Source organism: Sturnira hondurensis, unplaced genomic scaffold (assembly GCF_014824575.4).
Source record: "Sturnira hondurensis isolate 20B ecotype Veracruz unplaced genomic scaffold, ASM1482457v3 Scaffold0001344, whole genome shotgun sequence".
NCBI lineage: Eukaryota > Metazoa > Chordata > Mammalia > Chiroptera > Phyllostomidae > Sturnira > Sturnira hondurensis.
In genome coordinates, this window is record NW_028073975.1 from 11,735 (window position 1) to 142,125 (window position 130,391).

The 130,391-nt window shown below is 52.3% G+C and overlaps 4 protein-coding genes across 5 annotated transcripts; 3 read left to right on the forward strand and 1 right to left on the reverse strand.

The window, feature by feature from the left end:
* Window positions 1–2,195: 2,195 nt before the first annotated feature.
* Window positions 2,196–28,167, reverse strand: P2RX3 (purinergic receptor P2X 3). Its single transcript, XM_037027751.1, has 12 exons — window positions 27,521–28,167; window positions 20,589–20,724; window positions 20,104–20,175; window positions 19,808–19,871; window positions 19,140–19,233; window positions 18,743–18,820; window positions 18,103–18,244; window positions 17,442–17,578; window positions 4,070–4,163; window positions 3,747–3,812; window positions 3,091–3,168; window positions 2,196–2,678 (listed from the first exon to the last, which is right to left on the reverse strand). The coding sequence occupies exons 1-12, from the start codon at window positions 27,637–27,639 to the stop codon at window positions 2,565–2,567; spliced, it is 1,194 nt and encodes a 397-aa protein (XP_036883646.1). The 5' UTR covers window positions 27,640–28,167; the 3' UTR covers window positions 2,196–2,564.
* A 1,346-nt stretch (window positions 28,168–29,513) lies between these two features.
* SSRP1 (structure specific recognition protein 1) lies at window positions 29,514–38,429 on the forward strand. The gene is made up of 17 exons (XM_037027761.1): window positions 29,514–29,671; window positions 30,128–30,264; window positions 30,685–30,870; window positions 31,501–31,606; window positions 31,893–32,083; window positions 32,189–32,419; window positions 32,545–32,648; window positions 32,742–32,870; window positions 33,077–33,298; window positions 34,031–34,103; window positions 34,525–34,663; window positions 34,779–34,824; window positions 36,019–36,148; window positions 36,548–36,718; window positions 36,879–36,967; window positions 37,488–37,674; window positions 37,935–38,429. Exons 2-17 carry the CDS (start codon window positions 30,211–30,213, stop codon window positions 38,004–38,006), a joined length of 2,130 nt encoding a protein of 709 aa, XP_036883656.1. The 5' UTR covers window positions 29,514–29,671; window positions 30,128–30,210; the 3' UTR covers window positions 38,007–38,429.
* Window positions 38,430–39,431: 1,002 nt separating this feature from the next.
* CNOT12 (CCR4-NOT transcription complex subunit 12) lies at window positions 39,432–60,867 on the forward strand. 2 transcript variants are annotated; one of them, XM_037027772.1, is made up of 12 exons: window positions 39,432–39,536; window positions 42,573–42,681; window positions 43,754–44,387; window positions 45,924–45,993; window positions 49,706–51,046; window positions 52,984–55,133; window positions 57,744–58,125; window positions 58,401–58,551; window positions 58,659–58,795; window positions 59,445–59,602; window positions 59,888–59,960; window positions 60,420–60,867. In XM_037027772.1, exons 2-11 carry the CDS (start codon window positions 42,588–42,590, stop codon window positions 59,946–59,948), a joined length of 5,178 nt encoding a protein of 1,725 aa, XP_036883667.1. In that variant the 5' UTR covers window positions 39,432–39,536; window positions 42,573–42,587; the 3' UTR covers window positions 59,949–59,960; window positions 60,420–60,867. The 2 variants fall into 2 exon arrangements, with proteins under 2 accessions (XP_036883667.1, XP_036883674.1); XM_037027779.1 differs by having other exon boundaries at window positions 57,759–58,125.
* A 40,700-nt stretch (window positions 60,868–101,567) lies between these two features.
* On the forward strand, window positions 101,568–105,518 carry APLNR (apelin receptor). The gene has a single exon (XM_037027791.1). The coding sequence runs from the start codon at window positions 102,043–102,045 to the stop codon at window positions 103,195–103,197; it is 1,155 nt and encodes a 384-aa protein (XP_036883686.1). The 5' UTR covers window positions 101,568–102,042; the 3' UTR covers window positions 103,198–105,518.
* Window positions 105,519–130,391: the final 24,873 nt, after the last annotated feature.

The window sequence follows — 130,391 nt, forward strand, 5'->3', positions numbered from 1 at the left end:
CCTTGCAGTGAAGCTGGGCTCTGCACTGTGCTACTGGGTGTGGCCAGTGACATTTGGTTGGACGTGGTGCAGTCCCTCCAGGCCTGGCCTTTGAATGCTCCCCTACAACCCAGCTCTCTCACTGTCCTCGCCACAGTGACCTGGGAGTCACATGGCTTGGTGGCACAGCTACCAGATGGAAGGGTGGCCTGACCTACTTTATCATATTAAACCTTGAGATTTTGCAGTTTACTTGTCACTGCAGGGAAACCTGGTTTAGCCTAACTTAGGGGGAAAAAGCTGCCAACAAATTTCTTAGTTTTTCCCAGGCAGACGGAGCACAGAGGTCCAGATCCCAGACAGGGAGTCATAAAGCCCTGGGATGGAGTCCCAGTTCCAGTTCGTCACCTTACGAAGTGTCTCTTCTGTAACACGAGGGTGGGGTTAGACAAACCCTGTAACGTGTCCAGCCCATGGCTTGGCCATGGCAAGTTCTCACTAAATGTTAGTTTTCTATGCTGGATATTTATGGAAGCCTCACAGTGTTAGGAACGAGCATGGGTTCCTTGTGTTGTAAGTTTCTTTTTTCTACTAAATAGCATTAGTAGCAGGCCACAGCAGCCTCACCAGGGCCGGGGTGTGACCTCGTTGGTGATCGGGCTGCGGACGCCTTGAGGCGGCAGAGTGGAGTTGTTCCTGCACATATGGCCCTCGCAACCCCCCCCCCCCCCCCCGCAGAAGCAGTAACTTGGTTCAGCTGTGGGAAGGACAGCACCAGGCTCGCGCTCATGGGCTCACACACCTGCTGGCCGCTCACCAGCCACTGATGTGCCTGCAGGTGGACCGGGCTGGCCTGGAGGAAAGGGAGAGGCTCGGGGAGAGGGTTCCTCCAGGACACTGCTGCCTGGCCTCCCCCTCCGAGCACATCCCTGTGTCCCCAGCCTCAGCCCAGCCTCCAGAGAGCTGGGCGCACTGGGGATGCCTGTGGGTCTGGGGTGGGGAACACGAGACCGCCTTTACTGATGTCTCTGCTGACCACATCTCCAGACGTGGCTGCCCCTGGGGAGGTGTTACCCTGCCATCCTGAGGCTGGGGCTGGGGATGAGGAGGGTGGGGGCAGGGGAAATGGGCCTCGTGTGGTGGAATCTTACCCCTTTTCCCCCTGAGGTGGGGTGGGGCCTTTGTAAGTGCCCACAGCTTGGTCCTCCTAAACCACTCCCAGAACAGCCCCCCACCCACTGTTCCGAGTGTTTCTGCTGAGACCTCGTGATCGTGCCCGCCCTCCAGCCTGTCCAGAGGCAGAGTCCCCAGGACACTAGTTGGACATATCCAGGGCTCCTCACCTGCACCAGCCCCTCCTAACACCTAATTTACGTGAAAAGATGCCCCGAGTTTTCTATGCTTCAGGCTTCAGGAAAAGGGACATGGGGGCAGGGGAGGACATGATGTGTCCTCACAGCCCTTCCAGCCTCCTGTCCTGCCCCCTCCCCTGAGCACCAGGACACTAACCGTGAGATGGTCATAGTCCCTCTCCGGCCGTGGTTCACTCATCTATAAACAGGACGGCCAGACAAGGTGGTTCCTGATACTCTTTAGTTTCTGGTGTTAGAAGACTGACTGCCTTGGTAGGACCCCCATGGGGACAGCCTGGCTGGCCAGCTGCCCAGCTCATGGGCACTGGGGCTCACTGGGGCCTTGTCAACAGTATTGCAAGGAGGACAACTGGCCTCCAAGCCCAGGGCCTCTGGCCCGGGAATCACATCCCACCCTGGATGGCTGAGGCTGCCTCCTGTGAGGACGGGCCCAGCTGTGTCGGGGGGTGTGTGGGCCCCAGAGAGAGGGCAAGAATGCCCAGCCCTGCTCTGGGGAGGCAGCTGTGGGGGGAGGTTAGGGACGTCCACTGGCAGTCTTGCCTCCCGCTTCCTTCCGGTGTGGGGACCCCCCTGCTGAGTCAGAGAAAGAGATCCCACCCTACTGTCTCACTGGTTTCCCCTAAAAGAGGGCCTGAGTTCCTGGGGCCAGCACGGGGCTTACTCTTTATTACACTGAACCTAATCACGGTCAGGGTGGAGGAGGCTGAGGCAGCAGGGTGGACACCCCTGGGAGTTCACCCTTCTCTTGTAGGGTGTGAGCAATGGAGTTAGACAGACCTGGGTTCAAATCCCAGCTCTCTTGCAGCCTGGCTGTGTGGTTTTGGGCAACTGACTCAGTCTCTCTGAGTTTCAGTTTATGTTCAAAACAGGGAGCCTAATATCTACCTCATAGGAGTATTCTAAGGATTAAATGAGATAATGTGTGTGAAGTGCCTGGCACTTCGTAGGCCCTTGTGGCCACTTGGTATTACTATTATTATGTCTACTCTTCAGAAGGGGGAAGACTCAGGTGCTGCTGCCCAGGGGGGTCCTGGGAAGCAGGGAGGGGTGAGGCAAGGGGTGAACGTGAGATTGAGGTCTCAGCAGGGCCACTGGGAGGTCCAGATACCATCTGGGATGTGGCCTCCTGAGGTGAGCTGTAGAAATGAGACCCCTCTCTCCCATCCCCCCTTGCCTGGGGGGTCTCCTGTTGGGGGGGTCTGGGCTGAGGCCCTAGTGGCCGATGGAGTAGGCCCCCGAGTCTGTGGACTGCTTCTCCTCCGTGGCCTGATCACTGGGGTACACTGGGTTGGCCGAGGCAGTGACCTTCAGCGTTGTCTCGTTCACCTGCAGAGGGAAGGCTGGCATGGTTCTGCTCTGACTATGGGCGGGGACTCCCCTGGGCAGACTCAGCATAGGGCTCGAAGCCTGCCCTTTAGGAGAGCGACACAAATCTGTGTGACCCCAAGACGCCATCCCTACACCTCAAGGGCAAACAGAAACCAGAGCCACGCCATAGCAGGATTTGTCCTGCCCAGAAAAGGAGTGAGGATGCATGGATGGGGACGGTGACAGCAATGACCCACAGACCCCCACGGTCCTTACAGAGCCCACTCTGGGCCAAACTCCCTCTTGTCTGGACCCCAGTGGGCACTGAGACCCAATGATTCAGAAGCCCCTGCAAGGTGAGCCACTGACCGCCCTGGGGTCCAGCGCCCGTCCTGCCTTGTCCCACTGCCTCTTGTGGGCCCCCACTCACCTCCTCAAACTTCTTGGCTTTGTACTGGTCCGCCCCCTTGAGGAAGTTGAGCAAGATGATGTCACAGAGGACAGTCCCCTGGAGAAGGAGGAGAGGCAGGGCAGGCCCTGAGCTGCCCTGACAGCTGCAGGACTGGCCTGGGGCCCACAGCAGGTTGGGGGTGGGGACAGTCCTCCAGAGACTGAGGTTTCCTCTTAGAAAAATGTCCAGGGGCTTTGTGGAATGTCTTCGTGACCTACCTCCTTGGTGCCTGGGGTGGCCCCAGAGGGAAATGCAGGGAGGGTACTTGGGGGAAGAAGCCGAGTGCCTGAGGGGGTAGAAATCCCCGGGAGCTCCTCACATCCCCCCCCCACCATGGGGAGGATCAGGAACCTTGTAGCAGGTGAAGCCTCCTGCAGAGGGAAGGCTGCTGCGAAGGCAGTGAGCTCTCCGTGACCGTGACCAGAGAGCTCATGTTCTCGCAAGGGCTGACCTGGCAGTGAGGTGGCGGAGGGGACTGAGGACCTGGCAAGAGGCTAGGCTTTTCATTCTAGGCTGAAGCAGTGCTTATCTGGGTCACCACCCTGGCTTACCTGGGCCCCTTCCCCACCCATTCCTGCCAGCTGGGGCCCCACCCTGACTGGCTGCCTGGCACAGTCTGGAGGGGCTGAACTCACCACTCCCACAGAAGTGAAGGCTGCCACGGAGCTGATGATGGTGGGGATGATGTTGAACTTGCCAGCCTGTATGTACAAAGACCAAGGTGAGAGTCCAGCAGCAGGGCAGGGGTGAGGCCAGAGGCTGAGCTTGGACTCCCAGCCAGAGAGAACGGGGAGCAGCAAGCCCCACCCCCTCATGGTGCGGAGACTAGAGCTGTGACCAGCTGATGGTCTCAGATCCAGTGGGTGGCTGGACCCTGTCCCCCGGAGGAGCCTCCTGTGGGCCCAAAGTTGGGTTTGGGTTTCCTCCCTTCCACCCCCTGCCTGGCGCAAGGACTCACGTTCCCGTATACCAGCACGTCGAAGCGGATGCCAAAAGCCTTCAGGAGAGTGCGGTACTCGCTGCCGTTCTCCAGCTTGTAGTACTTGGCAAACCTGGAGGTCAGAGGCAAAGCTGGGTCCCACGGTGCGCTCCTGCCTGCACCGTGGGAGCTAGGAGGTCCCACACAGGGTCCTCTGCATCGCAGGGTCTTCTGGAGCCTGCAACCATCACGTACCCCACAACCTCCACAGATGGCTTGGTGGGACACCTGCCATGGTCCTCCCTGTGTGGTCAGCTGGCCCCCCGCACAGGCATCATCTTGGGGGCTTGTTAAAAGGCAGATTCCTGGGCCCCACCTTGATCCCATGGAACAGCATCCCTTTGAGTGGGGCCCAGGACTCAGCCTTTGAAACCATTTCCTTTAGGACTTCTGCCAAGATGGAGGCGTAGGTGGAAATACTGTGCCTTCTCCCACAACCAAGTTTGACTACAACAAGGTTTGGAGAACAAAGACGCAGCCAAAGAACAGAAAATTGAACTATACGGAAGTCTGACAACAATGAACCATTCAATGGACCAGTAAGAGGGGCGGAGCCAGCAGCAGAGCGGGGATGGGCAAGAAAGATCCCCCAACCCAGGCACCCAGGCAGCTCTGCGTCAGCCTGACCCAGTGAGGGCTCTGGGCGGCGGGCTGGCTGCGGTCACACATTAGTGGGCAAATAAACCAGCAAAGGAGTGAGCAGTGAGACGGACCGTGCAGGCCCCAGCACCGCGCAGGCCCCAGTGGGCGAACCCAGCGGTGGGCTGACCGAGGTCACATATTCGAGGGCAGTGGGACAAACCACATGGTCCGCGGAGCCGGTGGGAGGAAGCAGAGGGGGCCTGTCCCCACATACAGCATCACAACCCAGCGACTGAGTGCCCCGGTCCTGGTGAACACCTAGGGCTCTGCTCCTCATACGTAACAGGCATGAACAGTCCAAAATATGACTCAAGAAGAACTCAAAGCCCCAGAGCTGATAACTCTAAGTGACCAGGAAATAGTGAACCTCTCAGATGCACAATTCAAGACACTGGTGATCAGAATGCTCACAGAACTGGTCGATTTTAGTCACAAATTAGAGCAACATATGATGGCTAAACTATTGAAATGAAGAGAAATGCCCAGGATACCAATAGTGATGGAAAGGAAACTGGGACTCAAATCAAGGGAGTGGACCAGAAGGAAGAAAGAAACAACCAAACAGAAAAGAAGGAAGAAACAAAAATTGAAAAAAATGAAGAGAGGCTTAGGAACCTTCAGGACATCTTTAAACGTTCCAACATCCGAATTATAGGGGTACCAGAAAGAGAAGAGGAACAGCCACGAGTGGAAAACTTATTTAAACAAATAATAAAGGAGAACTTCCCCAGTCTGGCAAAGGAAATAGATTTCCAGGAAATCCAGGAAGCTCAGAGAGTCCCAAAGAAGTTGGACCCAGGAAGGAACACACCAAGGCACATCATAATTACATTAGCCAAGATGAAAATGAAGGAGAGAATCCTAAAAGCAGTAAGAGTTAAGGAGGCAGTTAGCTACAAAGGATTTTCCATCGGACTGTCAGCGGATTTCTCAAAAGAGACCTTCCAGGCAAGAAGGGGCTGGAAAGAAGTATTCCAAGTCATGAAATCCAAAGACCTACATCCAAGACTGCTCTATCCAGCAAAGCTTTCATTTAGAATGGAAGGGCAGATAAAGTGCTTCTCAGATAAGATCAAGTTCAAAGAGTTCATCATCACCAAGCCCTTATTATATGAAATGTTAAAGGGACTTATATAAGAAAAAGAAGATAAAATATGAACATTGAAAGGACAGCAAACTCACAGTTACTAACAACCACACCTAAAACAAAAGCAAACCAAGAGGACAGTTGGATCAGGAGTGGAACCATAGAAATGAAGAACACATGGAGGGTTAGCAACAGGGGGGTGGGAGGAGGAGAAGGGGGGAGAAGGTACAGAAAATAGCATAACCAGTAGGTAGAAAATAGATAGGGGGGAGGTCGAGAATAGTGGGGGAAATATAGAATCCAAAGAACTTGAGACACGTGGTTATAAACTAAGGGAGGGAGAATGGTGGGGGAGGGAGTGTGCGGGTGGAGGGGAATGAAGGGGGGAATAGAACAACTGTAATGGTATAATCAATAAAATATATTTTAAAAATAAAATAAAATAAAATAAAATAAAGAAAGCATCCCCTTCAATAATTCTGATGTGCGTGGAAGCCTGGGCCAGTTCACGCTTCCTCAGCTCTACTTGTCTGGGGATCCCAGGGCTGGGCTCCACGCAGGCGCTCCCCTCTCCACAGGCTTTTCAGCATGCTTGGGTGCAAAGCCCGGCTCTTCGACTTAGCAGCTACCTAATGCTAAGAAGCAAAGGCTTGGAGGAGAGGGGCTGAAAACTGTCTTCCTGAATGTGATCAGTTATGGCCCGGGCACAGCAGCCAAGAGCGTCAGGGGCCAAGGCAAAATGGCCTAAATTTAAGTTGCACCAGCAGGAGAGGAGGTTGGACCCCAGAAAGGAAGGCATTTCTAGAAAGACAAGAAGGTCCAAGAACATGATTCTCCACGGAAGTTTTAAAGGAATTTGCAAAAGCAGAATCTGGAACGGGCAGAGGCTCCAGGAAACCCTCACTGGGGCTTTAGGGTTCGCCTGAGGCTAAGTGTGAATGACCTCGGTCTCCACGCCACCTTGGACAGAGCACCAAAAATATGCAAATCTCTTATTGTGTTTGCATAAGCAGCTCCGTGAGCCCCAGGGAGCAGACACTGGTGACCTGGGGAGGTTTCATTGGTGAGGAGACAGGTGGGAAGTAACTGGCCCGAGCTGGGATTCTGATCCACACCGATGGCTCCCAAGTCCCTGCTCTTAACCCTGAACCATCCTGGCTCTGAGTGCTCGGTGGCCACTGAGGACACAGGAAGCCTGGTGCCAGACTTCAAAGTCCTTTGCATTCTGTGCTCTGCCTCCCACCACTGCAGAATCCAGGCCTGGAGGGAAGAGTCTCTCTGGTCTAGATGTGGCAGCGGCTGCCCACGGGCACTGGGCAGGGTGGGAGGGCGAGTGTCGGGGCAGAGGCTGGACTGTACTCCCGAGGCCTGCATGCCTGGCCATGGGCTGCAGCTGTGAGAAATGCCCTGACGTTGACCAGGAGGACAGAAAGGCGGCATCCTGGGCGCTGCCTTTCAGAGTGAGGGTTGGCTAAATTTATCTCGAGAAGGAATGTGAAGGGAACAGGGAGAAAAACCAGAGCAGACTTGGTTGTTCTCCAGTACCTGCCTTCCAAGAGGCAATAAGCATGATAAGATCATTATCTCACCCACCACCCACCCTTGGAGGAGGCTTGGCAGGGCCTGGCTCTCAGTCTGATGGGAGGGAGAAGGAACCCTGAGCAGTGGGGGTGGGCAGGGGGAGGGAGGGGACCCAGAAGTCCTGACTTCGGCATTACAGGGTGGTCGGAGGGGGTCACAGAATGTGACCATCAGGTCTGGGTTATCTTCCCTCTGGGAACTCAGCTGGACCGTGTTTCCCAGACCCTTTGGGCTGAGGGGTGTCAGAGCAGTGAACCTTCCTCATCCTCCCTTGTGGCCAGCTGCTCGAGAGCCAGGGGAGAGCTCGGGGCCAAAGGGGCGACCAAGTCAACAGGCGGCAGGAGCCTAGACCCCCGAAGGCTGCGTGCAGCGCCCCCCCCACCCCCCTGACCTCGCTGTGCCAGGAACAAGGAACCAACCTTTGTGTCAGCCACTGAGATGGGGGTTGTTTGTTACAGCAGTTAGCAGTATTGGCTGTTACAAGCTCCTATAATTTTATAGCCAGGAAGCCTGAGCGAAAGAATGAATTAAAATTGGAGAGGCATTCAAGATGAGAGACAGAGAGAGAGAGAGAGACTTCCAGTTCCAGTGATGCTACACTCCTAGGAATAAACTCTCTGAGAAAGTTCTAGAAGATCTAAGTGTGGTCCTGATCTGTCTTTAACTAGCTTCTGACCCCATGCAAGTCACTCAACCTCTCTGAGCTTTTCACCTCAACTGAGAGGTGAGCATGAGGAGGACCGGATGAGAGAATGTCCAGACATAGTCACTGGAGCAAGATATAGTAAGTGCTTAAAGCATGTCTCCTCTCTTTCTTGTCGTAAGATCAGGATAAAGTGAGCTAAGGATGCCTACATTTTCCTTGCCCGTCACACCCGCTGCCCCCCTGAACGGGGGAGTATTAGCAGTGACAACAGACAACTTATGCTGAGTGCTTCTCATGTGCCCAGCGCTGTGCTGAGTGCTTCCTGCGTGGAGACTCACTCAACACTCACAGCCGCCTCAGGGGGCTCAGTTCCCCTATTTGCAGACGAGTCATGGGCATCAGGGAGGTTAAGTGACGTGTCTAAGGTCACAAAACCAGCAGGCGAGTGAGCAAAGCTGGGAGTTGACCTCAGGCAGTGCCGTGCCACAGCCCAGACTCTTAGCCAGACGGTTCTTTCTGTTGCCTGATTTCTGTGGGTCTCCGTTCACTTCTTCCTGGTCTCTAGCACTTGCAGGGTGGGTCTTGCCAGCTGCAGTCATTACCCGGGAGAAGACCAGGAGGAGTGGGAGAGCCACCACGTGTCAGGAGAAAACCCCCCAACCTCCTCATCGAAGAGGGGAAAGGCTGAGCTACACCTGCCTGGCTGGATTGCTCCCAAATGCTCCGGTTACAACCTCTCCAGCTTTGGTTTTCTCAGTTGGGAAATGGGGCTGATAACAATGGCATTGGCCTTCCACACCCTGCCTTGCACTATGAGGCCCCTCTCACTCTGGCCCGACCCCTCTCCTGGCCTGGTTTGCAGAATGCCCTCACTGCCCTGCCCCCCTCACGCTCCAGCCACGCAGGCTGCTTTCCTGTAACTGCACACACTTCCCAGACCTAGACTCCGGGTGGCCTTTGCCCAGGCTGTTCCCCTCTCCCACCTTCCACCTTGCAAACTCCTGTTCATCCGTCTGGGCCCTGCTCAGGGACTTCTCGTTCTTGCAAGATTTAGCAAATATTTAGAGCGCAGCTACTGTCAGCCAGGCACTGGGCTAGGCACCCGCTCATACTCCAGCAAGCTCTGCTTTCACGGGAGGGAGAGAAATGTTAATCACGCCATTCCATAAGTAGCTACACTTGGACTTCAGGGCTGGGAGGGAGAGGCACACTATTCTAAGAGCACAGCCAAGGAAGACATTTGGCCTGGGCTGGTGGGCCAAGGAAACCTTCCTCTGAAGTAACGCTGAAGCCGCAGCTTGGAGGGTGGAGAGTTGAAAGGAAGGAAGCCAGCAGCGGGGGCGGCTTTCCTGGCTGAGGGGGCCCAAGCCGTCAGGGAAGGGTCGGCATTTCTGAGGAAGGAGAGGGAGCGCCCTGGTCCTGGGAGGACAGACAGGTACCAAAGTGGCAGCGTCCGCTCGGCCCTGGCCCGACAGGCAGAGCCTGCTCCCCTGCGTCTCCCCGCAGTCCCACATGCACTGATTTCCCGCCTGCGACGGTCCACGCTGGAGCATTTACACCACAGGAATCGGCGAACACTACAAACCCAGATTTGGTCTTCTTTTTCTCCAGGGCACCCATTTCCTAGTGCTGGGGCTGTGGAGTCCCTCTGTACTACGGTTTCTGTCGCTGCTAGGGCCCGAGTGACCCCTAAAGTCCCCTGCCACAGCAGACCACTGTTGGTAATCTGGGCTTCTGACTGCAAGCCAGCTTCCCCTGTCTCTTTTTGCTCGAGGGCCCTGCACAGTGACTGCTTGACGGAGGAATACCTGAGTTTTCAGAGACCCCTGACTCTCCCAGATTGAGTTTAGCAGTGTTGGCCTCCAGGTTTCCTCCCCCTGACTCTGGCTTCTCCAAATGCACCCTGTTCTTCAGGTGGAGCTAGCCTACAGGGGTAACAACAGCTGTGTCTCTCCCAAACAGAAAACATCTGGATCTGGCAGCTGGCCGCGTGGGAAAGTGGGTGCTATTGGTTCCCACATGGGGACCCAGCTTCCGGGAGGCGAAGGCGGGAAGAGCAGGGACAGTGGTACGTGGAGCCCTTACTCCTGCTGAGCACCACAGTGGAAGGTGGAAGGTGGGAGAGGCTTCCACACCCGCTGTTTCACTTGGGCCCCCAGCAACTCCGTGGGGGAGCTGGTGGCTTAGGACTTTGAAATGAGCCAGTTCTGGGCTTCAGTCCTGGTTCTGCCCCTCAACTTCCTTTATATCACCTGGGGCAAATTACTCCACCTCTCTGCCTCTCGGTTTCCCCAGACTCGAAGGGAGGCGATGGCCGTAACCGCTGAGTGGACTCGGCAGGCGGCTGGCTGAGCAGGCTGAGCACGGGCCGGGCACAGCGCATCGGGTCTATTGTCCAGCAGTCCTCAGGCAGCACCGCCAGACTCGACAGGCTGGAGGAACAGCCGGGATCTGAATTGTGTCCCCTGAATCCCCAGCCTCTACCTCCCCCCTGCTGCTCCCCAGCAGAGGAGCCAAAAAGGAGCGTCCTCGTGGCCTCAGGGGGCAGGGAACTTGTGAAGCAGGTGCGACTGCAATCATGCCAGAACCACCAGAGAGGACAGCAGACCCCTGCAGGCCCACTCCCTCCCCACCACCCCCGCCCTGGCAGGGGAAGGGTGGGAGAGGGAGGACCCTGGGGGTGATGGGGCTACCAGGGTTGGAAGGGCCACCTGAGCCCAGACATTTGAAGGAGGGGGTGATTCCCATATGCTGGCTACTCTCCACTGTGCTGCAGGCTGGGCGCCCCCCGCCCCCGTCTCTGGGGGGCTGGTCAACGGGAGGAACAGGTTGGGGAGCAGAGCAGCACAGGCGTGGCCGGGTGTTCCTTCTGCCCACTGCCCCCTGCCTCCCCGTGGTGCCTGTGGCTGTGGGGCGAGGGGTGGTGAGAGTGTCCCACGTGGTTAGGCCCTGGTGACTCAGCTTCCCAGCCTGCGCCTTTCTTCACTCCCTCCAGCTGGGAGTGCTTCCCACCAGGCCCCTCACTGGGACGCCTGTCCGTCACCCGACAACCCCGCCCCCCAACACAGGACCTAATAGAACGAATCTCAGGCCTGACGTGCAGAGACACGTTCGAGTGTGGGTGAGTGAGGGGGTGGGGGTGCGTGCGTGCTGCCAGGGCAGCGATAGATAAAGCGTGAGTAAGTGCAAGCGTCAATTAGCACAATAAATCATTCGTCAGAGGCGCCTCCACAGGGCAGCGTGGAAGCCGCTCCCAGTGTGGTGGTCTTGTCTGTAAATGCCAGTTCCCGCCTAGCAGCCTGCCTTTCCGGAGCCCTTCCCTAGGAAACTTCTTGCATTGAGTCAGACTTTTAGAGTCTGCAGAGGTCTCGGAGATTATCACCCTGAAGCAGCCCGTTTTACCGAGGAGGAAAGTGAGGCCCGTGGGAGGGGTGGGACCTGCTCAAAATCCCACTGAGCACTTGTGTCAAGGCCTGAACCGCAGCGCAGCCCACGGGGCCCCTGACCCACAGGCCCGGCCCTCTCTGCTTTATGTCTGCGTCACCTGAGTTACTCCTGGTTTGCCCCAGCACAAAGTATATATTTTTTGGTATACACATGTTATTTGGGCTTAGGTTTATCATTTGCAGTAGTTTAAAACATCTTGGGTCACAGGAACTGGTCTTGTTCACCTCTGTACTGGAAGAGATCCTGACAGCCCTCCTCACGTTAGCCACAAGAGGTTTCCCACCACTGCCTGATTTCCTCCAGTGACAGGGGACTCACTACCTCTAGGAGTGGCCCAATTTCAGCTTTGGGTAGCTCCCACCATTGCAAACGCTTCCCTACGCGGAGCTGACATTTGCAGCAGGTGGCAGCCCTAAATGTTTGCTGAATGGAGAAGGGTTTTTATCACGATCCGCAAATCCCTTGGAAGCGCTCAGACATCTGTTGAGAAGCGATCCCATAGAGCGGTGGAAATCCTTTCCTAAAGCAGAGACTCGCAACTGTTACAGCAGCAGGGAAAACAGCAACGCGCGCGAGGGCCTCAGGTTGGACTCGCCAGGGAAAACTTGTGCCTGGAATCTGGGCTTCCAAGGGAAGGAGGTGGCGTTCTCAGCAAGGCTTTCCGCCTGGTGGGAAAGCGTCCTGCCGGCCGAAATACACTTCTGCCGTTGCTTTTGTACTGATAGGAAAATATCGTCTGGCAGTCTCACTGCATGGGGCGCGGGCAGCATCCCTGAACAGGCTGGGACTCCTCCTGTCAGAGAAGGGCCCCAAGCCGTATTTATTAGTGATATTCTAGGAACCTAGTCACCCTCAAAGACAGACATTTCAGAAATGGTTTGCTCCCAAGCTTTTAAAAAAAAAAAAGTATTATGACTAATGTACCTTTGATGAGGCAGAGAAAGACAGGTGGAAGCAGAGTTAGAAGCTGTGCCTGAAAGCCAGGTTACTAGGTGTCCGCTCCCGGAGGTCAGCTTTTTGGCCTCAGCCTTCTCATCTGTACGATGGGGGGAACACACTGTCCTGTCAGGACACTGTGGTTGTGAGCAGCGGCCGGGGTGTGGGTGGCAGCTCCGGCGCATTTGCTGCGTGGCCGTGGGCACAAACAGGAAGCCTCTGAGCTTCCACTTTCAGCCGTAACATCACTGGACGAGACAGGTAGCCCACAAAGAGCACTTGCTGAGTCCCTGGCTTGCTGGTAAGTGCTCAGGGAGCGTTGGTTGATATTTCCCACCCGGCACATGGTGGTTGGGAGGATGCAGTGGCCACGCAAATGATAAGGGGGCTGTATAAATAAATCCAGGGTCCTCTCATCGCCTCTCCCACCATGCAGAATTCAAGCAAACGGGCCCCATGAAAGCGGGCCTGTGAGTGCCTCTGCGGTGAGGATGGAGACGGCTGCTTCTCGCACTATCCTATGGCTCCTGGATGGAGAGAAACCCAGGTTGCGGAAGGGGTGATTGAAGTCAAAGGCGCACTTTGAATCCTTCTCTGTCAATTGGCCTGAGATCTCGCTGATCTGCATGTTTCCGCGTGGAAGCGGCTGGCTCGGCTGCCAAGTCTCAGAGCTCTGGGAAAGCTGCTGCGGGTGCATGTGCAGCGCAGAGCGCTCACCACAAACACCTACAGCACGAGGAACATTTAGCAGCTGAACAGTGTTTTCTGTCCCAGACACCGAGGGAGGAAATCCAAAACCGCATTGCCTTTTAGGAGCAGAGCTGTCTTGGGCGCTCTCAGGAGTAACAGGAATCAGACATTGCTAAGCACACCATTTTGCTTCTCTCTCCATCATTCCAGTAGTTACTACTGGGTTTCTCTCCTAGAGCTGCATATATATATATATGTTCCTCTCAATCAGGCTGTGCAGTTTTGGGCAAGTCTCAGAATCTTTCTCTGTCTACTGGGGGCTGAGGGCGGGCTCAGCAGTGAGCTGTCAATCTTACCAAAATAGGTGTGAAAGGGCTCTAGGGGCTCTTAATCTGAGATCCAGGGCTAGGCTTTAAAAGGTCTTCAAAGTCTGGAAATTTTATGACACATGAATATAAATGCAGAGAAGGAAACTGACCACACTGTCCGGGATGTTAATTTCCTGCAAGGGAGCAGACAGGAATGAAGGGAGTGTCCATTTTTCTTGGAGTTATTACTCTGAGGAGGTATTTATATCTTGTTTGTAGAAATAAAGTTTCCTTTTAAAAAGAAATTGCCTGCAGCATTGCTCCTGGCTATGAATACATGCATTTTTCTTGGGCAATCAGTGGTGCATGCTTTCGTCGGGGGTGGGGGGTTGTTGCAGGAGTGGGTAGCAGAGTTAGAGACTTCCAGAAGTTAATGGGAGTCTGTGATTTCACGGATGAAAGTTGTTAGGGCTGTTCCTGGACACCAGTGCTCCCCACTTCCTTCCTCACCCTGCCCTGGGTGGTCACGGCTGGAGCCTGGCTTCTGGCTGCTGATGGGGCCCACCTGTCCTATCCCTGCCTCTGGGTTCCAGTAACTGCCACCTGCCCTCCGGCTCCCACAGTGGACATTCACAGTCTCTCACAGACATACACCCTCACTCACAAACTCACACTCCACACTCACAACAGGGTCTGCTCCCGGCAGGGGGGAACGCAGTGCTCTGGTTAAAAGCCTGCTCTGGCGAACTGAGGGTCCCCCGAGAGGCAGGAACCCTGTCTGCCTTCACCTGTGCACCACTGGCCTGGCGACTCGTGCCAGTTCTTATTTTTAGGAAGGCTGCACTGTGTCCATTATTACTCATGCAGACAAATGCAGCAACTGCATGCTCTCAAGGTACTTGGAATAAAAATGTGGAATAAAAATACCACATTTGAAGAAGAAAAAAATGAGTCAAAGCGGCCCCTGGAGTCTTTAACCATGCAGCATGGACTTGGAGGTCAAATAAGATCATTCCACCAAATTTTAGGTAGGTGGGGACAGATGGAAACCTCTGGGTCACACAAAGACTAGTTCAGATGGACAGCGCCAGGTACTGTGGGTGGGTGTTGAAGGGAGACACATTTGGACTCCGTACAAGGTCATCTTTATAATCATTGGAGGCCACCAGGTGACAGGCCACCCTAGGGAGGGGCCCCGTGTCCAGCGCTGCGTTGCAGGGAGATGGATGTGGGGGTTGGGAGCAAATGACCTCTACGGCTGCTCTGGGATGCCCGCCGCTGCCCCTTTGAAGTTTCTACGTCCTCATTTGTGGAATAATGACCACCCCCGCCTGGGTGTCTCCAAGGGATTTCCAACAACTATAGATTCTCTAAATCTCTGATTCTGCAGGCAAAGAGCCTGGAAAAATGGTGTGGGGGGTGCGGTGGAAAGGGGCTGCAGAAGTAATTAGTGATGGAAACGCAAATCTCCAGCTGCCTCTGGATGTCTGAGTTTGCATATTAAAGCAGGGCTGGATCTGGGCTGAATGATTCCACTCCCTCTAGAGCAAGAGGCAGCCAACAGCGGGACCCTGGGAAATCCTGGCCTGTGATGGAGAGGCCAGCAGGTTTTTTGGGGAGATGAAGGTTCTGTACCAGGCCCCCAACAGCTGCTAGCTGGTTAGCCTCCCTGGACCTCAGGTTCTCTGTTGGAGACCAAAGTCTCAAGCGCACAGACAGACACGTTTGCCTGAGGATGAACAAGTGCCATGTCCCCAGCCTTCCTGGTTGGGGTAGAGACCAGCCAAGAAAACATGTCTGCATCCTGTCCATTTTCCTTGGAGTGTCCATCCTCCCATGCTCACTGGCTCTGTGACCTTGCAAAACTTATTTCAGTCTGCGAGCCTCAGTTTTCTCCCGGGTGAAGTGGGGGGTTGGTAGCACCTCCCTCACAGGGTGGGGGGCTGCGTGTGGAGAACAACGACCCCAAGCACTGAAGACACCTGCACATGGGGTGCCCAGGGTTGTGCCTTCTAACAGGGAGCGAGTGCGACACTCAGGAGCAGCGTGCGTTGCAGCCATCGCCAGCTCTGCCCTGCGGTCCACGCTGACCTTGGCCGTGGCCCTTTTCCTCTCACCCCAGGATTCAGAAAGGTGGCTCACACAGGCCCTTAGCTTAACCCTGAGTGCCTGTGTGCTGTTGCTTGAAGGCAGCATGCAGGTGGGAGGCCAGGCATCCAGGGAGGGAGTGCAGGGAGCCAGCCCTCTGCTTTCCGAAGTCTTCGAAACCACAAGGATCAAATGGGGCAGCTTTTCCCCCTCCTGTTTCTGCCTGGAGGTCTTTGGTGAGGGGTCAGTTAGGTGGGGCCCACCACTCTCAGATGGTTTCCCTAAGGCCCCCCGGGGAAGTGTGCTCACAGGACCCTCAGAACCCCTCGGATCTGTCTCCCTGAACACAAGCATACCCAGGATCAGGTACGCCTCGCGTGCGGCGGCGCGCAGGCCAGGTGCGCATGCGTGCTCCGCAGCACTCTGAATTGGAGATGAAGAACTCCAAACCAATTCTTTAAATGAAAGGCATTATTCTGAAGCTGCATGACACCGCTAGTCGGGGTCTTCCTAATAGTTACAGTTTCATAAGCTTTCCTGCCAAGTAAGTGATTTGGAGGGTTGAAGAATTCCCAATGGCCAGAGAGAAGTTATGAAGATGAAAACTTGCCTTTTAGATCCTGAGAATTTTATTAATATGTTACTATTTTAAGCCACCCTACAAAATCCTTTGTATTGATTTCAGTGTGATGTACCCAACTGAATAAATATACCAATTTCTGCCAGGGAGCCAAACAGTATTTTTAAACTACTTTAAAATATGTGTTGTTTCCTATGATTTTTTAAAGTTTGGAGTTGATTATGAGAACACTTTCAATTTTTTAAAGAAATCTTTTTTCCAGAGATTATACATGCATATTTTAAACTATTAAACATAAAGCTTAATGGGGTGGATAATTACTTTTTCAAGTTGCAAAGAAAGTTTAAAAGAAAGGCAAAATAATTTTTTTGCTTATGTATGTTGTTTTGTTGGACAATACCACTACAACAAAGCAAGTTTAACGAACAATTCTTTAAACATATAACTGAAATACATTCTTATATGAGTTTTTTTTCTGATCACTGTCTATTTAGCCAATTAGCCTATTTAGTACATAACATGGTGTCCTCAGGGTTCTGCCAGAAACATCAGGATCTTCCAAAATTAGGGGAAAAACAGAACAGAGAGCTAAAGCTTTTCAGACGTCGGCTGATAGAACCCTCAAGATAATGACACCACCGCCCTTCCATGGATGGGGAAGTTAGGAGGCGAGAAGGTCAAGGATTTGCTCAGGGGCTTTCAGGTGGCTCCCAATAGCTCCACCCGTGTTCTTCTCTCTCCTTTTCTTCAAAGGGGGAGGGGGAGGGGGAGGGGGGCTCCCTTGTGTCTCAAGGCCATTGGGAATATCAACTAGACGCTATTAAAGACCGGTGTGAGTTCCACAACAGTTTGGAAAGGCACCGAAGAACTGGTGACCACTGTAATTGTGACTCCAGTGAAATGTCCCAGCTCTGCCCAGAAATGTGTTTCCACCTTGCAAAATGATACCGGCCATGGCCCTTGCTTTTTGGCATGAGAACCCTTAGGAGCTGCAGGCACAGGAGGAGGAATGGGGCTGCCCGGGAGGGACTTGGGCACAGCACAGCCTTAGAGACAGAGCGAACAAGGGGCCCGGAGTCCCAGGGCCCAGCATCTCAGGCCAGCGTGGCCGTCTGGCCCCACTGCCTTGGGGAGCGTGAATCCTTGGCAGAGTCCCTCCCTGCGGCGGAGCCCTCCTCTCACGGGACGGCCAATCCTCCCAGAGGCTGTCCTTGGAAAGTCCTTCCTAATTTTGAGCAGAAACCTGATGGGGGAGTGTGGGACCTTTTCTGCCCAGTTCACACCGTTGCTTCAGGAGCAGTTCTTTAGAACGGCCCTTGCCTCCCTCCCCCATGCCCCAGGATTACCTGAAGTTGTAGCCTGGGGAGACGCTGCTCTTCTGGGAGACGCTGTCCAGTCGGGTGAAGGAGTATCTGGGGATGCACTGGTCCCAGGCCTTGTCCAAGTCGCACTCCCAGCCGATCTTAATGCCCAGAACTCCGCCCTGGAGAAAGGGGCCAGGTTTGAGTGTGCCCTCAGCCCTCCACATCCCTGTCCTTGTCCGGGGGTGGGATGCCGGGGGCGGGGGTGTGACAAGGAGACGCGTGATTTCCTTACATCTTCTTGGTAGAGGACGCAGGGAGGGAGAGAGAAAAGTGACTTGTCTCAGATGTTGCTTAGTACAGAAGTACTGCAGCTCAGGGCGAGAGCCCTTTAGTCTCTGAGCCCCCTTACGGTATCTTCAGTCCCCTCCCTGCCACACGGGAGAAAGTGGCCACAGATCCACAGCGCCAAGGCCTCTCTATCTGCCGGTGAAGTGTGAAGACGGGAACGGGGATGGGGCTTGGGGAAAGGGCGAGGAAAGAGAGACCACTCAGGACCAGCGCGCTGGAGGGAAGGGTTCAGGAGCCAAGCCAGTGGCCGGCCTGGGCTGCCCCCACCAGGTGAGCTGTCTCCGGGCGCTGGTTCCCCACGGCCCCCTAAAGGGTCCCTGCCCGCAAGCTCCTGGAAGAGTGTCTAGGTCCTCACCGTTCTGGCCAGTTGGGCAAAATCCTGCCCCGCAAACTTGACCACATCCCCCACACGCAAGATGGGGCAGTAGGGGGCTTTGTCAGGGTGGAAGTGGCAGGTCTTCATGTCGGCCGCAGTCAAATTGGGAAGCAGGTTTCCCCTGGGGGGCAGGGGGCAGAGGGAGGAAGAAAGGAGAGAGGCGGGGCCGGAGGTTAAGGTGGAGGTAGACCCCCACAAGGTTTTCTCTAGCTTTCCTGAGTCGAGGGCCCCCACATTTGGGGTGGGGGCAGGGAGTCTGAGACCGGAGCTCTTGGACGCCCACCATGGCCCTCACCTCTGTCCCTGCATCATTCTTGTAACTCCTGCCACCCTCCCGCCCATCTCTGCGGCATGAGTGTTCGTTCATGTTGAATGTCCCCCAGCCCTCAGGCTGGGGCTCTTGGGGGTGGGGCCTGGTGGAGAAACTGGCCCCGGGGTCCACCTAACACTTGGTGGTCAGGGCTGGCTGGGAGATTGGGAACAGGAGCCCTGGGGAGACGCAGCGAAGGTGGGGAGGAGGTGGGGAGACCGCTGTGAATGGGCATCTCCTGTCCCCTGAACACGAGTGGGCAGCACCGGTGGGGTGCACGGCCTCTTGGCTTTGGGGAGGAGAACTCACTTCTCAAAGTTGAACAAGGGGAACCGGATGCTGTTCTTGATGAAAATAGTGAAATTCTCGGCTTCCATCATGACAGGCCTGTGGGTAAGAACAGAAGGGAGAGGAAAAGGGACAAAGGAGCTTTCACCTCGGGGGCCCACCCTTCCTGGTGGTCCCAATGAGCATAGGCATGTGGCCATGGCCTCTCAGGGTCTGAGGGTCAGAGGGACAGGAGGGTGGCGGTGAGATGAGCTGGGGAAGGTGCTCTCCTGAGGGCACTCCTGCCCCAGGTGGACACTGTGGGGTGGGGAGGGTGCCCACCAACCCCCCACAGCTCAGAGATGTGGAGCCCCACACAGTGGTGAGGGAGAACGGGGTCGGGGTCGGGGTCTCTATTCCCGGCTGGTCAGGCCCTCACATTTCCACCGTGTCCACCTCGGTGGGGCACCAGCCTTGGATCTCACAGGTCCGGACCTCAGAGCTGTAATTCACGCAGCGGCCAGTGAGGATCCCTGGGGGAGGGGGAGTGTGGACACAGTGCTGTGTGCCTGTCTGGCCCTTTGCTGAGTCCTCCCCCCATCCCACCCCACCCCTCCTCATAAGACATGCCCCAAACACACACACACACACACACACACACACACACACACACACAGAGGGATCTTGCAAGTAGAGGACAGGCCAGGCGAGGGAGGCCCGCTGTCACCACACGATCCCTGCAGCTCTCTCCGCCCCCACCCCCCCAGTCCCAGGCCAAGCCAAACGAGGTGACAGTCTTCCTCTCCCTGGGTACCCGCGTCCCCCAGGCACAGCATGCTCTTTCTAGACGCTGCTCCCCTTCTGTAGAATGTCCCCTTTAAAGCCCCCCTGTCCTGCCAAATCCTACCCACCTTTCAGGGCCCATCTCAACCGTCACTGCCTCCAGGAAACCGTTTGGAACCAAGCTCTCTCCCACAATACTTCTTGGACGTCACTTGACACCAAAAAGCACGTCTGTCTGTCACCCCACCCCTGCACTGGGAACTCCTATGGGGGTCTCAATCCCACTTTGGGGTCGTAAGAGGGTGGGGAAGGGGCTCCACTCACCCCCACCCGGGAAGTGCTCAGGCCCGCACTGGCTGTCTGACTCACAGCGGTACTTGTCCTCGCTCTGCGGGGAGACAGGTCCACAGGTGGGCGAAGGGTCCTGGGTGAACCCTTGGCACCCACTGCCTCCCCACAGCCGGTGGACTCTGGACGGTGGAGGTCGGTCCCAGGGCACGGCTCCAGGGTGGCACCTTGAACCTCTGCTCACACCCATGCCCTCCCTGCCACCACGTTTTCCTCCACGTTGACCTGCTTCATCCAGCCTCCCTCCCCCCCTCCCTCCCCCCTCCCCTCACCTCTGGGCAGAATCCTTGCATCTGGTTTTCAGTAACAATCATCTTGGTGATGATGACAAAGACAGAGGTGCCCTTGAGAGATGAATGGAGAGAAAAAAGTGACAGTGCCCGTTTGTGGGGGGAGGACTGCTCTACCCCCACTCTACAAATGAGGAGACTGAGGCTGTGGTTGAGAGATTTAGCCAAGGTCACAGGCCAATCAAGGGCAGACGGAGGGCCAAACCAGGCCCTTCCAACTACCCCCCCTGGCCCATCCCGCTCCCTCCAAGTCCTTGATCACAGGACAAGTTGTGGCAGAAGGAGAAAGGATGCCTCCTGCAGCACTCGGAGGGTGGGCCACCCCCCTACCCGCCAGCGACCAGGGACGGGGAGCTCTGGATCACTGAGGCCACAGAATTTGGTGTGGGAATCCCATTGGCACCCACTCCCCCAACCTGCCCAGGGTCTGGGCATCTGCACAGCGACTTGGCGTAGGGGGGCCGTACCTGGGGTGGGGTCACATAATCAGGCACATCCATGACTCTGTTGGCGTAGCGTCCAAAGCCCTTCACCTTGGTTACCACGGAGGACTCAATGGCTGTGTCCCGCACCTGGTACGCCTTCTCGTGCAAGAAAACCCACCTGGGCAGGGGAGCACGAGAGAGAAGGGTGTAGGCCCCTCAGACAGAGGCTGGGAGGGGTCGCGTTCCTGTGGGGAGGACCGTGCAGTGCGTGTGGGACTTCACAGAGAGTCCCGATTTGGCTGGGACTTTTGTCTCCATCTCCCCCCCCCCGCCCCCGCCATTTCTTGCTTAAGAAACATTTTTAGGCCTTCCCCGCCTATTTGTCTCCCCTCATGACATTTTAATACTATTCACACCAGTTTATGCATTGTATGAGTATTTGTGCTTGACACAACAAAGTGAGATATTTTGATTCTTCAGGAGCCAGTGTTAGCCCTTTGAGGGTGCTGACCGCTGCTGCTGAGGCCACCTCCCGGGCGGGAATCCAGAGAAAGAAGGGGCAGAGGACCCGAAGCCTGACTCTGCACCCCAGACCTTGCTCACGGCGGTATATAGTTGATGTTCACTAAACAAGTCAGTGACGATGCTTGGCAATTGGGCACCTGGCAGAGTCTCCGTCTGAGCAAGCACTGGGTGAAAAGGTTGGAGGAGGAAGGGAGGGGCGCAGCTGAGACTTTACCTGGCAGGTACATGGAGTTGGGTTGGGAGGGAGGAGCCGCTAAGCTTATTTCTTGGATTGTGCTGCCACCTGGTGGACATTTACCTGTACTAGTTTCTTCCTGCTGCTCCCCGCCCCGAGGAAACCTTCCCTTTCCAACCCCACCTGCCTTCCCAGACACTTGCAGCCTTCCCCAGCAGCAAGAAGGGACTGCAGGCACCTCTTCCCTCTGCATTTCTGTGAGGTGCCCACCTGTCCGTGAGCAGTTGCCCATCACAGCCCTCCAGGCTCCAGCCACGTGGCCTCACCACCATGCTTCCAGCAGGCAATGCAGTCTCGTTTTCCCAGACAGCACACCTGGAGGCGGATGCTGACGCTGTGCCCATTGTGCAGATGAGAAAACTGCATGAAATATACTTGGAAAATGCTGCACACTCTTAGCTTTGTAGAGACACCGGTGATGTCTCATGGAATCCGGGAGCATGCACTTTTGGGAACTCTGGGTTGGGGCCATTTTCTGCATGCTGACCAGGGTGGTATGAGGTAGGAGAACCCCACCAGATGAAGACAGGTGGAAGGCACTGGAGACGGTGTAGGGCAAAGAAGACAAAGCTGGAGGCTGGGGCGCCGCGGAGGGCAACACATGGGCTGGCGGGCAGACTTTACGAGGAGTGGGTAGGGACTTCCAGCTCTGGGGCTTTTGTGGGCTGTGGGCGGCAGCGAGTGCCACGGGCCTGGGAGGTCTCAAGACGCCTGATGCCTGCCTTCCAGGGGCAGGTGGGATGGGATGACCTTGTGGGGTCCCCAGATGTTGCAAGGTGCTGCGGGGAGCAGCTCCTGGACTACACTGGGGGTCAGACATTGGGGTGCTGTGCACCTGCCCATCATGTGCATTTGAATGCAGGCTGACATTTGCCAGTGGCTACTTGTTCAGTCTTTGGTGAGAGGGTTCAGTCACCCCATACCGGGGCCTCCCTTGTGCCTGACTCCTGCATGCTGTCCTGTGAGAGAGGACCGGTGGAGTCCCAGCCCGTGCAGGCAGATGGCCCCAACCTGTCACCTGTTCTATTGTTTCAGAATTACAGTAGGCCACCCCCTGATTTATGCCCTATTAAGAGTGATTCACAGGCTTGTAAAATGCTCTTACAGACACCAGGCCTCTGTGGAAGTCCAAGGAGCCAAGAGCTGTAGGTCCTTAGCACTTTTCTTCCCTTCTCCTTTTTCCCTTTTGATGGGGAAGAGGGGGGTCTTGTAAGAAGCCTGGCTCACGTAGAAATCTCATCCACTGTCTTATGTCCCAGCAGAAGAGAAGGGAGCACCTCTGGTGCAGAAAGCTACCCAAGTGAGCACTCTTTGCTCATGGCCTGGGGCCCTGTGGAGGGAGGGAGGTCTCCAGCGGGCTCTGCTCCCAGCTGAGAGGGGTGTTGTCACCACTCCACACTCACCTGAGTGGATGTCACAGCCACAGCCCACCCTCCAGAGCCGCAGTGTGCCTGGCCACAGGATGGACACAGCTCTGAGCACTGACCTGACGGCGTGGTTTCCTGAGGCACCCCCCCCCCATCTTTAAAGTTCAGGAGCATTTGCTGGTGAGAAGCATTTGCTCAGATTAGTGTTATCATCCAATCAACACAGCACGCCGAGAGCTGTTGGTGTGAAGGAAATCACTGAACCTTCACCACAGCCCAGTGACACAGCTTTGTTATTATCATTGCGCTGCAAATAAAGAAACCGAGGCGCAGGGCGGTGTGCCAACCTGGCGAGCTGGGACCACGGTTCCAGCCCAGGCAGGTTGCTCACAGCTTCCCCACTGCAGGGTCTCCACCTGTGTCCCAGGTCAGGGCCTGGCCCCTGCACTGGATCTGTGGCTAGCTGGTCCCTGCCTGTCACCAGGAGAAGCACCTCCTAGCTTAGGAGCATCTCAGAAGGAAGGCCGGAGGGCTTGGAGGAGCAATGACCCAACCTCTCCCCTCCCCCCCTTTCCCCAGTTCTTCAGGGCTCCCTCTGTGCCTGGTGGTGAGGAGAGGCCACACCAGAATCCTCTCTCTGAGTTAAGTAACAGTTGGAAGAATCTAGTAGCCCTGTGGGGCTTGAGGACGTCATCGGGGCAGCTCGGTGTGAGGGAATGCTTCATGTCCAGAACAGAGGGGCCGAGTCTGTCTCCAGAGGCCACAGCTGAGGCGAAGGGGCAGGACTGCGCCTCCGGTTCTTGGCATTGACTCCGCCGTTCTGACTTATTTTTTCTCCTGTTCCTGGTCTATTATTTATAGAGCGGAAGGCGATGGCAGCTCCTTGGCAGGTGGGGTGTGCAGGAGGGAGGCCAGGGCAGCGCCCGCCCTCCCCTCCCAGGGAGTCAGGGAGGGGGCCAGGGCGTGGGCGTGGGGCGGTGCGTTGTGAGTGCCGGGAGGATAGGGGATTCTCAGGAAGGCGCGAGCTGGGCAGGGGTCTGAGGGGGAACGGATGCAGCGATGGTAGTTACCATCTATGACTGAGTCACCTGACTCAGGAAAGGCACCGGCATGAGACTCCACCTCACCACAGCCCCCTGGGAGAGGTGTCCCTAAACCCATTTTCTAGATACAGCGACTGAGACTTAGAGACGTCCAGGCGCTGCTACGAGCTGGTTGGTATCACAGTGAGGCTTGCAGCCAGGTGCTCCAGGACCCACAGTCTCCCCCGTCATGGGGCTGCGGTGCGGGGAGAGGGGAGACAAGAACAAAAGCCACCCCTCTTTGTAAACCTGTAAGATGGGGGTCCGACAGGTCTTCCCACCACACTGCCACCTGCTGTGCCGACAAGGTGCCTCGGTGCTACTTTGGGCTGAGAGGGGGGGAAGAGGTGCCAGCAAGTTTGAATTCCAGATTTTTTCTTTAAACCGGAGCAGCTCTGGTTCTAACAGTTTGTGCTCACAGTGAATGTGTGGATTGGACCTTGCGGGGGGTGGGGTGGGGTGGGGGCAGGACAGGGAGAGCGGGGCTGTGATGGGGTCAGAGGCACTACCCACCACCACGGGTCGTTCCAGTGGAAATAGCATCAAAGGGCCAAGATCACCCTCCCCACTAGTTTGAAGAAAGCAACCCAAGGCCATGCACCCGCCAGCGTCCCGGGGACTCAGGCCCCAGGGATCTCCTGTCTCCTCCTCGGGTCCTCACAAGATCCAGAGAGGAGGCTGGCTCTTAGGAAGCCCCACCCCACAGAGGAGACTGTGTTACCACCTGGGCTCAGGAAAGACAATGGGAGAAACACCAGGTAAGTCCTGGTCTCTGTGCACCTGGGAAGGCAGGACAGAACCTGTGTTTCTTCCCGAGTCTGCCCAGGTGCACAGAGAGGCCAGTGAGGGAGTGGCGTCCACCACAGACGGGCAGATGAGGTGGGTGGGTGGGGGGTGCTGTACCGCCGTGAGGGTGTGAGAGAAATGTATGGCTCCTATAACGCACGTCCTAGGTAAGGCTGTGCATCTGGTCTACCCGAGAGGCATACTGTGGAAGAGACTCAAGTACTAGTTAAGTGTTAACATCACAGCATTAAAAGTCCTCCCAAATTCTATTGAGCACAACGTGCTCTCTCTGCATAGGACTGCCCACCTGCTAACATGCTTTCCCGAATGCATCCCTACCTGTTCCAGTCTCCTGGCATGTCAGCCAAAGCGGATTTCCCAACTCAGGTCTTATCACGCCTCCCTGTCTCTCTCAATCGATCTCTCTTGATCAGGCATGCGCACCCACACGCATGCACACACACACACACACACGTATGGGTGGCTTCCCGTCCACTCCTCTTCCCTGGTGTGGTGTCCAGCTGGGGTCCTGCCCCTGTCTTACATCACCTCCCCTTCCCCCTCTTCTCCAGCCATAGACACCTTCTTTTCTTGTCCCCACTGGCCTGGCCCTTTTCCTTTGCAGAGCTGGGTTTCTCTGCCTTGAACTCTCTCCCTTCCCTGGGTGGCTCCTACTCATCCTTTAGACCTCATCCGAAAGGCCCGATCTGCAGAAACCCTCCCTCCTTCCTGACCAGGCCAGACGCCTGCCTCCACGCTCACCCCACAGCACGGTGGGCCCCGAGCCCCAGGAGAGATCTTACATCTGTTTGCAGGGATGGTTTGACGGGTGTCCTTCTAGCACTACCTGCTCCGCGAAGGGGCGGCCCTGTCTGCTCTTGCTCACCGGTCTGCCCCCGGGGCACAGTGCCCGGTGTGAAGAGCCGCTCCCTCACTTTTTGCTAAATTAAGAACAATGGATTCAGGAAGCCCTAACGGTGCATGGGCCTATGCGCACAGAGACGGGGATGGGGGGGGGGGTTGCGCTGCGGAGTGCACCAATGCAGATGGAAAGAGCTGCTCCAGGGGGAGCTGTCAGGCTGGAAGATGGATGGCGCTGGATACTGAGACGCCATCTCGTGTGGCTCCCACGGGCCAGGCCCCAGCACCGAGGGTCCGGGCATCAGACGGGACCGTGATGAGGGACAGACAAGGGGAGTGTGGTGCTGAGCAGGTTGGTCCAGGAGCCAGCCGTCTCTGCCCACCCTCCATCCATCTCCTGCCTGGAGCCAGCAGAGCTGGGCCAGGCCGCCGCCGATGTGCTGAGGCAGCTTTTGGCACTCACCTGGACCAACATACCATCTTGGGGCTATGTGGAAACAAGCAGCATCACGTGTGCACGTGAACGGGAACTTTTAGAGACCAACTTGGAGCCAGGCTCCGGAGATGCAGACAGGAGGCATTTGCAAACATCTCACAAAACCTCAAACTTGGAAGGGAACGTCAAGGCCATTCAATCCTACCCCAAAGCCTGAGGCCCTCCTGTAATATCCCCACAAGCAGCCCTGGATGTACAGCGTGTCTGCAACATCCACACGACCAAAGTTTGCTGGCCCTTCCCAAGCATGCCGAGCCCCAGTCCCATCGTCCATGTCAGCCCACCTTTCCACGCCCACCTTCTTGCCCTGCTGCGACCTTCAGGCAAGCAGTTGCCCCCCTTCCCAGCTCCAGCCCGCACACACACAGGATGCCTCCTGTGACTTGCTTGAATTAACTCATGACGGCTGCCGTGACGTGCAGTCAGTGGCCCATAACTCACGGGCACACACAGACCCATTGTCTCAGAGAACAGCACGAACGAGAGACCTGCACACCAGGAAAGAAAATCCTGCTCGGTCCGTGTTTCCTGGTGCCCACCAGTGTGTGAGAGGAACCATGAGAAGGACAGAACCTGTGTTTCTTCCCCAGCCTGTCGCATATTCGGTGGCCCTTTGTGCATGTGTGTGTCCCTGTGTGCGAATATGCAGGTCTCTGTGTGTGTGTGCATATGTATGTGGGTGTGTCTGTGTGAGTATATGTCCGTGTGCATGAGTATGCATGTCTGTGTATGCCTGTGTGTGCATCTGTGCATGTGAGCCGGGGGAGCCTTAAAGAGCTGGGGGCCAAGAGGGGAGTTTGGACCTCGCTGGCTCTTACACGTCCCCCAGGATGGGCTGTGAGGTGCAAAGTCAGGTAGAAGTAGGGAGTTTAGGCTTTCTGACAACAGGGAGTGTTTCTGGCTTTGTGAGGTGGGATCCTACCCTATGTTCAAAGAAGCCACTTTTCTCCTCAACAGCCCTTCCCTTGAATGTTTCTGGTACCTGTGTTGCTCCCTCCCTCCCAAGGAAAACATCCCCTTGTTTTGTCAACCCTCCCAGAGCAAGGGCTTCCCCCCTCTCCCCATTCTCTCCCACCCCCCAATGCAGGAGGGGATCCCCTGTTCTAAACCAGTTCTGGTTCTCTCCCTCCCTTCCCCAGATGCTCCCCTTCCCACTCTATAATCAACCTGCCACCCTCTCTGTTGTTTCAGTGCCTTCTGTCCCCATCTGTCCCCCTTGTCTTTTTGAGACCCTGAAGAGTTGACTGAGGTCAATGGAAAGATGCGTGTTTGGGGATCTGTCTACTGTCTGGTTGGGGTGGGAATGAGAGAAGGGAGAGGGGAGATGCTCGCCTGGGACCTGTCCTGGTGGGGGGTACTGCAGGGGCAAGGACTGCCCTCAGGGTGTGTGCCTAGAGACCACTCTCTAACTATGGAGGATTCCCTGGGCAAAAGAACTCCTCTTGGGGCCAGATTGCTCATGGGAGTGGCGCAGGCTGGTCCTTGGGACATGATTCCGCCAAAGAGACTGTTTCCCCCAAAGAGGAGAAGCCTAGGAAGCTGGGCAGCAATACAGAGGGGAGAAGGGAGTCAGGATGCGGGGCAGCCCTCCCCTCCTGAGACCTGAAGGGCCACAGACTCACCCCACAAAGTAGGAGATGATCAGAAGCTGGACTGCCCGGTTGATGATCCCAATGGTCCAGCTCTTCACAACCACGGACTTGGTGGTCTCATAGGTGAAGAAATCCGACACGCAGTTCATGCCGAGAGAGTGCTCAGGGGCTGCTCAGAGGGGCCCAAGGGTGGCCTCAGGAGGGAAGGGGCCCTCAGGGAGGGAGGCGGGGATCAAGGAGTCCCAGAGGGGGCAGCTTGGAGGGGCTGATGGAATGGGGAGCCTGCTTCTTTAAGTCAGGCAACCCTCGCCCAGTGCCCAGGCTCTCCCTGCTCTTGACACTCTGGGCTGCCAAGAGTCCAGGGCCAGGGCGGGGGGACCCCTTTTTGTTCGTCTCCACCCCACTCCCCTGTGATGTCACGGCAGGGGTGGGGTCTCCAATCCCAGGCTCCTGATTGCTTGGGATCCAGCTGGCGAGGGCCCTCTGGGACTCATGTTTTATCTGCACTCCGTCTATCATTTCTGTTCTCTTAGGCTGCATCTTCACCCAGCTCACCAGCTGCTTTATGCACTCCTAAAAGCCCCTCGCAATGCCCCACCCCCCAGCCACCTAATAGCCCGTCAGCTCTGAGTACCACCTTCACTTTTGTCTCTCTAAAGCAACTCAGTTCTGCAGCCACCCCCGCCCTTCCCAAGTTGCCTCCAACAGAATGGGAGAGGGGAGGAACCTCAGACCGCCCTCTTGGTCTCCTGGGAGCGGGTGAAGAGTCACAGTTCGTATTTCTAACTCAACTTGGCAGAGCTTCCAACCGAAGCTCTACCTGCAGCATAGCATTATTACATTGTTTTGTGTTGTTGGTGTTTTGGTTGCATTTTTGTCTTAACGTCAGTCTACTTATCCGAATCGTTTGTAAGACTGCTCCTGAAAGGCTGGTGTTATTTCTATCTTGTTCACTACTTTCCGCAAATCCCAGAACTCTGTTGGAGCTCCCCACGTGTTTACTGAATCCAGCGGAACAGATCCTGCGGGTGCTGCCAAGGCCACCACCAGGAGGTCAAAGCCAGTGGCCTCTCATCCCATGGGCGGGTCCGCAAGCTGGTGTAAGTCAGATTGTCAGAGAAATCTGGAGTATAAATACTCTGTCCCCAGGTCGTCACACGGACACACTGTCAAACATTCCGGATGTGGAGTCACTGTGCTTCAGGCAAAAGAGAACTGGACTTGGGTGAGGAGGTTTGGGGTCTAGCTTCTAGCTTTACTGCCACCTCATTGAGACCCTGGGCAGCTCCTCTTGGGGTCTCAGTTTTCCCACCTGCAAAATCAGGTTGGAGGAGACAAACTCCAACGTGTCTTCCAGGTCTGGCCTCCTTTGATTCTGCAAGATGCATTCTGGGATTAGACGGGGGGTGGGGCATGGGTTTGCCAATGCCATGCTGACTGTGGTTTCAAATCAGTTCTGGCTCCAAGGTGAATCTGACACCGGCACTTGAACTTGACACCACCATTCGCCAGCCTCTTCCAGGCGATCCATACATTGTGGTTAGAGATGTGAGGTTGTTGGGTGCAGACAGTGAACTCGTTTCCAAAAGGATCCAATCCCATGTGACAGGGTAGAGCAGGGCAGTCACGGAGACACCAACACCCGCATTCTCTTGTCAACCAGTGGGAAGGGTCGTTTCTCTTCACAGCTCTTTTATTTTTCTTCTTGTCCCACAGTCTACTTTCCATGGAAACCAATGTTGCAGAACGACCCACATCAATCCAACACACACAACTGTGAAAAGTTCGTTACAATAAAACCACAGTTTCTCTTAGAACCTAGCCCTCCACTGAAGTGTCTGTACTTTTCTTTTTTTTTTAAGAGCCCTGCATTCCCATTTTCTGGTTGGACGCAACCCGGGTGGGACTTCCTGGACGCCTGCTGCTCCCAGGTCCTCCGGAGCCGCCGACGCTCTAGCAGACCGCCTAGTAGGCGGGCCGAGCTCGCGTCTCTCTAGCCAGCTCGTCTGCTCTATGATCCAGGTACAGCTTCCGGTGGCGGGACGCTGGGCCGCGCACGCGGGAAAAGCTTCCCCGGTGTCCCCCCAACCCCCATCCCCTGTGTCCCCGCCCCCTCCCCCGCGTCCCTCAGCGCGCCCACCACCCGCACCCGGGCCGTCGCGAGGCTGCTTGCTTAAGGAGGTGGGTGGTCGCCGTCCCCGTGCCCCAGGAGGGTGCGAGTCCCGCTCCCCCGCGGGCCGCTCGAAATGGACTGTTCCGTGTTCGAATCCGCGGGCAGCGGGCGAATCCATTTTAGGGGGCGGGGAGAACCCGAGTCTGGGGCCGCAACGCGGTGGGAGCGTTGGGAGGGGGACCCTGCCCTCTGAGCTGGGTTGGGGCGCAGGCGAAGTGCGGGCTTCGGCAGGCCCTAGGGTACCACTGCTCGTTGCCATGGCGCCCGGAGAAGCGCCCAGAGCCTGTATATGGTTGGGGTGTAAGCGCTACTTCAGGCCCGGTTCTCTAACCGGGGTCTGGCCCCACGAGTCCTGCGGAGCCCGCTTGTAGCCTCCGAGGCAGAGCCACGAGACCACCTGGCCCCATCGGTGGGCAGAGTGAGGTGTTGTTTTTCATGCTCCCGTGCCTCACTTTTGAATTCAGGTTCTCAACCTGCTGAGTATTTGCACAGCCATCCAGGAATTGGGGCCCAGCTCCCCAGTTGAGGCCAAAAGGGGCAGGTCATCATGGCAGAAACACTGGAGTTCAACGACATCTATCAGGAGGTGAAAGGCTCCATGGTAAGGAGGTCTCAGGCTTTTGATACAGGTGGGGAGCTGGGAGGGGAATAGACTTTTAGTCTATTAACAAGAGCTTGCCTCCAGGATGTTGATACTTTGGAAAATGAGTCAGAGTGTCACATGTGTCTGGTGTTTCCCCCACAAAAGGCAACTGTGGCAGAGTACAAAAGTTACAGGGTCTCGGAGTTTGAAGAGACCATTCCTGCTGCTTAGTCCGGAATCCCGAAACTGAGGACCTGTAAGCGTTCTGGGTGCCAGAGCCCAGATTAGAATCTGGACTTGCTGGCTCCTTGTCCCTTTTTACTGGCCCCCGCCACTTCAGCTGTGGGTTCTGGATTGATATCTGGCCTGCCAAGAATGGGTGGGTATTGGTTGGGACTCTACCCATCCCCCATGCATTTGGGCCTATTTTTCCAACAGAACGATGGCCGTCTGAGGTTGAGCCGCCAAGGCATCATCTTCAAGAACAGTAAGACAGGCAAAGTGGACAACATCCAGGCTGGGGAGTTGACGGAAGGCATCTGGCGCCGCGTGGCTCTGGGCCATGGACTTAAATTACTCACGAAGAATGGCCACGTCTACAAGTATGACGGCTTCCGAGAATCGGTAAGGTGTCTTGTTGCCGTAAACCCGCTCCCATGTTACCATCTTATTTAATTTTAATTGTCTGGGGAGCTGGGGCTCTCTCTTTTGATAACTGACCATTCAACGTCTAGTTTGGGCCCCACAGAGCAGGGCCAGCCCAGCCACAAGGCTGTTGGCATTCCACTTTGGGTGTCAGAGTCTCGGGTGTCTTCGTGTCTTGACTCCAGTGGGTTTCCTGCCATTGTGATTTTTTTGTGGTTTCTGCTTGTTGCCTTTATCCGGGTTTGGAGTCTTAGCTTGATGCTTTAGTTTGGGTTTTGTTTTTCCATTTCGAACTGCTGGAGTTAAAGACTTCATTTTGATGTTCACTTTCATTAACGCAGTACCCACACAAAGATTGCAGTGAGAGGCCCGTAACCACGAATTGTCCGTTTCTTATTCTACTCTTTTCCCCCAGAGATTCAGTCCCCAGAAGCAGTCTCTTTCGTCACCCCTTTAAACAATGTTATAGCTGAGATTCTTAAGTCAGTATGGATTTCTGATAAAAGGTATATTGAGGCAGTTTCTCAGAAATAGATAATCCCGGAATGTTTAAGTTTGTGTTAAAAACATCAGGGTTTACTGGGATCACTCTCTCCACTGCACCTGCAGGAGTTTGAGAAACTCGCTGATTTCTTCAAAACTCACTATCGCCTTGAGCTGATGGAGAAGGACCTGTGTGTGAAGGGCTGGAACTGGGGAACGGTGAAGTTTGGTGGTGAGTCCTGGGCCAGGCTGAGGTCTGGGGAGAAGGTAGGATGAAGGTTGTCAGCCTTGAACTTGTTTTGCTCTCTTTCTGTCACCGTCTCTGATTTCTTCTCAGTTTGTAAGTTGTCTCATATTCATTGAGAACCAAGAGTGTTGTAGGCACTGTGTCTGGTCTTGGGGGTGCAGTGTAAACGCAGCAGCCACAGTGCCCTGACCTCAGGGGACCTGTCTCTGGCAGAACGGCGTTGAGGCACACTCAAGGGAAAAGCTGTGGCTTGACAGCCCTTTCCCCACAGGGCAGCTGCTTTCCTTTGACATTGGCGACCAGCCAGTCTTTGAGATACCCCTCAGCAACGTGTCCCAGTGCACCACAGGCAAGAATGAGGTGACACTGGAGTTCCACCAGAATGATGATGCAGAGGTCTCTCTCATGGAGGTGCGCTTCTACGTGCCTCCCACCCAGGAGGATGGCGTGGACCCGGTTGAGGTGAGGCTGGCCCTGGTCACCTTGGGGGCAGGTGGTGCTGAACAGGCGCTGGCTGGCCTGGAAGTGGGATCCCTGCTGCCGCCTGACCGGTGTGTGCTCTTGCAGGCCTTTGCTCAGAACGTGCTGTCTAAGGCAGATGTGATCCAGGCCACGGGAGACGCCATCTGTATCTTCCGGGAGCTGCAGTGTCTGACACCCCGAGGTCGGTACGACATTCGGATCTACCCTACCTTTCTGCACCTGCACGGCAAGACCTTCGACTACAAGATTCCCTACACCACAGTGCTGCGCCTCTTTCTGCTGCCCCACAAGGACCAGCGCCAGATGTTCTTCGTGGTGAGCAAAAATTACTGAGGGTCTGCTCAAGTCTTCAGTCGATCGATTTTCCTGGGGTTTAGTTAATCAGCAAAGTCTCATGAGGCATCACCTGGTGCTAAGTCTTATTGGCTCTTCCTTGTCAGATCAGCCTCGATCCCCCCATCAAGCAGGGCCAGACCCGTTACCACTTCCTGATTCTCCTCTTCTCCAAGGATGAGGACATCTCCTTGACGCTTAACATGAATGAGTGAGTGTCCCCTGGACTTAGGCCCTGCCATGGCCCTGCAGGTGTGCCCTAGAAGCCAGCCGTGCTCGTGATCTCATCTCCCTCTGTCTGCAGGGAAGAGGTGGAGAAGCGCTTTGAGGGGCGGCTCACCAAGAACATGTCGGGATCCCTCTATGAGATGGTTAGCCGGGTCATGAAGGCGCTGGTGAACCGCAAGATCACAGTGCCGGGCAACTTCCAAGGGTGAGCATGCAGGCCCAGGCTCCTGGGCTGCAGGGACAGGTCGTGCCACCTCTAGGGGCCTGATTGGGTGGTAGCTCAATGGTGTCAGTCACCTCCATCAGAGCCGCTCAGTGAGGCTCACTCGGCCCTGCACACGCGTGTTGCTCTCGAGAGGTGGACCCTGCTGCTGCAGTAGGCGCTGACTGGGCTCCTGCGCCCTCCGCCAGGCACTCCGGGGCCCAGTGCATCACCTGTTCCTATAAGGCGAGCTCAGGACTGCTGTACCCGCTGGAGCGGGGGTTCATCTACGTCCACAAGCCACCCGTGCACATCCGCTTCGATGAGATCTCCTTCGTCAACTTTGCCCGAGGCACCACCACCACTCGTTCCTTTGACTTCGAAATTGAGACCAAGCAGGGCACTCAGTACACCTTCAGTAGCATCGAGAGGTGAGAGCCTTTGCCAGTCACTTCTCGGGCATCCTGGTTGTGACCCAGCCTGGACCTGGAGGTTGGGCCCCCCTAGGCCTGTGACTCGTTGCCAGCCTCAAGCCGCGAGCAGAATTTTTCTTTTGCTTCCCTGGGTTTTGGTTCTTTAACTTGGAGTGCTCAGCCTTTGGAAGTCTTTGTATTGCTTCCTTTCTGTACATAAAAAAATACCGGTTTTCCATATTACGAAAGCTCTGCGCTCAGTACCAGCCCTTCTCCTCCTCCACTCTCCCTGTGGTGGAAATGCTATCTCTCTCTTTCCTGGAATGAGCTTGGTGCCCGACAACACAGCAGCTAATGTATATTGAGTGCCCACTGCGGGCAAAGCATATTAGAAACCTCTTCGTGCTTACTCCTGGTAACAGCTGTGAAGTGTGAAGTGCAGGCCAGTAAAAAGGTGAAAAATCCCCTCCCTGACATCTTCCCCGTTTGGTGCCTATTTGGTAACGAGGTACACAGCCCTCCCCACCTTTTCTTTCTCCGAACTCGGAGAGCCGCACAGGTTCCTCTTTCAGGACTAGTGTCGGACCCTTCACTGCTGCCCTCCGAGGGGCCCTGAGCTGTTGGGTTGGATAATATGGTCAAGGGCTCTGGGCCCCAGTGTCTGTCCTGGCCCATGGGTGTCTGAACAGTGTGCTGTCCTCTCCTCGGTGTTCTTGCCCATGTGGTAACTCGGCGCATCTACCCTCACAGGGAGGAGTACGGGAAGCTGTTTGATTTCGTCAACGCGAAAAAGCTCAACATCAAAAACCGAGGACTGAAAGAGGTATCTCTGTGTGTGGGAAGCATGAGCCTCTCCCCTTCCTTCTGTGGTGGGGAAAGGGGCAGGGATTCTTCCGGCTTCTTTTTCACTCTCTCTTCTTTTCTTACCCTTATAGAAAAAAGAGGTGCGTGTGACCCTTCCCCCCCTCCTGGTGCAGGTTTTTTCAGCATGACCTTAGCTCAGTCTCTGCAGCCCCTCAGGACCCCTCAGTGGGACTGGGAGAGGGAGGGGCTTGGACTAACCTTGCTGCCAGGAAGTCTTCAGGGCGTGAGCCCTGCACGCTGGCTGTGTGTGGACAATTCAGCCCCAGGGTCTTCTGGGGGCTGCTGCTCTGATCTTACAGGCATGGGGGAGTGCTTTTGAGTGTGCAGGGGTTCTGGCACCAGGGCGAGTTGGCCCTTACTCCCAGCTTATCCCTGTCTAGGGCATGAACCCAAGTTACGACGACTATGCTGACTCCGATGAAGATCAACATGATGCCTACTTGGAGCGCATGAAGGAGGAGGGCAAGATCCGCGAAGAGAATGCCAACGACAGCAGCGATGACTCAGGAGAAGAAACCGGTGGGCTAGCCTTGGCAGTGTGGGGGCAGACTTCCTGGTGGCCAGAGCCTGGTGTCTGGATAAGGGGGTGGGATTTCCATGGGATGAAGCTGATGCATCCTGTGTTCTTTTTCAGATGAGTCATTCAACCCAGGTGAAGAGGAGGAAGATGTGGCAGAGGAGTGAGTTTTGGTTCCATCTCACGGGGGTGAGGGTGGTGGCCTGTGAGCTGAAGGGGACCAGAGATTTCTGGATGTTTATTGTTTCCCAGCATAAGCTACTGACCCAGAGAGGAAACATGACCTTCAGTGCGGTGTTAGAGGGAAATGCTTTGAAAATGGTCAAGGGCTTTGCAAGTGCAAGTCACTTTGTGAAGCCAGAAAAGTGTGGTCTGGAAAGGCCGGAACTTTGTGTGTTGGTGTGAGTGGAGAGTCCAGGGATGAGATTGGCTCTAGGCCCCTGGATCAGGGTACTCAGGAGCTGTGGGGAATCTGTTTCTGTTGGTTCTGATTTCCTTCTTTTGGGGTCGGTTTGCCCCATGTGGTGCCAAATGACCTTTAGAAGCTCTGGGCAGGCTTAATCCAACTAGTTTATCACCCAGGGCGCCTCCTCTCAGCGCAGCAGTAAGCCGTGTGGGTACGTGGCCCTTCCGAGGCTGAGTTCCGAGTGCGTGTGAAGAACCAGGCCACGTGTCCACCCTCAGTGCCTGTGGTTGGGTGAGCCCGTTCTGAATGGCGGCACGGTGGTTCCCAAAAGAGAGTTGGGAGTCTCTTGATCCCAAGGTATTTGGAATAAATGTTGGACAGGAATGAAAAAATCGATAGCAGTCCACTCTCTGTGCTTGCCCCATGCTTATTCGTAGTGAGTCAGTGAGTAAAGACTAGGAAGTGTCTGGAAAACGGTTTAGCACCGTGCAAGTATAGGCAGTTCTGCCTTCTGTGAGATTTCTCTGTGTTTCAAATAGGCCTTTAATTACATGCGTGTGTACTGGGTTAGACTAGAGCTGCTTTCCCCCACCTTTTTTTAGTAACTGTCTCTTTACCAGAAAGCCTACAGGGTAGAGTAAGATGATTAATTCAGAGGAAGTGGTGAAATGGACTTAGGCATACTGATGAGACAGAATTTGTGTCCTCAGGAGCTTGGGGATGCAGTAGGACCTGTGTGAGGCTGGGACCAAGGAGAGCAGCTGAAGCCCATTTGCTTTTCTTTGATTGATTCACTCAATAGCCCATTGCTATGGCTGGGTGGTGGAGGCTGTGTGGTCCTCCTCCCACTCTCTTTTTTCAGATGATTTCTCTGGACTTATTTTCTTCCTGTTCTGAGGCCGTGGGGTGCCGGCCTCCCTTCCGGAGTCTAAGCCCCGCTCTCCTTGGCAGGTTTGACAGCAACGCCTCTGCCAGCTCCTCCAGTAACGAGGGTGATAGTGACCGGGATGAGAAGAAACGGAAACAGCTTAAAAAGGCCAAGATGGCCAAGGAGCGCAAGAGCCGCAAGAAGCCTATGGAGGTACGGCCTCTCCTCTGAATGGGAGGGTGCTGGGTGGCCATTCTCTGCCTCCTGTCCACCGCCAGCGGGGCCTGTTGATCGGTCCTCCTGGGGCTGATTTCTGTAGCCAGTGAGTACAGCTTTGACAAGTTATCTTCTTGGAAATGTTTCTTTCTGGTCCTTTATATAATCACCTTCTGGGAGATCGGAATCAGGAGACCAAAGACGGGGGTCCCTAATGAGCTGGGCACGGGGGTGCAGATGGGAGGAAGGGCTGCCCTCAGGGAGCTCTCAGTCCAGCTTGATGCTGTTGAGTCCTTTCTCTACTTTGTGCCCAGGTAGGTGAGCCAGTAATTTTGTGGGGAGGATGTAGGGATCTGTGGGATGGAGGCCGCTGAAGGCATGTGGGTTGTCGTGTAGGTGAAGAAGGGCAAAGACCCCAATGCCCCGAAGAGGCCCATGTCTGCCTACATGCTGTGGCTCAATGCCAGCCGAGAGAAGATCAAGTCAGACCATCCCGGCATCAGTATCACGGATCTTTCCAAGAAGGCAGGCGAGATCTGGAAGGGAATGTCCAAAGAGAAGAAAGAGGTGAGCAGCAGCAGAGCTGTGGGTGGCGAAGCTTGTAACCAGTAGAGGGGCAGGGGCCCCTTGTGCACCTTTTCTGTGTAGGTTTGGCCTGCCCCAGGGAGGAGTCCTCATTCTCTGTTCTGTGTGTGCGTGTGTGTGTGTGTGTGTGTGTGTGTGGCAGGAGTGGGACCGCAAGGCCGAGGACGCCCGGCGGGAATACGAAAAAGCAATGAAAGAATATGAAGGGGGCAGGGGTGAGTCTTCTAAGAGGTGAGTGTTGGGAACACAATGGCCCAAACTGACCGTCTGGCAGACAGTTTTGCAGGTCCAAGTTGAGAATTGGGGCGTTGAAGATAAAAAGGAGGCCTCTGACTGCAGCAGGGCAGTGCTTCTCAAGTCGGGGCAGGCAGTTGCCTGCCTATGGGGAGTGTGCTAGGCGATTTCTGGTCATTGAATAAATATGGCTCCTTTTCCTAGAGGGTCAGTTTTATTTGAAGGGATAGGATAATTAAAAATACATATTATTACAGATCATAATTCCTATGAGTTTTTAAAGAAAAAGCAAGAGATGTCAAGTAAGTTTTGCATATGACCAGAACATGACCCCTCAGTCCTCTGGTTACTCACAGTGCTTTTCCTTGGGGCACTTGGGGCTGACACGGCAGGCTGTGGACTGTAATGTGAGGGGCACTGTGGTGGGGACCTAGAGAGGCATTGTGAAAGCTGGGGAGGTTTTGCCTTGGTGATGGGGTAACCTGAAGGCCTAGCCCTTTGCCTTCTTGCTATGTAGGGACAAGTCAAAGAAGAAGAAGAAAGTAAAGGTGAAGATGGAAAAGAAGTCAACGCCCTCTAGGGGCTCGTCATCCAAGTCATCATCAAGGCAGCTGAGCGAGAGCTTCAAGAGCAAAGAGTTTGTGTCCAGTGATGAGAGCTCTTCGGGAGAGAACAAGAGCAAAAAGAAGAGAAGGCGGAGTGAGGTGCGGCAGGAGTTTGGGGGCTGTGGGGCCTGGACGGGTGAGGGGCATCAGAGTTGGGAGACGACATGTTTCTGCACCGGGGTTTGTGGTTGGTGCCTAAGAGTGGTGGGATGGAGTGGATTGGCGGAGTTCTGGGGCTCTGGAGGCTAGTGCTGGAATGCAGGGACTGAGGTGGGGAACTCGGGGCCCTCACCACTGAACAGTGGCTTCGAGGGCAACCAGGAATCTCCCGTTTCCCTCAAGAGACATTTGGTTTTCAGGACTCTGAAGAAGAGGAACTGGCCAGTACTCCCCCGAGCTCAGAAGACTCAGCATCGGGGTCTGATGAGTAGACAGGAGGAAAATTCTCCTGGGCTTCTCTGGTCACACCCCCAGTCTCCCCCCCCACTCATGTTTTTGTACCACTTTCTCACACAAAATGTAGCATTTGGATTCTGTGCCATCTGAACAAGCCGTACTGGGGCGTGCACTTCGCCGGGACAGCAGGGGAGGCGTCTTCTTGACTGCTGCTTCGCAGGGATGATGGCTCTCTATAGTTTGGGGAGAGATCGGGTGGGAAGCAGGGCAGTGCAAGGATTCAGATCCTCATCCTCCTTTCCTGACCTTCGGGATAGAGCTGCTTCTCGTCCTGTTCAGGTTGCAGGGCTTGTGTGAGGTCAGGCCTGTAGCTCCTAACTGGGGCATATTTCTACTTTTATTTTGTATTTCTGGTCTGTGAAAAATAAACATTTAATAAAGGGAACTGACTTTGGAAACCATGTCCATGTGCCTTCTCTCTATCCCTGTTGTGTGGTTCTCACTGTTCTTGGTGGTGTTTACTGCACCGTGGACTGGGCAGGGCCCTGCTGGGCAGCCGGGAAGCCAGTCTTCAGGTACATCCTGTTCTGTTCCCGGCTGGACAAGCATTGGTTTTCACCCTCTTCTGCCGGTATGGGCCACCTGAGAGTCTAGAAATGAGAGCTGATCTGATTAGGCAGTCTCTCTCACACTTCACTCCATTAGCCAAGCTAAGGGGAGGCTGCTGCTGGCTCCATCTGCAAATCACCTGCGAATCAAGGGGCTTCCAAGGCTGTAGATAATGGAATCAGGACTGGCCTCTGCAACCAGAGTGGAAACCTGAGCCCCGAGAGTTGGGAGGACGAACGGGGTGGGGGCACAGTCTGATGGGGGTGCAGGAAAGACGTGGAGTATGCTGAGGCTTTTGTTCTGGGAGCAAAGGGGTGCACCAAGTTAGAAGAATTTGTATCTGGGAAGTGGGCATAACAGAAGATAGGTGAGGAGGATGACTAAAATAGAGCCTCCAGTCTTCCTCCTAGTGGCTGTAAATCTGAATTTATACACGTGTGGTGGCCACGTTGCATAGGCTCTCAGGTGTTTGCCCCAGGAAGTCTTTCCAGGCGGCCGGTGGTTACCTTCTTTCTCGCCTTGACTCTATGATGCTTCAATCAGTTCGGGCCGCTAGGCCTGAGGGTTGGGCCGTGCGCCTTAAGTCTCCTCTCTAGCCGGTCGTCTCGGTGGCCATTTTGCCGGGTCGCTATTAACGGCTGAATTGCGTCAGTTTCACTCCCGTCTGATCTTGGGGCGGGCCCCTTATTTGCGAGATTCATGAATAATTGAGTACCTGGGTTGAGGTTATTTGCATACAGCCCTGTGAGTTAAGCACGGGCTTCCCGCCCCGGGTTTTCACTGACTCATGGATATTCATGAGGCGCTCTGGGGGTGTGGGCCTGGGCGGGGCTGGGGGCGGGGCCCCGCCGGGGCTCGCAGTGGCTAGGTCCCCGGTGACGGCGGCTGCAGCGGCGGCGGTGGCGGTGGCGACTGCCCGAGCCCGAGCTTAGCGAAGCCAGATCCCGGGAGAGCGTGTGAGTGCGCGGGGTGGGGTGGGGAACAGGAGGGCGAAGGAAGGGGCGGGGTCCAGCATTGGGGGCGGGGGAGAGGCATGGAAGGAGTGGGCGCTTCCCTGCCCGGACCTTGGCTTGGGGAGGGGGCGAGATGGAGGGGACCGGGAAAGTTTGCAGGGGCCGGGGGTGCTGAGGGAGCAGGGAGCACGCAGGCAGCGAGGGGCACGCTAGAGCTGGCGCGTGTGCGCGGGGGCGGAGGGTGCACGGCCTTGGAGCTCGTGCTGGCTAAACCAGAAGAAAGGGGGGAAGAGGCGCGGACTTGGGGCGGGGCCGGGGGCGGGCGGAGCTGCTAGAGGGACCCCTGCCATCCCCTTCTCCTGGGTCCATGCTAGCCCCCTCCCCCGGATCTCTCGGCACGCCCCCAACCATCCCAGTCCGCCTCCACTCCGTCTGCGTCCCCAGTCCCTCGTCTTTTCCCCCGGCTGCTTCACATCCCGCTCACGAGTCTTGCGCTTCTGCTGCCCCCTCTTCTTCCTCATCCTCCTCTTTCCCGTCCTCCTCTTCCACCCCCACCCCGTAACCCCACCAACATCTCCACCTCCACCCTTTTCTCCTCCTCCTTCTCCTCTTCCTCTTCTTTGGCTAATGCGTTCCCCTGTGTCCAGAGCTTCCCACTGGGCCCCTCCAGACGGCCCCTTGTCCCAGGCTGTTCTGTCCTCCCGTTGGCCCTCCCTCCTCCAGCAGTTTCTGAGCTCTCCCTGCCGACCTCTCTGGATCCGGATCTGACCGGAGATCCTAAGATCCATAGAGACAACCCCTTCGGCCCCGATGTCTCTCTCTAGGCCCCTTGCCCCGGACTGGAGCTGCCCACCTCTCCCCAGCCCTTGTGGCAGCCTTTGCTCCGGGGTCTCAGCTAGTCTACTCTGGCTCCTGAGATGGGGAGCGCTCAGAGCCGTTGTGATTCTGCAGCTTTTGGCTACGGACTCGGGCACCTGGATTTCCTGGCACGGGCTTTGAGCTGCTGTGGCACCTCTTCATTTGGGGAAGTGGAGCCCCTGCCTCATGGCTTAGCCCCGCATACTGCAGAGGTGTCCATCAGACCCCCAGATGGAAGACTGTTTAGATTCGGGGGCCAGTTCATCCCGGTTTCTAACCACCGACACCATGCTCCTTGTAATAATGTTCAAGGACAAGGAAACAATCTTGTGTTTTAATTTTATATTTTCTATCACGCACCCCTCCCCCACACACACTTGGACTGGCTCTGCACAATTACTCACCCACCCACAGTGAGCAGTGCTCCGTGGAAGCTGGCTGACCAGGGGAACTAACTGATGGTCTTGGGTTTCTCTTTACTCCCATCTTTGAAAGAAGCTGGCGCAAGGTCAAAGGTGAGGGGTGGGTGGGCTTTGCAAAGGTTGAGCATCAGAGGGCCCTTTTTGGATTTGGTGTTGCCTTCTCAGACCTGCTGGAGTGGGTGCTCTGAGGATGGGAGCACCCATTGTGGGTTGGAGGGGGTTAGATCATTCTCGGAGACTCTGCTTACCAGGTGATAGGAAAATCCCTCTTCCTCTGGAACAAGAGGGGCCAGGACTCTGTCCTGGAGGTTGGAGAGTCTGGGCTAGCGGTGTTGTGGGTGGGGTGGTGCTTCAGGGGTTGGGATGAGAACTGAGGAGGTGGTGGAGTGTCTGAAGAGCAGGTGACAGGACTGGGCCCCGTGGGAGTGAAAGAATGGTCTGGGGAGAGGAGGAGGTGGTTACCAAGGATGGTGGCTCATTGGTGACACTGAATGGAATTGTACTAATAATGGCCAGTATTTGTTGGGCATTTCTGCAGTAGGTATTATGCTGAGTGGTTTACTTGCATTTTCTGCTATAAACCTCCCAACAGCCTTGGTAACTCCACTTTTCACACAGAGCAACTGAAGCTTAGAGAAGTAAGCACTGTGCCTAAGGGCACACAGTAGAAAGTGATAGACCTACCTAGCCTTGAATCAGACCCCAAGCCTGCTCCGGGTCCAGGCTTCGAGGAGGGACACCCTTTGGCTTCTACCACAGGGCCCTGACACTTGGTTTAAAATTTCTTCTGCCACTCAAAACCCCTGAAGCCAACCCTAGGGTGCTGAGGGCTGCCCACAGACCCCAGTTCCTAGGCTGTGGCTGTCCTACCCTGACTGTCCTAGGAGAGGGAACCCCAGGGAGTTTTCCCCTCCAGGCCACCCCACCCCCCGGATGTTCTCAAGCCCTGTCCCATTCTCCCAGCCCAGGCCTGGGGCTCCTCCTTCCTCTTGGCGCAGCTCTGGAAATCCAGTGGGAGGCCATTGCTATGGCAACAGGACTAGGCCCTGGCTTTACCTCATCAAATTCCGAGCTGAAGCCAAAGCAATTGAGAAATTAAAGAAAAAAAAATGTATTCCAGATGTTTACTTCTTATTCCTTATTTTTCCGTGTTTGGATGAGACAGCTCTGAGGGAGGTGGGAGGGGGGCAGGGATGTGGAAGGAGGAGGGGGAAAGTGGGGAGAGGGAACCACTCCCAGCTGCAGGAGGGAGGGAGAGAAGGAGGGTGAGCAGGAAAGGGGAGGCAAGCAGTGAGGCGGAGCCCCAGGTTGGGGAGGAGCGGGTTTTTCCCGTCTCCCATGAGGTGATTCATGAAGAGGCAAGACTTTGGGGCCCTCTTGCTCTGCCCCTGAGTAGATACCTCTAGTGGGGCTGCTGCACCCAGGGGATGCCCTGGGAAGGGTAACTAGGGTGTCTTGGAGAGCTCACCACGGGAGGAAGGAGTGGCCAGCTTCCTGCAGCTCCAGGACTTTGGGGTTAGGAGACAAGAGCTGGAGAGTGATCTGGGAAAAGTCGAGGATCGGCTTTGGGGGACCTCCCTTGACCTCCCCACCCCTTCCGAAGTTCCCTCTTCCTGTCCCACACTGTGCCTCTGCTAGAAGTAGCAGACTTCCCCTGGCCAAGCCGGCTGCCAACGCCCAACGCTTTTGCCTTCTCTCTCTTTTCCTGGGACTTTGGCCACCCCAGCTCACACCCCTCTGTTTCCCAATTCTCACGCAGGTCCCGCCGCATGTGATGAAAGTGTCTGCTCTCAGGGAAGGCACAGCCATGACTTCCCCACCACCCCGGGAGATGGAGGAGGAGCTGGCATCTGCTGGCTCTGAGCCAGGTAGGTGCCTTTGGGTGCAGGGTGGAGTGGGGTGGCTGAGGGGATGGTGGAAGGGGCTGAACCCCCATGCTGTCCTGGAGAGGGCTGGTGAATGATGGTTCTGTTGAGGTGGGAGTGAGGAGGAGTGCAGAGGATGTGCAGGGTGAGTTTGAAAGTTTGAAAGTTTCTCAGTTCCTGGTGGGACCCTTTAGAACTGTTCCAGGTCATAAACCTCCCACAGATAAGAACAGGCTAAGCTTCAAAATGATGTGGGGAAAGCCGAGTGTTTTGAGAGGAGGAGAGTGGGGCCTACACGAGAACTGAGGTGTACCTATGGGGGTTTGAATCCAGGCTTCCTGGCTGCTGTCGAGACTCCTTGCTTGCTTAGGCTGAGCCAAATGAGTGGGTGAGGGAGGTTTCTATGAGAAGGGCCGAGTCCGTGAGTAATTCCAAGGTCTTTTATTTGGCTTTGGAATGCAGTATATAGAAGGTAGGTTCCTGGTCTTGTTTTCTTCCCCTGTAGCAGATTTATATACTTTTGTGTGGGTTAGGTCAATAGTGAGTTTGCATTCCTCATCACACACCGGATGGCAGTGTGCAGGTGGCCTGGGTGTGTAAGTGAGGGTGGGGCAGCCAGGAGGCAGAGTGGGGAGGCTAAACTGGGATAAAAGGGTTACTGTGGGTGGTTGGATGGAAGAGTGTTCTCCAAGAGGACAGGACTGGACTGGGGACATGTTGGGCTGAGTGCTTGAAATGGGCAGGTAGGCATTTATTTACTGGCTTATTTGCTCATTCATTCATTTGCTTGACAAGAACATGTGTTAGATGCAAAGTAGGGTACAAGGAAAAACAAGGTGCCAGCTGGGCCCTTAAATAGCTTTAGCTTATGAGAGGAATTGACTGAACATTTGGGGAATTTGGAGACAGGAGAAGATGCTTCTGGGCTGTGTATGGAAAATTAAGGAAAGCTTCATGGAAGAAGTGACATTTGGCTTGTGCCTAGAAGGTTGTCAACAGTTTGAGTTAATAGGGTGGTAAATAAAGTTCTGCTTCCTGGTTCTTGTCTCCCCAACCAACTTTTTTCTTCTGGTAGGTGACCCTCGGGCCAAGCCCCCTGTCAAGCCCAAACCTCGGTCCCTGCCTGCCAAGCCAGCCCTGCCTGCCAAGCCTGGCCTGCTGGTGTCTGTTGGGCCTCGGCCGCCCCGGGGCCCCCTGGCGGAGCTGCCTTCTGCCCGGAAGATGAACATGCTGGCGGGACCCCAGCCCTATGGTGGCAGCAAGCGTCCTCTTCCCTTTGCTCCAAGACCAGTGGCCGAGACCTCTACTGGAGGAGAAGCCACCCGAGAGACTGGGAAAGAGGAGGCTGGGAAAGAAGAGGTGCCCCCCTTGACACCCCCAGCTCGATGCGCTGCCCCGGGGGGTGTGCGGAAGGCCCCTGCCCCCTTCCGTCCAGCCTCAGAGCGCTTTGCAGCCACCACGGTGGAAGAGATCCTAGCCAAGATGGAGCAGCCGCGGAAGGAGGTCCCTGCCAGCCCTGACCGCCTCTGGGGCTCCCGCCTCACCTTTAACCATGATGGCAGCTCAAGATACGGTCCCAGGACCTATGGCATGGCTGCTGGTCCCGTGGATGAGGATGGTGGGGCCCTCTCCAGGGGGTGGTCCCAGGAGGGGCCTTCAAAGTCTCCCACAGAGTGTCCAGAAAAGCACGGCCGGACCCCCGAGAAGAGGTGAGGGGTGGGAGGCTGTATGTTTTGCATTCTGGAGGACGAACTGGGTGGCCCCATCTGGGAGAGTTCAAATGCACAGTATGGATGTTTATTTTTTTTTCATATGAAGAGATAGATGAATTTTGCCTCTTTTAACCCACAGCCATTCCTGTTTAGTGAAGAGAATTTTAGATTTATTTTAGAGATGAGGAAAGCCTGGCTGGCGTGGCTCAGTAGGTTGAGCATCAGCCTGCGAACCAAAAGGTCACTGGTTTCATTCCTGGTCAGAGCACATGCCTGGGTTGCACCCCTGGTGGGCAGCACACACGAGAGCAACTGACTGATGTTTCTCTCCCTCTTGTTCTCCCTCCCTCTCCTCTCTCTCTAAAAAAAAAAAAAGAAATATATTAATTATAAAAAAAGGGGTGAGGGAACATTCAGAAGTGACTTCCCATGGGTCCTTAGCAACAAGGACAGGGGTTTGATTTCAGGTCTATTCGATTCCAAAGCATATGCTCTTAACTGCAAGCTCCTTCTGTGCGTGGAGCGTGTGCCAGGTGCAGGTGTGTGTGTCAGGATGAGAAGGGCACAGTCTGCCCGGTAGGAGTCCGATGGGAGCGATAAGATGTGAACACACCTGGATGCCAGGCCAGCTTGTGTCAGAGCAGAGATTACGGCCAGGTTGGAGACTGTTGCATGTAAATCCTTCTCCAGAGCTGGTGCCAGTGTGAAGGGAGGCTGGCCTGGACCTCTTGGGGTGGTGGGCACAGGGCCTTGGAGGAAGAGGCTGAGGGGTGTCAGTTCCGTCAGCTGCACAGAGGCCATCCCAGGGCAGGAAGAGCCTGCTTGAGGCACTTTGGCCCCCTGAGCCCTTGGTGGCTGTGCTGGGCCAAGAGGCTCCCCTCCCTCTCCTGCTGCTGGGAAGGGCAGGGCTGCCATGGAGTGAGCCTAACCTAAGGCCTCTGCCCTACCCTGCCCGCCAGCCTTGTCGCTTTCTCACCTGAACGAACCTGGAGGGCAGGGCTCCCAGTTAACCCTTCTTTGTCCCAGGGCTCCAAGCAGAGTCCAGCCCTCTAGCCTCCCCTCTCTGGCTCCAAGCAGAGAGTGAAAGAGGAACAACTTCAGCCTTGGAAAATCACTCTTCCCCCTTTCCCTCCCCCTGCGATCCTTCTTCTCGAAGTATTGGCAGGGCAGCCAGACCAGCTGTGCTCTCCCTGGCTGGTTAACCCCTGAGGGGCTAGGGGAAGGAGGGGTTATCTTTTAGGGGTGGGGCTTTCAGGAGGCTTGTTCCAAAGGGACTAGGGGAGTTTAACCCTTGGTGTGCAGGCAGGGAATGGGCACTCTGTCCTGGTACATTTTTTCTGTGGAAACCATACAGCTTCCGTGTTCCAGTGGTTCTTGGCAGGGCTCAGTAGAAAATGCCTTGGAAGGGGGGCGGTTAACTTTGGGTGCTGTTAAGTCAGTTGGGCAGACTCTTATCAAACAGCTCTGTCCCTTATTCATCCATTACTGGCTTCTTAATTCTGTGCCTCGATTTCCTGTCTTTCTCCCTCCCAGGAGCCCTGCTTTGGACCGGGCCTTCAACGGAGACCTCGCTGAGCCTGCCAGCTCTGAGCTACTTACTGATGTGAGTTGTCCCCCTGTTATACATCGAATCATGGTATTGTAGAGCTGGAAGGGTCATCTGAGGCTGCCTGTTCTATCTCTTTGTAGTGGGGGCGCCGAGGGTCCTAGAGGAGGTGACTTGCCCAAGGGACTCCGAGGCCAGCGCTCTTGATCAAGTGTGGTTCAGGCCATGAGGCTGCTCGCTCTCAAGAGTAATTACCCATCACAATTGCCATTGATCAAGTGCCTACTGTGTGCGGGACGGGTTCCTGGAACAGTGACTAACTTAATCCTGGTGATCACTGAAGCCTAGTAGAGCCTGTTGGTCCCACAGGAGAGGTGCAGATGCCAGGACTCGCAGGGATTACGTAATTTACCCAGGGGCCGAGGCAGGATCCGAACTGTCTGCTTCTGTGCTCTCCTGCCTGAGCTGCCTTCTCAGGGTGCTGAGGAAAAGTCCCTCTTTGGGGGTTTCTTGGTACATCCCCACCACAGGGTGCTGGGGGGATAGCCAGCCTGCTTTCCGGAGTCATTGAGCCCTTGTTCATAGAGGCTGCCCCATCTGCCCAGTGGTGGAGACCTGACTCTGTTTGTCCACCCAGCAAATATTTACTGAGCGCCTACTCTGAGCCGACGCTGGGGAAACACCAGAGAGCAGACCACACGCCATCCCTGTTCTCTGGGAGCTCCTCTTCCAGGGCGAGAGGCCAGCATGAACCAAGTCATCCCTGTGAACCAGCAGATGTGTAGTCAGACAAGTGCTGGGAGACCCAAGAAGGGCGCGAGGTCTGGGGTGAGGGTCAGTGGGGAAGGTCTCTCTGCGAACAAGGTGAGGGAGGGAGCTGTGTGGGTGTTTGGAAGAGAGCGTTCTTGGCAGAGGCAGCTACAGGGACAAAGGACTTGGTGCCTCCCTGGCAAGGAAGCCATGCTGTCTGAGTCAAAGTGACTAGAGAAGAGCTGGGTGGTCGATAGTGTTGAGAAGTGACGAGTGAGGAACGGAGCCTCGCTGGCCAGTGGGAGGTCCTTGGCTTGCGAGAGGGGCAGGAGCTGTTGAGCGGTTTGAGGGAGAGATGTAAAGAGTCCCCTTGCCCTTTTGGTTGCAGGGAGCTAAGAGCAGCAGCGGGGGCCAGCTGGGGGGCTGATGGAATAATCCAAGGGCGAGGTGATGGGCCCTGGAGGTAGTCTGTGCTGAGATGGTGAGAAATGGCCGCTCTGGGTAGAAATTGAAGGTGAAGTTGAGGACAGGATTTGCAGACAGATTGATAGCAGAGAGAGAGAGTGCGAGCAAGTGCGCGTGCAGGCAGAATCAAGGATGCTGCCAGGGCTTTTGGCCTGAGCAACCGGAAGGATGAGGTTACCGTTTAGTGAGATGGGGACTTCTAAGGGTGAAGCAGGGTGGAGGGAGACGTGAGGAGTTTGCTTCGGGAGCCACTGAGTTCGAGGTGGCCTTTTAGACGGCCTCATGGAAATGTCGAGTGGGCAGTTGACTATTTCGGTCTGGAGTTCCAGGGACTCGTCTGCATACAGATGGTAGCGAAGACTGGCTGAGATCACCAGGGGAGTGAGTGGGTGAGGGACTGGAGGAAAGAGGACCCAGGCACAGCCCAGGAGCCAGGACTGAGCAGCAGCCAGGTGGGAGGGAAGCTGGCGAGGGTGGAGTCCTGGAGGCCAGAAGAAGCCAGCTTCCAGGCCTGGAGGAGGGCAGATCAGCTGTCAGGTGCTGCTCACAGGTCAAGGAAGGTAAGCGCTGAAAAAGGTACTTGGCTATAGGGGAACATTGTAACTTCGCAGTTAGGTGGCGAGGTGAAGAAAGCAGCCTGTGTGGGGTGGGTTCACGAGAGAATGGGACAAAGTGCAGGGACAGATAGTGAATGTAGGACAGTGTGTCCAGGAAAATGAGCGGTAGGTAGAGAGAGAGGTAAGGGCAAAGGTGTTCTTCTTTTTTTAAGGAGGAAGAAATGAAAGCAGTTGGTGTACTGATGGAAATGATCCAGGAGAGGAGGGAAAAAATCAATGGTGCAGGAGAGAGAGGAGGGGTTGGCCTTAGTCCTGGGCAAGGGCAGTTCACGATCTGGTCTCACATCAGGCGGTGGGCTGTTTCCTCCCCTGGCCTCTGTTCCCAGGGAAGCTAGGTCGGCAGCTGAGACAGGGTGGTTGGTGGTATCTGGGGTTTGAGGAGACAAGTGTTGTCTGGGAACGTTGGGGAGCAGTGTATCAACAGGTTGGATAGACAGGGGGGATTTGAGGGTTGGGAAAGAGACTTTAATGGTGGTAAAGAGAGACATGAGGATAGGAGGCGACTGGGAGACGGTGAGAAGGAGGGAGGGTTAGTGGCCGTGCTTCCCAGAGGGGTTGAAGGATTGAGGGAGGTCAGAGGGGGCGTGGAAAGATGGACCTGGAGAGTTAGGAGGTGGGAGTGGGTGAGGGGAACTTGAAGCTGAGATTGTAGAGGGCAGCAGTTGTGAGTAAGGACGGAGTCACGGGAGAGGCGGGTCACTGAGTCCTCAGAGAAGGAAAGGTCAAGGAATCGCGCCAGGATGCTGGGAGGCTTGACTGAAATCGCTGCAGACTGTGGCAGAGGTGGTCCTGGGGGCATGCAGTGGTCTGGGGCCTACACTTGTCAGGGCTCCAGGGGTCTGCAGGGGCCCCAACAGGAGGGCGGGAGCTGTAAGGCTAGAGCTTTGTAGATAGGAGGGAACACGGAGGGAGTGGGAGGGGCCTTGAGAAGCGAGCAGGACATGCCTTCCTCTGTCCAGGCCTACAGTCCCATAGAGGGGACAGCAAGGGACGTGTAACCTCTGGAGAGGGCAAAGGTCAGGCAGAACAAGACCTACTTCTTGTCCGGGGCTAGGCTGAGTGGAGCAGTGAAGGAGTGCCAGCTGCCTGGTGCCCCTCGGCCCGTTCCTCCCCCACCCCCCATCATTCGCCTGCACCTCAGTCCTCCCATATCATCCTAGAGCATCCATGCTTTGCAAGTCCCATCCTGAGAGGGGCTGTGTGTGCAAACCGTACTTTCCCCTCACCTAACTCTGTGAGAGGGACGTTGTTGCCACCAGCCCCAAAGGACCAAATAGTAGAGAGGCTGAGGCTCAGAGAAGCCGAGTGGCCACCATCTGGGAGAGCTTACAGCCTACGAGAGGCAGTGCTGGGTGACTCCAGGCCAGGGAACTTCACTCCGTCCAGTGCCTTTGCCTGAAGCTCGAGGTCTGCTTGCTTCCTTGGACAGCAGCGTGACCTGCGGGTGCACAGAGCAGGGTGGGCAGATCCACCGCCCCACCCGCTGCGACCTCTGCTGTGCGGGTTTGGAGTCCTGCTCTGAGGTGGAGCCCCTGCCTGCCCGGATGGTCAGATTCCCAGATTTCCTTTTCTCTTCGTAAAGCTAGTATTCTTGACCATGAACCATGGACTTGGGAGATCCTTTGACGGGCTTTGGGTTGGGTGGATGGGAGGGTTTGGGCCACATGAAGTGGTGTGGGTCGTGTGTGAATAGGTCTACTTGTGTTTTTCTGGGGAGAGGGTCTGAAGGAGGGGTCTGAGAACTCTGAGAAGCTTAAGAAGCCCTAGACGCCCTAACTAATCTTTTGCAGCTGTCCTGAGAGACACCCCAATTTTCTCCTCCTGTCTGTGGAGGGCGAATGTGAAGAAGCAGCTGACCTGTGGTCTGTATCAGGTTGCCAGGGGCCTTCCCCCGCCCACCTGAAGGTGAATGATGGCTCTCGACCTTTCTCTCGCAGGTTTCCAAGCCCCAGGTCTCCTCAAGTCCAGGCCCCACTTTGGAGAATGGAGGGTCCCCCAGCCCAGGCCTTCCTGCTGAAGTCTCCAGCCCAGCCCCTGGCTCTCCCAGACTTCACTCACCCGACGGGAGCTCTCCTCGCCACGATCATCTTCCAGAAGCCCAGGGTCCTTTAGCCTCTGGGCCTTCTCCCTGCCTCCCTGTGACTTCATCAGCCCCGGCTGTAGCCCTGTCTGACGGGGGCTCCTGCCGTGCCCCTAGCCCAGGGCTCCCTGCTTGGGGAGCTCCAGAGGCCCCCAGACCTGGCAGCCCTCCTGTGGAGAAGGTCTTGGGGTGCCACAGCCCAGAGCAGCCCCAGCCCCTGAAGGAAAGGGGTGAGCTGCTTGATCCCGATCGGACGTTTCCGTCTGGCGAGGAGGCGGCTAGGGCTGACGCGGTCCTCCGCCCCACCGGCCTGGCTCAGCGCCGGTTTTCTGAAGGTGTGCTCCAGCCGCCCAGCCAAGACCAGGAGAAGCTGGGGGGCTCACTCGCTCACCTGCCCCAAACCCAAGGGAGCCAGTCAGCCCTGGGTCATCCCTTTGAAAGTGGGACAGAGTCCAACTGGAGCTTGTCACAGTCTTTTGAATGGACCTTCCCCACTCGGCCTTCGGGTCTAGGGGTGTGGCGGCTGGACTCCCCACCCCCCTCCCCCATCACCGAAGCCACTGAGGCGGCCGAGGCCGAGGCTGCCGAAACTGGGGCCACTGAAGCACCTGACTGGGCTGCATCCAGTAGAGAGGGAGCGTCCCAGCAGGGGCGGGAGGCCCGGTCCACTCCAGAGGGACCAGAAAGACCTGGTTCTGGGGTGCAGGCAGAGGATTCAGGCATCTCCCCAACCCAAAAAGGTGATGGGGAGAGTCAGTCTCCATTCCCAGCTGTTCCCCTCAAGCCTCTGCCAACAACAGGGGGCACACCTGAACTGGCCTTGCTGCAGGCAGAGGAGAGGAATGAGGAGCAGGAGCCCACGGACGGACAGGAGTCCCTGCTCCCTCTGGCCACGGAGGAGGCTGCCCTGCCCCTCCTGGAGCCAGTCCTGGGGCGGCAGCAGCCAGCACCCCCTGATCAGCCTTGTGTCCTCTTTGCTGACACCGCTGAGCCTGGGCAGGCATTACCTGCTGAGGAGGAGACTCTGACCCTGGCCCGGGCTGAGACTACCCAACCCAGGACGGAGGCTCAAGACCCCTGTAGCAGCTCCCGCTGGCTGGATGACCTCCTGGCTTCGCCACCACCCAATGCTGGCGGTGCACGGCGGGGAGCTGGATCTGAGCTGAAGGATGCACAGACCCCAAGTGCCTGCTCTGAGGTGAGGACGGGAGCACAGGGGGTTGGGGGCCTCAGGGGATGGGAGCCAGGACTTCAGTAGTCTTCGTTCTCTCAGTGCGGACTTTGTGACCAGAACTTGGGGTACAACTGTGAGCAAGGCACCTGTGGACACGCTCCTCACAGCTGTGCGGTCTAGCAGTGCTGCGGGCAGGGACTACTGGGTGGTGCTTAGGGTTTGGCCAGAGCTTCTGTCTGATTCCAGCATCTACTCGTTGAGTGGTTTTGGGAATGTGCTCTAACCTCTATCCTTTCATAATAACATTCTCCTCTTAGGGGTTGTACTGCAGGTAAAGTGAGATGTGGAATGTGCTTAGTGTTTGGCATCCACTGAGTGTTCAGCCATAATTAGGACGAGCTCTGTGAAGGGCAACAGAGCGTAGCCACTTATTGGTGGGTGCTGGAAGCAGATGGCCTGGGTTTGTCTTGGCTCTGCTACTTGCCCAGGTATGCCTTGGAGCAAGTTACTTTTCTACCCGTGCCTCAGTTTCTGCACCTGTAAAATGGGAATAACTGTACCCCATAGGGTGATTGCGAAGACTGAAGGAGCTGTGGTACCTGTAAAGTAGTGACAGTAGCACCTGGCTCGTTGTGAGCACTTGTGCAGTGTTGGCTTTTATGAGTGTTAGTGCCGTTGAGCTCCAGACCTGCCTTGTGGACGGGCAGCTGAGGCCCAGGGCTGGCAGAACCTGTGCAAGGTTACCCAGCAAGTTGGCAGCTGGGCTTGGGCCCAGTGCCCTTTCTCCTACCACAATGACTCTGATGTTAAGGGCTGGGGTCCAGGTGCCTTTTGAAATGTGTTTTTCTAGCCCAGCCTAGGCTAGTAGGGGTGGAGCTGGAAGGTAGGAGGAGCCGGGAGCTTCTGAGGGGAGGGAGTGTACGGGGAGGAGCAGGAAGGAGTTGAGAACGGCTGGCTCCTGCAGTAGGTGTGTCTGTCCCGGGATGTGGGTGACTCAACTGGCTTCTGGGCGGGGCCACCGGAGCTGCAGCTGCTCTTGAGCCAGCGGGGCCAGGGTGAGCCCTGAGCCAGAGCGGTCAGACAGGTCCCAGCGAGGGAAGCGGCCCAGCCCTGTTCGGTGCCTGCCATACCCAGCTGCCTGAGGCGGGTGTGGGGGGCAGGAACCATGGCCGGGCCTGGGGATGGGGAGCACAGCATGTCTATTTTGAAGAGGCTGCTGGCCAACGCGGAGCTTCGGGATGAGGCTGGCCGCCTTCGCAGCCCTGCGGCCAGGGCTCGCCTGCCCTCAGCAGTGAGTCAGGGAGTATGGGGTGTGGGTTGCAGGGAGTCCTGGCAGGGTCTCTCCCCTGCGCCAGAGCTGGCTGTCCCGTTTCAGCACTGCGCCCTGCCCCCCTCGTTCCCTAGGGCTGAGGGATGGCTGCACTGTCTTCCTGGGAAGGGCTGGGCAGAGGGTGCTTTCCTTAGGGAGGGAGGGGCTGGGAGCTCACGGGGACGGGACTGGTGAGGGTGGTGCTGGGATCTCACTGTGGGAAGGAGGTTGTGGAGGGGCTTGGAGTCTTGCCCTCTCCTAAGGAAAGTGCCCCACACCCCTGTGAAGACCACTCAGCCTGGGCAGGTAGCCAAGTGTTGCCCAAGGGCTGTAAACATGACCTCAGGGTCATCGATTGAGTACTGGTTGCTGTTGCTGGGTGCTCCTTCTGTGCCTGGCACTATGCTGAGAACTTGGCGCCAGTGATCTTGTTTAATCCTCCCTAACTGCCCATGCAGTAGGAATCACCCCTGTCTAAGGATGAGGACCCCGAGGCCAAGAGTGGTTAAGTGATTTGCTGAAGGTCACACAGCTGGGATATAGCCCCGGGCTTTCTGTTGCCAAAGTTCGACTCTCAGGCAACGGACAGTGCTAACTCTCATTCTAGATTGACTCTAAGCATTGTTTCTCTCTCTCTCTTTCTTATTCTCAGGGACTCCTTGGCTGGGCCCACAGAGATCTGCAGAGTGAATTTGGGATTGCAGCGGATCCACAGCCCAGCAGTTTTAGCCCTTCCAGCTGGTGCCAAGACACTTCTCAGGACTATGGCCTCGGGGGTGCGAGCCCTAGAGGGGACCCAGGCCTTGGAGAGAGGGACTGGTCCAGCAAGTGTGGGCAAGGAGTGGGAGAAGGGAGCACCAGAGACTGGGCCAGCAGCTGTGGCATCAGCCATGAGGAGCTGGAGGTCAGCAGCCCGGATGGGAGTGCAGTGTCCGCCCCAGGGGGACTTGCAGCCCAGGACCGGGTGATTGGAAAGCCAGCCCCCCTTGGCACTCTGCAGAGCCAGGAGGCGGATGTTCAGGACTGGGAGTTCAGAAAGAGGGATTCCCAGGCCGCTTTCTCCAGCCGCGACGCGGAACTCCAGGACCAGGAATTTGGGAAAAGAGATTCGCTGGGTTCTTACAGCAGTCGGGATGCGAGCCTTCAGGACTGGGAGTTTAGGAAGAGAGATTCTTTGGGGGCTTATGCCAGACAGGAGGCAGATGAACAGAGCCAGGAAGTGGCGAAGAAGGACCACCTTGGCAGGTTCAGCAGCCAGGATGCTGATGGGCCGGACCAGGAGTTTGGGAAGAGAGATTCGTCACTTGGCACCTATGGCAGTGGGGGTTCTGAGCAGCCAGACCAAGATTTCGGAAAGAGTGCCTGGATGAGGGACTATAGCAGCTGTGGCAGCTCCGTGGCCCTCGGCCCCCAGGACAGAGGCTTCGGGACCAGAGTTCTGAGCACTGGGTTCAGCCCTGAGGAAGCCCAACAGCAGGATGAAGAGTTTGGGAAGATTTCGAGTGGAGGAGATAGCCTGGGTGAGGCCAGCAGGGATGATGCAGGCCATCCAGAGGAGATCGAGTCGAGGGGCTTGTTCAGCCCCAGCACCCCCCAGTTGCAGGATGGGGCACTGGGCCAGAGGGGCCAGAGCAGCTGGCAGGACAGTGGTGCCAGCCAGGAAGTTGGAGGGCTGCAGGAGAGACAGCAGGCCGGGGGCCAGAGCCCAGGCGATGCTGACCTGGAAGACAGGGAAGTGGGGCAGCAAGGCTGGCCTGGCGACATCAGCCTCGGTGTTGTGCCCCAGCCAGCCGTGGCCTTCAGCCCAGGGCAGCGAGACTGGAGCGGCGACTTTTGCACGGAGGCTACCGAGAGGAGCTATCAGTTTGGCATCATTGGCAATGACCGAGTGAGTGGTGCCGGCCTGAGCCCTTCCAGCAAGATGGAAGGTGGCCACTTTGTGTCTCCTGAGAAGACCTCAGCTACGCCTGTAGACTGGACTGACCAGCTAGGCCTCAGGAACTTGGAAGTGTCCAGCTGTGTGGGTTCCGTGGGCTCAAGAGAGGCCAGGGAGGATGCCATGGGACAGATGGGCTGGTCGGACAATCTGGGCTTGAGAGACGTGGACCTGGCCAGCCGTGTGAAGACTGGGGGGCCTGAGGAGCCCAGGGGGATGGGAGTTGGGGAGAAAGACTGGACTTCTGATATTGGGGTGAGGGGCAGGGATTTGGCTGGGGCTGGGGAGGCAGGAGGCCACAGCCAGTCCAGAGAGAGTGGTGTGGGGCAGACCGGCTGGTCAGGTGTGGAGGCTGGAGAGTTCCTTAAATCAAGGGAGCATGGAGTGGGCCAGGCACACTGGACACCAGACCTGGGTCTGAGGAACATGGCCATGGAAGCAGGTAGCAGCTCCAGGGAACTCGGGGTGGGCCAGGTGGACTGGGACAACAATCTGGGCCTGAGGAATCTGGAGGTGGCCTGTGACCTAGAGGCCGGAGCTTCTCAGGAGCCACGGGGATGTGGAGTGGGGCAGACGGACTGGAGCCAGGACTTGGGGCTCCGGAGTGTGGAGCTCTCTGGGGCCCCGAGTGAGTCCAGGGAGCACGGGGTGGGAGAAGTCAGCCAGTGCCCAGAGCTAGGTCTCCGGGACACTGGCATGTTGAGCCCTGGCCTGGGGGCCAGAGACCCCATGGAGGCCAGGGAGCTGGGGGTCGGTGAGACGAGTGGGCCAGAGACCCCGGGTGAAGATGACGCCTCACCTTCCTTGGAGACCTGCCCTGAAGGCCCCGGAGTGGAGACAGGAGAAGCTCCAGGCTTTGGAGCCAGGTAAGGGGAACGCCACCCCGTGTGGGAGGGAAGGGGGTGCTGGTGGTCTGAAGATTTAGACCATTCCGGGGAGAGAAGAACCAGCTCTCCCCACGGAGTTTTACTCTTTGAGAAATTATGACAGTTTGGGTTGTGAATTTTTATTTTTACTTTTTTAGAAACTGAGCTCTGACATGCACCCAGGTTGAGTTGCTGCTTTGAATGAGTGTGGGGTGTGACTCTGTAGCCCACGCTTTAGGCTTCCTTGGTGACGTCGTACTGCAATGGGGCTGGAGGAACTGGGATGGCACATGTCACATCTTTGGGTGGTTTCTGGTGGGTCCCACTGGAGCACAGTGGCTGTTCCACAGGCCTCTCAGCTCAGAAGCCACAGGTGCTCCTGGGCCAGGGACCACGGAGGCTTTCCTGGTCCTGCCTGGACGCAGGAAGGAGCACTCTTTGTTCTTGGCCTTGGCCCCTCCAGGTCCAGAGTGGCGTGCATAGCGGCACTCACTGTCCCTCAGGGGGTTATGAACGTGGTGCTTCTTGCCTGCCCTGTATTAATGGCTAGAAGAAGCAACAGTTTAAGAACCTGAAGGACATGGGACCTGGCCCCTGGCCCCATGACCCTGGCCCCCACACACAGTTGCTGAAAAATAACTTTCCAGAGGAACACACTGGTAATTTTGCCAGCCATCCACAGTCTGCCTCAGGGATTTTTGTGTTCTAAAACCGATCCAGCTGGTTTCTTTCCTGGAAAGGGTGCGAAAAGGCGTTGTATGTCTTCCGTTAACATTTCCATCCACTGAGATTTGGGTTCATTGTCTTGACTGAGTAGAAAGTTTGCCCTTTCCCAACCCTGGAGCTTCTCACCTGCCAAGGAGGAAGGAAAGGGGAGGGAGGTGTGGGGCAGGCTGTGTTATAAGTGCAGGGGCTGCAGGTGGTGGGAGGGGGCAGGAGGGACCAGGAAGGGTCTAGAGCAGGGGTGTCCAACGTTTTGGCGTCGCTGGGCCACGCTGGAAGAGGAAGAGTTGTCTTGGGCCACACACGAAACACACTGTGACACATAATTACAAAAAAAAAAACCCTCTAATGTTTGAAGTAAATTTACGATTTTGTGCTGGGCTGCATTCACAGCCAACCTGGACTGCATGTGGCCCATGGGCTGTGGGTTGGACACCCTTGGTCTAGAGGGAGTTGGGGTGGTGATGGAGGGCTTGGAAAGGCATTGGGTTGAGGAGAAGGAGAAGGAAGGGTGATGGGGCCCTGATGTTGCCCAGGGGAGCTGAGGAGGGAGTGTTCTGGGGAGCCCTGGCTGTGGAGTGGGAGATGGGGGAGCCTGGGTCGGAAGTGAAGACGGCAGGGACAGAGCTGAGTTCACAGGCCTGGGAGTCCAGAGGCTCCTGGGTCCCTGGGCCTCTCTGAGCCTAACGCTGTAATGACAGACACAGGAAGCATGAGCATTCCTGGTGGCAGAAGGCCGGTGCCCAGTGGTCGCCCTGGTTTCTCTTCCCAGGACTCAGAGAAGTCTGCGGTCCCCAATGCTTGGCCGCACATCTGACCTCATTGGTCTTCACAGCTGCAGGTGAACACAGAGGGATGATTAGCATCTCCAGTTTGCAGGAGACAGGGTGTGGCCTGCCTGAGGTCACAGAGTCAGTGGTGCGTCTGTCCTGCTTTATCCTAAATGCTGTCAGGTGTGGCCATGGCTTTCAGGACTGAGGTGTAAGTTTAGCGAGAGTGTCTGTGTGCCCTGCATGTGTGTTGGTGCTGTGTTTTGAGGGAACAGCAGGCAGAGATGCATAAACTGCACCGAGATGCAAGGTGACCCAGCTTCTCACTCACTGGGCAAATGTTTGCTTAGTCCCGTCCCTGGCCAGGCCCTGGGCCAGGTGCTGGGGCCACAAAGGCAAAAGTGCTGTGTCCTTGCCCTTGAGTTGCTCACAGACTGGCAGTGGGGACAGAGAACCTCTGGGGGCAGGGGCCCTGGCACAGGCGGAGCCCTGGGCTAGCAGGGCGGAGGGGTGGTGGCTGAGGAAGGGAAGCAGGCCAGCCCCACAGAGGAATTAAGCTGCGGAGAGTGAGAGTGAGTGGAGGGACAAGGAACAAGTGTGCCCAAGTAGACAGCCGTCTGCACGGCCCGGCATGTTCTGTGAGACTGGGACCCAGGGAGGGACAGCATGGGTAGATGGCCAGTGTCTGGCTCATCCCCAGGTGAGTGTGCCCCCAAGCAGGTGCTCCTGGGAGGGATGCACGGACCGCGTCCATGATGTTGACGGCAGTAGTAACCGTAGCTGTTTCTCATAAGGCATGCTCTGAATGCCAGGCACTGTGACTTGAGGTTCACATTCTCATTTCATACCCCTGACAATCTTATGAAGTTAGGAGCTTTTGTAGGTGTAGGAACTCGCCCAAAGTCTCAGTAAGTAGAAGACCGAGGATTTGAACCTGACAGGCTGGCCCAGCTCATCCCCTGTGTGCTGTGTTGTGTGAGGCCTTGACCGTGTCCTTCCTGAAGGGGCCTGGGAAAAGCATGGAAAGAAGGGATAAGTTGAGGGGAGGGAGAGACAGATCTCATGAAAGGGGCTTCAGGAGAGGGAGATGTGACCATATGGTGACCTTGTCTGCCGGTCTGTCTCCTTGCAGCCCCAGTGGGTGCCCGGCCCGCTCGCCACCCTCTGGCTCCCAGGGCCTGCTGGAGGAGATGCTGGCCATCAGTAGCTCCAAGGCAGTGGCCCGGAGGGAGTCTGCAGCTTCGGGCCTGAGGAGCCTGTTGGAAGAGGAAGGAACCCTGGCAGGGGTTGACCAAGGAGAGCCCCCAGAGCCCGGCAGGGACCTCGTGTCCTCCTGGAGGCCCCAGCCTGATGGTGAAGCCAGCCGGACAGAAGAGGTGGACGGCACCTGGGACCCTGCGGGGGCCGGGCAGGGCGACCAGGGCCCAACACGCCCTCCTAGGCGGCCCCCCCAAGGCCCTCCCCCCAGCTCCCCCAGCCAAGACTTCTCCTTCATCGAGGTCAGTGGAGGGTGAGCCCAGGGCAGCGAGTGGACTGTTGTGGGGGACGAGGGGGGTGGAGCCAGAGCCTGGTCCCTGGGGCTCCCCAGCTGCTTCGAGCTCTGAGTGGTCTCAATCCAGGAGGCAGAAAGTGGGTGAGGGGCGAGATGGATGAACAGGGGGCTCCTGGCTGCAGGAGGGATCCACTCACAGCCAGCTGCTTTTGAGAGGTTCCTGTGCGATGGGGCAGCACCATGGGATGGTGATGGCAGTGGTGTTGCCGTTGTCTTGAGCAGGACACCGAGGTCCTGGACAGTGCCATGTATCGGAGCCGTGCCAACCTGGGGCGCAAGCGTGGACACCGGGCCCCGGCCATCCGGCCAGGCGGTACCCTGGGCCTGTCAGAGGCGGCAGACTCAGATGCACGCCTATTCCAGGACTCCACAGGTAGGGCCAATGTGGTGTCCACTGTCTGTGTGGGTGTCTGGGGCTGTGCTGGGAGGTGGGGGTGTGGGGCGGGCTGCCTGTGCTGATCCCTCTCTGGGCCCTTGCAGAGCCACGAGCTTCTCGGGTGCCGTCTTCCGATGAGGAGGTGGTGGAGGAGCCTCAGAACCGCCGGACACGGATGTCCTTAGGCACCAAGGGGCTGAAAGTCAACCTCTTTCCTGGCCTGAGCCCATCAGCTCTGAAGGTACCATCTGATTAGTCAGCAAACACATCCAACCACCCGGCCAGCTGGACACCTTGCATCCAGCCTTCTCCCCATCATTATTCATTTCCCCACCGTCTCCTTCCCATTTTTCTTCTCATTCTGCTCTCCAGTGAGGGCCTGCTGCACCCCATGCTGTGTGCTAATTGTGATGGAAGGAGGGTCCAGGCTGTTCTGCATCCCAGAACCTCATGGGGTGGGGGTGGGCAAAGCCTTGTCTGTGGTTAGATGTGGTGAAGGGACAAGTTTAGGGGTCATGGGAAGGGCTGGGCCTGTTTGGAGAGAGAGAAGTTATGATCCTGGGAAGCCTCATGCAGTGTGTGCCCATGCTTTGAGGCATGCATAGGAGTTGGCTACAGAAGGTGAGGTGGTGGGAGGCCTTTCAGGCAGAGGAAGAAGAATAATAAAGGCTCAGGCCTGAATTCAGTTCAACAGTGTAGCACCTCTTCGAGGGGCTGCTGTGTGTAAGGCAGCGCTCAGCTCTCAGGACCTTTGTCGTCAAGTGCCTTCCCGTCCATCTGGGTGAAAGGACTGCAGAGGCGTTTGGGTCTGACTGGGGACTGCATGCCCTTTCTGTGAGTCCTCCCGCCCCTCCCTCTGACATCTCTGTGCACCTGGACTTGTCTGTTAGGCCAAGCTGCGCCCCCGGAACCGCTCAGCTGAGGAGGGGGAGCCGGTGGACAGCAAGGCGAGCCAGAAGGAGTCCATGGTCCAACGCTCCAAGTCCTGCAAGGTCCCAGGGCTGGGGAAGCCCCTCGCGTTACCTCCCAAGCCAGAGAAATCCTCAGGGTGGGTGACGTGAACTCAGGGCATTGACTAACCTCAGTGTCTTGGCCTAAAAAGGGAACCCCACTTTCTGCAGAGGAACACCAAAGCTTGGGGGGGAGGTCGACAAGCCCTGAAGTAACTGTATGGAGCTGGTGGCAGGGATCCTGTCTTGGAAGCCGGGCCCTGGGCTGTGTCTTCTGGGTGGAGCCAGGGGTGGGGGTGGGGCAGGGGGTTCCATTGGTGCCAGTCCTCATTTTGTCCCGCCTTCCTCAGGTTTGCTTTGTGACCTTGCCCTCTGCCTTATAGGTCAGAAGGATCCTCGCCCAATTGGCTACAAGCCCTGAAGCTGAAGAAGAAGAAGGTCTAAGAAGTCACTGAGGTGAGGGCAGGGCCCCGGGCTTGGGGAGTGGGGTCCAGGGATGAGCAAGGCGTGCCCTGGAGGACGCAGGAGGCCCCTCCCTTCCCTCTCCACCCCCCTTTCTCTGACTGGCTGGATGTAGGCAGGTGGAGCCAAGCTCCAGAGACTTGGGGTGTCCCTGCACTTTCCCTCAGTTTTCCCCACAGAACAGGGTGGTGTTGTCTGGCCTTTGATGGGCTGGGAGGGCTTCTACCCAGCCTTCCTCCGTGGGCTCAAGGATGGTCCCCAGGCCGTGTGGCTGGCCTGAATGTGCTCCAGCAGCCCTTCTGGCCTGGGGCCTCTGGGGGAACTCACCAGGAACCTTCCTTACAATAGGGCTCAGTTTGGGGATCCAGGATGGGCACAGGGGAAGGAAGCTGGAGCACCTCCTTTGTCCCCCGTGGTCCACTCCCCTGAGCTCTTCTCTCCTTCCTGGTGCAGGTCCTTCCCATCTGGCAGTCTCAGGCAGTGCCCGTTCCTGTGGGGTCCCCGGCAAGGAGATGGCTGGAGTTCCCCATGTCCCAGGCTGCAGCCTCTGCTCCCCTCCACCCCTGAGGAGCATCTGGGGAGGCACATTTATGCACTTTGTATCACCTTCCCAACTTCCCCTACACCTTCCTGCCTGGATTCCGGCCTGGATTCTGTCCATAGTGGTCCAAGGTTCTGGTCCTTCCTCTGTGCGCTCTCTGTCCACCTCCCTCCTGCTTCCTCCTCCAGCCTACCTTGGGTTTTCTTTTGATACCAATTTATAGCATTTTTTATAAAAGTCTTTGATTTTTGTAGTGGGTGGAGCCCAGCCCACCCCAGGTCTCCTTCCACCCTGCCAGGTGCCCCACAGAGGCCAATAACATTTTGCCACTTGAAACAATAAAGTTTTTTGGGAATTGGTGTTGCCCAGTTGTGGTGTGTGGTCCTCACGCCCTGGCCCCCTGTCCAAGGCCATGCTGGGAAATGCAGGATCTAGCCCTGACCCGCCAGGAACTAACTCTGCTGTTGAAAGTGTTGTTACCCTCATGCTCATGGGCTCAGGGTCCCTGAGGAGGGTGTATTGGTTCTAAAAGGCGGATTGCTGATCTAAACAACCCCGAAACCTCAGTAGCTTAACACAAAGGTTTATTTTCTATAAATAAAGCTCTCAGTCCACGTGGGTTGGTGGTGGGGACACTCTGCACCTTGAAGTCATTCAGAGCCCAGGCTCCTTCCGTGTTGTGGCTCAGCCACCTGCAGAGGCCTTTGAGTCCTCCACAGCATCACGGGGAGAGGGGAGCATGATGTGGGAGACCCACACCCCGCTGGCCGGAATTTAGTTCATGGCCCCTGCTGACTGCCGGAGAGACTTGAAAACCTGGTTTAGTCGTGTGGCCACAGAGAGAGAAAACAGGGTATTGGTGCAAATGCACCCTTCTCACCAGCGGGTTGGTTTCTGTAAAGGGTCCTTTTGGCCTTTCAGCCCACACATTCTGGGATGTCCCCTGGGTCTGGCCTTCCCCACTCAAGCCCCTGACCCTGAGCCTAGCTCTCTGTCATCCTGGGTTTCCGAGACTTGCCCCAAGGCTTGGTATAAGGAGAGGCTCCTGTGGACTTGCCTTGATGGACCTAAACTAACAGAGTCACTGAATTCAGACTACAGCTGCATTTAGAAGTCACCTCAGTGACCCGAACTGCTTAGCCCTTTGGGTTTTTGTGGGGTGTGGGAGCTACCGACTTAATTTGAGAATTTGACTAAAGCTATGGACTCACTAGAAAAAAGCACGTGTACAGAGTTTTACAAACTAGCCCAGAATTCCCATCATTTTCTAGAGCGGTGGTTCTCAGCCTTCCCTGAACATCAGTTTCCTGGGGTTTCACAGTCATATGGTATTTCCATGTAGTAGGTGGTGCCAGGAATCAGCATTTTGGGAATGCCATAGAAGTGGAGAGGATAGAAAGTCAGGGGCCTCAGATGGGTGCCTGGGTGCCTGGCCTCGCCCCTGGGTGGTTCTGTGCTGCATAGCCCCTGGGCCAGCCCTCCCAGGGCCCAGCACAGCCCAGCTGGTGTGAGCTTTGTTCTGTTCTCTCCCCTCCCCCTGCCCCTTAGGGGTAGGACTGGCAGGAACCCAAGCCAAACACTTAAAGCTCATTAGTGGGGCAAATGGAGCCTGGGCTGGTCCCAATGCCTGGGCTCTGCTGGGAGGGAGAAGGGCCAGGGGCTCACTTCCAGGGAAGGCAGAGCCAGACCAGGTGAATGGGTGGGGGTGTCCCATATTCCTTCTGCCTGAGGAATGGTCCGGGCCTTGGATGGGAGGCAGGGAGAGAGCAATACACGGGAGCTTTGGTCATAAGGGCAGGTGTCTGAGAGGCCACCCCCCCCACCCCCCGCGCAGTTGCGGAAGTCACGTGATTCTTACCAGGCAGCCATTCCTCAGACTGTTCCTGGGGCTCTTGGGAGTGGCCTCAGAGGGGCAGGTTTTGGTCTTTGAAACTGGATTTGGATTTTGGAGACAGCAGAAAGTCCCCTGGATACCTGTATGGGGGATGCTTGGGGCAGTCAAGCAGGCTGATCGATTTTGGTCAAAGGTAGCTCCAAAAGCCTTTTCTTCTGAAGAGCTGAGTGAACTCAGCAAGAGTGATTAGACTAAGTGCACAAACCACTGGGAAGGCAACAACTCGACGTGCGCATACAGGAGCCAAACCCTTTCTGTACGGGTTAGAGAGCTGAGCGGTCCCTTCCCAGGTTTTTGTTGAAAACTCAGGGAATCTGGTCCCAACCCCACTGCAGTTAGAAACAACTCAACACTGCCTCTCCCCTATTCCTGGCTTCTGATGCCCTCACCAGGAGCTCGTTCATGTGTGAATTGGATATCAGACAGTGGAGGAAGCCCTGGAAACTGAACAGGAGGGGGTCCACAGAGCAGGCCCACACCCCCTGTGATCCCAAGCTGGAATTGGTGTTCGGGGTGGGTTGAGGCTGACTGCAAGCTGGCTTGGCCCATGGCCCTTGGGATTCTGAAGGTGGTGGCAGGTAGTGTGGGAAGTCTGATGGTTTGCTGCCCACCGTTAGCACTTTCTTCCTCCAGCATCCTGTCCCCAAAGGTGGTCCAGCCATCTGCCAAGGTCACAGCCCATCCCCGAAAGGCTTAGAGCCTGGCAGTTCTGGTGTAGGAGTGAGCAGATGAGTTTGTATTCTGCTTTTGATCTTGGGGGCCCGGTCCGAGCCTCCCCTTTACAAGAGCTGCAGTAAGAGGATACAGTATCCCCACTTATCCACGGGGGACACTGTTGCTTCAAGGCTCTCGGCAAATGCCTGAAACCCTGGGTAGTACTCAACTGTGTGTATGTGTGTGTATATATACGTGTGTATACACACACACACTTTTTTTCCTATACGTACATACCTGTGAAAAAGTTTAATTTATAAATTAGGACTGTAAGAGATTAATAACAATAACAAGAAATAAAACAATTATAACAATACACTATGATACAAGGTATGTGCATGTAATTGGTCTCCAAAAATATGAGTGTCCTGTACTCACCTTTTCACTCGAAGGAAGCACTTTATGGCTTTTCCCTGGCAAACCCACTGGCATCACTACTCTTGCACTTGGGGGCTGTTACGAAGTCAAGTCAGGGTGACTGGCACACAGGCACTGCAATAGCGGCACCTTCCACGTGATAACCGAGGTGGCGGCTGGGTGACTACCGTGGCGGCAGCATCTGTGGCGTGGAGACACCGGACGAAGGGCTGATTCACGTTCCCAGTGGGGCGAAGCAAGATGGTGCCAGACTTCATCATGCTACTCAGAACAGCGTGCTATTTAAAGCTTATACATTATTTCTGGAATTTCCCGTTTATTATTTTCAGAGTGTGGTGGACCATGGGTATCTGAAACCGGGGAAAGCGAAACTGTGGGTGAGGAGGGACTGCTGTATCTGCTTCACAGATCCGTCGGAGGGCTAAATGGCGGTGGATGACCTTGCCTGGGACCGAGCTGTCGATTGGTCCTGGCTGGTCCGGTCTTGTCTTTCTTTGTACGGTGGGAACAGAGGACCATATTTGGTTTTCTTCACTCAGCTGCTGAACAGGATTTTCTAGGGGCGGCTTTGCCTGAGGGCTTCCCTGAGTCAGCAGTGTCTCTTCACCTGGCACCAGCCCTCTGGCCCTGCGGCCGCTGCCCTGCCCTGCCAGCAAGAGCCCTGCGCAGCCGGGAAAAGTGCTGGCAGGTTCGGAGGCTCACCACCCACCGCTGGGCGAGTGCCAGGCCCTGGTGGCGGGAGCCTCCTGGGAGCAGAATGATAAAGTGGGTTGTAATCGCCGCCCAAGGACCGACTCTAATTATACTTTTATTTGTATAGCACTCTGTCTCCAAAGGGCCAGACGCTCATTCATTCACTTATGTGTTTTTAAAACGAAGTTTGTTGAATTTCTTTCTGATAACAAAAGCAAAGCATATTCATGCTAGGTCACTTAAAAAACACAGGGAAGTAAAATTAAGAAAAGAAATTGCCTAGAACACCACCTTTCAGATACACTGTAACATTTTTTAAAAAAAGAATACATTTTATTTTAGAAGAGATTTAGATTTAGAGAAAAGTTGCAAAAATAGTATGATGGTTCCCCTGAGCCCACACCTGTGAATGGGACTATCAAACATTAGTATGGTTCCCGGTCACAACTCATGAGCAATATCGATACACTGATATTCATTACAGTCCATTCTTTAGTCACATTCCTTACTTTTTTCCGCTTCTACCTAACACTCCTCTTCTCTGCTAGGATCCCATCCAGGATCCCACATTATGTGGTTATCACGTCTCCTAGGCTCCTCCAGACTGGGATGGTGTCTCAGGCCTTCCTTATTTCTGGTGACTTTGAGAGTTGGGAAGAGGACTGATCACGTACTTTGTAGAATGCCCTTCAGTGTGAGTTGGATATTTTCTTTGTGACTAGGCAGGGGTTCTGGGTTTTCAGGAGGTAGAAGCAAAGTGCCGTTCTTTTACCAAAGGTACATACTATCAGTAGGACTTCTCCCTGTTGGTTTTGACCTTGGCCGAAGGAGTGTGTGTCTGTCAAGTTGCACTTGCCCCTTTCCATACTGGACTCTCGGGAAGGAAGTCACTGACTCTGGCATTTTCACGTACTTGCTCCCAGGTTCAGCCTTTCCCCTTCTCCCCCAAACAAAACAGCATCCCAGGAGCACTTGTCAATTCTTGGCACCTGTTGATCTCGCCAGGAACCGGGATCTGGGTTTTAGCCTTGTTGAAAGTTTCCGTGTCTTAGTTTCTAAAGACTTCAGCACATAGGTGCGTATCACCATTTGAACTGAGTCTGTGCCTTGGTTTCGTCGGTCAGAACAGAGTTAGCGAGCTGTTATTCCACCCCTGCACTGTGCCAAGTGCTTCCTGTGCCTTGTTAATCCGCACACGGCCAAGGATGGAGGCGCTGCCGCTCTCCTCATGACATGGGTGAGAAAACTGTTGGTGCAAGTGAAGCGTTGCCAGGAGTCACACAGCTTGCGAGTGACAGCTGGAACTCCAGCCTTGGTCTGTGACCCCAGAGCTTGGTAGTAAACCCTGCTTCCGTGGACTAGGTAACAGCGGTCACACAGGAGGGAGGCTTAGTGTGGAAGTTCAGAGGTTTGAATCAGCTCTTCCATTTGTCAGCTGTGTGGCCTTGGGTAAGTCAGAGCTCTGGGCCTTCGTTTTCTTACCTGTTCAGTGGGGACAGTAACATTACCTTCCCCATAGGGCTGTTGTGAAGATTAAATTACTTAAAATGAGGCTTGGCTCAGGGTAGGCTGTCAGGGAGGGTTATCCTTGTTGTTCCATCTGTGCTATTTCTCACTTTCCCATCCATCCACCCACCCATCCAGGGATGGCATTGCCCACTCTGGGCCTCAGTTTCCCTGCCTGCAGGTGGGGAACAGGAATTTTTCATCCATTTTGTGTCATGCACCTTTTGGGCAGGCCGGCCAAACAAAATGCATAGGATAACAAAGGAAACTATGCTGAAATACAGTTATCCAAATATAAAAAACCAAGTCTGTGACATAGGAACACGTGTGTTCATTTATTAACACATTGAACCTGCTGTAGTGGCAGGTCCGACCACCCCCGCACTTTTGCGGCAGGCGATACTGGTCATCATTCTTAGTGACAAAGTCCTAGGTGATCCTAACTCTGCTGTGGTTTGGTGCTTGTGTTCCTAACAGAAATGCTAAATTCCACTCACAGATTAGTGAACCTCCCCCCCACCAAAGTTCACAGATGGCCGGATTCTTAACGTGAGCCCCAGACTGAGCACTGAGTTGGGAGGAAGCCCGGGTCCTTTCCTACTCTCATGCCCGTGATTGGGGTCCGACCCCCAGGGCCCTGGGGTTGGGGAGAGGAAGCCCTGTGCTCTGAGGATGGGGACCCCGGGACAGACGGACCGCAGGCCCCTTCCAGCCTCAGCCTGGCTTTCCTGGATTGCTCTGGTCTTGTGTTTCAGAGAAACCGCCTGGCAGCTCTCCACGGAGCCTTTGCCCTGGCTGATCAGTGGCTGCCTCTGTAGATCTATTGATCCAGCCTTTTGTTTTCCAGAAACAACCAGCCTTTCTTTTGTTAACCCCTGCCAGCCTGGCCCCGAATAGGGTGCCGTCTGTGCCCCCAGCTCAGTGCGGGGCCAGGACAGACTTCAGGAGAAGGGTGGCATCTGTGGATGAAGGGCACCGGCCAAAGGCTAGGAGCTGTGCGGGGCCGTCTTGCCTGAATGTCCAGCTCACTTAATGGGCTGAAAGCAGAGGAGCTGGACTTCAGATTCCAGGTCCATCTGACCTTGGAATGCTGTGCTGTCTTCAGGTTACCACCAGTGTCTATGCCTGCCTTCCCATGCAGGTGAGGGTGGGGTCTTTTCCATCCCTGGGTGCACACATATACCCCCTGTCCCAACACACACACACATACACACACATGCGTGCGTGCACACACACGTGCGCATATCCTCAGATTCACAGGTCAGGGCTGGTCTCACCCCCCTGAGAAGGCACCCTTCGGCCCCTGGCAACCTCATTGCCGTCGCTAACCACCCCTATCTTGGGTATCTTGTGGTTTTTCATTTTAGAACACGCAGTCTCTTAGGCAGTGCTAATTCTGGCCTTGAAGCCTTCCTTCCCTTTTCTGGAGCAAACAGGGCAGAGGCATCAAAAGAGAAGCCAGGGGTCTGACAGTCAGGGACCCCTACAGGGCCAAGCTGGGGCACTGAGCACACCCCTTGATTCGGTTCAATCAACAGACATTTTATCAAGCCATCTGTTACACATGCTGGGGAGGGATGTGGCGATGAGTCGGGTACAGCCTCTGGGTCAAAATCTGGTGTAGGAGGCAGCTACAGAACATAAGCTAAACTGGTATCACAGAGATGAGAGCTTGTCGGCACAGGTACTGTGCAAGACTGTTAGAGAGAATTTGCTGACACGGGGGAGCTGGAAGGGAAATGTCATTCATCAGTTAGTTAGTAGGGCTGGGAGGTGGAGCTTGTCAGAGGGTAGGAGGAAGGGGGAAGGAACGGCCCCCCAGGTGTGGTGAGGGGTCAGCTTGGGCAAAGGCCAGGTGGAAATGTGTGACATCCTGGTGACGCGAGGTGTCTAGTCTGCTCCAGCTGCCTCAACGAACACCACCGCCTGGGGCCTTAAACAACAGGTTTTATCTCCTCACCCTTGTGGAAGCTGGAAGTCCAAGATCAAGATGTCAGCAGGTGTGTTTCCTCTGAGGCGTCTGTCCTTGGTTTGTAGATGGTCGTCTCTCCCTGTGTCTCCCTCTGCCAATGTCTGTGCCTAATCTCTAATCTCTTTTCTTTTTCATATAAAGACACTGGTCATATTGGATGACAGCCCACCCACATGACTTCATTTTAACTTAATTACCTCTTCAAAGACCCTGTCTCCAAATACAGTCATGATCAGCTGTATTGGGGTTAGGAGTTCAACATATGAATGGGGGAGGTAGGGGGACCATCCAGCCATAACAGGAGTAGACTGTGCAAGAGGAAAGAAATGCCTGGGTGGGATGCTGGGGTGGGGCGGACAAATCAGGAGAGGCCTTGTGGGTTGGGCTTCACGCAGCAGGACTTCCAGGCACCTGCTGGAGACCAGTTAGAAAGTGAAAGCATTTCTCCCTGTCCCCGGTGCTCTGGAACTTCTGGGAGTGGTGTGACTGCTCAGGCCTGCGGTCCTCAGGGCTGGTTATGCGGCCAGCCCCAGAGAGGGGCCAGCCCTGGCCTTCTGCCCTGGCTCTGTGGGAACCCTGCCCAGCTGGGTGGGTCCCAGACACTTATCGAGCAGGAAACCTTCCTGCTTTCCAGAAACTCCCGTCCGGATGGGCCTGGCCATACAAAGACCTCACCGAGCAGTCTGGAGGGCCATGAGCCGTTCAGCCACCCAAGGGGAAAAGGAGCAGAGTTCTGCCCTTACGGCTGTTGCCCACCCTGGGTGACAGAGGAATCCCGTGTCCACGAGTGGTGCCGTTGTCTTGGGCTGGGAGTCAGGAGGTCTCTCCACCTCTCTGTTTCCTGCTTTCCTCCTCCATGAAGTGAGAGGTCAGAATAAAATCTCTGAGGTCCTGGCCTCTGGCACTGACTTTAGGATCCTGAAGCTGGGAAGGAAGTCGGAGCAGAAGGGCCAGCGGAGGGGGTGGAACCACACACCCACTTCCACCCACCAGCCAGGATGGGGACGCCTGGGAATGTGCCTTTTCCAGGCGCGGAAAGCTGGCGGAGGCAGGGAGAAGGGTGGGGGCCTCAACTGGATAATTGTCTAAAAAATTATTGACCTAGTGTGTCCAGTGCATGAATTTCAAGTGTAGAGCTTGATGGACTTCTAAGTTTGAAGGTACTTGTGTATCCACCCTGGTGACCCGGATATAGAACATAGCAGAGCTCAGGAGGCCCTCTCCTTCCTACACCTTTGCACCCCACCCCAGGTAGCCACCTTTCTGACCATTGATTAGTTTTGTCTGTCCTTGACTGCCCCATGAATGGAGCCACACGACAGCACTCCTTTGTGTCTGGCTTCTTTCGCTGGTTGTTATGCCTGAGAGATCCTCCCACTGGATTCTGCAGGAGACAGGGAAGTCCCTCCTCAGACAGTCTCTTCCACGTGTACCCCTGAGCTTGCCTCCCCCTCGAAACATTCCTCGACACTTGTCCCATCAAGAGGTCCCTGTCCTTGAATCTGGGCGGGCTTGTGACTGCTTTGCCCAATGCAGCAGGTGAGGAATGATGCCGAGAGACTTCATAAAAGGCATGAAAGGCTGAGGCATAAAAGGTGAGGCAGCTTCTGCCTTACTTGCTGGGACACTGTTGCTGGGAGCACTGGGCACCAGATAAGAAGTCTCACTGCCCTGAGGCCACCATGCCGTGAGGAAGACACACCACACGGGGAGGCCACCCAAAGGGCTCTGTCCTTAGTCTGACCTTGAGTCTAGCAGCTCAGACACCTGCAGGTCTTGGCTCTGTCCAGGACTGCAGTGAAGACTAAAAAGTATTATAATAATGCATAGATGGCATTTGCTTAGTGCATAGTAAGCTTTCAAGACGTGTTAGTCAAACAAAACAAACTGGGAGGAGGGGAGCTTCTATGAGAGGGATTATTACTGATTTTTTTACAGTAAAAATTCAGTAATGGGACGAGCTGAGGTCATGGAGCTAACAGGCAGAAGGGTCGTGGTGCCAACGTGGGCCTGTCTGTTGCCAAAGCTCACGCACCTTACATTTTGTTTGTCTTTAGAGCAGGTGCCTGAGGGTCTGGAGCCCATGCGTGACCTTGCAGAGCTCTGTGCCCCACTCAGGCTCACAGCCACGTCCAAGGCTGGTAGAGTCACCTCAGTTTCCTTCAGGCATGGTGGCAGCCCTCTCTAGAGCATTCTCTTGCCTCAGTGACCCTGGCCATGCTGGCCAATGCCAGTGAGCTAAGGTAGCCACTGAAGGACCCTTTGGGTCCGGGGCTGGCAATACCACCACTCTGCCTTCCAGGAAGTCCTGTTTTCCTTTCTTTTCTCTCACTTCCCTCCCTCCCTCCTCCCTCCCTCCTCCCTTCCCTCCTCCCTCCCTTCCTTCCTTCCTTCCTGTTTCTCTATCAGGTAGACTGGATCCAGGGACTTAGAAACTGTCCTTGTCTCAAGCAGGTGTTCAAGGAAGACTCTGATTTATTTGATCATTTTAACAAACTTACTGAGATACGATGCACTGCCGTACAAACCACCCATTTAGTGTGCAATTCAGTGGCATTAATAATAGTCACAGAGTTGTGCGTCTATCACCACAATCAGTTTTTGAACATTTTCATCAACCTCTAGACACCTGTGCCCCTTAACCGTGACCTTCTGCTCTCAGCACCAAGCAACCCCTAATCTCCTTTCTGTCTCTATAGCTTTGCCTATTTCTATACATTTCACATGAACAGAATCATTTGATATATGGTCCGTTGTGTCTGGCTTCTTTCACTTAATATGTTTTCACCATTCATCTATGTTGTAGCATGTATTTTTATTGCCAAATACTATTCCTTGTATGGCTGTACTATATTTTATTTGATAAGCACTGGGGTTGTTTGCACTTTTTGGTTGTTATGAATACTATTCTGAACGTTCGGGTACTTGCTTTTGTGTGAGCATAGGTTTCGATTTCTGCTGGGTATATAATGAAGACTAGAGTTGCTAGGTCATAGGTCAACTTTATGTTTAACCCTTTGAGAAATTGCCAGGCTGTTTCCCAAGCAGGTGCACCATTTTTCATGCCCACCGACAGTGTGTGAGGGTCCTGACTTTTCTGCAGTCTCACCACACCTTCTGGACATCCTGGTGGCTGTGATGTGGTGTGTCTCCAGTATGGCTCTGTATTCCCCTGATGGCTAATGATGTCAATCATCCTTCCATTTGTGTGTTGGTCTTTGTGTTTCTTCCTTCTTTGGAGAAATGCTTATCTTCACCCTTTTCTGATTTGTCTTTTCACTCCTGAGTTATAGGAAGTCTTTATGTGTTCTCGATACAGTCCGTTATCCTGGTTTACTTTAGGAAGGGCCATTTCATAACTTCCCTGTTCCTATGTTTACTGGTTGGAGAATTGCATCACAAACTAAACTTTGGCTCCTCCGTGTGGCAGAACTGACCACCTGCCCCCTCCCCCCCCACACACTCGGAAGCAACAGCTCACACGCATGCCTGGTGCTGGACAGGATCCTCCTGGTTCCCAGTTCCCCTCATTCTTCTTTTCTTGAGCTTTGTCTGATCACTGTGTCTCAAGTAGTATAGCATGGAGTCACATATCGGAGTCGCTTGGGGGACTCTTGCAATCCTCAGAGCCTTACCTAGCCCAAGAGTGGCTGTGCTTTCCACCTCCCGCTTTCCTTTGAGAACCACTGTCCTCAAAGGGACCCTCTGAGAGTAACCCTGGCATGACGTGAAATGGCCCCTGGAGGGCAGCAAAACTGAGACGAAGGCCCTGGGATTGGTGGCCATGGCCTGTGTGGATCCCCGGGGAAAGAAAACAGAAGAATAAAAATAGGCCTACTTACTATATGGTCCAGCAATCCCACTTCTGGGTCTATAGCCAAAGGAATTGGGATCTGGATCTTGAAGAGCTACCTGCACCCTCATGTTCATTGCAGCCTAATTCAAAAGTGGCCAAGATGTGGAAGCAACTTCAATGTCCTTTGATGCTTGCTTGGATAAAGAAAATGTGGTTACACATATACTGGCATATTACTTAGCCTGAAAAAAGGACATTCTGCTATCTGCAACAACATGGGTGAACCTGGAGGACATTGTGCTAAGTGAAGTAAGCCAGACACAGAGGGACAAATAATGATGGTCTCACTTATATGCAGCATCTAAAATAGTCAAGCACACAGGAGCAGCGAGGAGAATGGTGGTTACCAGGGTCTGGAGGGAGGGAGGAACGGAGAAGTACCCATCAAGGGGCACAGAGTGAGGTTCTGCAAGATTAATAAGTACTGGAGAACTACTGTATGGCACAGTGCCTATAGTTACCGACACTGTACGGCATACCAGAAAAGCTGCTAAGAGGGTAGATCTTGTGTTCAGTGTTCTTTTCACCCACACGGAAATAAGGAGGGCATAGGTCATGGTGATAGTCTCTCCTGGATGTATACTTATCTCCAACCCCCTCGNTGGAGGGAGGGAGGAACGGAGAAGTACCCATCAAGGGGCACAGAGTGAGGTTCTGCAAGATTAATAAGTACTGGAGAACTACTGTATGGCACAGTGCCTATAGTTACCGACACTGTACGGCATACCAGAAAAGCTGCTAAGAGGGTAGATCTTGTGTTCAGTGTTCTTTTCACCCACATGGAAATAAGGAGGGCATAGGTCATGGTGATAGTTTCTCCTGGATGTATACTTATCTCCAACCCCCTCGAGTTGTAGACATTAAGTATGCACAGCACTTTTAAACACCTTCATAAAGTAGTTTTAAAAAAGAAAGAAAGAAAGCACGTTCCCTCCCTGCAGGCAGCTGTGTGTGAAGCTGGGTTAGGGGGTCAGATTGTTCTCTGGCGGAAGCTGAGGGTGTCACGTCGTGCCACACGATCATGCCCTGGGGAGGACAGAGGGGACAGTGGCATCGTCTTCTCTCCAAGAAGGATCTCGGCAGGATCACCGCATGTTTATGAAGCTCTAGTGTTGAGCCAGGCACTGTGAGAAGCATTTTATATTCCTTACCTCATTAGATCCTCCCCAGAACCTGAGGGGCTAGACACACTTCGTCCTCGCGTTACAGAGGAGGAAAGCGAGCCCGGATAGTTTAACTTGCCAACTGTCGCCCAGCTGGCGGGTGGCAGAGCTGGGATCCAAACCCAGGCCGTCTGCCTCCCGCACCTGCATGTTTAAATCCGTCCTGCTCGATGCCCAGGGCACAGAGCCTCCGAGTCCAAATCGGGTTGATGTTCATTTTCATACCAGCAGTTTCCATAGAAATTTGCCTGGGAGGCAGCTGAGCGGTGGAGGCAAGAGCTCTGAGCAGGGATTCAGAAGACTGGCATGGGGACGCACGCCGGCACACACAGGTTCTGTGTGCCTTTGGTCCATTACATCATCTTTCTCTAAATTTCCTTACCATACGATGGAGATAAAATACCCACGTCACAGGGTTACTGTGAGGGTCACATGAGATTATGGCAGTGGGAATGATCTGTCAACCCTGAAGTTTGAAAAGTCAGGACTGTTATTCTTATTACATTGTTCTCTTAGTTCAGGTCAAATCCTGTAATTAGCAGCCCCCAACTTAGATAACAAGAGTTCTGAGTCTCAGCCAAGAACTGCAGTGTTGGCTCACTTCTTCTGGGCGATATTTAAGACAATGGAAATGGGGCACTGCCTCCAGCGCTGGATTTTGGAGCCTCTGGTACTTGGTTAATCACAGCATCCTAGGCATCTCTCCCCACTGCCCAACCACCAGCCTGAATCTTGGTCCTTTTGTCTTCACCCCGCTCCCACCCCTCCCTTCTGCACTGGCTGGCTGAGCTGGCTGTGTGTTGGCCTGTTGCTACCTCTTCACAATTGTGTGGTTCCTTGTGGCAGAGACAGAATGTGTTCACCGAATGTCCACACAACCACTCATTGGTTAGGTCGGTGAAATGTCAGTGGGGATGACATGTGTGTCCTCTAAGCTGAGGCAGGTGAAGAGCCAGCTTTCCCCATTGCACCTCTCCTTTCCCCTGCAGGATGGAGAACGGCCACTTGATTCAGTCTGTGTGTGACCACGAACAAGAAATAAGTCTCTGTTGCGGTAAGCCACTGAGATTTGGGAGTGCATTTGTTAAGCGATGTAGCCCCGACAAATACATGTTCTGTTCTCAGTCTATGTAGTGGAGAAGAAGGACCTGGGTCTAGGCAGAGCAGCATGAGCAAAGAGAGGCAGAATGAAAAACTTGGTGTGGCTGGACCTGAGGATCCTCGCTCCCAGGGCGCTGGAACATAGGGGTCAAGGTCGTAGGTGTTGAGTCTCGGCTCTGTTACTGGCTGTGTGCCTTGGACAAGTCACTCTCTCTGAGCCTTGGTTTCCTTAACTGTGAATTGCAGACAACAACAGTGCCCAGACCTTGGACTTGGAGTGGTGTGAAGTGAGCAAGGGCTTACTTAGGTCAGTGCCTAAAAGCAGGGTAAGTGCCAGATAAAAACTAGCGATGTTAAACACCAGTCATTGTTGTGATAGGAGAGGACTGGGGTGCTGATTTCCGGACACAGAAGAGGGCTTTCTACTCTTGCAGTGAATCTGGAGCCTAAGATGGTACATAGGAGAAGACAGGGAGATGGGTTTTCTGAGGGAAACTGGAACTAATGCATCCACCCTGCATTGCATCCATCCACCCATCCATCCATCCAAAAGACGAACACACTTTAAAACATGAATATTCTCTAAAGCTGTGAGAGTCTCTAACCAATAGGGACGTAGAACCTGAAACATGGGGGCTATTGCCGATTCCCTTTTATGGTCCTGTAGCCTCCTTAAATAGGAGCTAGAAAAAAAATAGAAAGGTCCGGAAGGGAGTCAAGGCCAATGACGTCTTGGTAGGAAAGGCAGCAACAGGAAACCCGCATCAAAGTTAAGTGCCTCTCCTTGGGGCTGGTCCTCCGGTGTCAGGAGCTTGGTGGGCAGGGGAGGGGGACCTCCACCCCGGAGCACCATGGCCCAGTGCTCTGTGGCTCAAGGTCCGCTTGCAGCCTGCTAAATCTGGGCTGGAGCAGAATGGTGGAAAGCCATGCTTTGCATCCCTGAAGTTAAAGCTCTGCGATTGGTTGAAGAGTGGGTATGTGATTAAGTTGGTCCAATGGGATTTGACCTGTAAACTTTAGTTTGAACTACTGGGGAATAGAATTTCTCTTTTCACTGGACTTCCAGCTGGGAGGATATGGCTTGCAGCTTTTGGAAGCTAGTAAGTACGAGGAAGAAAGTCTTCCTGAGAGTGAAGCTAACACAGAAAAGCATCGTGAAGGACAGAGGCCACATCCTGATGCCGTTGTGTGTGAGCCCTTGGATTCGGCCACACCTGAAGGCTCTCTAAACTTTCCAGTTAATGTGGGAGTCCTGGTTCTCCAAAAACACATCGTTGCCACCAAGAACCATCAGACGGGGAACCACGACCACCAGGGTGCGTTTCCCCTCTCTACGGTTCCTCTCAGCCCACAGTGGAAGCTCACTGTGTGCCGGCCTATGAGCTGGGCTCCCGGGGTAGAAAAGCGAGTAGGAGGTGGGCCTTATCTTCAGAGTCAGGCTCTAGAGAGGGTGACAAACATACCAGAACAGCTCAGTGTAAGATGTACTGAGATACAATAAAGCTGCCATGGGAACTAATTGGAGAAAGGAAGCCAGAATCTCAGAGGAACAAGAGTGTTAAGTAAGGCTGCTGAGAGGAAGAAAGATTCTTTCTAGTAGGTATTTATTGAGCATCTGCTATGTGCCATATACTGTGCTGGGCACTGGGAAAAGATAGTGGTGCCTACAAATAGATATGATGCCTGACTTCAAGGAGCTGATAGGCTAGTGGGCGTGGGGCCACCGGGTTTCTCAGAACAACGTGCAAAGGCAGGACAGGACCAGGCTGCTATGAAAACAAATCCCCAAAGACTAGACTTGACTTTGGAATCTAGGGGAGGCCTCTCTGAAGATGAAGTGCTCGAGTTGACCGTTGAAGGCAGAGTAGAAATTTACTGGCCAGAGCACTGGACAAATAGAGTGTGGAGATGGGGAGGCACCCTCGGCAGAAGGGAACAGCATCTGCGAAGGCTCTGTGCTGGGAAGGAGCAAGGCAACCAAATAGAATGAGTTATTTGGCTGCGTAACTGTGAAGTTAGGACCCATGGTCCTTAACTCCATAGCTTCCCCATCGCAGGTGGTTTTTAAATCACCCCAGGTATCATTTTTCTTACGTACAGAATGGGGCAACAGAATCCGCTTTGAGGGATGCTGTTGATGGATACAGGCTTGTTGAGGAAGTGAAATGAGATGTTTTAAAGGGCCTGGCAGACAGAAGAGGTAGTTAGTAAACAGCAAAAATCAATAACATTTCCCTCCACCTCAGGCTGATCCCAGTTGTCCCTGGTGGAGAGCGATTTAGGCTGTCATTTGGTTCCCAGAGTGCTCACTTCCTTCCTGTGAACCGCCCCCCATTTGTCAGCTCCCCCAAAGCGCTGCCCCCTCACAACCCTGTGCCCATTGGCTCCCCCAGGTGGCCAAGAAGTAAGTCAGGCAGCAAGGAGAGAGGCAGGGCATGTTATGGGCTGAATGGTGTCCCCTCACGGCCAAATTCACATGCTCGATCTTAGCATATGGCCTTTGGAGGCAGGTTCTGTAAAGAGGTAATGAATTTAAATGAGGTTATTAGGGTGGGCCTTGACCCATATGACCGGTGTCCTGATAAGAAGAGGAGATTTGCATACAGACATGTCAGAGGGAAGACCGTGAGATGACACAGGGTGAAGGTGGCCTTCCACAAGCCAGGGAGAGAGGTCTCCGAAGGAACCAGCCCTGCGGACACCTCGATCTTGGACTTCTGGCCTCCAGAACTGCTAGGAAATAAAGGTCTGTTGTTTAAGCTGCCCAGTCTGTGGCATTTGTTATGGCTGCCCCAGCAACACAATACAGGGCAGCAGAGAAGCAGAAGGGTTCCTAGATGCGTTGCCTCCCACCTCCCTCCCGCAGACCCTTGAGGCTGGGAAAGGAGCCTGTACTCTTCTCTCCTCGGCACAGGCGAGGGGGCCGGGGGGAGAACAGAGGCCTTGGGAGCGAAGAGTCTGTCTTCCTCCTGCTTCCTTCCCTTGTGCTGGGATGTGGGTGAGTGAAGTCTGAGATCTCTCAAACGAGGTTGGAGTCAGACATCGTGAGTTCTCATGTCTCGACTCGGCCACTTCCCGGCTGTGTGACTTTGGGAAAGTTACTTACCCTCTCTGTGCTCCACCTGTTTCATCCCTGAAATGGAAATTGTAAGCGTACTTACTCTGCTGGGTTGTTGTGGAGATCAAGGGAATGTTCAGAACAGTGCCTGGTGCAGAGTGTAAATGCCGTGTCAGTGCTAGTGAGCGTTAGGGTTAGTTTCCTCTTAGAACCTCACTCTTAACGTGAAAGGAGGGTCCCTGGCCTCCTGAGGTTAGGCCAAGGCTGAGGTGGAACATTTCATGACTCTGTAAGACACTGGACATGAAAGAATCCAAAAACATTAGTTGGATCATTTACGTAGTTCAAAGCCTAGTTCTGGCACTGGTTCGAGAAATCACGTGACTTCTGTGTTTCAACTGGTCTTTCTGTGAAACGGCTCCGCTGACCCTTCCAGCCACCGCCTGCCTCATGGAGTCATCATGAAATGCTAGTGAGAATGATTGTGACAAGGCTGCGTAACATGCAAGCCTCGTGTCCTCATGAATATGAGGACAGACATCGTCTGAACTGATGTGTGAGTGCTTACCACTGGGTGGCATTCTTCGAAGTGTCTTACACGTGTTTCTGATTCAGTCGATAGGACAACTTTATGAGTTGGGCCCTATTATTGGGAACCGCCCTGCCTGGTTTCAGGAGCTGGGACCCCCCCATGGCTAAAGCTGAGTGAGTGACCTTCATACCATAAGCCACTAAGGAGACAAAGTTTATCTCCCTGGCAGGAGAGCAGCTTCTCCTTCTTTTACTTCATCCATAACTGGCCCCCAATGCTTGATCAGTTAGCCAATGACAGGTAAGATTCCCCAAGGGGGGGGGATGACCTAAGACAGGCATGATCACATGGAGGCCCCAGGGAAGGACTTGGGGGGCTATGGAGAAAGGGGGTGATGGACCCTTGTCCCCTGGCTTTGACGAAGCCTGAGTCCTCAGTCTGTCTGCCAGAAGTCCCCGAGAATTCCTCGGTGATCTGCCTCCTCTGCCTGACATAAGCCTGAAACAATGACAGAGGGTGCTGTAGCCTTGTGCTGGGAATGGCGGGCTCCCTGGGTAATTAGGCCTGAGAAGGAATATGTGAAACCCTGTGAGATCTGCTTTGTTTAAGAATGCTTTTAGTTAGGCGATAAGGGCCTGAGCAGAAGAGTTTGTGTTCCCAAAGTTCTGTAGCCTTTTAGCTGACAGGCCCTGATTTAGAAGGAACCCTATTGGTTCTTTGTATACGATCTACTGTTTACTGCCTGACAGTGATTAATAAGCTGTACCTGAACTCCTGTGCAAAAATCCCAATAAAAGCCTGTCTAGGCAAGGGTCAGCGCACTCTCTCTCCCTTTGAGAGAGTTGCCCGGCCGCTCCAAGCCGCTCTCCCCTTGAGAGGGTGGTGCGGCCGTTCTGAGGCTCTCCCCCTCGAGGGAGTAGCCTCGCTGGCCCTTTCCTCCACAGGACTCGGTGTCCGTGTGAATTTGTCTCGTGTCTCGTCCATGATGCCGCGGGCACTGCTGGTCAGTCTCAGGTGCTCCCTTCTCGTTCAGAGGGCAGTGCTGTCCGGTAGAACAGTCCATGATGCTGCTAATGTTTTCGAGCTGCCCTGTCCAATGGTGGAGCCCTCGAAATGTGGCTAGTGTCACAGAGGCACTGAATTTTTAATCTGTTTTCATTTTAGTTCATTGAAATTGGAATTTAAATAGCTACGTTTGGCTCATGGCTCCCGTATGGGATGGCACCGCATTAGGCTGTGGCCTTCTGGGTTAGTGCTGAGCCTATCCTCCAGACAGCACAGATGAGAAAACAGGGCTTTCTCCGAGCCTCACAGCTACTAACTCCCCAGGTTGCTGGGACTCCCACTCACTGTCCCTGGCTGTAGCTGCAGGCTTCAAGCCACTCCTGACTGTTCCCTGCTGGCCCTATACAGGAAGGTTGTCTATTCCTGAGAGGTGACAGAGGTCGGGGATTTTCCCCAGGAAGGGACCAGCTCTCCCATTTCCCCGTGGGAGGTGGCTGTGGCTGGGAGTGCACCTCCCCGATCCTCTTGGCCCCTCCCTTTTCAACCGCCCCGGGCCCCGCCCGCCCGCCCGCCCTGCCTCCAGTCTTTACAAAGTGTCAGCTCTGAGCTCCACTTCCCGCTTCCCTGGTAAGACCAAGCTTCTGCATTCCCTCTCTGAGTTGGAAGCTGAGCTGGCCAGTGTTCAAGGCTTAATTAGCTGAAATAACTGTGAATAATAATATTTAAAATGATAGTGGTTAAAGCTCAGGCTGCGCTGTTTCTGATTATGCAGCCGGTTGGCATGAGCATCCCTTCACCAGCTCAGCCAAGCCAAGTTGGCCAGCCTGCCTTCGCGGGGCGGGGGGCGGGGTGCGGGGGGGGGGGGGAAAAANTCGGCGGGGGGGGGGGGGGGGGGGGGGGGGGGGGGGGGGAACTGGAGTGAGCCCCGTGGAAGCCCCCTGCCGCTGTTCTCCTTCTGGAGGGTGAGGCTCAGCATCTCCGTGGCCCTGCTTTGCATCAGTGGGATGGTGCCCAGACCCAAAGAGCAAGGTGGTTCTGAGGATCCAACCCAGAGGCTTTGCAAACCATCAGAGGCTCTCAAAGAACCCTTGTCGGACGGGCTGCGTGACTGTCACAAACTAGGGGACACTGGCGATGGCTGCCACTTGATCTTGAGCATGAAACCTCGTGAGTCTAATCCTGTTTCCTCCTCTGGAAAACAGAGACATGCACCTTTGAGGGTTGTCTGGGAGGATGAAAGGAGCACACACACCCCTCTTGGCCCGAGACCGGTTCATCGAAGATGCTCAGCAAACACTACTTCCTGCCTTTTGGCTTTCTCTTGGTTTTCTGATGGGTCTCTGACAATGTTCCCAGTGAAGGATGAGAGGGATGGATTGGTTAGGAGGTTGGAAGGAGCTGGTGTTCTAGAAACACTTCCCTACCTTGACACCGACCAAGCCTCTCTCCGAGGGATGTGGGATGCAGGGATGTGGGGCTTTTGAGGTTTAGGAGGACGGCCGAAAAGGCGGTGAGTGGGGCCCTTGCCAGGACAGGTCTTTCGTGTTTTCCCCTAAAATCCCAAGCAAGGGAGAGGTCTCCAAAGCCAAGTGGCCCCCTTTCATAGTTGAACCATAGGAAACTTGCCATTAAAAAAAATATTTATTTATTTTCAGAAAGAGGAGAAGGGAGGGAGAAAGAGCGAGAGGGAAACATCAATTGGCTGCATCTTGTTCCCACCCCCCCCCCCAACGGGGTACATGTCCAGCAACCCAGGCATGCGCCCTGATGGAAACGAACTGGGGACCCTTAGGTTCACAGGCTGGTATCCAATCCACTGAGCCACACCAGCCAGGGCAGAAACTGCCGTTTTTTTTAAGTCAAAAGTTGGATGAATGTGCACAGGCCTTGTAAGATAAAAAAGGCCACTTCTCTTGACTTTAATGAATTAATTAAGTCCGAGTTAAGCTCTGCACTGCTTTTATGCATCTATTTAAGGACACAAGAATACAAAGTATGAATGCTTTAATAATGAGTTGTAAATAGCCCTTCAAAACACAATGAGGGAGAGACTGTCAGGCAGGTTATAACTAATTGCTGAGTCATCTGTCTGTAAGGCATGATTGGCATACGTGCTGGAAGGAAGGGGCGGGTGTTCCAGGGCTAGTGGGGTGCAGGGCCGGTCAGCAGGAGGAGGCGGGTTGCTGTGTGTAATGTGCACTTTCTGCTCAAATTTTTGAGGGAAAAATAAGAATGCACATTATATGTGGGTATAATAATCACGTGTATAATGTGCACAAAAACTTGGGTGCCTTTCATACATGGCAAAATGTGGTAAATAGGCAGAGAGGGGTCAGAATGCTGCTCTTGGCAGAGAGAAACGGTGTGGTCAAGGTCTGGGGACTCTGAAGTTCCCCAGGGCAGGGAGACCACGTCTGCTAAACATTTCTGCAGCTCACACAATCCCCATATCAGAGCAGGTGCCAGTACATATTGGAGAAAAGGATGAATGAACTCATGGAACATGTGTGAACACCAGTTGTTTGGGGGAAATAAAGCTATCACGGTTGATTGTGCTGCATTCGGGATACAGCTGAAGGAATTTGGATACTACTCAGAGGAAACGGGAGTTTCCTATGATGAGTTCAACAAACATACGAGTATATTCCACATTGAGCCCGGTGCTAGAGGTTAGGGAAAAAACTCGAGATCTCATCCTTTGCTGGTTTTGAGTTAATATGGTCCTAGAAAACCGAGGCCATTCTGTGCCAGTCAGGATGAAGTTAGGTTGTGTTGCAAGCACAGATCATCCCAGAGTTCCAGTGGCTTTCAGCAGCAAAGACTTGTCTCTTGCTGACCCCACTGCTCCACCCAGATCAGTTGTAGCGGTTACCTCACGGTGTCTCCACTCCAGATAAACTGATGGAGCAGCCGGTAGCTGGGATGTTTCTGCTTCTGTAACAGGTAAAGCTAAATAGGGTCCACACCCTTCTAAGCAGAAGAATTTGAAGACAGTGACAGCAAAGCATTAACCCAAGTGTGGAGCCATTTAAAGTGTGGGGCGCTGAGAGTCCAGGGTGCAGGTGTCCGAAGCAGGCCCTGTTCATAGGTAACCTCTGGTTCCGGAAGCCCAGCCTGGTGACCGCGTGCCTCTCCTCCGCCCTTCCCCCTTGACTCCTCTGTGTCTTCTGCTCTCCTTCTCCCTCCTTCGCCCTCCGTGAATGGCGTGGGCCCAAGGGAGAGGCAGGAAATGGGAGCTCTGGAGAGCAGGTGCAGGCATGCCTCTGGGGCCGCGGCTCTCATGCCAGCAGACAGCTCATTCCCTGCCACTCCCTCCTGCCCTCCGCATCCTTTCAGACCTCGGGTGGCTACCCTGTCCTCCTGTTCATCAGCAGATGCGAACAGCCATTTTCTCCAACCCGAATCTTTGGATCCCCGACCCTCCACACCTGTCCCCACCCTCCAAGGACACAGTTTCTGGCCTTCTGCCCCAGGGGACTCCTTTGGATCCCTCCCTTGCCGAGATGATCAGTTACCCGCCTCCTGTCTATGCCTTATCTATTTGACTCTGTCTTTTAACAGGATCCTTTCTGTTGACTTTTATTTTAAAAATAACTTTATTAAGATGTAATGCTTGTACTGCATAATTTACCTAATAAAGTGTACAATTTAGGGGCTGGGTAGAACAGGGGAAAGTAGTGGCAGGAAAACGGAGACAACTGCACTTGAACACAATAAAAAAAACAAATAAATAAGAGAAATAAACTGTACAATTTAACAGTTCTTAGTACAAGGGAGGCCCCCCAAAACCCAGGAATTATCTTATGGAGGGCAGGCCCCTTGTAGTACAGGCTTCCCCTACTAGGCGAGTGTTCTAAGGAACCCATCTCTATCAGTGTACCAGCTGGCGTTGTTGTGAGAGGCTGTGTTCGGTTTCAGTGAATTTTTTTCCCGAAGAGTTTGCCCATTCATTTCATGATGGGTGATTTACGAGTACACTTGCCCACACTACACTGAGTGTTCAGTGGTTTGTGACCAAAAACGGCATGCCCTCCATGCCCCACCCTCTCTATTCACCCGACCTCACCTTCATTGACTTTTTTTGTTTCCCCAGATGAAAAAAGTTCTCAAGGAGAAACGTGTTAGGTGTGTGTGTGGGGGGGCGGTGGTAGGGTGGGAGAGAGTAATAGGGAGAAAATGGGACAATGATAATTGCACAACAATAAAAAAGGAAACATTTTTCCCACGTGGGAGAGGTGAAACGAAAAACAGCAGAAGCACTAAATATCATCAAAACCCGTGTTGAGCAGTGGGAAAAAATGTCTTGATAAGCGTATTACATCAGATGGAGAGTACTTTGAAGGTGACTAAAGTTTAAACATGTAACAATAAATATACAATTTTTTAATAAATAAATTGTTTCTTTGGGCCTCCCTTTGCATATTCAGAGTTATTCAATCATCCCTACAAGCAATTTCAGAACGTTTCCATCACTCTGAAAACCCATTAGCAGTTATTCCCCTCCCCCAGCCCTGGGTAATCCCTAATGTACTTTCTGTCTATAGACCCGTTTTTCAGGGCATTTAAAATAAATGGAATCATACAGTGCGTGATTCTTTGTTAATGAGTTGTTTCACTTACCATAATGCTTTCAAGAATCATCTATCTTGTACCACGTATCAGTACTTCATTATTAATTTTTTTTAGTGCCAAGTAATATTCCAGTGTATGGATATATCACCTTTTCTCAATGGGCATTTGGGCTGTTTACACTTTTATATGGACAATTGTGTACATGTTTTTGTGGGGGCACGGGGTTTCCTTCCTGTTGGGCATGTACCGAGGGGTGGAATTGCTGGGTGATGTGCTGATTCTGCTTCGCCTTTTGAGGAATTGCTGAATTGTTTCCAGATGGGCCGCACCATTTTCCCTCCCTGCCAGCAGTGTAGGGGGTTCCATTTTCTCCGCATTCTTGCCAACACTTGCTGTGTCTGTCTTTTTCTTTGGGCTCCCACCGAGTGGGAAGCGGCATCTCACCGGGGCTTTGCTTGGCATTTCTTTGGTGGCTGATGGATGATGTTGATCACCTTTTCATACGGGTATTGACCATTTGTCTATCTTCTTTGGAAATATATCCTTTGCTAGTTGGTAATTGGGTTGCTTACCATTGTATTGTTGAGTGGTCACAGTCCTGCGCGTATCCTAGATAACAAGTCCCTTACCGGATCTGTAATGTGGACGTTTTCTCCTGTTCTGTGGGCTCTCTTTGGCTTCTGTGACGGTGTTCTCTGTGGCGCAGGAGGATTGAACTTTGCCGGAGTCCCGTGCGTGCAGTTTCGCTGCCGCAGGCTGCCTGTGCTTTTGGAGTCATGTTGAGGAACTGTTGGCAAATCCAAGGTCATGAAGATTCATGCTTACCTGTTCTTTAAAAAGCACGATAGTTTTAGCTTGTACACGAGGGTCTTGGTCCGTCTAGAGTTAAGTTTTTCATATGGTATGAGACAGGGATTCGACATCTTAAAAAAAAAAAAACCGTGGGGGCGTGGTGAGGGGAAAATGCGGACAACTGTAATGGAACAACAAGGTAATTTATGAAAAGAAAATGTGGATATCCAGTTGTCCTAACACCGTATATCAAAAACATTTTTCTTTCCCCATTGAATTCATTGTCTTAGAGCTCTTGTTGAAAATCAGTGACACATGTGAGGGTTTATTTTTGGAGTCTCTATTCTAGTCCACTGATGTGCATGACAGTCCCGTCTGTCTTCATGGAGCTTTTCATTCTTCTTTACTGCCTGTGTCCCCTTGTATAACCTCTGAACCCTTTCTCCAGAGCTGGGGGCGGGGACAGCAGCCCACTTCTCTCAGCGCGACCCCCTGGCTGGTGAGCAGGCCACTGAGTGAAGATGGTAGCCTCTAGTTTTCAGCTCGCCTCTCCTGGCGTGAAACCTTCACTGTCCAAGCTCAGCCTCCATGTTCCCGGCCCGCTGAGCCTTGGGGCTCCAGGAGGACCTGGCACGGGGCTGCCTGGGTCCGTCCAGCCGGCATCCCCAGGCCCCGTGGAGGGCGGAGGCTCCCTGGGAGAGCCTGGCAGGCTGCAGCCCAGGTGGGACTGCACCCCGGGTGAGCCTCTGATCTGTGAGCGAGGAGGACGTGGGGGAAGCGAGCCCCTGGAATCCCGGCCCCCTTTGCCAGGAGTCTGGCCTCTGCAAGTTGAAGTTTGGGGAAACGAGAAATGCTAGGGATCCCAGTCAAACACTCTGTCCCTGGAGTGGGAGCTTAGGGGAGAGGGAAGCCCATTTCCTTAACCACACTTGCTCGGATTGGTGCCTCCATTGTCTTGCCTAGATGGGCGGGGCGGAAGGGGACACGCTGTGGCTCACGTCTCCCTTGTGTCGCTGTGCTCGCTGAGATTTGGTTCTTGAACAAATGTTTCTAGGTTTGCCGTCCTCCCTCGGGAGGTTCCCAGAGACTTTCAAGGGTGGATTTTACACTTTTCAGCAGTTACGGTTGTTTCCGGGGGTGCAGGTCTGTGGAACTCACCCCGCCGTCCCAGAAGTCCCCACTCACTTCTCCAGTCTTTGCCATGATACAGTCTCCTATCTTGCTTCATTTACTGCTCTGTTTCCTTTTGCTTTCACTGTCCGAGTTCTAGTAAAAGTCCTATATTTTCTCCAACTTTCTCTTCACTCACTCCACACAGGGTTTCTGGGTCCATGAGTGTTGAGGCAGCCGTCGGGTCCCTCAGCTCAGCAGTGACATCCACATCTCAAAGCCCATGTGTTATTCTTCTCTCGCGTGGGACCTGTCAGCGGCATCCCAGCCTTGGTGACCCTCCCCTCCTCACTGCACTGTCCTCTTTCTTCTCCCAGATTCTGTGACTTGGCACCCACTGGATCGCCTCCCGTATCTATGGCTGCTCATCCTTTGCTTCCTTTGCAGGTTTGGGCTCAACCAACTATGAAATGGGAGGGATCTGGCGCAGGCTGTGTCTTAGTTATGGATTGCCGACAAACAAATTATCCCCGAACTCCGCAACTTAGAAAAACAAGCATTTATTATCCCAGGTACTCTGGGCCAGGCCCCGGGCTGCAGCTCAGCCAGGCATCTCTGGATTAGTGCCTCATAGAGTGCAGTCCAGACATTGGCCGGGGCTGCGTCATCATCTGAAAGCTCGACCGGCACTGCAGAAGGTGCTTTCAACTTCCCTCATGTGGATAACGGCAGGACTGATTTTCTCACAGCATGTTGGACGAAAGGCCCTAGTCTCTCTCTGGCTATTGGCCAGATGTCTTCTTCAGCTCTTCGCCACAGTAGTCTACCCATAGGGCAGCTTAAAACCCAGCGGCTGACTTCTGTGAGAGCAAGTGATTGACAGAGAGGACACCCGAGGTGGAAATTGGTCCTTTTGCAACCTGATCTTGCAAGTGACATGCCCTCGCTTTACCATAGTCTATTTTTCAGGTAAAGATTTATTTATTAATTACTTTTGGAGAGAGATGAAAGGAGGGAGAAAGAGAAGGAGAGAAACGTCAATTTGCAAGAGAAACATTGATCGGTTGCCTCCTGCACGCCCTCAGTGGGGGAGCTGGCCCCACTACCCAGGCATGTGCCCTAACCTGGAATTGAACCAGTGACCCCTGTTTTCAGGACGAAGCTCAACCCACTGAGCCACACCAATTGAAGAACCATCATCTATTTTTTAGAAGCGAGTCACTAGGTCCAACCCACATTCAAGCAAAGTGGTACCAGGACATATATACAGGAGGGGGGAATCGCGGGACCATCTTAGAAGCTGCTGACCACAGGACCCCTCTCCTCTCATTATCCTCTCTCTTCTTGGACCACTGCTGGTGCATTTAGACTTTCATTACCAGCCACACATGAGAGGGAGAAGATTCACAAACTTGCATTTCAGTTCAGAGCTCTCCTCTGGTGTCCAGGCTCACACCCAACGAATCAATGGCCATTCCCCTTGGATTTCCCAAAGGCTGCTCAAATAGAAAATGTCTAAAATGGAACTCATGGTTGTCCCCCAAACCTGGTCTTGTTCCGCTGTTCCCTGTATGTTAGTTACGGCACGGGCTAAGATGAGGGACAGATGGGTGGCATCATCTCCTCCTTCAGAGGTTGTCTTCAACTGCGTGGTTAACGCTGGCCCGTCTTCATGTTCCAGCCCAAAGGAAGAAAGAAAGTAAAGAGTAAGCTATTTCTTTTTTAAGGGGTGTGACCCAGAAAAAGCACATATCACTTCTACTTATATCTTGTGGGGAGATAAGACGGCTGCAGTGAAGGAAAAAGCCAGGGTGAGGACATCCCAATCTCTTGTCATGTATCCATGGCCCCCGTTAAAATGTGGGGAGTTAGGGTACTGATAAAATGTGGGGGGCTACGGTACTGATAGACTGGGTTCCCCTCCGAGAAAAGTCTGACTTTATTAGGGGATCAAAGCCCCAGGGACAGGAGTAACTAATGAGCGGAGCGGTGCAAGGAGGAGGGGGAGATGACCAAGGCCATGAACTACCCAACCTGTAGAATGCGGACTTCAAGTTGTGTGACCTTCCCCTGCAGACCAGCCCTTTGGGAGAGAATGCAGAAAGAATTTCTCCCCTGGCTTTGGTTTCTCTTTGGTCAAATGTTTGTCTCCTGGGGTGCTAACTCTTTTGGTTTTTCTGCCTTTTCATGCAAGAACAAGGGCCCCCAGTGACATCAACAGGGAAGCCCCGAGAGGGAGGCGAGTAGGCATGGCCTGGGACAGGGGTCAGACTGTGCCTGCTCAGGCCAGTTAGAGCCAGGGCTGGGCTGGAACAAGAGGCAGATGAGCCTGCGAGGATCTCAAATGGCCCACGAGCGGGCTCTGATGCGATCGCGACAGGGAGAAGGAGAAAATAGATCCTGGGGCTCACTTAGCAAGCCTGCCACTCCCTGTCCCCATGAATGCCATCCCTATTCATTCAGTTCCAGCAGGCGAGACACCTAAGAGACACCCTGACACCTCCTTTTCCCTGGCACCTGTACCCAACCTGAAATATCTCTGAAATCAACTCACTTTTCTGTATTTTGACCACCATGCTCTCAATCAAAGCCTCTATTATTTCTCATGGGGAGTAATGTCTCTTAATTGAACTCTTGTCCTCCTTCGTATCCATCCTCCACACACAGCCAGCCAGCATGGCTGTTCTGTAATACCAGCAGGATCTTGTCCCCAGGCCCTGTTCATTAAAACCCTTGGACAGCTTTCCATCGCGTGGAGGCTGAAGGTGAAACTCCTCAAGGTGGCCCACAAAGTGCTGTGTGGCCTGGCCACCCGCGCCTCCCCTTGTAATGCATTCCCATTGTCCTCTGTTCCAGCTGTCTTACCTCCTTTTGGCCTTAGCTTTCTCAAACCTCGACTGCTTCCGGACCTTTGCACGTGCTCTGCCCAGTGCTCCCTGTCCTTGGTGGTTATCCTTTCCCCTACCTTCCTTCATAGCAGTTACTATTTCCTCAGGAGTATTTCTTGATTTTCCTGACGATGTCAAACCCGCATCGTGTGAGTGTCTGGAACTGGGCTCAACAACAGGCAGACGGAGTATGCATTTTGTATGTGAAGCATGATCAGAACAGAGTCACTCCTAATTTTTCATAATATGTTATTGGATTTTGGGGGAGGTATAAAATAATTTGAAAGGAGTCATTATAAGAAAGAGAGGACTTTTGGGAATTTTATTACTTATTTTTTTGTCCTGTTTGTTTTCATTTTAAATGGACTAGGGAGGGGATTATGATCTCATCAGCACTTCAGGTCTCTGAAAGTCAGACTCTGAAACTCTGGGCGGCGGCTGCCGCTCTCCTTGTAGTACTTCCCACGGTGGCAGCTTCACTTTCGATGTCACCGGTTAGGACCCGTCATTTCCACATCGTTAGTAAGGGCCCCACCAGGCTCTAAGTCTTTCGAAGGCTGAGGTTTAGGTGGTGTTTTGAGTCACCTTTGAACTTGGCTCAGGGGCTCCCACAGAGCAGAGAGGCAGCAAACATTGGTTAAGTGAGTGAGTCAAGGAGCCTGGAGCTCCAGCTCTGGCCAGGTCACTAAATGACTTTGTCCCCCCCCCCCCCACCTCTTTGTGCTGAAGTTCACCTGACTATTCAGAGCCGCTGGGGCCTGAGAAATAGAATGAGTGTTGCCAGAGAGACAAGGAGGAAAAGAGAAAAAGCACGCACGTCTTCAGGATCCTAGGGCTGAGATTGGAATAGTTTGGAGGGCTTAATGTATGAAGAAGATTTCTATATTCACATTTCTTGCTTGGACCCATTCAACTGTGTGCCCACCTTTTTTTTTTTTTTCATGCTAAAATTATTGGGTGTAGTGGGAGAGATTTCAGTACAAAGGTCATTGAGATAAAAGGTTCAGATACATTCTCAGTCTTAAATGGAAGTGAGCTGAGTGGAGGGTGGGGTTGCTGTTATGAGAACAACCACCAGGTGGCGCTAGGTGCTCAGCAGTGAGATTCTTGCCTCCAGGGACTGACTTGTCAACTTTTTTCCTATCGTCAGTTCATTTAAAAAAGATTCCTTAGTCTCTTTCTAGTCCACAATTTCCTTTACTAGAACAGAGTTCTACTTTCCCCTTTTATGTGTGACATGCTTGAGGAAGAGTTGTGAATAATATTGAGGATAATTCAAAGTCTTGATTTTTCTCCTGCACTACCCTGAGAATATGACAGGAATGATATTTCCTATCTCAGTGTCAGAATATGATATTGGATAATTGCAGTGCATGTAACCACATTACAGGAAAGGATGCACAGCTTGAACTGCTGAGCTGGGTGCAGGGGCCTGGTGCTGGATTGTCCAGGAGACTGGGGACCTGAGCTGGGTCCTTGCACCTGGAGGCATCAGTTGATGGGACTGAGGGTGAACTGCCTCCCCCGAGGATTCTCGGCACAGCCCCACAGCTGAAAGATTCTGGGCGGGTAATTCCTGGTGTCGTGGGAGCCTAGAGGACAGAGAGGTTTGGCTTCCCTGAGGCCCCTTAGAGGGTCAGCTTGTGAGGCATCTGTCCTCAAGGCAAAGCTGGGAGGCCAGCCTGGGGAATCGGGCTTCTGAAGGTCAAGGCTGAGTACCAGTTTTTCTCCAGCAGAGGTCAGCATCGCCCAGCGGTCAGAAGCATAGCAGAGCGCCCATGAGGCAGCTCTGGGCTCCTGTCTGGCAGGGACTCTGGTGCCCAGGGCCTATCTTCATCACCCCAACCACTCCTGGGCCCTGAGCAGTCACAGCACTCGCCTGCCTTGCTCTTCCTTCGCAAGGGCAGGTGCACCTCCGGAGGCAGCTACTTCTGTGCTCACACCCAGGTGCTGAGGATCCCAGGGCTGCTATGGAAGCCTTAGGCAGGTAGAGCAGACGCCTTTCATCCCTCAGAAAACTAAGATAAAATGTATCATTAAAAAACAAGGAAAAAAAATACTGCTTCACAGATTGTTCAGGATCCTGTATGCCATGGGGTGTAAGACTGCAGACCCTGGAACTTAGCCAGCCTCAGTTTGAAGCCCACTTGGAATGCTTAGAAATCGAGGGACTTAGACAATGTTCTCGGTATCTTTGTGCCTCAGTTTCTGCATCTGAAAACTGGGACTATTATCATTCCCATTTATCATACTTGATGCCCTCCTTCCCCAGGCCCTAGAGGTATTGTGAGGACTAAGTGAGACAGAGTGATAGCCTGTGCTTTCTGAGCAATTGCTCTGTGCCAGGCACAGCCCTGCCTTTTTGTCTAGTGCCTCAGAGTTCTGACAGCTGCCGTTTGCGATCGCCCCCACTCCCTAGTTAATGCACCGGAGGCTTGGAGAGGCACCCGTAGCAAAGCCAGCATTTGAAACTAGACGTTTTGTCCTCAGAGGTGACTCTTTCAACGTTGCAAAGCACATTGGTCTTGCAAAAGACCCTTGAGCTATTATAGCAGCCTGTGGTTCCTGTGAGCCCTGAGGACAGCCCTAGGTGAGCTGTTCTTCACTCAAGCTCCTGGTGCAGGCAGGCTGTTGGGCTGGGCTGATGCTGTAGACAGCAGGCTCCTGGTGGGAAGTCCCTCTGATTCCCCCTTCTGTGAAGTGCTAACAGGCCCTAATTGGCTGCAGAAGCAGGGGCCAGAGAGAGCATATCCTGACTCTCGGGGCTTCTAAAATCCAAGTTAGGGGTTCAAATCCCCTCTCTGTTACTTGTAAATCGCATGCTCCTAAGCCAGTGATGGAACTATCTAAACCTCAGCCTATTAATCGGTGTGATGGGAATTACAACAAATGATCTGATGAAATTTTTATGAGAGTTAATTTTTTTTATGAGAATACATTGGGGGAAAGCACTTAGGTGTGCTTACGAAGTGCTTGGTAAACTTTACCTGTGGGGAGGATCAGGATGTGAGTAAGCTTTATCGATGATCAGGAGATGTGTTGATGTGGTAGTCTAGCTGAGGGAGATGAGAAATCACATGCCTCCTGGATTCTACCTTGTGACAAAAAAATCTTGAGTCCTCGCCTTCATCCAGTTCCGGACGACGAAGTCTGTTTCCTGGTGAGCCTCGCCATTCCAGCCCTCCCTCAAAGATGCCTCCAGGAGGAACGTCTTAGCACTTAGATCTGCATCTTCAGCTCAGCGCCGCCCTGGAGGAATATAACGGGAACTACCCGTGTGCGTTTTTCCAGTAGCCACACTAAAAAAGTGAAGGTGACGGGCAAAAGTACTTTGAACAATATATTTTATTTACCCCATATATCCAAAATATATTTTGACATACAATCATTGTAAATACAATTAATAAATCCAAAAATGAGTAAATATTAATATAATCAATATACTCCAAATATATTCATTCCCACATGGCATCTGCGTACAAAGATGTCTTCGTCCTTCCCTGAATGCTCAGGCCCCGAAACCCAGCGTGTGCCGCACATGCAGCTCACTTCCTGAGCCCCGGCCACGTTTCCAGTGCGTGGCAGCCACGGATGCCAGGGGTAGCACGCTGGGCGAGGCCGGTCCAGTGCTCCAGGGTCACTTTTTAAAACAGCAATCATTCAAGTGTTACGAACTTTGTTGGTATGTCTATTCATTATGCGAGATTTTGTTACGGGTTTTAAGGTTCTGGGTAAATTCTTCCCCTCACGTTAATTTTATTATTATTCTTCTTATTTTACATTTTATTGATTATGATATGATGGTTGTCTTGATTTTCCCCTTTTTGTCCCCCTCCACCCAGCATCCCTCAACCCCTCAGGCCATCCCCACACCATCGTTCATGTCTGTGGGTCATGCATGTAAGTTCCTTGGCTACTCCATTGCTTATACAGTACTTTACATCCCCCTGGCTATTCTGTAAGTACCTACTTGTACCTCTTAATCCCCTCACCTCTTCCTGCCTTCTCCCACGCTCCCCTCCCATCTGGCAACCAACAAAACTCTTTCTGTATCCATAATTCTGTCTCTGTTCTTCTTGTTCGCTTAGCTTGTTTTTCAGATTCAATCGTTGCTAGGTATGTATTTTTGCCATTTTATTGTTCATACTTTTGATATGCTTCTTTTTCTTAAATAAGTGCCTTTAACATTTCATATAATAATGGTTTGGCGATTACGAATTTCTTTAGTTTTTTCTTGCCTGGGAAACTCTTTCTCTGCCCTTCGAGTCTAAATGATAGCTTTACTGGGTAGAGCAATCTTGGCTGTAGATTCTTGCTTTACATAACTTTCAGTGTTTCTTGCCAATCCTTTTAGTCTGAAAAGTTTCTTTTGAGAAATCAGCTGATAGTCTTATGAGAACTCTCCTGTATGAAACTAACTTCTTTTCTCTTGCTGTTTTTAAGATTTTCTCTTTATCTTTAAACTCTGGTATTTTAATTACGATGTGTCTTGGAGTGGGCCTCTTTACATCCATTTCGATTGGGACACTCTGTGCTTCCTGGACTCGCATGTCTATTTCTTTCACCAAATTAGGGAAGCTTTCTTTCATTATTTGTTCAAATAGATTTCTAATTTCTTGTTCTTTCTCATCTCCTTCTGGCACACCTATGATGCAAATGTTGGACCTCATGAAATTGTCCCAGAGGCTGCTTGTACTACCCTCGTTTTTTAAAATTCCTTTTTCTTCTTGTTGTTCTCCTTGGTTGTTCTTTGCTTCCTTACATTCCAAATCATCGATTTGATTCTTGGCTTCGTCCCCTCTACTGTTTTTTCCCTGTAAATTGCTCTTTATTTTAATTAGTGTATCCTTCATTTCTGACTGGATCTTTTTAAAAAGTCCTCATTAAGGAGCTTTAGCATCCTTATAACAAGTGTTTTGAAGGCTGCATCTGATAGACTGCTTACCTCCATTATTTTGACTCTTTTTTCTGGAGCTTTGATCTGTTCTTTCATTTTTATGTTTCTACGTTCCCATGTTTCTGTGTTTCATCATTTTGGAAGCCTCCCTGTGTTTGTGTCTACGCATTAGGTAGAGCTGCTATGACTCCGTGTCTTGGTCGTGTGGCCTAATGTAGTAGGTGTCCTGTGGCACAGCCTCCCTTATCATTCAAGGTGGGTACTCGAGGCGCATCCTTCATGTGGGCTGAGTACACCCTCCTCTTGTAGATGAGTCTTGATTTCTGTTGGCAGATCAATGGGTGGGATTTACCCAGGCCAGTGAGCTGCAAGGTTTGGCTGTGACCATTCACCACCCACCTCTGCCCTCTGTGGAGGATCAGCTGTGCAGGGGCAGGGCGGTGGTGCTCCAATGTGGTCTGTAGCTGTTCACTGGGTACACTGGCCCTGGGTTTTCCTGGGGGTGCGGGCCAAGGTCAACCCCCACCTTTGTTTTGCCTGGGGCCACCTTGTCTGAGCTATAAAGCAATCTGAGATGGTTGCTACTTGTGCTGGGCTTGGAGATTCCCAGGTGAATCCAAGCTGTGAATCTAGGCTGGTTGCTTCTAGTGCCAGGCCTGGAGCCACTTAGCAAGAGGCAGTGGTGAGATTCTGGGGGCTCACTGGGGCCAGCTGTTGCTTGTTTGAAAGAATTGAGGAAGTTGTGAAGCTCGAGCCAATACTAATCATTCATATGGAAAAGCTTCTGTTAACAGCTGTAAGTTGGGTGGGGTGGAGCATCCGGGGATCCAGGGTGGGTCAAACTGTTTACCAGGCCGATGGAGTCTCAGATATGGCACCTGCCTGTGGGCTCTGTGGCTCTTCTTGCCTTTCTGTCTGGAAGGAAGCTGTCCCCCAGCTCTTGCCTTGATGCCAGNCTGGGGCCAGCTGTTGCTTGTTTGAAAGAATTGAGGAAGTTGTGAAGCTCGAGCCAATACTAATCATTCATATGGAAAAGCTTCTGTTAACAGCTGTAAGTTGGGTGGGGTGGAGCATCCGGGGATCCAGGGTGGGTCAAACTGTTTACCAGGTCAATGGAGTCTCAGATATGGCACCTGCCTGTGGGCTCTGGGGCTCTTCTTGCCTTTCTGTCTGGAAGGAAGCTGTCCCCCAGCTCTTGCCTTGATGCCAGCCACTGCTGCTACTCCCTGCATGCCACTGGTGACTTTCCAGCTGCTACCCCAGTGCTGGAGCTCAGAGGGAGTGAGTCTGAGTTTGTGTGTAGGTTCTTTAGGAGTAACTGCTTGGGACTCCAGAAGTTTCTTCCACTGACTCAATTCCTACTGGTTTTTGCAGCCAGAAGTTATGGGGACTTAACCCCCTGGCACTTATATCCTGGGCTGCGGGACCTGGTGCAGGGCTGGGACTCCTTGCTCTAGAGATATCCCTCCCCAATTTTTATGCACCATCCCGTCCATGTGGGACCAACCTGTTCCATGTCCCCACCCCTCCTACAAGTCTGAATGGATGTGGATTTTTTGATTCTGTAGTTGTTGGACTTCCATCATCTCGATTTCTGATGGTTTTGAGTGATGGTTGTTCTATAATTTAGTTGGAATCCTGATGTGGTTGTTCGAGGAGGAGAGCCATGTTTTCCTATGCTGCCATCTTGACTGGAGGTCTCTACCCACCCCACACTTGTCACATTTGTAGTAGGTATCTTTTCTGCAAGTCTGTAACTTACAGCTTTGACGTTCTTATTATCACATGGGTTCTATAGGATTTCTCTTCTGTGTAGAGTCTTCAAAACATGAGATTTCTTTTCTACCTGAGCCCACACCACACTCATTACTAGCAATTTTCTTTTGTGAAGATTCTCTGATATGTTAATGGGAAAATACAATAAAATAAATACATAAAATGTATTTATTTTATTAAATTTATTGGGATGACATTCGTTAATAAGATCCCATAGGTTTCAAAGGTACAATTCTATGAAACATCGACTGTATATTGCATTGTGTGCCCACCATCCAAAGTAAAATCTGCTTCCATCGCCATATGTCTGACTCCCTTTACCCTTTACTATCCCCTCACCTTCCTTCCCTCTGGTAACCACCAGACTGTTGTCTATGTGTATTTGTTTGTCTTTTTGTTCATTTGCTGCTTTTAGTTTTATGGCTCACTGTTGGGTGAAATCATATGGTTCTTGACTTTTCCGTCTGACTCCACTCAGCATCACACTGTCAAGATCCATCTATGTTGCCTCAAATGGCAGTGTTTCATCTTTTCTTATGGCCGAGTCCAGTGTCACTTCAATGGCAACAAAGTGGTGGCTGACTTTTCCAGCCTCATCCCCTGTTAGCCCCCAGATATTTCAAGCTCTTTCTCTTGCATCCCTTCACCTTTGCCACTGTCTTTCTGCCTGGGTGACATCCCTTCAATGTTGGGAGCTTCACCTCTACTGTCCTGTTGAATCATCCTACAAACCCCATAAGATAGATACTATAACAACTCCCACTTTACAGATGAGAAAACTGAGACTTGAAGTGATCAGGCTCCTCACCATGGTAGCATGACTTGTGAGTGGCAGCTGTGTGCTCTGAACCACGCTGCTCTACGGAAGGTCACACTGTTGAATGAGCAGTGATGCCCTCAGTTGGAAGGGAAATGGGCTGTTAGGCTCAGAAGTGAGTGTCTGGTCAACAGAGGCATTCAAGAGACCCCTGAGTGGCCCTCAGTCTGAGGAACAATAGAGGAAATTACTGTGCTGGGTTGAGGTAGGGAGGCAGCTTGACAATGCTCTTTATAGTTATGAGGGACTAGGATACGTTCTCATTCCAGGAGAGGGTGTGCTCCAGGCAGCCTGGACGGGGCAGTGTGTCTCCACTGCCTGTTTTGGCCCCAGGTGAGGGGCTTGGCTTCCTTCCTCAGTGGTGCACCCTGGCCTTCCCCAGCTCCTGCAGCCCTGGCGTGGCCTCAGGGCCGATTGCGTTGGTCTTCTCCCCTGGAGGGCCCGGCCCCACATCCTCCCATTGTCAGGGCTGATGGAGTACCTCATTAATTTAGACGCACTGTAAAGACTCACTGTAAATATTTTTGGAAACACTGCGTTGCTCTCTTGAAGCCTGGTAGGGCTGGGTGTGAGCTGGGCCAGGGTCCCGTCCTCTTCTTCCTGACCTCCTTCCGGCTTCTGCTGGGTTTCCTGTCCTGGCTGTCTCCTGCCCAAGCTGCTCCTTCCGTCCTAACAAAGGCCAGTGAGCTCCAAGGAGAAAGGCTTCTATTGGATTGATCTCTGGGGATGGGACAGGGAGACAGAATGGTGCAGGGGAGAGGGTGCTTGATGGATTGGGGACACCTGGGTAAATTCCCTTTTCCTCCTTGGGCCTTACTGTCCAGTAAAGCCAAGTTTATGGAATGAAGCTGCTTGCTTTCCTGCCCTTTCCTCACCAATGGGCTGTCACTTTGCAATGATTCTCTTTCTCTAGCCCACTCCATTTATTAAATAATAATGAACCCATCTCAGTTTTGATTTATCAAAGGCATCCTGAGCAGCATGGAGCAACCACATCCAGGTGTGAAAATCCAAGCTGGAAGATAAAGCTGCAAATCCAGGCTCCAGGCGGGCACTTGACATTTAGAGAGCACAGTAAAGGGCAGGGGGAATGTGCCTTTTCTGAAAGGTTTTAGGAAGTGCGGATGGTGGCCCAGGCTACCTCCTGTCCCCGCTTAATATCTGACCTCAGCTTAGGAGTCAGTGGCCTCAGTGAATCTTAGGAACCTTGCCTATTCTAAGTCATAGGAAACTAGCCCCCATCCAGAAGATTCTAAAGAAAGCGCTGACTGCTTCCTAGGTTTCAGAAATGCTGGTCCTGCTGCCTGCAGCCAAATGATCCCCACGTATTTACTAAAGATCTGTTGTGCATAAGAGGCTGTGCTAAGTAAGGGGGGTGACGTATGGTGGGTGAGGGGGTGAGAAGGGATTCCAGACTGTCGTTCACAGTCTGACAAACAGCCCATTAGGTGCAGCTTGATGTCGTGCAGGGAGAACAGACCTGACCCGACCCTGCGCATCCCGGACCTCAGCCCATCCCTGAGAGAGTCAGTTTGCCTCCCTTCTTTTCAGTAAGAAATCCACTTCTCCAACTTCTTCCTCCGGGGAGCCACGGCCACGATTCCCCCAGTCACGCAAAGCTGGCCCCGCTGCCAGTGTCCTTGTGTACAGAGAGGGAAGCTGAGGCTCAGAGAGGGACCTGTTGGGGTGACACGGCGACGCTAGAATGCCAGCCACTCACTCTCTCTGCAAGCGCCCCCTCTCCATTGATCGTACGTGTCATTATCCAGTTTAACTTTCTGTCACTGAGCTCCCTGCCTTTACCCTTTTGTCTCTTCCCTGCTCTAGATCAGACGTGCAGATCAGGGACTGAATCAGTGCAGATCAGTCTAGATCAGTGAAAATGTGAATTCACTGATCATGGAATTCGGTGAATTCCATGTGCGCCCACTGCCTCCAATAGGGTCTCTCCCATAGTAGCTGCTGAATAAACATTTGCTCAGTGAATGCATTAGTAGCCGAGATGGAACTGGAATGTGTGTGTTTCCTGATTCCCAGGCCAGTGCGTTTTCCTGCGTTTGCGTCTCCCGAGCCAGGGGAGGTCCAGGCAAGTGGGAGGATGGCCGGGAGTTCAGAGCAGCACCAAATGGCCTGGAGAAGGGGGGTCTGCTTTAATTTCCAGAAAGCAGATGGCCATTTGTTTTTGGTCAGATAAGCGGCAAAAGCAGTACTTGTGTGTGTGAGTCTGGGGTGGGGCAGGGTTAGGGTGGCAGAGAGGGGAGTGGAATCCCAGAGTGGGCTGGGCAGCCCTCCTGTTCCCCCTGCTCCTGGGTCCTCCCCTCCCCTCTCCCTGTGATAACACCACCAGCTGTTAGGGACACAGCTGCTGCTGCCTCTTGGGAAGGGAGAAAAGGGGCCTGTTGTCCTGGGTGAGTTCTGAAGCTCTGGAGTTCAAAGTAGATCTGTGAAGTGAGGGGGCTGGAGCTGGGAGCTGGGAGGGAGGAGGTGAGAAGTCAGCAAGGGGCAGAGAAAGGCAGCTTCCACTTTGATGTCCTCCACCCAGAGCTAGCAGCAAGCCCTGGCGAGGTTCCTGTGTTCCCCCTCATCCTGAGCCCTTAGAGAGATCCAATTAGCCACACTTTCCTGTCTTCCCAGGGGGATGTTTATCCAGATCCCTGACCGCACCACACACTGGCTATGTAAATACTGCACCCAAAGCCCCATGCACACACATGTCCTGTATGCTCACAGGTGACCCATGGCACACACCAGCCCTGCACACATGGGTCACAGCCACACAGCCATGGGCTCAGAGGGCCAGGCTAGCTTCTGCTCTCTATGCCAGGAACCAACCTGGGGTGGGGTGGTGAGAGCTGTTGATTCCAGAGGTCCCCCCAGCAGGCTTGGCTCTCCTCAAAGGGGCCAGCCTGAGGCTCTGTTCCCCTGGAGCTGTTCATCTCTGGCTCATCACAGTCCCTAAGAAGTCCCCTGGGAAACCCACTAGTCCTCTCCAGGGCAGAGCAGCCCAGGGACGCTGGCCAATAGTCCTGCCTTAGCTGCTGGTTTGCCAGATGGCTCAGGGTAGATTATTCTGGATCAATTTAGCAAAAAGTTGCCCTTGTTAATGAAGGAGAGAAGCCCTGGGGTGCAGACCAGCCCTTTCGATCCCTTTCCTGATAGCGTTTTTATGGCTATAATTTACCAGGCACCAAATGGGAGCTGGACAGGAATGAAAAACATGTTCTACCCAGGAACTCTCTCTCTGGTGAGGGCTGCCTTCTGAGCCTTGGGGGCAAGGTCTGCCTCCAGCTACTGGTCCTTAAACCTTCATCTTCTGTGTTGGGTGTCAGGCTGGGTAAGCCCTGAGGAGAGCTGATTGGGCTCATTTTTGCCATTGCTGGTGGCACTCAGCCCATCTGGTTCCAGCTGGCTCTTGGCTGGAGGCCAGGTCTTATCAGCACTCCACCTCCTCTGGCCCCAGTCAGTGGCGTCCTCTCAGCCTTGGGCCCTCATTTCAACCAGCCTGATCCCTATGGTGAGATTAACTGCTACTAACCTCCTGTGAGGCAGAAAGCCTGAGGCCAGAGGATTAAAGTGATGGATGCATTTCTTCTCCCATGGGATCTCTATCTGGCTCAGGATCCAAGTGGGAACAGCCAGGGACAGGGACCTGATTTCAGGGCACTCCCAGCTCACTTGCACCCCTCCCTCTATGTTCCCAGTTGCCAAGGACAGGGGTACCTGCATCTTTCTGGGAGAGCAGAGAAGTTTGGATTCACCGGAGGTCTTGAACCTGGCCTTTTTTTGGAATGTCCCGAGCAGTCATTTTATTTATAACAGGAGTATCATCTGTGAGCCGACTTGAGCCAAACACATTCCTGCACTACGCTAATGTCCCTTTTGATAGGTCAAGTTTGAAGAAGTCTGACATGGTTGAAGGTTAACTATTGCCACCCAAGTTTGCTGTCAGATTATGACCATCAATCATTCTGCTGTGCACACAGGCTGCTATTAGACAAACATGCAGGAACAAGCCAGTCCCAGGCGGTTTGGACCCTTGGCACTATGAGAGCCAGAAAGCCCCAGCTTGGTTCCTATTGGGTGTCCCAACCATCATTTTTCAGACTGCTAAGATTCTAGGGTCCTGTTAACTGTCCAGCTGGCAGCAGGCAGCCAGGAGTCTCCTCTTTGGGACCGGCTGGACACCGGGGCTGTTTCTGCATCAAACTACATTGCTTAACTAACCCTGAGGGTTTAGTACAGACTGTTCCCTGGCAGGGTTCTTATGCCCTGTTCAATCAAGAGTGGGGAGTCTCTCTAAAATATTTTAGTCAATCTATTTTAAATTTTCCCCGAGAGAGCTTATTTCAAAGTAAATTCCATGCATCCTAGCGCCGTTGTACATTTCTATAATGCTCAACAGATGACAAATGCCTCAATTTAAAAAGGGTTGGAGTTTTTCCTTTGGGAACATAGTGGTTTAGTCCGTGAACTCAGGATAGCCTTGGTTCAGGTTCTGATTCTGGCAATTACTAGTCGGGTGACCTTGACCTTGACCTTGATTCTGCCTTCCTGTCTCTGAGTTTCCTCATTTGGAAAATGAGAGTACCTACTTCCTAAGGCTGCCTTGCCAATTAAAGGAGATAAGTACATACAAAATAGAAAATGTGCTAGAAGAATGCCTAGCATGTAGTGGGGGCTCTATAGGTAATCCTCAGGACAAATATCAAGGTGTTCTCTTTTGCACATTGCCTTAGGTAAATGTCATCCAAGACCCTCAGGATCTTCCTTATCTTTCTCTCCAGCCTCTTCCTGCATCTCCCATTGCACCCGAAGGCTTTGGCCATGTTTATTTTCATTTTACTATCTTTGCATTTTATGTTTCTTCCTCCTGGTCTATGCTCCCCGTTTCTCTCCCACCTTCTATTCTTGGCAAACTCCGGTTCAAACAGCACCAACTGGGGGCCCGAGGACATGTTTTTCTTATCCTGCCCTATCTTTTTAAAAAGATTAAATTCCCTACTAAAAAGGAATTTAATTTGTCAAATTTAAACATCAGGAAATTTTTCATAAAATCCAGAATTTGAAGTTATGTTGAAAAACTGGAAGGCATGAAAATGCGGGCAACCAGAGACGGAGCGGAGGAGGCCTCCTTTTGGATCGAGTGTGCTTGTTCTGGTTTGTTGCAGGCTCCACCACTCCCTATTGTCTCAAACTGGCCATTTTACCTGTGTACATTCTTAGCTTTGGCCTTGTGGGTATTTAAGTTTGGGTGTCCCTGCTTTAAGGCATCTGCAGAAGAGTTGCTGACCAAACCTCCTCTGAGACAACAGATTCTGGTTTTCTAAGACGATTGCTTTGGTTGTGGGCAAGACTCATCTCCTGTCATCCCACTTCTGCCCACATTTAAATGGCCTCCTCCACTCTTGGGGTGGGTATTTTTCACTTTGCCTTTTGCACCCCTCCCTCCTGCCTGCCCAGAGGTCCCAGAGAAGTGGGCAGACAGGGTGAGATGAGTTTCTGGAGGATGACTCCATGGCTTCTACTCAGCAGCTGCCCCTTTCTCTGCTTCCTCCTCTAGTGGTAACTTTCTGTCCCCACATGGCCTTACAGAAATCTCCTGGTCCATGCAGGGCATACAGACCCGAGGCAGAAATGCATCCTTATTCTCATTGCACAGTACTTCCTCCTCTTTTTATTCCCTGCCTAATTCATCCATCCACTTATTCACTCAACAACCACTTAGTGATTACCAACGACATGCTGGGCACTGTTCAGTGCTTGGAGAAGAAGAAAAGCAAACAATAACACCAGATCAAAATTCATCCTGTGACGTTGGGCAAGACATTTACCTTGTTAGGTCTCAGTTTCTCCACAGATTTGATGACTTGATTAGAGATCCTTTTCCCTGGGTTTGTTTTCATCCCATGACTCTGTCCTGACTCTCTGAAACTTATTATACCATATGCAAACTGCGGTCTGCCATCAGCCTATGAACTCTAGAGAAATTCCCCTATCACTGCATCTGTAAAATATAAAAGTTCCCGGAAAGAGGGTCGGACCTGAAGGGCAAAGGAGAATGAAGTCTGGTCTGGGTGGGAGCTAAAAGGACGGGAGTGGAGGGAGGGTGGGACGGACTCAAAAGGCAAGACTGCCTGCCAGGAAGGCTTGCCAGATGCTCAGACCATCCTTGGAAATTTCACCCTCCTAGTCCCCAACCTGCCCTGGCTCCAGCTCAGGCTAAATTGCAATGTGCATAATTTGCCCCATTTTGAGAAGATGGGAGGGGGTGAGAACAGGAGGGAGGAGAAGACTAGGGAGGGGGCGCTGCAAAGGCCAGAGGAAACCAGAGGGAGGGAGGCGGGACCAGGAGCTGAGCTGGCTGCAAGCCACGGATAACATTCTGCCCAGCACAGCAGGGGTCAATTTGGTCCACTTGCCCAGTGACAAGAAGGAGAAAAAAAAAGTGGGCTGTAACTTAAAGATCTTAAGACTCACAAGTGAGGGGTTGGTTTGGAGGTGGGAGGAGGGAGTGAGTCAAGGAGGAGACAGAGACTCAGGGGGGCGCAGGAAGTGTCCCAGCTGAAGCTGGGGCGAGGCAGGAGAGGGTGGAGGGAAGTCTGCAGGAGCAGGCATCCTCCAGGGTCCCAAGAATCCGCGGCAGCTCCTCCCGCTGCTGGGAAGGGCTCTGGACACCTTCAGCTCTTCTTGCCTGCTCTCCAAGGCTCAGTCAGGCTGAAGCCCTGGGTGCTTGCTTGCTGAGTTGGTGACACAGCCTTGGAGCTGGTTCCCCCCCGGGGACCTCCTGCCTGTCTTCTCTTTGTCCCCCAGCATGGAGGAAGGTGTTGAATTTGACGACTATGGGGCAGACAACCAGTCCGAGTGTGAGTACACAGACTGGAAGTCCTCAGGGGCCCTCATCCCTGCCATCTACATGCTGGTCTTTCTCCTGGGCACCACGGGCAATGGCCTGGTGCTCTGGACCGTATTTCGAAGCAGCCGCGAGAAGAGGCGCTCTGCCGACATCTTCATCTCCAGCCTGGCAGTAGCTGATCTGACTTTCGTGGTGACCCTGCCGCTGTGGGCCACCTACACCCACCGGGACTACGACTGGCCCTTCGGTACCTTTGCCTGTAAGCTCAGCAGCTATCTCATCTTTGTCAACATGTACGCCAGCGTCTTCTGCCTCACTGGCCTCAGCTTTGATCGCTACCTGGCCATCGTGAGACCCGTGGCCAATGCTCGCCTGAGGCTGCGGGTCAGTGGGGCCGTGGCCACGGCGGTCCTGTGGGTGCTGGCTGCCCTCTTGGCCATGCCGGTCATGGTGTTCCGCGCCACAGCCCCCACTGTGCTTCCCAACCTGGACAACGTCACCAAGATGCAGTGTTACATGGACTACTCCATGGTGGCCACCTCCAGCTCCGAGTGGGCCTGGGAGGTGGGCCTAGGGGTCTCGTCCACGGCCCTGGGCTTTGTGGTGCCCTTCACCATCATGCTGACATGCTACTTCTTCATCGCGCAAACCATCGCAGGCCACTTCCGCAAGGAGCGCATTGAGGGCCTCCGGAAGCGACGCCGGCTGCTCAGCATCATTGTGGTGCTGGTGGTGACCTTCGCCCTGTGCTGGATGCCCTATCACCTGGTGAAGACGCTCTACATGCTGGGCAGCCTCCTGCACTGGCCCTGTGGCTTCGACCTCTTTCTCATGAACGTCTTCCCCTACTGCACCTGCATCAGCTATGTCAACAGCTGCCTCAACCCCTTCCTCTACGCCTTCTTTGACCCCCGCTTCCGCCAGGCCTGCACCTCCATGCTCTGCTGGGGCCACAGCAGGTGTGGGAGTGCCTCCCACAGCAGCAGTGGGGAGAAGTCGGCCAGCTACTCCTCGGGGCACAGCCAGGGCCCTGGCTCCAACACTGGGAAGGGTGGAGAGCAGACCCAGGAAAAATCCATCCCCTACAGCCAAGAGACCCTCGTGGTTGACTAGGGCTGGGATCCCAGAGAAGCCTGGTGCCCTCTGTCCCCCCACCGCCCCCCGCCCTAGCCCTTGCCCTTGCCCTTGCTCTCCGAAAGTCAGGTAGCATGAGGGCACTTTCTCTCTTGCACTCGACTCCTTTCCTAGCTCCCTGCCTCCTGCCTCCCTCCTGTGCTCCTTTCTCCTTCAGTTTTGGGCAGAGGTTTGCCGTGTGTTGGACCGACACGGAGCCCTGCAGACCCAGGCTCCACCAGTCGGCATCTGTGAGACTTTGCACCAGCCTCTTGACTTCTCTGAGCTTCACTTTCTCCACTGGTGTAAAATGGGGGACGTCATACCGGCACTAAAATGAAATGTGCCTATGTCTCAATAAAATTTGGTTTCTTCGCTTCCTTCCTTCTTTCTTGGATCTTCAGCTCTTTTTTCCTCCCTCCTTTCTGTTGAGTTTTCTCTACCCTTGTCCTCCTGCTGTTTTCCCCTCTATGTCTGCATTCTTTCTCTCTGAATCCTTGCCTCTGGCTCCCACCCCCTCTCCCATTACTCATCAGCCTCCCACCCCCCACCATCACTTCTTCTTCATTTTTTTTACCTCCTTGTTGGGAGGGACTCCCAAGGGTTAAGAATCCTGAAGCTTGTAAACACTGCCCCTGTTCAAACCCTTTATCCTGTTCTCTGAGGAAGCCAAGGAAGCAAGCTGGGGTGGGGGTGGGCTGGGTGTCAGTGAAGAGTTAGTACTCCCGTCTGCAGACGGGAGCTCCAGAACTTTCCTCCAAATAGGATCAGAGTGCTGTGATTTCAGGCACCTGGGGTTGGGGTGGGGAGCTCCTTTCCTGCAGCCCACCCATGGTGCCATCTAGATGTGTTTTCTCTAGTTTTCCTGGGACCCTGTCATCCACCCCTTTTCTCTTTGGGAACTGGAAGTCACTGGGGTTGACAAGCAACCGGCTCCCAGGATTCCTCCTGTGAGTAGGGGGTTGGGAAGGGAAAGTGGAGGAAAAGGGGAGTCAGCATTTGGTCTCTACGCTGCTTGGCCTCACTCTCCAAATCCTGGCCCCTCCAACCTCCTCCGGAGCTGAGCTGACCTCACCCCATCCAACTCCCCAGGACACTTTTCATGGGCACTGGTGCTCCTCAGTGCCAAGAGTCACTTAGTCTGCGGTAGAGACTCTTGTATGTATATATGTATATATATATATGTAAGCTGGATGAGCATAGCATGAGAGCAGTGTGCTTATGTCACTTGTCACTTGGATGAACCTCCCTTCCCCACAAAACATACATCTCCATTTTTCTTTGAGGGAAGAAGGGACATAGTGAGGCAATATTGAATAAACGTGAGCCCACCCCCACTGGATATGGGGGCTGTGACGGCTGGTCCGTGCTTTAAGAGAGACGTCTGTGTTGTGTTTGTTCCTGGCTCCCTGTAGGGACATCTTTCCCCAAAGCAGCTGGCAACTGAGGCTTGGGGATATACTGTAGTCCTATGCACTGGGTCCTCACGCTTTCCCTACTTCCATGTGAGGAGCTTCCCTTGGCCCCTTCCCCAGGCCTTCTTACCTTGCTTTGAGTTCATGGTTTCCTTCAGCACCTTTCCTGTTTTCAAGGTCTGTGACCTCTTCCTAAGAGGGGCAGGTACCAACTTGTCATGGGATAAAGAGCTCTGTGGTTTTTTTCTCACCTCACCTTGATGATGGGACCCCTTGCCTTCTCCCTGGGGGAGCTGGGAAGGGGGCTCTGCTAGGGGGCTGGGAACAATGACTGGAACAGCCACACAGGGCTGACAGCAGATGTCCACACACCCAGAGAAACCTTGGGGGTGAAATTGATGGTGGGGCCTTTGTGAGCTGGGAGCAGGGTGTGTATGTTCCGAGTTTTGTTTAGAAGATTCTGGACTTGGAGGACAAGACATAAATCATGGAGGCAGGAAGAGCCCAGCTTGGTGTAAATGGACATCTTGGCCATTGTTGGGATGGAGCCAGCTCTGGGAGCAGAGGAAGGAGGAGACGGAGAATGGAGAGATTCAACTTAGTAGTCTCCCATCGCAACCCAGAATCTCCCACAGACTCTCTCTCTTGGCCCAGGGCTGTCCTCGAAGCATTCAGTCAAGGGTGAAAGAAGTTTCTACAAGGGAAGAGGGTACCCCTCTGAGGCCCTCCTGGGGACCTGCAGCGACCTCCTGCCTGGAACTCAGCAGTGGTCCTGGGCAGAGGGTGGAGGAATCTGCCTGCTGAGCCCGTCCCTCAACCCCTACCCCACCCCTTCTTCGGAATGTCTGTGCTATTTTCTGGCCCTGTTGGTCACTGCGGTTCATCAAATAAATCTGTTTTGTGTAACTATTGTGTTCACAGACTCTTCTCACACAAGTGTCTTGGGCTGCTGAGAGGAACGCCAGTTTACAAACAGTGGGAGGTGTTGACAGTGGGAGGTGGAGTGAGCCTGGCTGAGAAGGAGCAAGAGGGGACGTGGAAGCTGAAAGGACTAAAGTGGGAAACTGGAAAGGGTGTGGGGAGGCAGGGAGAAGATGGAGAAAGTAGACCCCAGGGAAGCAAAGGCTGTGGAATGAGATCAGGAAGAAGACAAAGCAAACAGGGGGCTGGGGAGCAGATACGCTACGTTTTTGTGCTCAGAAAAGCCTAGAACAAATGTGGAAGCGTATCTTCCACATTTTGGAGTCTGGAGGTCTAGGGGAAAATATTAACATTTCTTCCCATGGAGGCTGACCTTTTATTTGCCCATTCATTTCTTTATTCATTTATCATCCTCTATTAACCATTCACTCATTCATTCATTCATTCATTCGTTCATTATCACTAGAGCATCTATTCAGTTTAGACCAGAAGTTCCACTGCCTGTTCTCCAAGAGTCACTCTGGATGGTTTGAAAATACTCATCTTCAGTGTCACCCAGACCAATGAACCTGAGTCTCCTGGATTCACTCCAAAGGTTTATAATTAGTAAAACCTGCTCACATGACTTTGCAGGGAGGCCACGTTTGGAGAGTTCTCCATCTACATAGATTCTAAATTAATGCAGGTACAAAAGACTAGAGTCAGAGGCAGGGGAAGCCGGGCTCTGGATGGTCATGGATCTGGGGGAGGACAGGGCTGGAATGATCCTCAGGGGGGAATATTCCGATGAGAGATGTCTCTACGTCTCTTCCACAAAGACCTCTGGTACTAAAAACATTTGCAAATGACACACCATTATGGTAAAACAGACGGGAACATGAGTGTTCACATTTCCTGTGTTTTACCACTGTGCCAGCATTTTCCAAGCACTATCTCACTTAATCCTTGCAACCCTCTGAGAGGGGCATTTTCATCTCATTTTGCTGAAAAGGACATTGGAGTTTGGAGAGTTAGTTAGGTCCCTCAACCAAGGTTACACAGCCAGTTCATGGAAGAGCCAGGCCTGGAACCAGCCAAGGGTAACTCCAGAGTCCGTAGTCTCGACCACCGTTTCCCCCAAAGTACAGAAGATGCTGTTTCAGGTGACTGGGAAGGAAGGTGAGGTGTCCTCTGTAAGGTGCCTACCACACATGGACCACACGTGGAGAGTACTCCATGAACAGGCAGGGGCAGGGCAGAATGGCGACAGCAGAGGGATGGTGGACAATTCGTGAGAGGGATGGAGAAAGAGGGAGGAGAGAGAGAGAGGTGGGAGGGGAAGGAAATGGAAGAGAAACAGATACAGACAGAGACACAAAAAAGGAGAGACAGAGAAGAGAAGAGAAATAGAGACAGAGTGAGAAGGCAGGTGGGAAGCAGAGACTGGGAGGCTGGGAGCAGCTGGAGGACAGGGTAGTTCTGAGTGTTTGTTTTCAGTCTTCTGAAACACACCACCCTGTGGGAATTTGCAGCTGTAATGACAAACTATACGTGCTGTTTTTTAAAGATGCTGAAAAACCCTAACCAACCCTCCAGGGAAATTTGAAGTAAGTTATCCCCACTGCCCCCAAATTTTAAGATTACAGAGCACGTAATAATTCATGTGTTTACATGTTTCTTCATTTTATTCATTCATTCACTCGCTCACTTGTTTATTCAACAAGCCCTTGTTTATTACCCACGTGCCAAACAGTGTGCTGAGCATGGGATCAAACCATGAACATGACCCAGGGGCTGCCGGTTTGTGGTGGAAACTGACAGTTCAATGAGTGATTATGCTTGAGTTTGGTTTTGAAGGAAGGGAGTGTAGGAAGTGTTTGGAGGGCCTGATCCTGACAATGGAATGAATCAGTCTGGGTGGATGCCAGGAGGCTGCTGGCTATGAGTGAAGGGGAGTGGTCCATGGAGAAACTGTTCTGTGCAGACGAAATGCCCACAGATAACAGACCACGCAGCCCCTCTGAGGAACTAGAAAGATAACTCATCCTGTTTTCCCCCCAAACCCACCCCCAGCTTTGGGAGATGAGCCAGGCAGAAGCATGGGGAAAAACTTGTCCAGGTTTCAGGGTGTAGATGACAAGCACACTGGGAGCTGGAACTAAAATCTAGTCTCTAGACCTCTTCGGGAAGCTAGAGTTTGTTTATTTGTTTTTTTTAATTTGGTTTTTTTTTTTTGGTGACTGCTAGTTTCTTTTCTCCCTGTAAGTTACTTGCCAGGGTCTTTCAAAGAGGCTGGGAATTCTGCTGGAGAAAAATGCGAAGAAGAGGCAGATGGACCTCTTGGGAAGATCCCCATCTGAAGCTAGAATGACACCCAGCGGAACAGGATCTAGATATGATGGTGTCGTATCTCAGCAAATAGTACTGTGTCTGAGTGAACTCCAGGAGGTTTGAAGCTGGCAGGCACTGATTCAGTGGCTGCAGCTCTTCCCAGTTATTGCCCCCAAATACTTATAAAGTTGCTCGGAGTGGCCTTTGAGCCACAAAGACATGACACATGAAGCTTAACATTAAGTGTGTACAAGAAAGGAGATGGAGATGTTGGGCTGATTCTGGAGGTTTCGATTTGTAGTTCGAGCCTTAGAGTATCAAGCAATGTCCATCGATTTGTTCACCCAAAAGGCTTTATTTTTTATTTTATTTAATTGTTGAAAGTTTTTTAATGTTCAAGGGCATTTTTAATTGTTAGAGCGAGAGTGAGAGAGAGAGAGAGAGAGAGAGGAGCATTGATTCTATGTTAAAGAGAAACATTGATTAGTTGCCTTCTGATATGCACCATGACCAGGGATCAGACCTGCAACCTGTTTATATGCCCTGACTGGGAATCAAACCCACTCCCTTTCAGTCTACAGGAAAATGATCTAACCAACTGAGCCACATTGTCCAGGGCAACAAACTTTTATTCAGTACATACAATATGCCCGAGACTCTTAGAAGCTGTGGGTGCAGAGGCAGACCAGACATGATCTGTCTTCTAGTTTTACCCTCTCATTGAATAGATGGGTAAATTATGGCCCACAGAGGGGGAACAATTTATACAAGACCTCATGCTGAAAAGATGGCAGGTGAGATTAGAACTCTCATGCTTCTCACTGCCAGGCAAGACCATGTTCCATAGCTTCAGGCTTAGAAAAGTGGTAAGGTCTGTTATTGAGACTATGAAGAACAAGTGGAGTGGGTCAAAACAATGGTGGACCATTAATTGGGAGGGGGAGGGCACAAAGGTGCTTGAAGATGATTAGCCATAGTTTTGGTAATACACCTTTTGTTTTAGAAGAGTTTTATTTTATCTTATATCAATAAGAGTTTTATCTTATTGATTATGCTATACAGTTGTCCTGACTTTTCTCTCTTTGTCGCCCTCCACCCAGCATCCCCAGTCTCTCAGGCCATCCTTACACCATTGTTTATGTCCTTGGGTCATGCATATAAAGTTATTTGGCTACTTCATTATCTATACTGTATTTAACATCCCCATGTGTATTCTTTAAGTACTTATTTGTACTTCTTAATCACCTCACTTCTTCACCCATTCCCCGCAACACCCCTGACCCCACCACCCCATCTGGCAACCATGAAAACATTCTCTGTACCCATGATTTTGTCTCTTTTCTTCCTGTTCACTTAGCTTGTTTTTCAGATTCAATCATTGATAGGTATATATTTTTGCCATTTTGTTCTTCATACTTTTGATATTCTTTTTCTTAAATAAACCTCTTTTAACACTTCATATAATAATGGTCTGGTGATGATGGACTCCTTTAGTTTTTTCTTGCCTGGGAAGCTCTTTCTTTTCCCTTTGATTCTAAATAATAGCTTTATTGGGTAGAGCAATCTTGGCTGTAGGGTAGAGCAAACCTGGCTTTTCATGACTTTGTATATTTCTTGCCAGTCCCTTCTAGCCTGCAAAGTTTCTTTTGAGAAGTCAGCTGACAGTCTTATGGGAATTCCCTTGTAAGAAACTAACTCCTTTTTTCTTGCTGTTTTTAAGATTCTCTCTTTATCTTTAAACTCTGGCATTTTAATTATGATGTGTCTTGGAGTGGGCCTCTTTACATCCATTTTGTTTGGGACTCTCTGTGCTTCCTGGACTTGCATGTCTATTTCTTTCACCAAATTAGGGAAGTTTTCTTTCATTATTTGTTCAAATAGATTTCTAATTTCTTGTTCTTTCTCTTCTCCTCTGGCACACATATGATGCAAATGTTGGACCTCTTGAAGTTGTCCCAGAGGCTGCTTATAGTATCCTTAATTTTTTTATTCTTTTTTCTTCTTGTTGTTCTGATTGGTTGTTTTTTGATTTTTTGTGTTCCACATTATTGATTTGATTCTTGGCTTAGTTCACTCTACTGTTTCATTATAAATTATTCTTTATTTCAATTAATGTGTCCTTCATATCCGACTGGATCTTTTTTATGCTGTTGAGGTCCTCACTAAGTTCCTTGAGCAGCTTATAACCAGTGTTTTCAACTCTGCATCTGATAGATTGCTTATCATCATTTTGCTTAGGTGTTTTTTTCTGGAGTTTTGATCTGTTCTTTCATTTGGGGCACAATTTCTTTGTCTTCTCATTTTGGCAGCCTTCCTGTGTTTGTGTCTATGTAGTAGGTAGAACTGCTATGACTCAGTGTCTTGTAGTAGGTAGAACTGCTATGTCTCAGTGTCAATAAATTGTGTGGCCTAATATAGTAGGTGTCCTATAGGGTACAGTGGTCTAGCCTCTCCTATCACCCAAGGTGGGTACTTGAGGTGTACCTTTCATGTGGGCTGAGTATACCATCCCCTTGTAACTGAGCCTTGGTTGCTGTTGGCAGATCAATGGGTGGCATTTACCAAAGCCGGCCAGCTGCAAGGATTGGCTGTGACCACTGACAACCAACCTCTGCCCTCTGTGGAGGAGCAGCTGGGCAGAGGCAGAGTGATGGTGCTTTGATGTGGTCTGTAGCTGTCCACTGGGTGCATTGGCCCTGGGGTTTCCCAGGCAGTGCAGGCCAAAGTCAGCCCCCACCTGTATTTTTCTTGGGGCACCCTGTTTGAGCTATAAAGCAATCTGAGATGGCTGATACTTGTGCTGGGCTTAGAGATTTCCAGGCAAAGCCAAGCTGTGAATCTAGGCTGGCTGCTCCTAGTGCTGGGGCTCACTGAGGCCAGCTGTTGCTTGTTTGATAAGATTTAGGAAGTTGTGAAGCATGAGCCAAGACCAGCCATTCAAATGGAAAAGTAGCTTGGGTGGGCCTGTAACTTGGCATGGGGGTGGTGGTGGTGGTGAAGTCTCTGGGGATCTCCAAGGTGGGTCAAACAGTGTTAGTCAGGTTGATGGATTCTCAGACATGGCACCCGCTTACAGGGTCTGTGTGGGGAGGGGTTAGAAGAGGGACAATGGCCTCCTCTCACCTTGATGTCAGACACTTCAGTTTCTCCCTGTATACCACTGGTGCCTTTAAGCTGCTATCCCAGTGCTGGAGCTCAGAGGAAGTGAGTTCGAGTAGGTGAGTCCATGTGTGGGTTCTTTAAGAGGAACTACCTGGGGCTCCAGAAGTTTCTTCTACTGACTCAATCCTCATTGGTTTTTGCAGCCAGAAGTTGTGGGGACTTATCTTCCAGGCATTGGAACCCTGGGTTGGGAGTCCTTGTGTGGGGCTAAGACTCTTTCTTTCTGGAATATCCCTCCCGAATTTTTGTCCACCATACATGCGTAGCGACCAGCACATTCTGGGTCTGCAGTCCTCCTACCAGTTTGAATGGATGTGGTTTCTTTAATTCTGTACTTATCAGACTTCCATTCAGCTTGATTTCTGATGGTTTTGAGCGATGGGTGCTCTGCATTTCGGATGTAATTTTGATGTGTTTGTGTGAAGAGGGGAGCTATTTCTGCCTATGCGGCCATCTTGACTGGAAGTCCTAGAAGAGTTTCAGATTTAAGAAGCACTGCTGATCTGGTACAGAGAGTTCCATATATTCCACATCCAGTTTCCTTTGGTAAGACTTTAGGTTAGTATGACATGCTTGTCATAATTAATGAACCAACATTGATCCATTACTGTTAACTAAGTCCATACATTATTCAGATTTCCTTACTTTTTACCTTATGTCCTTTTTCTGTTCTAGGATCCCTTCCAGGAGACCTTATTATATTTAGTCATTATGTCTCCTTGGGCTTTTATTTTTTGGCTGTAACAGTTTCTCAGGCTTTGTTTTTGTTAGCCCTGATGGTTTTGAGAAGTATTGATACATGTCCGGTATTTTGTTCTTTGTACTTTTTCAACAAATAGGTTTTTATTGCCACGAACCAGGCATATGCCAGCTAGATGATAAGGAGAGAGCAATAAACAACATTCAAATGATTCCTGCTCGTTTGCAGTTTAACAATGAGTAATAAATTGTATTGTAGTAAGCATCACGGCAGGGGAAGCGCAGCATGCCGTGGAGGCACACGCCCATCTACTGGTGTGCAATGATGAACGAGCATAGACAGGCTACCCGTGGCTGAAAACACAGGTCCACCTGCAGTCCCACCTGGGTTTACGTGTCTGGCGTTCTCTCCCACCTCCGAGGCTTATTTGTGGCTTGAATAACTGGAAATCTGGGGACACAAGACAAAAGAATATCATATTGAATGGACATCTTACCTCACACTGGTCTGTTCTTTGTTATTTAGTTATGTGACTCATCTCTTGCTCACTTGAGAATGCCTCCTATATGGACAGAGGAGAGTGAGAAATGGAGTCCTCAAATCTGCTTGAACTACCCTCCATGTCAGCACCCTTCTTGTCCTCTACTTCATGTCCTCTGAGCACTGGAAACAAACCTCTAGAAGATCCCTGATTGGCTGCCCTGAAATGGCTCTGTGTACTCGTGTGTCCCCTCTGCTCCACAGGCAGCTCCTCCAGTGTAGGGACTGTGTTTACACACCTTTGTTCTTCTGGTGCCTGGATGGAGCAGATGCTCAAAGTGTGTTTGCTTAAACATTTGAACCTTCGGATAAAGAAAGTGCAGGAGGAAAGGTGAGGAGCACTGATTTTTGCTTAAATCAAAGAAGTTGAATGATTTAAAAAACCCCAGAAAACTGAAGTAAAGATTGGTGCCAGAAGTGATTCACCAAGATTGATGAGAACTAAGATTACTAAGCACTGACTCAGTGACATCAAATAGCCTTGTCTTCCCTTCTAGCTGCTGCTTGGGAACCAGAGAGCCAGAACACGGGATTAGTTAAACCATGTCCCTGGTGGGGCACCTCTGATATTCTTGTATGTAGAATTCCTCAAATTATAACTTTGCAGTGATCAGTTCCAAACTGATGCTGCACACTATGTCTTCAAGTCTCTGTGGCGCAAGGCTGGTTGGCTTCCTGTGGAAGTGATCGGTGAGCCAACTGGAGTCGGCACTGAGTCAAACCGTTTCTGGGAATCAGTGTCGAGGAAGAAGGACTCTCATGATGATGGGATGTACCAAGAGTGAAAAATAAAATAGTGGACTTCCCTTTATAGAAAAATACTCAGGGAAAACTTCTCTTCCGGACCCTATGGAAATCTAGGTGAGGTTTAATCTTCTTCTCCAAGAAGATTTGCCCATCTTTCTTCTGCGTCTGGAATATGTCCATAAGTTCAAGAGGTTTTCCTGTATGATAGAGATGAAATGACTTCTGATGATAAGAGAGACACCCAGGCTTCATTCTAGGTGGACCAGTTTGGTCTCTTTGGCAGAGAACAGACCTCAGCAGCAGAGACAATAGTGTCCCAGAATCTGGGGACTGTCATCCCAAGGTGCCAGGATTGAGGAGCATGTATGTGACCCTTGCCCTTAGGAAAAAGGATGCACCAGTATGGTGGTTAGTTGGTTTCCGGCATGAGACCCAGAAGCCCTTGAGTATCCTTGGGATTCAGCTGGCTGCAGGTTCTGTCCTGGGGTTGCTATCAGGCTGTCAGGGCTCCTGGAAGGTGGTGGTTACTTACTGTGCTAATAATAAGCTATTTTTATGTTTGAGAAAAGCAGAACAGCAATTACCAAAGGAGCTGACTAAAGACAGATGTTGCAGGCTGGAGAAGGAGGTTATTTGGATTCTGATTGTGGAAATCCCAGGCAGCCCGACATGCTGGCAAACACGGCATCATTGAGCTGGCAGGGAGTGTTCTTACCTGTCTACTTCCCCACTGAAGACAGAGAGCCCTGGGGAGGGCAAGTGACTTTCTTAATGTCATTGCTAAGTGGCAGCTGAGTTGATTGGTTGATTCCCAAGCCTGCTTGCTTTTCATGCCACCCAATTATCTCTTTTTTTGTACTGGATAGCTTTGGAAGGGATACCTATGAGAATAGATAGACAATCAAAGGTCATATTGGCATGTCCAACTTGTGTTAGTCATGATTTAACTTGTTTCATTCAAAACTATGATGTTTGTGTCTCTGTTCTCTGTTCTGTTACAAGCACAGTTAGACAGGTCTAGTCTGAATCCCAATTCTTGTTTCTTTGTGTTATCAAGACCAGTATTTCCTAAACTTTAGTGTGTAGAAGAACCACTGGGGGGTGTTGTTGAAAATACAGATTCTGATTCAGTAGGTCTAGGGTGTGTACAGAGGATCTAGTTTCTAAAAGACTCTGGCAATGGTATGTACTGGTCCAAGGAATACATTCAGAGGAGCAAAAACCTGAGACACAATACTCATCAATGGACTGTTCTCTCATCTGCAAAATAGAACAAGAAAAGTAATTACCCATAGTACTCTTTAGAAGGTTCCATGAGTAATGTTTACAAGGGGCTTACACAGTCTGTGGCACAGAAGAGGTGGTTGGTAGTGTTTTAGTCCACTTGGGCTGCTAGAACAAAAGTATCATAAAGTGGGTGACTTCTAAACAACAAACATTCCTTCCTCACAATTCTGGAGGCTGGGAAGTTCAAAACCATGGCCCTGGCAGATTCACTGACTGGTGAGGTCCCACGTCCTTACTGACAGCTAGCTGTCCTCATCTGATGGGAGGGGTAAGTGAGTTCTCTGGGGTCTCTTTTATGAGGACACTAATCCCAGTCATGAGGGCACCACACTCCTGATCTAATCACCTCCCAAAGGTCACATCTCCAAATTCCATCACCTGGATGATTAGATTTCAACAAATACATTTTTTTAGTGGTAAGGGGGGCACATTCAGTCTATGGTCGATAGGTTTGAATTTTCTCCCATTTTTCCCCTTTACCTCTCCTATTACAAAAAAGGTGACTTGATGAACCTTTCACTACAGAGGACTTGGAAGATTTTTGCATTTAAAAAAATGCATGAAGAAGAAAGGAGGGCTCAACTCCAGGACTCCAGTTATTGGTAATTCCTGTGTTTAAAGTATTTTTATTTTGGTGGCAACAACAAAATAAAAATAGAGACTTTTGACAGAAGTGTGCATGTAAAATTAATCTGCTCAGAAGTTTGTTGGAAAGAGAAGATTAAAAAAAATGTACTGCATATTTTTTAAATGTTAAAATTCACTATTTCAATCATCTTTCAAGTTTGTGTCTCAGCTTGTCTGCCTGGAAGTGCAGAAAAGGCAGCTGGATATAAATCCACACTGGTGGTCCAGAGACACAAAGGCTGTTCTCAAAACTGCTTCTAACCAAGTGTATCCCATGGAAAGTCACTCCACCAGCTTGACACCAGTTTCCCCATCTATAACACGAGGACATTGAACAGAATCAGGACAACTCTTATCATGGATGGCCTTTTTTCTTTGATTCTCAGAATCCCCCTCAACACAGCACTCTGGGAAGTTGAAGCAGCAAATACAATTTTGAACCACCATCTGTAAGAACTGACATTTTAGGATTGTAAGAATTGCTAATAGTGGAATCTCAGGCATTAGGGTTGAAGATGGACCTTAAAGGATGACTAAGATTTTGGCAACCTGAATGTGGAATAGGGGTGGAAAGAAGGTGTCCAGATTGAGGGGACAGAGAACAAAAGCAAAAGGTCAGGGAAGGGCAGGAATAGCTCTGGCTAGCTTGTGGGTAGGGTAAAGAGATGTAAGATAAAGTGGGAAAGATTAGACCAAGGACAAACTACAATGCCACATTTATTTATTCAACAAATATTACATGGAAGATTACAGAAAGTGCTGTGAAGGAAGTACTATTTTATATAGAAAATTATGTTGAAATCAATTTTAGACAAGGTGCTCAGAGAAGGTCTTATTGGAAAGTGACCTTCAATTGATACCTGAAGATGACAGTGAGTCCACCATGGGAAGGGTTGCTTGAGAGAGTTCCAGATGCAAGGAACAAAACATACAGAGTCTTTAAAGCAGGAAGATCTCAGTGGGTTCTCAGAGCTACTGTCAGAGCTCAAGGGGAGGAAATCATGGAGGAGTTGGCATGAGACAATGTTAGAGAGACAAACAGGCCAAATTATGTAGGGCTTTGGAGGCATTACAAGGAGTGCGACTTTTTTTTCTAAATGCAATGAGAAGCCATCAGAAAAATGATATGATCCAATTTGCATTTAAAATTATCCCCCAGGCTGCGTGTAGAGAATGAATTGGAGGGGACTAGGAGAAGAAGCAGAGAGACCAGGTAGGAGAAAGAAACTTCAGAGGCTAAAATGCGAGGTGATGGCTGGTCATTTGGGATAGGATCCATAAAGACTAAGGACAGGATCATATTGGAGACATATGCAGGATGCAGAATGAATAAGACTTCTGATGGCCTGGGTGGTTGAGTGGGTGCAAAGATGTGAGAGAAAGGGAGAGAGAGAGAGAGAGAGGAATTCTGCTTCCACTGTGTCATTCCTAAGATGTTAATAAAACATTCAAGTGAAGATGGCAAGAAGGTAGTTTGATATGCAAATCTGGAGTTCTGAAGAGAGGTCTGAATTGGCCATAAAAATCTGAGCTTTATAGAGAGCTGGAGCTGTGAAGAACGCTCCTGAGAAGCCAGGTAAGAGGATTGTTCACTGAGTTGGGTGACGTGGGGGTCACTGGTGACATGGACCAAAGTAGTTGCATTGGATTGCGTTGGTAGCAGACAGAGAGTTGAACAATGGATAAGTACTGGAGAATGTTTATGAAAATAACTCTTTCAAAAGTTTTGCTGGAAAGGTGAGCAGAGAAATAGGTACCAGCTAGAAAAAGATATGAAATGAGGGGAAAGCCTTTAGGAAGCCAGAGATTTGAGGGCATGTTTGTGTGCTGGTAATGACCAAGATTGTGACTGAGGGCGAGATCAAGAGCAACTATAAAGATGATGATGCTTCTTCAACAGAGAGAGGCTGATTGGAAGAGAAACACCTTCAAGAAAGAATTCATGGATCAGGCTTTGATAACACACAATGTTCCTTTAATAGATAAGAGGAAAGTTAAGAGGATGTGTTAAGAAGCAGGTAAGTTGCTAGACTTTAGTGGTGGAAAGATGAAGGAGTCCTGGTTTTGAGATACCCAATTTTGAGGCAACATAAGATGAGGTCATTAGGTGTACATGAGGTAGTGGAAGGTGTATATGAAACTTTGAAGGCTTACAGTATTATCTTGGGCAATGAAAAATCAAAATTCCTAGGGAAATATAGGGTGCTGATTTTCTCCTTTGAGATTTGTGTCCATGAATTTAAAGTGAAATCACTTAGCCAGGTTGTGTGATTCTCTCTGGCAGCATTTAGCTGCTGTGGCTACAAGCATGGAGAAGATGCTCATTAAGTCGTAGAGTTTGCAGGGTGATTGTGACAGAGGAGAGAGCTGTGAAATGTCACAGTTATTTGCAAGACAATAATTTTAAAGAGACACAATGGAATTTAATTTATGTAAGGAAGGAAGCGAAGACAGGAGGTGGCTGCTGGAGAGTGGACATGTGGTAGATCAGTGGCTTAGTGGTCAGGAAAAGGGACAAGAAATGTGAGAGTGAGGGTCCCAGTATCATGAGTGAGCAGGAGGAATGGAAGGTGGAGGTCGAAGAAGAGGATTTCAAAATAGAGATTCCTAGTAAGGACATGGTCTGCAGTGCGACTGTTGAGTGGGTGGCTGCCATGGAGTGGAAACCAAGATTGTTGGGGTGAAGGACAGCAAGGAATGGGAAGGGCAAGCTGCTGGGTGTGTTTGATAGGCAGACATTGAAGTTCTGAGAACCACTGTAGGAAGAAGTCAGTGAATACGATTGCGAAGTGGCAGTGAAGGAAGCATATGACTAAGAGGAAGGTGGGAAGAGTCCAATGAGGAGGAAGGCGTGGGTATGAAATAACTGAAAGTGGGCAATGGTTAGCCCTTGATATGTTTGTGCAAAGGAGGGAATAAATGTTCCTCCTTCACTGGAAGCAGCTGTGTCTTAGGATGCTTAGTGTGGGGAGGTTGGGCTGGATTTTACTTACCCCTTAGGTGGGCATCCTTGGCCAGGACACACTCTACTTGGATAAGCTGTACATCCATGCCTGGTAGCCCGGCTGAATGGCACAGGAAACAAAAGAATCAGCTTTTTGCAAGGGAAATATCCTGAAAGAGGTCAAGGGGAGCAACGAACAACCCTCTGACTTTATAGGTAGAGAAATGAGGCCGAAAGAAGGGAAACAAACACATAGGTTGGTAGCAGAACTGGAGCAAAGTCGTTCTTCTGACGGTCGGAGTTTTCTGCCACAACCTGTCATGGAAGTGACGTTTTAGCTAACGCTCCAGAATTGCAAATGAAAAGAAAACATGTTGTCCCTGAAAATTGCTTCTGTGGGAGGTGACAGACTTCTTTCTAGCGATGCTGCCATTGTCCCAGCCATGTCTGGAAACTCCTTCAGAGAAATGATCTTAAGAGCCAGCTCCTGGTCACAAAGACAGCCCACTGCACTGGAGAACCTTATTTAATATGTGGGGTGGGGCCTGTCTTTGTCCTTCTGTGGTGTTGGGCCTGAGAGTCTGAGATGCTGCTTGGAAACATGGCTTCTCTACATCTTATTTGAACACATATGTACTTTGTACTCAGCATGTTCTAGGCCCATGACATCCCCACCGAGGTCAGAATTCAGCTATTGCTGCGAGGTATGTTGGTCAGAAAAGTTTGTTTTGTAAGGTTGGTATGCAATGAGGTTTGCATCTGGCCGGCATCTTAAGTGCAAGCAAACTTCCCCACCTATTTATGCAGGCAGTGGTTTTAGTGAAGAATATTAGGTAGCTCACAGCATCTCTGGAGAATTATGCTTCAGGAGGGAGCCATGCTCGAATTATGCAGTTCTTGTGGTGACCTCACTGCTTGCACCACAAAGTTCTGACTGGGACTGGATGCATCACTTCCACCATAAAAGGGATGACTCTGAGACCTTGGTGACTCTGAGACCTTGGTGACTCTCTGCCTCTCCTCCACCTCAGCCAGAAAACAGATTCCATGTGGCTCCTGGGTCCTCAGCTTGCTCGCTTTCAAAGTGGTTTATCACACAAGCTTGCTTGGCGAAGCCTGGGCCATATGCTGACACTGGCAGTGAAAGAGGCCACGGAAAGTGGAATCCAGCTTCTAACATGGGAGGTGGTACTCAGATCGTGGGAAGATCCACAAACATAGGGAGTTTGTACAAAAAGAAGTGTGTATGCTGCAGACGTGGCAAAGGTCACCTCTCAAGCTGTAAGCTTCCCTGGGCCTTCATACCTAGACTTTGAGAAAGCTGCCCTTATGTGTACAGTGGTGACCGGGCCATTGTCCTCCCAGGTCCAGTGGTCCATCTTCCCAGAGTGTGATCACCCGCTCAGAGACCACAAGGAAGCTAGACTTTTTGTACTAAAAATTTTGACTTCCCTTTAAAATGAATGTAGTTAAGAGAAAAACAGGAAGTTGTTTCCTCAAGCCCCCTCACATGGGTGGTGGTCAAGGTCAAATCCTCCTGCCAGCAAACCCATGTATGGAAGATGCTGAGACATTCTGCCTGGGAATGCTACTCCTCAGTGATCAGAGTCCCTTCTGTCTAGTCTCTATAATGAATAGAAAAATGACCCAGCAACTCCTGTGCATGTGGGGAAACACTTATCCATCTGATAAGTGTTTATTGAGGGTGTACTAGGTGTTAGGTACTAGGGCTTGAGCCTGGGCTGGAGGGGCCAGGAGCTTTCAGAAAGAAGTAAGATACAGAGTTTGCATACAGGTAATGTAGTCTGTGGTGGCAACAGACAACTTATGTTTAACTTGGCATCAGTGGGGTGCAGAGAGTAGGAGAAAGGGGTCTTAGGACCTTTCAATCATGGGACCATGTCTAGGGCCTTGTGAACTACATTTCCCCCTTGCAAAGTGGGGCTAATAAGACTTAGCTCCTGTGGTTGTTTGATGGAGTATAAAGTATATGGAGTAGCCAGTGCCTGACACAGAATGGGCACTCAGCAAGCATAGTGAGTGGCCCCCATTCCTGTCCTTCCCTCCCTTCAGTGAAAAGTATGATGAGACCATAGAGGAGACAGTGGTCAGTTCTGCTTGATGGGTTCTGGCTGGGCTCCTCCTAATGATGAAAGGGTTTTTGGGGCAGTGGGCAGTGGGCGAGGAAGGCGCTTCATGCAGTGAAAACAGCATGATCAAAGCCAGAGACTGGTCTTTGGGAACTGGTGGGCTGAACAGCTGGTTGGAGGTGTGTGGATGGGAAGGGGACTGGCTGGGGCTGGAGGGGATTTAGTGGTTCTGTGAGGCCCGCTGGGGGTCTGAAACTTCTGTAAGCATGGGTGGTCAAGGAAGAAGTTTAAGGCAGAGGACTGTTCCCTAAAGGCCAGAACAGCTGCTCAATGGCTGGTGAAGATGTTTCTTTTATTTAGGAGCTGACCTGGATTTGGAGTTTTCCATATCTTGGCTTGGAAAGGTTAAGAGGAAAGGCCTGCTCTGTTTTTCGGTCCCCATTCAACCTGGGGATGTGTACAGTTGATGTCTTGAAGAGCCTATTTAAAATTTGTTTTTGAAAAAATAAGCTTTATTGAGGTATAATTATATACCTTAAAGTATACCCATCTGAAGTGTATAATTTAATCAGTTTTAACAAATGTATACACCTGTTTAACACTCACTATAATCAGCATATAGAACTTTTTTATTAGACTAAACTAATTTTTTTTGCTTCTTTTGCTATCCTATTAACACCCTTACTGTTTCAAATAGGAAGCATAATAATTCTATTTGTTAAATACTTATCACTCTCAAGCAATAGTAGATATTTTATGTAAATAACCCTCGATCTTTTTCACAGCTCTGTAAAGGCAGATATTATCATATCTGTTTTGCAAAAGAGAAAACTGAAGCTCAGAAGTGTCAGGCTCTCTTTTCAATGTCACGTGGCCAGCGCACGGCTGTGCCAGGGCTCGGAGCTGGGTTTGCCTGATGGTGAAATCTGTGCCGAGCCCTGGCTGGTGTGGTTCAGTTGGCTGAGCATCGGCCTGTGAACTGCAAGGTCGCTGGTTGGATTCCTGGTCAGGGCACATGCCTGGGTTGCAGGTTTGGCCCCTCCTTGGAGCAGGTGCGAGAGGCAACCTATTGATGTTTCACTCCCTCTCTCTCCCCTTTCTCCCTCTCTAAAATAAATAAGTAAATAAGTAAATATTTTAAAAATATGCTGATTTCACCCTGTCATACTCCTGGGTTCCACTGGATTACTTCTAACTGACATGAAAACTCCATATCTATAGACCTCTCTATATCTTTCTGCTTATATCTATATCCCTAATTTATCTATCAATCATCTCTGTTTACCTAACTATATAATGTAATGGCTGACATTTACCACATATCTCAAAATCTCCTACCTTCTCCAAATCTCTGGGAAGTCAGGTGTGTTGATGGAGAAGCTGAAATGTAGTTACCTGGCTGTCCCCAAAGTTGTCTTAGAGTGAGGGTCATGGACAGACTCAGCCATGGACAGACTCAGCCATGGACAGACTCAGAACTGGCAGCATCTATTAAGTCATACGCTCCTAGGAGAGGAAATCTATTAAGCCACGTTTAGCTAGTCATTTTGAATAATTACCCTCAGTCTCATCTTTGAAAAGCCAGAATGGGATTAGACTGTAAACCTGCGTGGCCATGGCAGTGAAGTCTTGGGTGGCATACGGAGGTAGAAAAAGGGAAGAAAGAACAAAGAAAGGGCTCATCACAAGCCAAGCTCAGTAACTTTGTAATTTATTCAGGATCCAGGCCAGGTTTGCCCCTGACAGCAGTAGCAGATGGGCCTGGGTGGGCCCTTTTGATACTGACTGTGTCCGTAAAAGGTTGGGTGAAATCTCCATCAGGCCATAAATACGTTCTGGGCTCCAAACACAACCTTTCCTTAAAGGGCAAAATGCTCTCTGGTAGGGTGGTGACTTTACTTGGGTTTCCCTGGGGTGGACAGCTGCTCACTGAAGACTCCTGGCAGGAAGCAGTCCGGGTGGCTCCTAGCCAGGCCGGTGGAGACCTTTGACCTTCTCTTTGGGCCTCAGGAACCGCTGCTTCCCCAGCAGGAGGAAGGTGGCGGGGAGGGGGGGAAGGCACAGGGAGGAGCAATGGGAATACAAAAAAAAAAGGAGCTTCTGAAAGAGAGGAAAAAAAAAAGGGCTGTCACAGAACCCAAGTGAGTGGGAGGACCCCACTGAACTGTGAGTCTTGAGGGGCCCTTGGTGCTTTCTTGTTTTTGTTGTTGGTTTCTTTTGTTCTTGACCCTTAGATCTTGAGTACCTAAAGGATCACTGGCTCTCCATTTTGCTTTCTGTAACAAAGGCCCAGAAAGGGGAGTGAGTTACCAGGGTCACTTGGGCACTTCACCCCACCTCTCACAGCTCTACTGTGCCATTTTGTGATCTAATTATTCCAGAATAGGGTGGGTTGACGAAAATAACAATAACAGCTGTGGTGGCTATAGCTAAAGTTCATTGAGCACTTCCTAATCTTGACATTTCCTGAGCTTGATTATTTCATGGGCTTTACTTCATTCAGTCCTGGTAGGTGATCAGCCCTATTTTCCAGATGAGAAAACTGAGGCTCAGAAAGATGAAATAGCCTGACAAAGATGAGCTGGTAGCCAGCAGGAGAGAGTTGGGATTGAGCCCTAGGTTGATGGGAGCCAGGGCAGAGGATCTCTCGGTTTCATTCATCCCATTTTTCACCAGGCTTGGCAGGCAGGGGTCGAATTGCTCAGTTAATTATTTTTATGTAAACTGCAATGCTTTTCTTTTCATTTTACATTCTGTTTGAGTCTTGGTGCTGAATCTAGCTTTTAGGCAGTCCAAATTGACTAGTTCCAAATTAATTTTCATGGGTAAGGAGAGACTGGTTTAGAGAGACCAAGAGTTAATGTACATATAGGAGATCTATTGTCTCCTTGAGATGAAAAAAATATGGCAGGAGAGGTCACAGTTTATATTATTTCCCATTTATTCAGCACCCTGAAGAGGAGTAACCTGCATTGAATGCACATGTACCAGGCATTTTAACATCTGTTATTCAAAATCGTTGCAATTATCTTGGGGGAGGGTACTGTGTTTTTATGCCCATTTTATAGATTAAATTTACAGTTAAAGTAATTTTATCAAGGCAACACTATAAATGGAAGTCAGGTTGAAGACCTTGAAGAGTCAGAACCCTAAATCCACTATGCCAAGTTATGCTCCAGGTGTTGGGCAAATAATTTAAATGGAGGGAGGACTGGATTTACATTCCACTCCACGTGCTGGGGTGAGACCTAGGCAGATGAAAGGAAGTCTCTCTTGTTGGATTTTCTTTTGAAGACTGGAGAACTAATTAAGCTACAGGGAAGCAGTGCACTCGTAAGGCAAGAGTCAAGGGGCTCGGGCCAGTGGCCCCCAGTGTTTATCCACCAAAGACCCCCTTGTGCTCAGAAACAAGTGGACTCCCAAACAGACTGTACTGAATGAGAACTAATCCCTAGATTCCCTCATCGACCAAAAAATTAGGCTGAAACAACAGAACTACCCAGCAGAATGCTGGACTGCCTGGCATGGGCTGAGGAGAGCGGTATGGGCTGTCATCCATGCCGCAGTCAGAGGCTCCCGCTTTCACTCACCAGGGCTCTTTGTGAAATGTTGCTGGTACTGAGGGCCTCTTCCACCTGAGAACACTCTCGGCCATCTGGACTCCAACCTGGGACCCATCGATGAGGGAAATGAAGTTTTTGTCTCCTCTTCTCATTTATCACCTGCCCACTGTTCTTCATCATGTGGAGCAGGATTGATGGCTGGGGCTGGGGGATGAAAGAACGGGCAAGGCTGCAGAGGTGCTGGGATTCCAGTCTGCAGCATCTGTAACCCTCCTATCACTAGGCCTCGAAGAGACTGAGAAGCTAGTTCCCAGCTGGTGAGTCTTAAAGCCCGAGGGCTAAGGACTAGCTGCTGGGGACATGGCAGTTCTGGGAGGTTATAGGAGGGTTTCATCTTGTTGGGAACATACAGTTCTGACTGGAGGGTCATCCTATGGGGGGTTTGTTTTCTTAGTGGACTGAGCCCGGCTATACTGATGAAGGTGGGGCTGGTGAATGTGATTGTGTGTTTGTGTGAGTATTTGGGTGTATATGTGTGTGTCCATGTGAGCATACGTATGTGTGTGTGACTGTGTGTGTTCCATTGGGGCTGGGTTTGGACTTAACCTAGCAAAGCGCCTTTGAAGTTGAAATCACAAAGCTGAGCCTCTTTGTCCTCCCATCCAGAGCAATTCTACGGCTGCATGGCAGGAAAGGCATTTATAAGCTATTTTCTCACTTTCACACTGTCTCCTTGTCCCAAATGGTGTCACAGTGTATTTGTGAGACCCCTGGCGGCTAGGTCTCTCTAGTTTCCATGGAAACCACAAAGCAACCTGAAAAGGGGTGAGAGGGGGGAGGGGCAAGGGAGAGGGAGAGCCTGGGGCTCTATAAGGTGGGAGGCCTCCTCTCCAAAGGGGCGGGGCAAAAGCTGCTGAAGAAGGAGCAAGGATGTCACTAAGGACGATTTATTGTCCTTAGTCTGGTGGCTTTCCAAATTGATTACAGGGTGATGAAGCCTCAGGGCCTGGAGGAGGAGGCTGAAAGAGACTTGGAGCTATGTCTTGGGACCTGAGCAAGATTCAAAGGCTGGGACAAAGGGACTGGAGGGAGAACCCTCTCCTCATCCCATTGCCTGTGAATCAAACCCTAAATTTCCTGTACCACCATTCAAGGTTTTCAGTATCTAACTTCACCAGAGCAGTCCACTTTCCTTGGTTTCCTTCCCAACTGTCCCATAGGACAAGTGTTGGCCTTGCTCCTGTAAATTCCTCCAGGGCAGTGACCTTGTCCTATTTCTTTCTGCATCTCTAGTACATGGCCCTGTAGCTGATATGAACTGATAAAACATGTTCCCTCACTGCGGAACTCAGAGCCTCTGCTTTCTGGTCTGCAGAGCTCCCACTCTGCGCCCCCCCCCAGCCCCCAAACCAAGTAAGGCCTACCTACACCTTCTTCCTTGCTCAACTCAAGTCCCACCTTCCCTCTGAAGTTTCTCAAGCCCATACTCATTACCAGGGTCTCAAAACATGCATATAGCTCTGTGTCTTGCACGAACATATCAGCATCTGGTTTCTCTGGACACCTGTGTCTGTGCCTGATCACAGCCTGTTTGTTTTCAAAATGTAAGCTCTTTCCTCCTATTGGAAAGAGCGTGGAATCTGGATCACAGTCATACTGATCAATAAATAATTCAGTTCCTATCATGAATGCTTTGCATGCAAAGTATCATGAAGTAAAAATCAGTCTGAGTGTGAGCTCGGCTCTGGATCTGTTTGTGAACCTGAGCAAGACAGTTCAACTCTCTGAACCTTAGTTTTCTCATCTGGAAAATAGGAATTACATTAGCCACTTCTGTAGGGTAGTTTGGAGGATCCTAAGAGCTATTGGTCAGGACCTTGCTCTGAAACCTTGGAGAGGCCCCGAGGATGAGTGTTATTGTCGCTGTTGGAGTTCTCAGAGGGCGGGAGTCACGTCTTACTGATTTTACGTCTGGCCCACTCTGCTCCATGCATACATGCTTGGCCGCCCTGCTGGGGAAACATACACCAAATGTTTGTTGAGCTGAGCTAATAGTTGGTAGAGAAAATAGCACTGGGATGGTCACTGAGTCCAGGTGGGGAATTCCACAGTGTGTGGCCCACAGGGGCTGAGTATTGTTGGGGGTATTTGGGAGATTCTTAGAGTAACAAATCTATAAGGGTCAGAGGTCAGAACCTAGGGCACTGAAGTTCTTAAGAGGAAGTTTAAGGAGAGGGCAATGTGAAGATTAAAAAATCCTGGGGGATGGCGGGTAGGAAAGCCTGGATTTTAAAAATACTTGGGTACCTGCTTCCTGCCAGACACTTTTAGTTACGAATCCACATCTGGCTTTGTTTTCCCAACCACCTGGCGAAGTAGATGTTACTGTCCCCATTTTAAGAGTGAAAGGACTTGCCCAGACCCAACCCTTCCTCCACCGTTCCATATTACCTCCCTGACCCTGGCCCAAGGTCTCGAGGTCCCATGCCCTAATGGAACTGGAGTAAGATGACCCCTTGAAAGACCTGCTAAGTGTTCTCCGGGGAGAGAAAACCAATAGGTGTGGTGACTGTAAGAAAACATCTGGTTGGCAATCGCAGCTCCTCATCCAGGAGGGAGCTCACACCAGGGAGCAGAACCGCAGTGGAGCTTCCTGTGTTGTTGTCCTGGTGGTCTGGTTCCTGCACCCCCTGCCTGTCCGTACGCCCACTTAACTCCCAAACATCCATCACCACAGGGCATGGGGCGGGGTGACACAGAGGGGCAGTGGCATGGAAGGGGATGGGAAAGGCAACTGGTGATCACCGACAGCTGGCCTTCCTTGGCCCCCTCCCACCAGGCCTCCAGGTTCTCAGGGGCAGGGGTGAGTGATTAAGAACCGCCTGTCAGGACGTGCCCACCAGCTGCCAGGTGACCTCAGAGGCTGTTTAATGTCTAGCAACACAATGTCAGTCACAACCTTTGCCCTGTCGGCACCACTGGAGGATGGAGCTTATTCCAAAGAGGAAAACATCTTTAAAATAGAAGCTCTTGCCTCCTCGGCCCACCCCCTGGCTTTTCCTGCAACTTCAAGGCTCTCGTTGGAAGCCTAGAGATGGCCCTTTTCCTTTTCCAGTTGAGCCAAGAAAGGGGGGCAGGTGGGAATTTTACCAATGGAACCGGCCACTGGGAGCAATTACTATCTTGGATCCCGTGAAAATGATTTGATTTCCTGAGAAATATGTCAGAGAGCACACACTTCACCCCTTTTGTAAAAAGGGGAGGACTCGCCCCGGCTGGTGTAGTTTATTGGATTGAATCCTGGCCTGTGAACCAAAAGGTCACCGGTTCGATTCCCAGTCAGGGTACATGCCTGGTTTCGGGCCAGGTCCCCAGTTGGGGGCAAGTGAAAGGCAACCAATAGATATATCTTTCACACATCAGTATTTCGCTCCCTCTCTTTCTCCCTCCTTTCCCCTCTCTCTAAAAATAATTAAAATCTTAAAAAATGAAATGGGGAGGACTCGTCTTGTCATTCCTCAGCCCCTGCCTGTCACTCAAAGGGGCAGTGTGCACTCCCAAGACTGGGGCTATGGGATGCAATATGGCAGCTGCCAGTTCTGGGTTGCCGTTCAAATGTAAATGATTTGAAATGAAATCATATCAATATTTCAGTTTTTCAGTCTCACTAGCCCTCTTTCAAGTTGTTCGCAGCCACATGTGACGAGTACCTGTCAGACTGGACAGTGCAGATACAGGATGTGTCCATCACTGCGGGAGGTTTTCTTGTGCAGCGCTGGTCTCAGCAGGTTCCCCAGGCTGGCTGCCCGTTGGAATTGCCTGGGAGCTTATGAAAAGTCCTGGCTGGGGCTCCCCCCCAAGGTGCTAAGTCGTTAGATCTTGGGTGGGGTCTGGCACTGGGATGTTTTAGAAGTTCCCCAAGTGATTCAAATGTGTAGTCAGTGCTGGTCCTGTGAACCTGAAACTTACTTTGCTTTAAGGATCATGGGGAGTGCTTTTTGGAAAAAAAAAACCAGATTCTTAGGGAACTTCTTTAAGGAATCAGAGTTGGCAGGTCTGGGGCAGGACTCAGGAACCTGTGTTTTTGTTTACTGTGTTAAGAAAGTCTCATGGTGAAGCAGGTTTGGGAAACTTTGGTGTAGACTAGAGACAGGAAGAATGTCACTCACCAGACACCTTTAAAGTCTGGGGCTGTGACCAAAGGGTCCCAGGGCCACGATTGTCCAGCAAGGTGGGCTCTATCTGTACCTATGTCCCAGTTAAGGAAAGCAGAAACACATGAAAGAGGAAGTTCTTTTCTCAAGTCACCCTGCCAGTGAGTGGTGGCACTGGCTTTTAGATACAGCCTGAGTGTTAAAGGAAGTGAGCTCTGTTGTCATTCTGTGGTTTGGATCATGCCACCAAGTGTGTGACCACAGACAAGTCACTACTCTCTCAGAGTCAGGTCCCTCCTTTGTAAACTGGTGACCATAGCAGTCCCTACCTCTCCAGGATGTGGCCGTGATGAAATAAGATAATGCAGGCAAGGAGTTTGCAGGCATCAGATTTGTGTTCAACAGGCTTCACTCTGGTGATAAGGACAATTCCCCTTCAGGCAGGTCTGTTCTTTTCATCGTGTCTTTATCCCAAGAGAAACTTTTGTGCTTCTCTCACTATCTCCCTGTCTGCCTGTCTATCTCTGATTTCTATGAGAAATGAAATGTGAGAGTGTCAGTTCTGTCCCTTTGTGCTGTGTGGCTCTAGCTACTGGATGCGAAGAGTCAGGAAGCCTCCTTGCTGTTGACTAGGTGAGTCCAGGCTGTCTCTTTGTCTCCAGTCCTCTGCACTCCTTTCTCTCTTTCTATTCTGTTTTTCTCAGACCAAGAACAGAAGCTTAGAGTCACCTGGCCCTGGCTGGTGTGGCTCAGTGGATTGAGTGCTGGCCTGTGAACCAAAAGGTAGCTGGTTTGATTCCCAGTCAGGGCACACACCTTGGATTCAGGCCAGATCCCCAGTTGGGGGCGGTGTGAGAAGCAACCGATGAATGTCTTGCACATTGATGTTTCTCTCTCCTTCTCTTCCCCTCTCTCTAAAAATAAATAAATAAATAAAATCTTTTTTAAAACGGGAGAAAACGAACAAATACTCATCTGCCTTTATGTAACTAGTAACTAATAGAACAGAGATTTGACCCCGGGCTCAGGCCCTGAAGCTGTTACTCTAGATTGTCACTCAAACAGAAAAAGAAAGAACAAAAAGTCCCCAGAACAAATGCAGAGTTTGTGTGTTTCACTTTGCATGCTGTGTTGATGACCATCAACACATTGTCTACTTATGATACACCCTGGGTGGTGGGGCCATTATTGCAATTCCCAAATTAGGAAAATGAGGCCCCGGGACGCTGTGACGTGCTAGGATTACCACGTTAAGAGGAGTCAGATGTGAGAGAAGCCATAGTCTGTGGTTGCCTGCATTTCTCCTCTTTACATGGAAATTATACTTTTTGTTGGCTCCGGTTTGGGGGCACCCTCACCCTCCTTCTGCCGAGCCCACGAATGGCGAGGAGCCTTTCTCCTCCAGGAGTGGAAGTGCTTGGATTTGGTAAAGGCCTGAGCAAACGCAAGATGGGAGGTATGTCATTATTCCATCTTCCTCTAGCTTTTTCCCAGCCTGGAGGGGAGATCCCATGACCTCTAGGTCCCTCTGGGGAAATGCTGGCTCCTGGGAAGGTCTTTTCCCTTCGTTCACTGGAGTTCTCCACTCACAGAGAATGACAACTAACTCCTGGGCCAGGTAGGCAGCACGGGGATTGTGCAAGGGAATGGGTGTTGGAGTTGGGTGATCTGGATTTGAATCTCTTCAGTTTTATTTTCTTCTTGCTGTGTAGCCTTGGGAACATCATTTAACTTTTCCTTTGAGCCCCAGATTATCCTACCCTAAAAGGGAGACAAATAATAACATCTGTCTTATGTGGTTGAATTAGACAATGGCCATTAATGTCCAGCCCTGCCGGACACACAGAGGCATCTATCCCAGTAGGGGCCGTTGCCATCTACACTCACAGTTATCAGCCAGCCAAGTAGAGGAACAGATAGAGGGAGAGGAAGCTGTCACAGTCCACCTGGAGTTGCCCCAGGGCCCCTTTCTCTCAGTGTTGACTGGGGACAGAGGAAAAGGGGGGCTGATCCTGGAGAAAGGACAGAGGCCCTTTAATGAGTTCAGGAAAGCCCATCTCCTGACAATAACAGCCGGGACTGTGCAATAACATCCTGCCAGGAGAGGCAGAGACAGGATTCATGGGGGGGTGGGGGTGGGGGGGTGGGACGTGTGGCAGCCTCAGTGCCTGCCTGCCTGCCCTCCAGCCCCTTACCCCTCAGGAGGCTCAGGAAGTAGCAGCCAGGGATCAGAGGGACGTGATGACTTCCTCCTCCACATGCATCCTGGACTGATGCAGTGACTGGAATACAGACACTCCTGTCAGGCAGATTGTTAGTGCTTTCCCTGTGGGCTGGCCTCTCCACTGCCTCGGCCTCAGCTGGAGCACAAATGCATACTCATGGCCTCCCACAGCTCCACTGAGTCAAGGAACAGGACCCGTGGAGGGGAGTGGTTCCGGCCAGTCAAAACACCATTTGTTGAAGACTTCAGTGATGATGGGGACACTGTGCCAGTTCCTAAGGAGTTTACAGTGGGTGGGGTGGAGAGACCAGGAGCAAATGCAGTGAGTGCTTTGGGGTTGGGTGAGAGGTGGGGGAGAACCAAGGAAGGCTTCTTGGTGGAGGAAGAGGAGTATACAGCTAATGATGCGCAGTAATTGGCTGCTCATCTGGTGAGGGGTGTGAGAAGAGCTGAGTTAGGACCATGGCTGGAGAGAACAGAGCCAGGGGCTTTGAGAGCAGGTCACGTCAA

Bases quoted from the DNA above. Each gene is read 5' to 3' on its own strand.
- APLNR (XM_037027791.1), top strand. From the start codon at position 102,043: ATGGAGGAAGGTGTTGAATTTGACGACTATGGGGCAGACAACCAGTCC.
- SSRP1 (XM_037027761.1), top strand. From the start codon at position 30,211: ATGGCAGAAACACTGGAGTTCAACGACATCTATCAGGAGGTGAAAGGC. The intron at 30,265-30,684 runs GTAAGGAGGTCT...TTTTTCCAACAG, and splicing joins AGGAGGTGAAAGGCTCCATG to AACGATGGCCGTCTGAGGTT. The intron at 34,104-34,524 runs GTATCTCTGTGT...ATCCCTGTCTAG, and splicing joins AAAACCGAGGACTGAAAGAG to GGCATGAACCCAAGTTACGA.
- CNOT12 (XM_037027772.1), top strand. From the start codon at position 42,588: ATGAAAGTGTCTGCTCTCAGGGAAGGCACAGCCATGACTTCCCCACCA. The intron at 51,047-52,983 runs GTGAGGACGGGA...TCTTATTCTCAG, and splicing joins CCCCAAGTGCCTGCTCTGAG to GGACTCCTTGGCTGGGCCCA. The intron at 55,134-57,743 runs GTAAGGGGAACG...CTTGTCTGCCGG, and splicing joins GCTCCAGGCTTTGGAGCCAG to TCTGTCTCCTTGCAGCCCCA.
- P2RX3 (XM_037027751.1), bottom strand. From the start codon at position 27,639: ATGAACTGCGTGTCGGATTTCTTCACCTATGAGACCACCAAGTCCGTG. The intron at 17,579-18,102 runs GTGAGGACCTAG...CCCTTTCTCCAG, and splicing joins TTGCCCAACTGGCCAGAACG to GGCGGAGTTCTGGGCATTAA. The intron at 2,679-3,090 runs GTGAGTGGGGGC...TTCCCTCTGCAG, and splicing joins AAGCCAAGAAGTTTGAGGAG to GTGAACGAGACAACGCTGAA.